The sequence below is a fragment of the Heterodontus francisci genome, chromosome 30 (genome assembly GCF_036365525.1).
Source record: "Heterodontus francisci isolate sHetFra1 chromosome 30, sHetFra1.hap1, whole genome shotgun sequence".
In the NCBI taxonomy this organism is placed as follows: Eukaryota; Metazoa; Chordata; class Chondrichthyes; order Heterodontiformes; family Heterodontidae; genus Heterodontus; species Heterodontus francisci.
In genome coordinates this window covers 26,492,012-26,624,884 of record NC_090400.1, presented here as the reverse complement: position 1 = coordinate 26,624,884, position 132,873 = coordinate 26,492,012, and the positions used below count along the sequence as shown (strand labels likewise).

General features: G+C 44.3%; 1 protein-coding gene and 1 pseudogene across 1 annotated transcript; both read left to right on the top strand.

Moving 5' to 3' along the window:
- The first annotated feature begins 19,289 nt into the window (after positions 1–19,289).
- LOC137346431 (thyroid peroxidase-like) lies at positions 19,290–51,262 on the top strand (annotated as a pseudogene).
- Positions 51,263–86,269: 35,007 nt separating this feature from the next.
- LOC137346430 (eosinophil peroxidase-like) lies at positions 86,270–122,668 on the top strand. The gene is made up of 14 exons (XM_068009882.1): positions 86,270–86,640; positions 91,124–91,299; positions 91,950–92,082; positions 99,964–100,093; positions 100,662–100,868; positions 102,294–102,648; positions 106,014–106,174; positions 108,985–109,243; positions 114,326–114,496; positions 117,929–118,166; positions 119,772–119,977; positions 121,632–121,793; positions 122,094–122,156; positions 122,226–122,668. The coding sequence occupies exons 1-14, from the start codon at positions 86,270–86,272 to the stop codon at positions 122,666–122,668; spliced, it is 3,075 nt and encodes a 1,024-aa protein (XP_067865983.1).
- Positions 122,669–132,873: the final 10,205 nt, after the last annotated feature.

Below are 132,873 nucleotides of genomic sequence, written 5' to 3'. Positions count from 1 at the left end.
AATTGGACTCCAACAACCACAGCCATCTTCCTTTGTGCTAGGTATGACTCCAGCCAGGGGAAATATTCCCCCTAATCACCATTGATTCAATTTTGCTAGGGCTGCTTGGTGTCACATTTAGTCAAATACTGCCTTGATGTCAAGGCCAGTGACTCTCATCTCACCTCTGGAATTCAGCTTTATCGTCCATGTTTGGACGAAGGCTGTAGTGAGGTCTGGAGCCGAGTGATCCTGGCAGCACCCAGACTAAGCTTCAGTGAACAAGTTATTGGTGAGTAAGTGCCACTTGGTAGTACTGTCGACAATACCTTCCATCACTCTGCTGATGATTATGAGTAGGTAGGTGCACCAGTAATTGGTCAGATTGCTTTTTGTGGTCAGGACATAACTAGATCATTTTCCACATTGTCAGTTAGATGCCAGTGTTGTTGCTGTATTGGAAAAGCTTTGCTGGGGGCACAGCTAATTCTGGAGCACAAGTTTTCAGCACTACAGCTGGGGTGTTGTTGGGGCCCATAGGCTTTGATGTATCCAGTGCACTCTTGATATCACATGGGATGAATAAAATTGGCTGAAGACTGGCATCTGTAATGGTGGGGACCTCAGGAGGAAGCTGAGATGGACCATCCACTTGCAATTCTGGCTGAAGTTGGTTGCCACACTTTAGCCTTTTCCTTTACATTCATGTGCTGGGTTCTGCCATTGTTGAGGATGGAACATGTTCATGGAGTCTCCTTCTCCCTTTAGCTGCTTAATTGTCCACTACCATTCACAACTAGGGCAGGGCTGCAGAGCTTTGATCAGATCCATTGGTTGTGGGATCACTTAACTTTGTCTACAGCAGGGGTGTCCAACCTTTTTGTGTCAGGGCCCGCATTATTATTTTGTCCTACATAGGGGAGCAGTGAGCAAATTTCAGAAAGATTAAGGTATTAGAAATTTAGTTTACTACTAATCAAAACCACAAAAAATTGTGCATATTTGTGAACAAGCTTTAAATGAGAAGACTAATTTGTTAACTTACTTTCTCATCACTATGTTGAACACTGATTTAGTGAGATACCTGGAATTGTTTTTGCTTGCAGAAATAGACAATCCCTACCTGCATGTTTGATGCAGTGCTGTGGAGTTTTCCAGATAGATGTCCGTCTGTTAGGAATGATCTTGATCGCTCTGTGTGTGTCTCTCTCTGTCACCCTTTCTCTCTGTCACCCTTTCTCCCTCTCTCTTTGTCCCCCTCTCCCTCTGTCTTTCTCCCTCTCTCTGTGTACCCCTCACTGTGTCCTCCTCTGTGTCCCCCTCTCTCTCTCTCTCTCTGCCTGTCTCTCTTCATCTCTGTTTCTCTTTGACTCTGTCTGTCTGTCTGTGTGGCTGTATGTGTGTGTGCATCTCTTTTGCCTCTGTCCCGCTCTGTGTCTCTGTCTCTCCCCCTCCCTTTGTGACCCCCGTCGTCTCTGTGCCATTCCCCCCCTCCCCCACTCCAGGGGCCCAGTTAACCCGGCACCCTGACCCAGTCCCGGGCCTGGGACCAGCCGCCTCCTTAGGCGGCTTCTCCTCGGCGATGGTGGCAGAGATTAAGATCCCAGGATCCAGCCCGGGTCTGTATGTAGGCAGAGCTGGTGCTGGGCCTGGGGCCCAAGCTCAAAGCCTGGAAGGCTGCACTGGGAATGCAGTTTGGGCAGGAAGCACAAGCAGAGATGCAGCTCAGCCCAGGTGTCGGCATCTTAGCAAAAGAGCCAGAACGTAAGCTACTGAAGCACATCCGCCATCTTTGGAAAGGAGGACATGCACAGTGAGGCATCACCACCATGTCAGTAAAGGAGCTGCAGCCGTTGTCAGTCACAGAAGATTTTGGTGGGCTGGAAGAAGCCAATGGCAAATTTCCAGTGGGCAGGTGGGATGGAAAACTTTGGCAGGCCTGATTCTGGCATGCAGGCTGTATATTGGACAGCCTTGGTCTACAGCTTGTTGCTTTTGCTATTTAGCATGAATGTTATCCTATGTTGTAGTCCTTAACACATTGGCATCTCATTTTTAGGTACACCTGGTGCTGCTCCTGGAATGCTCTTCTACACAACTCATTGAAGTAGGATAGCTCGCTTAGTTTGGTGGTCATGGTAGAGTGAGGAATATGCCAGGCCATGAGGTTACAGATTGCCGTAGAATACAATTCAGTTGCTGCTGATGACCCACAGTGCCTCATGGATGCCCTGTTTTGAGCTGTTAGATCTATTCTGAATCAGTCCCATTTAGCACAGGACTTCAGCTTCATAAGGATTGTGTGTTGGTTCCTCCCCCACCCCCCCCCCCCCCCCCCGCCACTTCCCCACCAATAATGTCATGGACTGTACATCTGTGACAACTAGATTGGTAAGGTCAAGTATGTTTTTCCCTCACGTTGGCTCTTTCATCATCTGCCACAAGACCAGTCTGGCATCTATGTGCTTCAGGGCTCAGCCAGATCAATCAATTGTGGTGCCACTGAGCCACTCTTGGTGATGGACATTGAAGTCCCCAGCAGAATATATTCTGTGCCCTTCCAAATGGTGTTCAAGATGGAGAAATACTGATACATTCGCTGGGAGAAGGTAATATGTGGTAATCAGGTTTCTTTGCCCCTGTTTGACCTGATGTCATGAGATTTCATGGGATCCAGAGTTAATTTTAGCACCCGCTCTGCTGCCACCTCTGGTAGGTCTGTCCTGCCAGAGGAATAGACGTACCCAGGGATGGTGATGGAGGAGACTGGATGTTAGCTGACAGGTATGATTCTGTGAGTGGGATTATGTCAGGCTGTTGCTTGACTAGTCTGTGGATTCAAATTCACAAACTGCCATGGGGTATTTGAACTCAGAGCTCCAGATTAGTAGGCCAGGTTTTTGCATTATTAGTCCAGTAACACACCATTATGCTACCATGCAGCACAGGGTGCAAAATTGTAGTATCAGACCAGCTTCTAGATTTGGGGGAAGAACAAGGTGCAGAAATACCTTGTGTCATTTTTGTCACAATTTCTTTGTACTATTCATTCTCAGGATTGGATGATGCTGGCAAGGCTGCCGTTTATTGTCCATCACGAGCTGCCTTGACTCAATAGCTTGCTAAGCCACTTTGGGGGGAAGTTGAGAGTCAACAATGTTAGTGTGAGATTGAAAACACATATAGAGCAGACCAGGTAACAACAATGGGTTTCCCTCCCTAAAACACATTAACCAGTTGAACTTTTGCAACAATCTGACAATTGTGTTATGCAAAAGTGAGACAGTCAGATTAATCTGAGTGAATGTACCTCATTATCACATCACCATGGGGAAATGCACATCTGTGCACTGAGTTAACAAAATTATACCCCGTTAATAAAGAACAGCTTTACAAATAAAGAAAGGAAGAAAGATTTTACATTTATTTTGGGCCTTTCATGACCTCAGAAGATTTCAAAGAACAAAGAACAGTACAGCACAGGAACAGGCCATTCGGCCCTCCAAGCCTGTGCCGATCTTGATGCCTGCCTAAACTAAAACCTTCACTTCCAGGGACCGTATCCCTCTATTCCCATCCTATTCATGTATTTGTCAAGATGCCTCTTAAACGTCATTATCGTACCTGCTTCCACCACCTCCCCCGGCAGCAAGTTCCAGGCACTCACAACCCTCTGTGTAAAGAAATTGCCTCGCACATCACCTCTAAACTTTGCCTCTCTCACCTTAAACCTATGTCCCCTAGTAACTGACTCTTCCACCCTGGGAAAAAGCTTCTGACTATCCACTCTGTCCATGCCGCTCATAACTTTGTAAACCTCTATCATGTCGCCCCTCCACCTCCGTCGTTCCAGTGAAAACAATCCGAGTTTTTCCAACCTCTCCTCATAGTTAACGCCCTCCAGACCAGGCAACATCCTGGTAAACCTCTTCTGTATCCTCTCCAGAGCCTCCACGTCCTTCTGGTAGTGTGGCAACCAGAATTGCACGCAATATTCTAAGTGTGGCCTAACTAAAGTTCTGTACAGCTGCAGCATGACTTGCCAATTTTTATACTCTATGCCCCGACCAATGAAGGCAAGCATGCCGTATGCCTTCTTGACTACCTTATCCACCTGCGTTGCCACTTTCAGTGACCTGTGGACCTGTACGCCCAGATCTCTCTGCCTGTCAATACTCCTAAGGGTTCTGCCATTTACTGTATACTTCCTATCTGCATTAGATCTTCCAAAATGCATTACCTCACATTTGTCCGGATTAAACTCCATCTGCCATTTCTCAGCCCAAGTCTCCAACCGATCTATATCCTGCTGTATCCTCTGACAATTCTCATCACTATCCGCAACTCCACCAACCTTTGTGTCGTCCGCAAACTTACTAATCAGACCAGCTACATTTTCCTCCAAATCATTTATATATACTACAAAGAGCAAAGGTCCCAGCACTGATCCCTGCGGAACACCACTAGTCACATCCCTCCATTCAGAAAAGCACCCTTCCACTTCTACCCTCTGTCTTCTATGACTGAGCCAGTTCTGTATCCATCTTGCCAGCTCACCTCTGATCCCGTGTGACTTCACCTTTTGTACCAGTCTGCCATGAGGGACCTTGTCAAAGGCTTTACTGAAGTCCATATAGATAACATCCACTGCCCTTCCTTCATCAATCATCTTTGTCACTTCCTCAAAAAACTCAATCAAATTAGCGAGACACGACCTTCCCTTCACAAAACCATGCTGCCTCTCGCTAATAAGTTTGTTTGTTTCCAAATGGGAGTAAATCCTGTCCCGAAGAATCCTCTCTAATAATTTCCCTACCACTGACGTAAGGCTCACCGGCCTATAATTTCCTGGATTATCCTTGCCACCCTTCTTAAATAAAGGAACAACATTGGCTATTCTCCAGTCCTCTGGGACCTCACCTGTAGCCAATGAGGATGCAAAGATTTCTGTCAAGGCCCCAGCAATTTCTTCCCTTGCCTCCCTTAGTATTCTAGGGTAGATCCCATCAGGCCCTGGGGACTTATCTACTTTAATGCTTTGCAAGACACCCAACACCTCCTCCTTTTTGATAATGAGATGACTGAGACTATCTACACACCCTTCCCTAGGCTCATCATCCACCAAGTCCTTCTCTTTGGTGAATACTGATGCAAAGTACTCATTTAGTACCTCGCCCATTTCCTCTGGCTCCACACATAGATTCCCTGCTCTGTCCTTGAGCGAGCCAACCCTTTCCCTGGTTACCTTCTTGCTCTTTATATATGTATAAAAAGCCTTGGGACTATCCGTAATCCTGTTTGCCAATGACTTTTCATGACCCCTTTTAGCCCTCCTGACTCCTTGCTTAAGTTCCTTTCTATTCCTCAAGGGATTCGTCTGTTCCTAGCCTTCCAGCTCTTACGAATGCTTCCTTTTTCTTTTTGACTCGGCTCACAATATCCCGCATTATCCAAGGTTCCCGAAACTTGCCAAACTTATCCTTCTTCCCCACGGGAACATGCTGATCCTGGATAATAATCAACTGACATTTGAAAGACTCCCACATGTCAGATGTTGATTTACCCTCAAACAGCCGCCCCCAATCTAAATTCTTCAGTTCCTGCCTAATATTGTTATAATTAGCCTTCCCCCAATTTAGCACCTTCACCTGAGGACTACTCTTATCCTTATCCACAAGTATCTTAAAACTTATGGAATTATGGTCACTGTTCCCGAAATGCTTCCCTACTGAAACTTCGATCACCTGGCCGGGCTCATTCCCCAATACCAGGTCCAGTACGGCCCCATCCCTAGTTGGACTATCTACATATTGTTTCAAGACGCCGTCCTGGATGCTCCTTACTCATTATGCCCCATCTAAGCCCCTAGCACTAAGTGAGTCCCAGTCAATATAGGGGAAGTTAAAATCACCCACCACTACAACCCTGTTACCATTACATCTTTCCAAAATCTGTCTACATATCTGCTCCTCTACCTCCTGCTGGCTGTTGGGAGGCCTGTAGAAAACCCCCAACATCGTGACTGCACCCTTCCTATTCCTGAGCTCCACCCATATTGCCTCGCTGAACGACCCTTCCGAGGTGTCCTCCCGCAGTACAGCTGTGATATTCTCCTTAACAAGTAATGCAACTCCCCCACCCCTTTTACATCCCCTTCTATCCCGCCTGAAGCTTCTAAATCCTGGAAAATTTAGCTGCCAATCCTGTCCTTCCCTCAACCAAGTCTCTGTAATAGCAACAACATCATAGTTCCAAGTACTAATCCAAGCTCTAAGTTCATCTGCCTTACCTGTTATACTTCTCGCATTGAAACAAAGCACTTTATAGCCAGGGATATACTTTTGATGTGCAGTTGCTGGTATAGTGAAGGAAACGAGACAGTCAACTTGCACAAAGCAAGGTCCCATAAATACAATGAGATAATGACCAGATAATCTTTTGTTGGCAGATAACTATTGGGCGGGACACAGGGGTGAACTCCACTTCTGCGAAATAGTGCCATGAGATTTTTCACCAGAGAGGGCAAAAGGTGCTTTGGTTTAATGTCTCACCCAAAAAACATTTTCCCAATGACAAATGTTAGGCTAACTGTCCTATAGTTTCGTCCTTTCTGTCACACCCCCACCCACCCCTCCCCCCCCTCTCTTGAGTAGAGATGACTAAACCATGGCTGAAACCTTTAATGTACATTTACAGACTTTTTTTTAAAAGCCTGTTGGAGGTTCTATGTGCTGTCTCTTTATCTCCAGGACATTTAAAGACCTCTCTGCAAAATGGCAGAGACCTTTAAGTCAGGTTTCCATTGTTTCTTGGAATTTCTTAGTTGCCATGCAAGGGGTGGAACATTTGAGTCCCTGGGCTGGATTTGACAGCCTCCCTGACATCGGGGGTCATGGCATGGAGGACCGCAAAATGCCTCTGGCAGAGGCCCGCCACAGGCCTCAACTGCAGCAAGGCCTGGGCCGATATTGCCAGCGGCAGCTCGGCCTCATGGCGCCCCCGCCGCTGCTCGGCGATGGGACCAACATGTAAATATGTTAATTTATTAAAATAAATGAATTAATTACTTACCTGCTCCCGCCGTCTGTTCCGGGCTGTTATTGGTTACGGTGACCGGCACTCCTGCACCTACGGATACCCGTTCAGGTATCCGAGGCAGAACACTGGATTGGAGGGGGGAAGCAGGTAAGTTTTTCAGTGTGGGAGGGTGGGGAGTAGGGTCAAACTAATCTCACTGTTTGAGGGGGTGGTGGGAAGGGGTAAACTTTAAAGTTGATGAACTTTGTTGGGGGGAAGATCAGGAGCAGAAGGTAAGTGCTTTGGTGGGGGGGGAGAGGGCAAGTAATTACTTCTATGCTTACTGGTGGGGGGTTGTTGGTGGGAGAGGGTCAGGATCACTTTGTTTAATTTTTCAGAATCATTACTCATTTAAGATTTTATATTGCAAAGTAGGGCTTGAAGCCCTTTAAAAATGGCGTCAGTGCCTGTGCAGTTGAATATGGTGGTGGGTCAGTGACATGTGGTCTGCGGGAGCGGACTGCCATTTTGAAGCTTGTTGCCGAGATCGACGGCGAGCTTATAAAATCAAGCCCCCTATGTCAAGACTCCCACACATTAGGATTATAGGGTGAGTGAGTGGAAGCTTGCTGAACTCAACAAGAGCAGATGTGTACTCGGCAGCTGTGAGGCCAGTGCAGCAACTTTGGTCTTGGAAAAATTTCAAAATAACTATGTGTAAAAATTTCATAATCAACCCCTCTGATTGGCGAGCAGCTCTTGGGGGCGGGTCACTGTCCTTAATATGCACAGTAGCTTATGCCGCAGTCACTTAATTGGCTGCTGCCGACAAGATGCGGCCCCAGGTCCCGTTAACTTCCCAAGCAGGTTCACCCCCCGCACCTCTCACCACCAGTTTTGACTTACCTTCAGAGAGTGGAGAGGAGCAGACCTGAGGGGAGAACACCGAGAGAGGAGCGGATAAATACAGCCCGAGGATTGCGGCCCAAAACATTTATCTTCCAGGAGCGGAGCAGAGCGAAGCCCAGGCGCGCCAGAGTTTTGAAAAATGAAGGAAAAAAAAGTCAGTGACATCACAGGAAAGCTTCAAGGTGATTGGTTGGAGACTAACTGCTGTTAGGGAATAACTCTAAATAGCTGGGTAAGTAACCAAAGTAAAGAGAAAGATCTGCAGCTTTTTAATATAGCAGATAGTGTTTTTTTTTTAGGGAATCAAGGTTCCTAGTGTAAATAATCTAATTTTTGGGTAATTTAAGGGAGTAAATTAAGGGTAGGTCATGGCAGGGCAGCTCAGCAACATGGAGTCCTCCTCCTGTGCAATGTGGGAAGTCAGGGACACTTCCAGTGTCCAGGGCGAACATTTGTGCAGGAAGTGTCTCCAGCTGCAGCTACTCGAAATCCGCATTTCGGATCTGGAGCGGCGGCTGGAGACACTGTGGAGCATCCGCAAGGCTGAGATCATCGTGAATAGCACGTACAGGGAGGTGGTCACACCGCAGGTAAAGACTGTTCAGGCAGAAAGGGAATGGGTGACTGCCAGGCAGAGTAGAAGAACTAGGCAGGTAGTGCAGGAGTCCCCTAGGTCCATCTCCCTCTCTAACAGATTTTCCGCTTTGGATACTGTTGGGGGAGATAGCTTCTCAGGGGAATGCAGCAAGAGCCAAGTCTGTGGCACCACAGGTGGCTCAACTGCACAGGAGGGAAGGAAAAAGAGTGGGAGAGCTATAGTGATAGGGGATTCTATCATAAGGGGTACTGATTGATATTTCTGTGGCCACAAACGTGACTCCAGGATGGTATGTTGCCTCTCTGGTGCTAGGGTCGAGGATGTCACGGAGTGGCTGCAGGACATTCTGAAGGTGGAGGGTGAACAGTGAGAGGTCGTGGTACACATTGGTACCAATGACATAGGTAGAAAGAGGGATGAGGTCCTGCAACAAGCATTTAGGGAGCTAGGTAGTAGATTAAAAAGCGGGACATCATATGTTGTAATCTCTGGTAGACTCCCGGTGCCACTTGCTAGTGAGTATAGGAATGGGAGGATAGAGCAGATGAATGCATGGCTGAGGAGATGGTACAGGAGGGAGTGCTTTAGTTTCCTGGATCACTGGGTCTGTTTCTGGTGAAGGTGGGACCTGTACAAGTTGGACAGGTTGCACCTGAACCGGAACGGGACTAACATCCTTGCTGGGAGGTTTGCTAGTGCTGTTGAGGGGTGCTTAAACTAATTTGGCAGGGGGAATAGGATACAGAGTGGAGGTACAATAGGGGGTGATGCACAGTCAAATATAGAAGAGAAACTGAGTCAGTCTGAATGGCAGAGCAAATATAGACCTGTTAAGGCACAAGCGAATAATGCAAGGCTAGATTGCATCCGTTTTAATGCAAAGAGTCTTACTAGTAAGGCAGATGAATTAAGGGCATTGATTAACACATGGGAATATGATATCATTGCTATCACAGAGACATGATTGAGGGAAGGGCAGGACTGGCAGCTCAATATTCCAGAGTATAGAATCTTCAGGCGTAACAGGAGAGGGGGTAAAGAGGTAGCATTGCACTGTTCATCAAGGAGTCAATTACTGCAGTAAGGAGGGATGATATCTTAGAAGGTTCCTCAAATGAGGCCATATGAGTAGAACTTAAAAACAAAAAGGGGGCAATCACTTGACTGGGAGTGTGCTACAGGCCTCCAAAAAGTCAGGGAGAGATAGAGGAGCAGATATGCAGGCAAATCTCAGAGAGGTGTAAAATAATAGGGTAATAATAGTAGGGGATTTCAAATTCCCCAAGCAAATTTCCAGATATACCTGTTAGCTGTTGTCGGATATAAATATATTGCTGGAAAATTTGAATGGAAAGCCCCACAAATGAACATTCCAGTCAACAATTTAAAATAAGTTTCCTGATCTAATATACATGAGCAGCAAAACCAAGTTAACCTCTGTGAAGTAAAAGAACAATCACATTTTAAGCCTGATTGGATGGAAATTGTGTGATGGATATAGTCTCCTAATTAGTAATGATCACTCTATCCTAATATGGGGAGCAAGTTAACTCCTCAGTTTCTCTCTTTTTTCCTTTTCCTTTCTCTTTTACTTTATACATCTAGCTGCTTGTGCGTCTCTGCATAACTTACTCTTTTACTGCTCCTGCTCTCCACAGATTATTCTCTTTCTTTTGTACTTTCTCCACACCTTGTTCTCTTCTCCTTGCCTCTGCCTTCCCCTACCTCCCTCTCCTTCCCTACCATCAGTGCCAGATTTGAGGGCATTATTCCCTTTTATGATGTGTGTAGTGTACATATGCAGATGAAAACACTGAAGTACATACTGGTAGTCATATGCAGCTCCAGCGAATAGCCTATTCCCAGTCCTTTCTCTCTGGTAGTGCTGGTAATCAAACTTCCACTGCACTTGTATTCGTCCACTTTCTAAAGTCACCATTTTGTTTGTCCTAATCCATTTTTCACCTCTCTAAATCAGTTATGAGGTTGGGAGAGGGGGATGAAATAAAAACAAGAAATGATGTAAATACTCAGCAGGTCTGGCAGAATCTGTGGAGAGAGACGCAGAGTTAACGTTTCAGATCAGTGACCCTTCATCAGAACGAGCAGATATTAGAAATGTAAAAGATTTTAAGCAAGTAAAGGGTGGGGCAAAAGATAACAAAAGAGAAGATGTTGATAAGACAGAGGGTCACAGAGAATAACTGACCAGAAGGTCATGGAACAAAGGCAAACGGTATGTTAATGGTGTGCTGAAAGACAAAGAGTTAGTACAGAGAGGGTGTGAATGGACTGTAAAGCACAAAGCATTCCAAGCACAAACATTAAAAAAAACAGAAACAGTGTATAGGCACAGTAGAAACAAACTAAACAAACTAAAACAACTAAAATAAAATAACCAAATAAAAAGAAAAAAAAGAAAAAATAACTAAGCATAAAAAGGGGGGCTCATCATGCTCTGAAATTATTGAACTCAATGTTCAGTCTGGCAGGCTATAGTGTGCCTAATCGGTAAATGAGATACTGTTCCTCAAGCTTGCGTTGATGTTCACTGGAACACTGCAGCAATCCCAGGACAGAGATGTGAGCATGAGAGCTGGGGGGAGTGTTGAAATGGCAAGCAACTGGAAGCTCGAGGTTATACTTACGGACTGAGCTGAGATGTTCCACAAAGCAGTCACCCAATCTGCGTTTGGTCTCCCCAATGTAGAGGAGACCACATTGTGAGCAACGAATACAGTATACTAAATTGAAAGAAGTACAAGTAAATCGCTGCTTCACCTGAAAGGAGTGGTTGGGCCTTAGATAGTGAGGAGAGAGGAGGTAAATGGGCGGGTATTACACCTCCTGCGATTGCCGAAGGGGGACGAAAGCTGGAATTTAAATGTTTCAGCCTCAGGAGGAATGGAGAGGTATCCTATTGGATGTTTCTCTTTTGCTACTCCAGCACTGCAACAGCAGTCTCTAAATCAAACAGTAGTAGGGCCAATGCTAGAATCTATTGTTAAGGGCAGGGCACTTGCAAAATCAAAATATGATTAGGCAGGTGACATGGTTTTATGAAAAAGAAATCATGTTTGACAAATCTGTTTGAGTTTTTTTGAGGATGTAACCAGCAGGGTCGATAAGGGGAAACCAATGGATGGAGCATGTTTGGATTTTCCAAAGATTTTCCAAGGAAGTTAGGAAAGCAAAGAGAGGGCACGAAAGAATATTGGCAAACAAATCAAGGTGAACCCAAAGATGTTTTATCAATACATTAAGAGTAGAGGATAACTCATAAAAGACCAAAAAGGTAACTTATGTGTAGGGGTGGAAGATATTGGTATGGTTCTTAATGAATACTTTGCATCTGTCTTCACAAAAGAGGGGGACGATGCAGATATTGTAGTTAAGGAGGAGGAGTGTGAAGTATTGGATGTGATAAACATAGAGAGAGAATTATTAATGGGATTAGCATCCTTGAAAGTGAATAATCGGCAGGGCCGGATGAAATGTACCCCAGGCTGTTAAAAGAAGCCAGGGAGGAAATAGCAAAAGCTTTGACCATCATTTACTAGTTCTCACTGGATACAGATGTGGGGCTGGAGGATTGGAGGACTGCTAACTTTGTACCCTTGTTTAAAGAGGGAGCAAGAGATGGACTGAATATTTACAGGCCAGTTAGCCTAACCTCAGTAGTGGGCAAATTATTGGGAATCAATTCTGAGAGACAGGATAAATTGTCACTTTAAAAGGGCACAGATTAATCAAGGACAGTCAGCATGGATTTGTTAAGAGAAGATTATGTCTGACTAACTTGATTGAATTTTTTGAAGAAGTAACAAGGAGGATTGATGAGGGTAGTGCAGTTGATGTAGTCGACATAGATTTTAGCAAGGCTTTTGACAAGATCCCATACGGCAGACTGGTAAAAAAATAAAAGCCCATGGGATCCAGGGAAATGTAGAAAGCTGGATACAAAATTGGCTCAATGGCAGGAAACAAAGGGTAATTGTTGACAGGTGTTTTTGCAATGGGAAGGCAGCTTCCTGTGGCGTTCCGCAGGGCTCAGTACTAGGCCCCCTGCTTTTTGTGGTATATGTTAACGATTTGGACGTAAATGTAGGGGTATGATCAGGAAGTTTGCAGACAACACAAAAGTTGGCCATGTGGTTGATAGAGAGGTGGATAGCTGTAGCTTGCAGGAAGCCAAAGACTTGCAGGTTAATAGGTAAATTGGCTATTGTAAATTTCCCCTAGTGTAGGTAGGTGGTAGGAGAATTGAGGGATGGCGGGGATATTGTAGGGAACATGGGGTTAATGTAGGATTAGTATAAATGGGTGGTTGTTGGTCGGCGCAGACTCGGTGGGCTGAAGGGCCTGTTTCAGTGCTGTATCTCTCTATGACTCTATATGAGCTGGGATGGTCTTAGTGCAAAAGGCTTAAAGGGGGTGGAATTCTTAAAGTGCATCCAGGAGAGCTTTATGAGCCAGCACGTAGAAATTCCTATAAGAGAAGGGGTGGTACTGGACCTAATCTTAGGGAATGAACCAGAACAAGTGTAGAAGTGTCACTGGGGGACCATTTCGGGGATAGTGACCATATCTCTGTAAGATTTAAGGTAGTTATGGAAAAGGACAAAGATGGACTGGAAATATAGGTACAGAATTGGGGGAAGGCCAATTTCGATATGATAAAACAGGATCTGGGAGCAGCTACTTGTAGGAAAGTCTACATCAAACCAGTGTGATTCATTCAAAAAGGAAATAGTGCAAGTTTGGGGTCAACATGTTCCCGTAAAGGTGAAGGGTAGGACCAACAGGTCCAGGGAACCCTGGATGTCAAGGGAGATATAGACCCTTCCAGTTCTGAAGAAGGGTCACTGACCTGAAACGTTAACTCTGCTTCTCTCTCCACAGATGCTGCCAGACCTGCTGAGTATTTCCAGCACTTCTTGTTTTTATTATTAAAGAGTAGGGCCTATTAGGGACCAAAGTGACAATCTCTGTGTGGAGCCAGAGGACATAGAGGACATAGCGGAGGTTTTCAATGATTACTTTTCATCTGTGTTCACGATGGAGAAGGACGATGTAGGTGCAGAGATCAGGGAGGGGGATTGTGAAATACTTGAACAAATTAGTATTGAAAGAGAGGAAATATTAGCTGTTTTAGCGGGCTTAAAAATGGATAAATCCCCAGGCCCAGATGAGATGTATCCCAAGCTGTTATGCGAGGCAAGGGAGGAGATAGCAGGGGCTCTGACACAAATTTTCAAATCCTCTCTGGCCACAGGAGAGGTGCCAGAGGACTGGAGGATGGCAAATGTGGTACCATTATTCAAGAAGGGGAGCAGGGATAAACCAAGTAATTACAGGCCGATGAGTCCAACATCAGTGGTACGGAAACTATTGGAAAAAATTCTGAGGGACAGGATTAATCTCCACTTGGAGAGACAGGGATTAATCAGGGATAGTCAGCATGGCTTTGTCAGGGGAGATTGTGTCCAACAAACTTGATTGAATTTTTCGAGGAGGTGACTAGATGTGTAGATGAGGGCAAAGCAGTTGATGTAGTCTACACAGACTTCAGTAAGGCTTTTGATAATGTCCCGCATGGGAGATTGGTTAAGAAGGTAAGAGTCCATGGGATCTATGTCAATTTGGCAAATTGCATTCAAAATTGGCTTGATGGCAGGAGGCAGAGGGTGATGGTTGAGGGTTGTTTTTGTGAGTGGAAGCCTGTGACCAGTGGTGTACCACAGGGATTGGTGCTGGGACCCTTGCTGTTTGTAGTGTCCATTAATGATTTAGACATGAATATAGGAGGTATGACCAGTAAGTTGGCAGATTACATGAAAATTGGTGGTGTCATAAATTTCTTCTTTCTTTCTTTTTTTCTTTTGGGCCTCCTTATCTCGAGAGACAATGGATACGCGCCTGGAGGTGGTCAGTGGTTTGTGAAGCAGCGCCTGGAGTGGCTATAAAGGCCAATTCTGGAGTGACAGGCTCTTCCACAGGTGCTGCAGAGAAATTTGTTTGTCGGGGCTGTTGCACAGTTGGCTCTCCCCTTGCGCCTCTGTCTTTTTTCCTGGCAACTACTAAGTCTCTAGTGAGGAGGAAAGCCTTAGATTGCAGGACTATATAGACGGGCTGGTAAAATGGGCGGAGATTTGGCAAATGGAATTTAAACCTGAGAAGTGTGACGTGATGCATTTTGGGAACATTATCAGGGTGGGAATATACAATGGATGATAGGACCCTAGGAAGTACAGAGGGTCAGAGGGACCTTGGTGTACTTGTCCATAGATCACTGAAGGCAGCAGCACAGGTAGTTAAGGTGGTTAGAAAAGCATATGGGATTTTTAAAATTATTCATTCATGGGATGTTGGCGTCACTGGCCAGGCCAGCATTTAATGCCCATCCCTAATTGCCCTTGAGAAGGTGGTGGTGAGCTGCCTTCTTGAACCGCTGCAGTCCATTTGGGGTAGGTATACCCACAGTGCTGTTAGGAAGGGAGTTACAGGATTTTGACCCAGTGACAGTGAAGGAATGGCGATATAGTTCCAAGTCAGGATGGTGTGTGACTTGGAGGGGCACTTGCAGGTGGTGGTGTTCCCATGTATTTGCTGCCCTTGTCCTTCTAGTTGGTAGAGATCGTGGGTTTGGAAGGTGCTGTCTAAGGAGCCTTGGTGCATTGCTGCAGTGCATCTTGTAGATGGTACACACTGCTGCCACTGAGCGTCGGTGATGGAGGGAGTGAATGTTTGTAGATGGGGTGCCAATCAAGCGGGCTGCTTTGTCCTGGATGATGTCGCAATTCTTGAGTGTTGTTGGAGCTGCATCCATCCAGGCAAGTGGAGAGTATTCCATCACACTCCTGACCTGTGCCTTGTAGATGGTGGACAGGTTTTGGGGAGTCAGGAGGTGAGTTACTTGCCACAGGATTCCTAGCCTCTGACCTGCTCTTGTAGCCACGGTATCTATATGGCTACTCCAGTTCAGTTTCTAGTCAATGGTAGCCCCTAGGATGTTGATAGTGGGGGATTCAGCGATGGTAATACCTTTGAATGTCAAGGGGAGATGGTTAGATTCTCTCTTGTTGGAGATGGTCATTGCCTGGCACATGTGTGGCGCAAATGTTACTTGCCACTTATCAGCCCAAGCCTGGATATTGTCCAGGTCTTGCTGCATTTCTACATGGACTGCTTCAGTATCTGAGGAGTCACGAATGGTGCTGAACATTGTGCAATCATCAGTGAACATCCCCACTTCTGACCTTATGATTGAAGGAAGGTCATTGATGAAGCAGCTGAAGATGGTTGGGCCTAGGACACTACCCTGATGAACTCCTGCAGTGATGTCCTGGAGCTCAGATGATTGACGTCCAACAACCACAACCATCTTCCTTTGCGCTAGGTATGACTCCAGCCAGCGGAGGGTTTTCCCCCTGATTCCCATTGACCTCAGTTTTGCTAGGGCTCCTTGATGCCATACTCGGTCAAATGCTGCCTTGATGTGAAGGGCAGTCACTCTCACCTCACCTCTTGAGTACAGCTCTTTTGTCCATGTTTGAACCAAGGCTGTAATGAGGAGCTGAGTGACCCTGGCGGAACCCAAACTGAGCGTCACTGAGCAGTTTATTGCTGAGCAAGTGCCGCTTGATGGCACTGTTGATGACACCTTCCATCACTTTACTGATGATTGACAGTAGGCTGATGGGTAGTAACTGGCCAGGTTGGACTTGTCCTGCTTTTTGTGTACAGGACATACCTGGGCAATTTTCCACATTGCAGGGTAGATATCAGTTTTGTAGCTGTACTGGAACAGCTTGGCGAAGGGCGTGGCAAGTTCTGGAGCACAGGTCTTCAGTACTATTTCCGGAATTTTGTCAGGGCCCATAGCCTTTGCAGTATCCAGTGCCTTCAGTCGTTTCTTGATATCACGCGGAGTGAATCGAATTGGCTGAAGTCTGGCATCTGTGATGCTGGGGACTTCAGTAGGAGGTTGAGATGGATCATCAACTCGGCACTTCTGGCTGAAGATTGTTGCAAATGCTTCAGTCTTATCTTTCGCACTGATGTGCTGGGCTCCCCCATCATTGAGGATGGGGATATTTGTGGAGCCACCTTCTCCAGTTCGTTGTTTAATTGTCCACCACTATTCACGTCTGGATGTGGCAGGACTGCAGAGCTTAGATCTGACCCGTTAGTTATGGGATCGCTTAGCTCTGTCTATCGCATGCTGCTTACGCAGTTTGGCATGCAAGTAGTCCTGGCTTGTAGCTTCACCACGTTGACACCTCATTTTGAGGTATGCCTGGTGCTGCTCCTGGCATGGCCTCCTGCATTCTTCGTTGAACCAGGGTTAGTCTCACCCAGAGCGTGGTTGGAATCTGGAACACACTGCCTGAAGAGGTGGTAGAGGCAGGAACCCTTACAGCATTTAAGAAGTATTTAGATGAGCACTTGAAACACCATAGCATACAAGGCTACGGGCCAAGTGCTGGAAAATGGGATTAGAATAAATAGGTGCTTGAAGGCTGGCACAGACACAATGGGCCGAAAGACCTGTTTCTGTGCTGTATAACTCTATGACTTTTTATCCTGGAGGTGGGACTCCTGCTGCTTCCATAAAATCTAGCCCCTTGTCTCATTACCATCGAGTTCTTTCTCAGATGGGTTGATTTTGGACATTGCTGTGACTTTGCAAGTCACAAACTAAGCCATGTGAGGATGACTTTCATTCACAAAAGTAGTGTCTGCATGAGGGTGGTGCAGACAGGGGCCAGGGTGGGGGTGAGGCAGGGCAGGATAGCGCTGATGATTGAACTCAGTATAACCGAGAGTTGATGTATTGTCCGACCTCAGACAAGGTACCCAACATTTTACAGATCTCTTCAGTTCAACACTTGCCTTCACATTTCAGATTCCTGCCCTGATGCTCTGCAGTCAGTCTGCTGGTGCTGGAAGCTGTCACGTTCTTTCAGCAGCAAGAGGTGAGTGTGGATATCCTGTGAGGGGCTTTTCCATCAGACAAGATGATATCGGCTTCACCTGTTCTCCAATGTGAGAAGCTGTACTGTCACAGATTTCCCAGTAAGCAGCCTGTTTCAGATCAGGTGAACAGCCAGTGGTCATGGTCCATATTGGTATCAATGACATACGTGGAAAGAGGGATTAGGTCCTGCAGGCAGAGAAAGGAAACTAGAAAGCAAGATCTCAAAAGTTGTAATCTCTGGATTACTCCTGGTGCCCGTGCTAGTGAATATAGAAATAGGAGGATTGAGCAGATGAATGCATGGATGGAGAGATGGTGCAGGAGGGAGAGCTCTAGATTCTTGAGACATTGGGACTGGTTCCGGGGCAGGTGGGACCTATACATGTCAGACCCGTTGAACCGCAACAGGGCCAGGACCAATGCCCTTGCGGGCGGATTGCTAGTGATATTGAGGAGGGGTTAAACTAGCTTGGCAGGGGGGTGTGGAACAATGCGTAACATTAGAGAGGAAAATCAAGTGCACTAAGGACTGGGAGAGACAGATAGCATGACAGTAGGAAATTGTAAGGCATTAGGTGGTGTCACAATAAGAGAAAATGCAATAAGGTCCAAATTAGGTTTACTGTGCATTTATATGAACTCACTAAGTGGTGAATAAGCTTGGTGAGCTAGAGGTGCAGATATCCATATGGGAATATGATGTTGTGGCGATAAGGGAGACCTGGTTCAAAAAAGAGCAGGATGGGGTACTAAATATTCCTGCATGCAAGGTGTTCAGGAAAGATAGGAAAGGAAAGAAAAGCGGGATGGCAGTATTGATTAAAGAGAATTATTACAGTTCTGGAGAGAGAGGACATCCTAGAGGGGTCATGGACAGAATCTATTTGGTTAGAATAAAGGAATAATAGAGGTATCATTACATATATTCTATAGGCCACCAAATAGTGGGGAAAAATCGAGGAACAAATTTTCAAGGAAAATACATAGCGATGCAAAAACCATAGAGCAGTTATAATGGGGGACTTAATCCTTGGCATCAGCTGGCAGGACCGTATCTCCAACACAGAAGTCCTCGAGGCGGCCAGCATCCCCAGCTTATACACACTACTGAGTCAGCGGCGCTTGAGATGGCTTGGCCATGTGAGCCGCATGGAAGATGGCAGGATTCCCAAAGACACATTGTACAGTGAGCTCGCCACTGGTATCAGACCCACTGGCCGTCCATGTCTCCGCTTTAAAGACGTTTGCAAACGCGACATGAAATCCTGTGACATTGATCACAAGTCGTGGGAGTCAGTTGCCAGCGTTCGCCAGAGCTGGCGGGCAGCCATAAAGGCGGGGCTAAAGTGTGGCGAGTCGAAGAGACTTAGTAGTTGGCAGGAAAAAAGACAGAGGCGCAAGGGGAGAGCCAACTGTGCAACAGCCCCGACAAACAAATTTCTCTGCAGCACCTGTGGAAGAGCCTGTCACTCTAGAATTGGCCTTTGTAGCCACTCCAGGCGCTGCTCCACACACCACTGACCACCTCCAGGCGCTTACCCATTGTCTCTCGAGATAAGGAGACCGAAGAAGAAGAAGAAGAATCCTAATATTAACTGGGATAGTAATAGTGTAAAGGGCAGAGAGGGGCAAGAGTTTCTGAAATATAATCAGGAGAATATTCTAAATCGGTATGTTTCAAGCACAACAAGGAAGGAGCCATTGCTGGATCTGATTCTAGGGAATGAGGTGAGATGGGTGAATCAAGTGTCAATAGGGGAATATTCAGGGGCCAGTGATCATAATATCATAAGGTTTAGGTTCGCTATGGAAAGGGACAAGGAGCAATCCAGAGTAAAAGTAACTAATTGGTTTCATTGGAGTGAGAATAGATCTGGCTCAGGTAAATTGAAATCAAAGATTGGCAGGCAAAACTATAACTGAATTTCAAAATTTGTTGATGACACAAATGTTGGAAGTATTGTTAACAGTGAAGAGGATAGTGATAAACTTCAAGAGAACATTAACAGGCTGGTGGAATGGGTGGATACACGGAAGATGAAATTTAATGCAGAGAAGTGTGAAGTGATACATTTTGGGAGGAAGAACTAGGAGAGGCAAAATGAAATAGGGGATACAATTCTAAAGGGGATGCAGGAGTAGAGGGACCCAGTAGGTTTCTGTACACAAATTATTGAAGATGGCTGGGCAAGTTGAGAAAGTAGTTAATAAAGCATATGAGATCCTGGGCTTTATAAATAGAGGAACACAAAAGCCAGGAAATTTATGGTGAACTTTTATGAAACACTGGTTCATCCTCAACTGGAGCATTGTGTCCAATTCTGGGGACTGCACTTAGGAAGGGTATGAAGGCATTAGAGAGGGTGCAGAATAATTTATGAGAATGGTTCCAGGGATGAAGAACTTCAGTTACATCGATAGATTGGACTGGGACTGCTCTCCTTACAGAAGAGAAGGCTGAGAGGAAATTTGATAGAGATGTTCAAAATCATGAGGGTTCTGAACAGAGTAGATAGAGAGAAACTGTTCCCATTGGAGGAAGGGTTGAGAACCAGAGTCACTGATTTAAGGTGACTGGCAAAAGAACCAGAGGTGACATGAGGAAAAGCTTTCATGTACAGCACGTGTTTAGGATCTGGAATGCACTGCCTGAGAGTGTGGTGGAGGCAGATTCAATCATGGCTTTCAAAAGGCAATTGGAAAATTTGCAAGGCTATGGGGAAAGGGCACAGGAGTGGAACTCCCTCAGTTGCTCTTACAGAGAGTTGGCACGGACGCCAAGGCGCAAATGACCTACTTCTGTGCTGTAACTATTCTGTGATTCTATGGGAGGAGCAGAGCTCAGACAGCCAGTGTCACACAACAACAGGCCATATTGCAGCTCAAATCCACAACTGCAGAACGTGGTGTATAGTGTACATCTGCTCTGCTACACTATCAGGACCAGGGGATATGGCTATTATCAGCACCGACAGACAATTGGGACAAGAATTTATTAACTGTACTTATCGGTGTTCCTGCTGTAAGAGAAGGTCAGATTGTTGTTTACCTGATGCAATTTGTGTATGAATTTATCAGTGATAAGAATTGATAATGAGTTTATGTATCCTCCAGATTTATTAACAGTGAGCGACATGGACAGCATTGCACATGTCACAGGCTGTCTAACCATATGTCAGCCCCCAGTCTGTAAAGACAACTGTTGGTCAAACCGGTATAGGACCTTCAACTCTTGAGTACAACAACAGGTAGGAACTGGCAGGGCTGGTGACCAGTGTCTACTCTACTTCAGTGATTAACTGCTATTCACTAAATGTTTCTATCTTCATTCTGATTAACAGTTATTAATAGCAAACTGTGGGCTGTGTCCACAGAAACATTCAGCCAATTCTGTTGAAGAATCCAGTGAAGAAAGCACAGATATGTAATTCTGAATAAATGAAATGAGTGTTCGTGTGTGCCATTGCCATTGTATCATCATGTGACAATTGGATCAGGCTTCCAGACACAAATCAGGATTGGCCTGAGTCCTAAATAATGAACAAAGAACCTTTATGAAGTTAGGATGAGCCTCAGTGCATAAAAATGAACCCAGAACCCAAATAATTGAAGATTTAATTTTTTAAAACGCTAATAAATGAATAGTGGGTAACGCTCCTAAATTGATGAAGTCTTAAGCTAATTCCATAATCAGTATATGTTGGATGAGTTTCCATAATCAATTAAGTATATTCTAGTTTCCTGTATTGAATGAAATAAGAATAAAACTCTAATAACTTATATTTAGTGCCTTTAATGTGAAAAAACATCCCAAGATGTTTCACAGGAGTGTTATGAAGCAAAATTAGACACCGACCCACAAAAGGCGATATTAGGGCAGATGGTCAAAAGCTTCGTCAAAGAGGTAAGGTTTAAGGAGCTTCTTAAAGGAAGAAAGGAAGAGTGGTAGAGAGGCAGAGACAAGGAATTCCAGAGCTTGGGACCTAGGCAGCTGAAGGCATAGGCAGCAATGGTAGAACAACTAAAATTGGAAATGCTTAGGAGGCCAAATTAGATGAGCACAGATATCTCAGAGGGTTGGCTAAAAGAAATTACAGAGATAAATAAAGGGCCAGGCAATAGAGGTATTTGAAATCAAGGAGATGAATTTTAATAGCGAGGTGATACTTGACTGGGCGCTAATGTAGCTAAATGGGCACAGCACTAAATGGAACTTGATGCGAATAATGGCACAGGAAGCAGAGTTTTGGATGATCTTAAGGTTATGAGGGTAGAATGTAGGAGAACAGTCATGAGTGCATTGGAATAGTCAAGTCTAGGGGTAATGAAGACAGGAATAAATGTTACATCAGCAAATGAACTAAGGCAGAGCAAAGCTGGGTGATGTTACAGAGATGAAAATAGCAATCTTAATGGTGGCGCGAACATATGGTCAGAAAAAAAGGCAGAAGATACTGGAAACAGTCAGCAAATTAGGTAGATTCTGTGGAGAGAGTAACAGAGTTAATGTTTCAGGTCTGTGTCAACTTTGATGTGTTCAAAAGCTCAGCTCTGGGTCAACTATGACGCCAAGGTTGCAACGAGTCTGGTTCAGTCAGAGACAGGTGCCAGGGAAAGAGATGAAATTGGTTACTAGGGGACAGAATTTGAAATGGGGACCAAAGATAATGGCTTTGGTCCTCCCAATATTTAATTGGAGAACATTTCTGCTCATCCATTACTGGATGTTGGATAAGCAGTCTGTTAATTTAGCAACAGTTGAGGCGTCGGGAGATGTGATGATGGGATAGAGGTGGGTAGCACCAGCATACATGTTGCGAGGAGAACCGCACCTTGCCAAAAATGAGGCATATTCATTTTGGTCATATGGAACATTCATTTAAAATTCTTACTGCACTGAAAACATGGCTGCAACTGCATTCTAAAAGTACAGTGGCTGGAAACATTTGCATTCTAAAATACAGTTGCCTGGAGAAGACAATGGAACTGCTCCCTGATTCAATTAGCCAAATGGATTTTGATCACCAGACATTGATGTGTGAAAGTCAGCATTCCAGCCCCCTACTGATGATGTCTACTAAGATTGAAAGAATCCACAAAACCTCATCAGGCGGGTTGTCCCAAAAAAAAGAGCTAGTCACATGACTGGTCTGCTGGCCCAGGTTTGGTTTGAATTGTGTTTACAGAATAGTTTGAGGTTAGACTGCAACTAAACTTGAGAAGAGAGCATATCTCTCTGCCTCCCCCTCTTTCTCTCCCTCTCACGCAAAGACAAGGACCCAGGGAAGAAACTAAGCCAAGCCAAAAAACCATTGAAACAATTTTGAAAGCATGTACAGGGCCCCAACAAATCAGAAAGATTTAACTGCAACCAAAGACTTTACATCACATTCAAAAGACAGTAAATGAACTCCAGCTATTGCTTCAAACCTTTTGCCTTGATTATTTCTCCTTTTCTGTTCTATCTGCATATGTGTTCATCGCATATGCATGCTAACATGGTCGCATCGCATATTTTTAGTAGTTTAAACAGAATTAGAGTGTTAAGGTTAATAAACCTACACCTTTCTTGTTTAAATTTAAGAAAACCTGTCTGGTTGATTTCTTTGCTAGTACAATTGGAGAGCAGTAAACAAGGATTCACTGAGGGGAAGCTAAAAACACAGTGTTTTAAAAATTAAACCCTGTTACAATCAAACCAGAAAAAGGCTGAGAGGGAACCCTCAGACCCCTTTCTCACCTGGTTGTAACAGAAATTTGGGGGCTAGCATCCGGATTCAACCCACAGACAAATGAGAAATTGGAAGTGGGAAATCAAATTGATCCTAATCAAAAAGAGAAAAGATTTCAATACAGGTGTTCTTGTGGTTGTGTGTGCTAGAATACTAACATGTCCCTGACTGAAGCCAGTAACTCCCCAAGCCAGGGTGAAGTAACTTGGGATAAGTTAAAAGCACTGTTTTTGGAAGAGTTGAGAGAAATGGCTGAGCAGTGTGGGATCACAGTCCGTGTCAAGACTAGAAAGTCTGAATTCCTAAGACTAGTGGCCAACCATTTTCCCTTGAATCTGAAGAAGCAGAAACAGGGTTAGAAATAGACTCCGACAGGGTATTGCCAGCAAAGATACAATTGGAACAGAGGAAACTTGAATTTGAAGAAAGAGAAAGCAAAAGAGAGAGACAGCAGAAAGAGCCTTCCAGAAGGGACTTGAGGAACGAGAAAGAGAGAGAGAGAGAGACAGGAGAAAGAAAAACAGAAAAGGAGAGAGAGAGAAAGAAAGACAGGAGAGAGGGACAGAAAGAACCTTCCAGAGGAATGTGAGGAGAGAGAGCTGAGGAGGCTTGAGTTAACTAGGGACTGACAGAGTAACCCCATTGAAAGCATGGCCAATACGGAGGATCATAATTCCGGGCTGGGTACTGAATTGTTACAATTCACTCAACTTACCCCAAAATTCAATGAGGGTGATATGGAAGCATTTTTGAATCTTTTGAGAAACTTGCAAGGCAGTTAAAATGGCCAGCTGAGACTTGGACTCTTCTGTTACAAAGCAAGTTAACAGGAAAAGCCCATGAGGTTTATTCCCTGTTGCCAGATGAGAGTTCTGCCAATTATGAACTGACAAGAATTGCTATCCTTGGGGCATATGAGCTAGTACTGGAAGCCTATCACCAAAAGTTTAGAACCTTCAAGAAACAAGCTGACCAAACTTACTTAGAATTTGAGAGAAATAAGCAGCTGGCTTTTGACCAGTGGCTGAGGGCTCTTAAAGTGCAGCCCAGCTATGAAAATCTCAAAGAGGTAATTTTGCTCAAGGAATTTAAAAACTCTCTCCCACTCTCCATAAAGATACATGTCGAGGAACAGAAAGTTCATAAAGCCAGGCAAGCCGGAATTCTGGCTGATAAGTTTACTTTAATCTATAAGTCAGTTCCCCAGGGGAAAATCTTTCCTAATCACCCTCATATATCCGAAAAGGACAAAGGGTGGGAAGGTGATAGAAACCCAAGCAGTCCTGGGAGAGAGAAAAGCAGGAGAAACAGGGGGCCCTCCTCCAGCCAAAAAGGAATGTGCTGTAAGTAGGAGTGAGACCCAGAGACCTGTGTGCTTCTATTTTAATAAAGCAGGTCATCTAAGAGCTGACTGCTGGAAACTACGGGAAAACCTGAAGGGTTAATCAGGGCACATCCGCTCAGTGAAGGAGAAGGGACCCTGATGGAAAGCACAGCAGAACAAGCTGTGGCTTCAACTGTGCAATGTAATAGGATGCCTGAAGGTTATCAGGATTTTGTGCCTGAAGGGAGAGTAACCCCATACCCCTCGAGTGGGGCAAGCAAATCCATAGTAATCCTCAGGGACACAGGGGCCACTGGATCCCTTTTACTAGGAAAAGGCCTGAACTTTTCCCCAGAGAGTCCAGTATATACCAGAATGGTGGTGAAAGGTATTGGAGGGCAGTGTACGCCTGTACCTTTATATCGGGTGCACTTGGAATGCAAACTAGTTTCAGGACTGGTGACCATAGTGATAGTGCCTAGTTTGCCTGTGGACAGGGTTGACTTGCTCCAACGTAATGATCTGGCGGGGGCGAAGGTGGTAGCTTCCCCAGTAGTGAAAAAGAGACCGCAGGAGGTCAGAGAGACAGGGCCGTGGCAGGAGACGGTCCCCTGCAGTTTCCCTGCTTGTGTAATGAATTGGGCCATGACCAAACCAGCTCCCCCAGAGAAGAGGTATAAATGGGTGGTTGATGGTCGGCACAGACTTGGTGGGCTGACGGGCCTGTTTCAGTGCTGTATCTCTAAATAAATAAAGACTGAATTATCATTGTAGGCAGATGACCCTGAGGTCTGTCTGTCTGAGTCTTTCTTTGGCAAGTTAGAAGACCCAGGGAATGAGTTAAATGAATCTTCCTAGCTGAGGCTCAGCAAGCTGACCCAGTACTGAGAGAGTTATAAAATAAAAACAAGAAATGCTGGAACCACTCAGCAGGACTGGCAGCATCTGTGGAAAGAGAAGCAGAGTTAACGTTTCGGGTCAGTGACCCTTCATCGGAACTGAGAGAGTTAGCTCAGTTCCGATGAAGGTTCACTGGCCCGAAACGTTAACTCTGCTTCTCTTTCCACAGATGCTGCCAGACCTGCTGAGTGGTTCCAGCATTTCTTGTTTTTATTTCAGATTTCCAGCATCCGCAATATTTTGCTTTTATTTTAGAGTTAGCACAGGCTGCCCAGTCTGAAATTGAAGCAGAGGGAGTCCCTGACTGCTACTATTTAAAGAACGAGGTACTGATGAAGAAGTGGAGTTCTTCTTGCAGACCTGAGAGCAAGGAGTGGACAGTTGGCCAGTCGTTCACCAATTAGTGGTTCTGCAGAGGTACCAGAGAGAAATATGAAGAATAGCCCATGAGATTACAGTGGCTGTACATGTCAGTATACAAAAATCCAAAGCCCGTATAAGACAGTAGTTTGACTGGCCAAAACTCCACAAAGATGTGGTGGAGCACTGTAGGAGTTGCCACATGTGCCAGGTTGAGGAGAAACCCCAACCTACAGTGAAATCTGCACCCCTAAGTCCTGTATCGGTATTTGGAGGACCATCCAACAGAGGGCAGGTGAACTGTAAGTGACCCCTGCCAGGAACAAATGGGAACAGGCAGGCACAAGGCTGGCAAAAGGTTAGAGAAGAAAGGGGAAAAAGGGACAAAGAGGACAGGTTAAAGGAGATCCAAGAGGAATCCCAAATGGAAACCCCTACTGTCCGGTCAGCCAACTCCAAAATGTTTGACACATTTGACCCCACATCCTCCTATGTAAATGCAGACACCAGAAGCACCCCATCAGTGTTGCAAACAGCATTTACCGAAACTGGCAGAGACAAAGAAAGGCCTCAAGAAGGCAGAGAAATCATGAGGGTGGTGTCTTACCTAGTTAAAATGCCACAGGGGAGTGCAGTAGAATCTGGACAAATACCTGCAAGCAGGAGTGTCCGTGAGGACAAAGGGAAAATTCGCAAAGAACCCTCTCCCACAGTCAGGAGAAAAGGGAACCAACCATTCCCTAAGGCAGAAAACCCTTGCATGACTCATCGAAACACTGAAAAAGAGTTCAGAATGGATCCACCCACTACTCACGTTCACGAGTAGAACTCCAAGCTAGGGTTCATTAAATCTAACACTCCCCCTGCAGACCTCAACAGGAACAAAGTCATAGAAATGTTCAAACTGCAAACCTCCCCAGAAATCACATATTTATTGGGATGCCAAAAAGGGCCATCTAAAGCAGAACTCCTACCAAGAAATGAATGAGAGAAATGCATGTATGTTTTCCTGTACTTACTTTTCTCTCTATTCTCTTTTAATGAAATGCTCTTCTAAAATCGCATTTCATTCCGTTGGATGTGGAGATGTGAGGAAAACCACACCTGCCAAGAATGAGGCATATTCATTTTGTCACATGGAACATTAATTTTAAATTCTTACTGGACTGAAAACATGGCTGCAACTGCATTCTAAAAGGGCAGTGGCTGTAAACATTTGCATTCTAAAAGACAGTTGCCTGGAGAAGATAATGGAACTGCTCCCTGATTCAATTAAGCAAATGGATTTTGATCATCAGACATCTAATGTGTGAAAGTCAGCATTCCAGCCCCCACTAACGATGTTTACTAAGATTGAAAGTATCCACAAAACCTCGCCGGGTGGGTTGTCCCAAGAAAAAGATCTAGCCACATGACTGGTCTGCTGGCCCAGGTTTGGTTTGAATTGTTTTCACAGAACAGTTTGAGGTCAGACTGCAATTAAACTTGAAGAGAGAGCATATCTCCCTGTCTCCCTCCATCCAAAGACAGAGACCCATGGAAGAAACTAAGCCAAGACGGAAAACCATCAAAACAAGTTTTAAAGTGTATACTGGGCCCCAACGAGACGACAATATTTAACTGCAACCAAAGACTTTATATCGAACTCAAAAGACAGTAAATGAACTCCAGCGATTGCTTCAAATCTTTCCCTTTGATTCTTTCTCCTTTTCTGAATCTATCTGCATGTGTTCCTCACGTATGCATGCTAACATGGTTGCATTGCGTATTTTTAATAATTTTAACTGAATTAGAGTGTTAAGGTTAATAAACGTATACCTTTCTTGTTTAAATCTAAGAAAACCTGTCTGGTTGATTTTTTTTGCCAGTATAATTGGAGAGCAGTGAACAAGGATTCACTGTGGGAAAGCTAAAAACACCGTGTTTTAAAAAATAAACCCTGTTACGGTCAAACCAGGAAAAGGCTGAGAGGGAACCCCTGGACCCCTTTTCACCTGGTCGTAACAATGTGAAAACTAACACTGTCCATTTGGATGATGTCACCCAGGGGAAGCCTGTAAATGAAAAATAGGAAGGGCCCAAGTATAGATCCTTGGGGGACACCAGTGGTAATGGTGTGGGAGCAAGAGAAGCCACTGCAAGTGATCCTCTGGCTATGATTAGATAGATAAAAATGGAACCAGGCAAGTGCATTTGGATAACAATGGAAGGGCGTTGGATAAGGATGGTGTGTTCAATTACATCAAAGGCTGCATACAGGTCGAGAAGGACGAGGAGGGATAGTTTACCTTTGTCACAGTCGTATAAGATATAATTTATGATTTTAATTTTGATAAAAGCAGTTTTGATACTGTGGTAATGGGGGGAAACCTGAATGGAGGGATTCAAACATGGAGTCTGAGAAAGATGGGCAAGAATTTGGAAGGTGACAACATGGTCAAGGACTTTGGAGAGGAAAGGGAGGTTGGAGATGGGGCCCTAGTTTGCAAGGAAGATGGGGTCAAGTGTTGTCCCTTTTGAGGAGAGGGGTGATGATAGCATATTTAATGGAGAGAAAGACAACATCTGAAGAGAGAGAACCATTGATAATATCAGCTAACATGGGGACCAGGAGGGGAAGTTGGGTGTTTAGCAGTTTAGTGGGAATAGCATGAGGGAGAAAAAGGTGGGCCTCGTGGACAAGATGAGCTTGGAGAGGGCATTAGGGGAGATAGGAGTGAAATTAGAGAAAGATGTGAGTTCAGGGTAAGGGCAGGGGGGAAATTTAGAGGAAGTTTGGCCCAGTGGGCAAGTGGAAGGGAGGATGCGGCAGAGGCAGCTGATTGGATAGTCTCATGAGCTCCTGGTGCTTATTGTTGGAGATGAGGGTGAAGATCACAGGGGAGAAGGGTTTCAGACAACAGCAAAAGCCAATACAATCTACACATTGTACCCAGTAGTAACAGCAATAAACTGCCACCCACACAATCTACACACACTGGACTAGAACCAATAACTGTAATAACAGTTTGTAAAACAAATAACAATAACTTGTATTTATATAGTGTCTATTACATAGAAAACATTCCAAAGTGCCTCAATGATGCGTAATCAAATAAAATGGACAAAATGAGTTGAAGTTCATGCGGGTGAGGGATGGAAAGTTGTTCAGGAGAGCATTGGAATAGTTGACTCAGGAGATGACAATGGCATGGGTGAAGGTTTCAGCATCAGATTAGGCAAAGGCAGATGATGTTGCAAAGATGGAAGAAGCTGGTCTTTACGATGACAAGGACATTGGGTCAGAAATTGAGTTTAGGACTGAATAGGATGCTGAGGTTCCAAACAATTTGGTTCAACCTGAGACAACGAGAAAGAAGAGGTGTTCTGTTGGTGGCAAGGGCAAGCAATATGTGATAGGGGCTGAAGACTATGGATTCGATTTCCCAGTGTTTCCCTGGAGGAAAGTGCAGCTCATCCAAGATTGCCTGTTGGATAAGGAGCCTAGCATCACAGAGGAAGGGGATTTTGTGGTTGCCTATGTCAAGGGTTGCATAAAAGTTGAGGAAAACATGGAGGAGTAAAGCACCATGTTCACCATCACAAAAAGTGTTCTTATGACTTTTATTAGGACAGTTTTGGTGCCATTGGATTGATTCAAATGGAAAGTTGCTATAGAAATGGACGCTGAATTGGGAGACAATAATACACACATTTAAGAACTTCAGAAATGGGCAATTTGCAAGGAGAGAAGGCATTACAACAAGTTTTTTGAAGAGACTGATGTTATCTTTTTGAAAAAGAGCGAGCCAGTGCCTGAGCAGAGGGAAACTTTTAAAATCTGCCTTTATTCCCCACAACTTCAAAAAGAAATCCATAATTGACATTTCTCTCTCAACAATCTACCATCCACCTCTGAAGTACTTCCAGCTCTGTGGAATTGCCCATCTTTGCTACTGCCTCAGCTTATCAGCTTCTGAAGCCCTCATCCATGCTTTTGATATGTCCAGACTTGAATATTCAATGCCCTCCTGGCCGACATCCCATCTTCCATTTGCCTAAAGTGAGCTCATCCAAAACACTGCTGCCTGTATCCTAACCAGTCTTAACCCATCACCCCTGTGTTCTCTGACTTACATTGGCTCCTGGTCCACAACATCTCAAATTTAAAATTTGCATCTTCATGTTCAAATCCCTCCTTGGCCTAACCCTGCTGTAATCTCCTCTAGCTCCTTGGGATGGTTTACTGGGATAAATGTGCGATATAAAATGCAAGTTGCTCTTGTCAATTCATTCATTATGCTTAGATCACACACTTTCAGAAACCTAAGGTGCTCCGCCAGTGGTGCTAGTACCTGATGATGGTATGCAAAGTGAGGGGCCTCCCCAATAGACCTATGAACTTTGACAGGTTCAGCACCTGAAATCCAAGGAGGATGCCTCTCTATACGCATTGGTATATATTTCACATCTCTCCCTGCCTCAACCCCCTGCTGTTGTGGATTTTAGCAACAGAGACTTCTTGGCCAGAGTTTTACATTCCCCCCACCCCCCCCCCCCCCCCCCCCCCACAGGAATGGGCTGGTGGTGGTGGGGTGGGGGCGGGGGGGGGTGCGTAAAATTGAATGGGAGGTAGGGGGTGCTGTTCCCAACACCTTCCCACCCCTGCTGCAAATTTACGTGGGGCGTTGGCTGCAAGAAACGACCCGCCCGCCCCAGGCCAATCAAGGCCCTTAAGTGGCCAATTAACTGCCACTTAAGGGCCTCCTTCCACCAGCACTGGTATTTTACCAGCAGCCGACAAACAGCTGAGGTCCCCCAGGAGGCCGCCAAATAAAACCTGGCGGCCTCTTTGCAAGCTAGGGAAGCCCTCCTGAGCGGGTACCTTGTGCCCATGGAGAGCACCCCCCAACCCGCCCCACAGTCCAACTGCCCCATTACACAACACTCCTCTCCCCGCAACTGACCCCTTTTGCCTCGCCAGGGCCTGGCCAATTGTCCCGGGCAAGGCAACACAAAGTTACCTTTTTTCTGAGGCCGACATCCTTCTTGCTGCTGAAGCTGGGTGCAGTCCAGACGTAGCCACTGCTCCGGTGGCGCTGCTGGGACTGAGAGCTGCCGGCCCGTTGATCGGCCAGCAGCCTTTGGAGGCGGGACTTACTGCCTCACAGGGATGGAAGTCCCGCCCAAGGCCAATTAAGGATCTGGGCCACATAAAATCCTGGCATGACTCCCAGGCCCCGCGGAGGCAGGCTCCCCCCCCAACGTTTTGGCCAGAGGGCGGGGCCTCCTGCCCAACATAAAATTTTGGCCCTTGTTTCTTACAAGGCCTACTGAAAGTTCTTATCTTTGCTGTCTCCATCCTTAGTTCTTCTTAAACTATTGACATTCTTGACCTCACTACCTCCTCTGATCTCAGATGGAAGTCTAATATTTCCTCCACTGATGAAGCCGCTTTTATAAAGCATGGCTTCCACTTTTGTGCCAAACAGTTATTTTTATCTCAACAAATCTTAACTTTGTATAAAAGCCAAGTCTTTGCAAGTCCCTAAATCCCTAGGAAAGCTCTTCCAATTAGCTCTCACAATAAACAAGGGAATGATTGTCATCTGATTGGTGTTCCTTCTCTCTAGACGAGTTCTGAACCTCTGTCAGTCTCACAACTTTTCAGCCATTTTTTATTTTACCAGTACAATGCTTGATGTTCTTTTAACCTTTCCTCTTTTTTTTCTTTTGAACTCCAAATACACCATCATACAAATTCTTCCTCTTCCCTACATCCTCACTGTGTTGAACTTGGACTCAGCATGAAGTGGATTATAATCCTAGCCCCTTTTCGGGGCTATCCCAGATCAGGCGTACTCCCCAGATGATGACTCTTACTTAAGGTTGAGAAAGACAGATCTCACAGACATTGAATGGGTCTGAAGAATTGATCTAATTCTCCCCAAAGGAAAGGAACCAGCTGAGAATATTACCATCTTCCAGATAGCCTTTTTAACAAGTTTTAGCCAGATTATAACAAACTGGATATTATAAGGATCTGGGCATCTCTCCTCAATAATGTAACTCCCTACTTAAGAGTATACAGTGACAGCTTCTCGAGTTTGTGATACAGAAGACTATATGAGACAATATAATTTCTAAATAATGTAAATGTTTATTAAAGAACCAAACATGCAATTCACATTTTGTGGGAAAGTCAATCACAACATTAATAGTTACAGGAAAAGAAAGAAAGTATAATCTTGTTTCCAGCAGAGAATCCAATTATTGAGTCTAAATATTGTGCCTGTAAAATATTTAAGATAGTCATCAACATTTAAAGTAATCCCTGAGTAGAAAGCTACAGAGTTTAGTGAGATATCTCTAACCCATTTAAGGGGTGAACTATCATTGCCGCACCACAGTAGCCTGTACAAAACACTGGAATGAATCTAAAGATCCACTGTGTGGTTCCAATATTTATACTGTTTCTAGGCCGCATAACTAGTTTTTTTACGTATGGGGTGTTACCTCTTTGCAAGTAGGCTCGTCCTCTTCTAATTCCTAAATAAGGCTGTATACCTATTAATTTCTCGTTAATTGTTTAATTTTTAAGAAAAGGCTGAGCCAGCAGGAAACCGTGAGCAGAGATGATGGTCAACATATGGGTTTGAGTCTGAAAGAACACAGCCCATCAGCTGTACTATGGAGGTGATGGCTCAAGACCATGTCCCTCCCCAGGTTGCATATGAGGGTAACGGAACCTACTGTGCCACTACCAGTATAGGATACACAATGACACCAGCTGCCCCATCCAGGACCCAACCTTCTGTTTTAAGCCCCCGATGGAGGTTCAGATTTTGCAGGAAAGGATAGGGCGGCACAGTGGCGCAGTGGTTAGCACTGCAGCCTCACAGCTCCAGGGACCCAGGTTCGATTCTGGGTACTGCCTGTGTGGAGTTTGCAAGTTCTCCCTGTGTCTGCGTGGGTTTTCTCCGGGCGCTCCGGTTTCCTCCCACAAGCCAAAAGACTTGCAGGTTGGTAGGTAAATTGGCCATTATAAATTGTCACTAGTATAGGTAGGAATATGGGATTAGTGTAGGATTAGTATAAAAGGGTGGTTGATGGTCGGCACAGACTCGGTGGGCTGAAGGGCCTGTTTCAGTGCTGTATCTCTAATCTAATCTAATCTCATATCCCTAAAGCCAGCAGGATGCTGGAAGTTGCAAATGGTGGTAAACTGCCTCATCACCCAATTGTGTTTTAAGATTATAATTCAGTTTCCTGGATTCAGTTGACAGATGGTTTAGGTCCATGCATAGAAAATCATGTTGTCTGATTGTTAAAATGTGTTAACTTACAATAATTATTTATGAAACCTGTATTATAAGTGCCTTACTGGGGTGACAATATTCATGCATTTTATGAGTTCCTGCTTTTCAGAACCTGCTATTGTGTTCCCAGAAGAGGCAATTATGCTGTGTTCCTGACCACAGGGTGTTAGAGTCCTTAACTACAGAGGCATGCTACAGGCATGCCTATGAACCCCCTTTTTTAACCTTCCAGGCAGATCAACACTGCTTTTAGTTTTTTAATCCCTAATTTTTTTTTTAGAGATACAGCACTGAAACAGGCCCTTCGGCCCACCGAGTCTGTGCCGACCAACAACCACCCATTTATACTAACCCTACAGTAACCCTATATTCCCTATCACCTCCCTACACTCGGGGCAATTTACAACGGCCAATTTACCTATCACCTGCAAGTCTTTGGTAACTCTCTTAACCTTATAACCCCTTATTAAGGGCAAATTCCATCATAATCTGGTTGTCACTGACTAAAATATTCTCTTTTCGGACTCAAAATTATGGACTCCTTTACTATTCTCTGCTTCATATAATTTACAGGCTTTTAAAATCAGCACATGATGACTTCTGGATTTATCACATCCTGTTTCCTATTCTTTTCATGTTGAGTGTGTACTGTCTTGTGGGCCTTGGTCCTTCACTTGGGATTCTCAATAATAATCAAAATCCAATTGACTATTGAAGCTTTTTCCCTATTTTGGAATTTGAATGGCTCAGACATGAATTAATGAGTTGACGTTGTATGCAAAGGCCATCAGCTACATTTGGACAAGGCTCATATTTGTTACTGTCTTAAGTATTGGTTTGGGACACTGGTGGAAAAGGAACAGTTGTTGATCAGTTTCCTGTTATCCACCCTGCCTGATTCTTCTTTCCACTGAAATCAATTTTCGTAAAGTGAAAATTAGTCCCAGGGTGTTTACACCAGGGGGAAAAATCATTTCTGAATTTTAATTAATGACACTTTTAATAATTATTAAGTTAAATGGAAGGGAAACTTCCTCCAGAAAACTTCCAGCTGCCATTTGTGAACTTGAATTCAAATGTTGCTGTTAGTCCTGCACTTAGAGAGATGCCACTTGTGTCAGTATTATTCAGACTGAGTTACATTTTTGAGTTGGGTGTATTGGGGTAAAATAAATCAATGTTTTGTTTTCCTAATTTCCAGGAGGAAGCCTCACCTGGGAGCATCTAACACAACACAGCATCAGTTCTGATGAAAGGTCACAGACCTAAAACATTAACTCTGCTTCTCTCTCCACAGATGCTGCCTGATCTGCTGAGTATTTCCAGCACCTTCTGTTTTTATTTCAGATTTCCGGCATCTGCAGTATTTTGTTTTTAGTAAAGATGGCTCAATGATGGATAAACCTTGACTTGTTTACATGTAATGAATGCTTTACACTTTTGCAGGTCCGAGAGGTGTCCAACAAAATCTTGAGAACACAAAATGAAGATGTGCTCTTGGATTTAGAAACAAGCCATTTGTTTATAGTGGGGCCAATGGATTAATCAGGACATGAGTTTAAGCCCTATGTCAGGGAGCATCCAAACTTTCAGTGATGGCATCAACTGTAAAACAACTTGTGTTCAGAAAAGTCTTTGTTTCCCAATTCCTAACATCATTCTGTTTCATTCTGAACTGGTGTTTGAGTTTTACTGTTGTGCCCTTGATAGCATGAAAGAAACAATGATCAATAATCTATCCAAGTACTATTGCACAAAATGATCCCACAAACAAGAAATTAGTAAGTGACCAAATTATATAGTTTTGTTGATAATGATTTGAGGGTTTATATTCCCCAGGACACGAGGGTGAAATGGGCTAAAAAAATCGCCTTTTGTGGTTAAGGAAGAGGATGCTACTTTACAGAGACCTCTCAGGACACTAATAGTGCCATTGAACCTTTTACATTCACCTCAGATTGCAAATGGGGCTCTGATTGGATCAAAGTTAATCAGGCTGGTAAAGCTTCAGGGACTGGTAGAGATTGTTTGGGGGAAATCAATGTTTGCCAGTGGCTAGTGTGAGAATAAAAAAGTACTGAAATGTTGTTTCTACAGCTTGTGGAAAATTACCAAGAAGTCATTTCTACACAACATAATGAAATCACTGAACAAGGGAACTGATAAGGGGATGTGAGTAAAGACCTTGAGACAGTACGGCAGTTAAAAATTGTGCTTATGCAGAGAAAAGAAAAACAGCAAGAGTTAGAACAAAGGATGTAGTGAATGAGTAACTGACAGCTGCAAGTTAACACACACACAGGAGGCTTGCAAAAGAATGGAGAGCCAAATAAGGTAAAACAAAAACAAGAGTCAGGGGCTAGAAAGTTAGAGTAGGGGGAGAAGTAAACAGAGGAGGAGACTGCAGCAACCATAGGATAGGTAAGTGTCATAATACGTTATAACCAATAATGTAAAATAAAGGCGTGGACAAATGGATTTGTATTGTATAAACATGAACTGAATATGTTGATGGGTGTGCCTGCTTGTAGGACACCCGATCTTGCAAGAACGTTAAATAAACTTACTTCTTCAGAGTTTGACTTGGTGTAAATTATTATTAAGTGGGCTACGTTTCTCACACTAGCGATCTTTGGATGTGGAATCACTTTGTCTTGTTTGCAGCTTAACAGCCTGATAGGTTGCATGTAGGCCTGGATTCTCTGAATGTAGCTGGCACCAGCTGCCTCATGGCAGACTAAGTTTGCAGTGGGAGCTGCAAATAGGCCCTGCAACAGGGCCCCTTATTTACATGTGCAGAGGATCTAATGCCTCTTTCAGGAGCAGGCAATGTTTTGAGTTGTTGCTGCATTTAGTAGCATAACAGGGATGTTCTGGAGAAAGTCTCAGACTCAGGATAAGGCCAACTAAGAACTGTTTATTATTCACATAATACGATATACACTCTCATCAAGCCTCCTCAGCTAACATCCTTTGTGATGCTCTCTGTTCACACCAGCCTAACCCATGTGACTATGACATCATCACTCTTACGGTTGGAGGGGTCTCTCTCACCGTCTTCAGCATTAACCCTTTACATCCCTTATACTATGGCAATACACACCGATTTTTTTCGACTTTACTAATATAACAGGCAGTACACCCCAGGCTTGTAATAAGAGTCCAGATCCTGCTCACCATATTGAAGCTTAACACCAGAAAAACTGTTGCTGTGTGGCTGACTTTTTCACCCCCACTGACTCCAAACAGAGGTTTTTCCATCTACCATCACACTCTGTGTTCTATTCCTAAACCAGTTTACCATTGAAACAGCTAACCCGCCACTAATCTGATGAGTTTTAAACTTTTTTACCTCCCTCCTCTGAGTGTTTGTAGAACCATTTGTGATTATTTCTGAAAATGCTCAGGATCTCCATATGATACAAGGATCCAGTAGATGAACACATGTATGCCTTTCTTCCAATCACCTTTTTTTTAATTCATTGATGGGATGTGGGCGTCACTGGCCAGGCCAGCATTTATTGCCCATCCCTAATTGCCCTTGAGAAAGTGGTGGTGAGCTGCCTTCTTGAACCGCTGCAGTCCATGTGGGGTAGGTACACCCACAGTGCTGTTAGGAAGGGAGTTCCAGGATTTTGACCCAGCGACAGTGAAGGAACGGCAATATAGTTCCAAGTCAGGATGCTGTGTGACTTGGAGGGGAACTTGCAGGTGGTGGTGTTCCCATGCATTTACTGCCCTTGTCCTTCTAGTTGGTAGAGACCACGGGTTTGGAAGGCGCTGTCGAAGGATCCTTGGTGCGTTGCTGCAGTGCATCTTGTAGATGGTACACACTGCTGCCACTGTGTGTCGGTGGTGGAGGGAGTGAATGTTTGTAGATAAGGTACCAATCAAGCAGGCTGCTTTGTCCTGGATGGTGTCGAGCTTCTTGAGTGTTGTTGGAGCTGCACCCATCCAGGCAAGTGGAGCGTATGCCATCACACTCCTGACTTGTGCCTTGTAGATGATGGACAGGCTTTGAGGAGTCAGGAGGTGAGTTACTCACCGCAAGATCCCTAGCCCCTGACCTGCTCTTGTAGCCACGGTATTTATATGGCTACTCCAGTTCAGTTTCTGGTCAATGGTAGCCCCGAGGATGTTAATAGTGGGGGATTCAGCGATGGTAATGCCATCGAATATCAAGAGGAGATGGTTAGATTCTCTCTTGTTGGAGATGGTCATTGCCTGGCACTTGTGTGGCACGAATGATACTTGCCACTTATCAGCCCAAGCCTGGATATTGTCCAAGTGTTGCGGCATTTCTACATGGACTGCTTCAGTATCTGAGGAGTCACAAATGGTGCTGAACATTGTGCAATCATCAGCAAACATCCCCACTTCTGACCTTATGATTGAAGGAAGGTCATTGATGAAGCAGCTGAAGATAGTTGGGCCTAGGACACTATCCTGAGGAACTCCTGCAATGATGTCCTGGAGCTCAGATGATTGACCTCCAACAACCACAACCATCTTACTTTGAGCTAGGTATGACTCCAACCAGCGGAGGGTTTTCCCCTTGATTCCCATTGACCTCAGTTTTGCTAAGGCTCCTTGATGCCATACTCGGTCAAATGCTGCCTTGATGTGAAGGTCAGTCACTCTCACCTCACCTCTTGAGTTCAGCTCTTTTGTCCATCTTTGAACCAAGGCTGTAATGAGGTCAGGAGCTGAGTGGCCCTGGCGGAACCCAAACTGAGCGTCACTGAGCAGGTTATTGCGAAGCAAGTGCCACTTGATGGCACTGTTGATGACACCTTCCATCACTTTACTGATGATTGAGAGTAGGCTGATGGGGCGGTAATTGGCCAGGTTGGACTTGTCCTGCTTTTTGTGTACAGGACATACCTGGGCAATTTTCCACATTACAGGGTAGATGCCAGTGTTGTAGCTGTACTGGAACAGCTCAGCTAGGGGTGCGGCAAGTTCTGGAGCATAGGTCTTCAGTACTATTGCCAGAATATTATCAGGACCCATAGCCTTTGTAGTATCCAGTGCCTTCAGTCGTTTCTTGATATCATGCAGAGTGAATCGATTTGGCTGAAGTCTGGCATCTGGATTGCTGGGGACTTCAGGAGGGGGCCGAGATGGATCATCAACTCGGCACTTCTGGCTGAAGATTGTTGCAAATGCTTCTGCCTTATCTTTCTCACTGATGTGCTGGGCTCCCCCATCATTGAGAATGGGGATATTTGTGGAACCACCTCCTCCAGTTAGTTGTTTAATTGTCCACCACAATTCACATGTGGAAGCTGTGAGCTGGGCTCATTGTTCGGAGATGTTAACACTCGTCAGCAGATCAATGCCCTGACCTCTTTCCTTGATGTTAATGAAGTCTATGGAAGCACAGAGTGTCTGGCCAACAAACTCAGAAACCTCAGGTAACAGGGTTGTGGTGATGGGTGATTTTAACTTCCCCTATATTGACTGGGACTCACTTAGTGCTAGGGGCTTGGATGGGGCAGAATTTGTGAGGAGCATCCAGGAGGGCTTCTTGAAACAGTATGTCGATAGTCCAACTAGGGATGGGGCCGTTCTGGACCTGGTATTGGGGAATGAGCCCGGCCACGTGGTTGAAGTTTCAGTGGGGGTGCATTTCGGGAGCAGTGACCATAATTCCATAAGTTTTAAGATACTTGTGGATAAGGATAAGAGTAGTCCTCGGGTGAAGGTGCTAAATTGGGGGAAGGCTAATTATAACAATATTAGGCAGGAACTGAAGAATTTAGATTGGGGGCGGCTGTTTGAGGGTAAATCAACATCTGACATGTGGGAGTCTTTCAAACGTCAGCTGATTAGAATCCAGGACCAGCATGCTCCTGTGAGGAAGAAAGACAAGTTTGGCAAGTTTCGGGAAACTATTGTGAGTATAGTCAAAAAGAAAAAGGAAGCATTTGTAAGGGCTGGAAGGCTAGGAACAGACGAAGCACTTGAGGAATATAAAGACAGTAGGAAGGAATTTAAGCAAGGAGTTAGGAGGGCTAAAAGGGGTCATGAAAAGTCATTGGCAAACAGGATTAAGGAAAATCCCAAGGCTTTTTATACATATATAAAGAGCAAGAAGGTAACCAGGGAAAGGGTTGGCCCACTCAAGGACAGAGATGGGAATCTACGTGTGGAGCCAAAGGAAATGGGCAAGGTGCTAAATGAGTACTTTGCATCAGTATGTCACCAAAGAGAAGGACTTGGTGGATGATGAGCCTAGGGAAGGGAGTGCAGATAGACTAAGTCATCTCATTATCAAAAAGGAGGAGGTGTTGGGTGTCTTGCAAAGCATTAAAATAGATAAGTCCCCAGGGCCTGATGGGATCTACCCCAGAATACTGAGGGAGGCAAGGGAGGAAATTGCTGGGGCCTTGACAGAAATCTTTGCATCCTCATTGGCTACAGGTGAGGTCCCAGAGGACTGGAGAATAGCCAATGTTGTTCCTTTGTTTAAGAAGGGTGGCAAGGATAATCCAGGAAATTATAGGCCGGTGAGCCTTAAGTCAGTGGTAGAGAAACTATTAAAGAGGATTATTCGGGACAGGATTTACTCCCATTTGGAAACAAACAAACTTATTAGCGAGAGACAGCGTGGTTTTGTGAAGGGGAGGTCGTGTCTTACTAATTTGATTGAGTTTTTTGAGGAAGTGACAAAGATGATTGATGAAGGAAGGGCAGCGGATGTTATCTATATGGACTTTAGTAAAGCCTTTGACAAGGTCCCGCATGGCAGACTGGTACAAAAGGTGAAGTCACACGGGATCAGAGGTGAGTTGGCAAGTTGGATACAGAACTGGCTCGGTCATAGAAGACAGAGGGTATCAGTGGATGGGTGTTTTTCTGAATGGAGGGATATGACTCGTGGTGTTCCACAGGGATCAGTGCTGGGACCTTTGCTCTTTGTAGTATATATAAATGATTTGGAGGAAAATGTAGCTGGTCTGATTAGTAAGTTTGCGGACGACACAAAGGTTGTTGGAGTTGCGGATAATGATGAGGATTGTCAGAGGATACAGCAGGATATAGATCAGTTGGAGACTTGGGCGGAGAAATGGCAGATGGAGTTTAATCCGGACAAATGTGAGGTAATGCATTTTGGAAGGTCTACTGCAGGTGGGAGGTATACAGTAAATGACAGAACCCTTAGGAGTATTGACAGGCAGAGAGATCTGGGCGTTCAGGTCCACAGGTCACTGAAAGTGGCAACGCAGGTGGATAAGGTAGTCAAGAAGGCATACGGCATGCTTGCCTTCATCGTTCGGGGCATAGAGTATAAAAATTGACAAGTCATGTTGCAGCTGTACAGAACCTTAGTTAGGCCACACTTAGAATATTGCGTGCAATTCTGGTTGCCACACTACCAGAAGGATGTGGATGGAGGCTTTGGAGAGGGTACAGAGGAGGTTTACCAGGATGTTGCCTGGTCTGGAGGGCATTAGCTATGAGGAGAGGGTGGAAAAACTCGGATTGTTTTCACTGGAACGACGGAGGTGGAGGGGCGACATGAGAGAGGTTTACAAAGTTATGAGCGGCATGGACAGAGTGGATAGTCAGAAGCTTTTTCCCAGGGTGGAAGAGTCAGTTACTATGGGACATAGGTTTAAGGTGCGAGGGGCAAAGTTTAGAGGGGATGTGCGAGGCAAGTGTTTTACACAGAGGGTGGTGAGTGCCTGGAACTTGTTGCCTGGGGAGTTGGTGGAAGCAGATACGATAGCGACGTTTAAGAGACATCTTGACAAATACATGAATAGGAAGGGAATAGAGGGATATGGGCCCCGGAAATGCAGAAGGTGTTAGTTTAGGCAGGCATCAAGATTGGCGCAGGCTTGGAGGGCCGAATGGCCTGTTCCTGTGCTGTACTGTTCTTTGTTCTCACCAATGAGCAGGGCCTGTTGGCTGTCTATGAGGAATTCTCTGACAATGGACAAAAATATTTACCATTTAGCACCATTTCAAGCAATGTGGAAGAATGGAGGAAGGCTGTTTCACTGGTCAAAATTCAACTCCATGTTTTATAGCTGGTGAGAACTGGCTGGATCAAGAAATGCTGTCACATGCCACCTTCATAAGGGGCATTCCTTTCATATGTGCAGTTATGCCCTTGCAATTGTTTAACACACATTGCCAGAATTTAGATTGAAATGTATTGGTACATATTGGCCTGGAAATTGGTTGATAGGCTGAAAATAGGAGCCACAGCTTCCAACATGGTGGCTGTGTGCATTTTCTGAGCTGGAAATGTGCCGGTCGCCATATTGGTAAAGGCAGAAAAAGAAGCGTGCCAATTTCTAGTTAATTGTTCCCAAAATTCCTCAGTGGGACCACCTGTCTCTCATTAAAACTCAGTTTTCAGCTGTTTCTGCTGTTCCTCAGGAACCCCTATGGAATTTCAGAGCCATTGTGTAGAACTGCACTGTGATTTCTTCTAGGGATCATGGGAAGAGTTAGTGGTGACTAATCAGACTTTATGGAAAAAAAAACTGATCCTCAGATCATCTCTATAAAGAAATTTCTTATTGGTGCGATCACAAAAATGACATTTTGCTAAAGCAATTTCTTTTGGCATTCCATTTCATTGATTGATTCTGTACTATCCTAAAACAACATTGCAAAGACATTAAAAATAAATTTCCAATTTAGCCATGCATTTGAACATGCAGCCTAAACCACAGCTCCTGGAATCTGACTACTCATGACTCAAACTTTGACTGACCACCCCTCTGCCCCCACCCCCTCCATCCAACTGAGGTGCCATAATGGAAGCAGGATGCAGCACTCCACTGTAAACCAAAAAAATACAGAACTGTCGCTATTGTAGAACACTACAGGGTGGAGATTAGTTTGTCACAGAGCAGAAAGGCCCAAGCCTGATCTATATTGGCCCTCAGGCCTCATTTTAATAAGGTCAGCCACAGCTCAATGGAGAAATGAGGATGACTATCTGTGACACCAGCAGTGGTCCTCAGTTAGGTCTTGGTGGGGGAGGTGATCGGGAGTGGATTCACGCAGGGTCAGCAGTGGATTGCTATGGAGGCTGGAAACATTCCGATTCCTTTGGGCTCCTCATTAAGGCAAGTTTTAAAAAAGTTTGAAGTAAAAAGTGTGCCCATTCTTCAGCGGTTTCCAATGGACCCTGTCGGGACCACTGGTTAGATTAGCTCCAGCTTGCACGGGGAAAGCTCTGACTAGCTGTTCACCACTTGGGAAAGGGATCCTAAAACAGACATTCGAACCCTTCTTTATATATTTAAAGGGCCTAAAGCCTGTTTTCGGCTGATGGCAGAAGAACCTCTACACCTCCCAAACCAATATAGCGCGAACATGTTTTTGACGCGTTTTAAACACGTGTGGTTAACCTTTGAAAATGAAGTTCTGAGCCCCCTTCCTATACCCAGAAAATAGGGACAAAAAGATCCAAATTGTCACCTACAATTCCAAGAGGCACCTATACAGTAGAATCCCCAGTGTATGATCCTTTTTTTCAGGACTCAATAATGATAAGTATTATGGAGAAATGAAAGCCAAAGTACTCTTTGAAGGAGAATAAAAAGTGATTTTTTTTTTACACCATTGAAGGGGAAATCAGAAGGATGGAGACCCCCTTGGGAAGTTTGAGGGCAGTTTGGATGGATCATCATGAGAGGGGCAAAGAAAAGAGGGAACACCTTATGTTGTTGCAGAAAGAGAGAGAAACACAGAGACCAAATGTGGCAGAGGCGGCGTGAAAGAAAAGGCAGGAAAATCCTGTCAGTTGAGGTGAAAAATGGAAAGAGGACAATAGGCTCTGAGCAGGAGGAAAGAAGGGGAAGAGAGGATTTCTAACTTGCCTAGGAGGAGCAGCCATGCTTGGTGTTGGGCTTCAGTACAGCACATTCTAAAAGAACAGGAACTTTGACTCACCATAAACAATGCTAATGATGATCCACTGTTTTTTTGTTGATTGGGTAGCACTATCGCATTGTTTAGATGGGATCCATAATCCTCCCTGAGCATTATCCTCATGCTCCATGAAACCATTGAACCTCCTGATCATACTGCACCCTGTAATCCATGTTCAGGTGCCTTTTCTATTGGGTATTTCTCTATGTGTTTGTCCTCCTTCACTAACAGTACGGAGGTAATACTTACCGATACCGATCATGTTCACCACAGGTGATGTACGTGTGAATGAACAGCTGGGGATGTTAACATTCCATACAGTATTTCTACAGGAACACAATCGCTTAGCGAGAGAGCTGAAGAGAATGAACCCTCACTGGAGTGGAGATACAACCTACCTAGAAGCGAAAAAAATCCTGGGAGCTTTTCAACAGGTAGAGAGGAAATGTCACTGGTAAAGTAATGATTATGTGACTTACTGACTAACTTTAGAATCCCATCAAAGAAAGTTGTAAAACTGAATTTAATAAATCTGGTTATTTGTGACTAATACCAGATTTTGTTTTTAAAATAAAACCAACCTTTGGAAAGTGGCCCTGTCACCCTTACCAGATCTGGCCTAAGTGTGACGCCAATCCCACACTATACAATTGACTGTTAATGTCCTCAGGGAAACTATGACAATAAGGCAATAAATATTGCCTTATCACTGGTACCCACATCCTCAGAACAAATAAAACCATTATAAGGACAAGTTTTACTCAGGGACTGAGGCTGTTTTCACTGAGGATTGTGCTTGCCATTTTTTGGATCAAACCCTATTACTTTTTCAGTCTCTATGTTATTCTATAAGGTGCTGGTCTGATTCCTTTTTTAAATTCATTCATGGAATGTAGGTGCTGCTCAGAAGGCCAGCATTTATTCATTTCTAATTGCCCTTAACTGCGTAGCTTGCAAAACCATTTCAGAGGGCCTGGATTCATATATAGTCCAGACAAGTTAAGGCTGGCAGATTTCCTTCTCTAAAGGCCAATAGTGAACCTGATGGGTTTTTATTGACAATCCGGTAGTTACATGATCACCATTACTGATACCATGCATTTACTCCAGATTTATTTATTAACTTAATTTAAATTCCCCAAAGCTGTAGTTTGAACTCATGTCTCCAGATCATTAGTCCAGGCCTCTGGATTAATAGTCCAGTAACGTAGCTACTATGCTACTGTTCCAAATTGAGGATGATGGAAATTAAATTTGTTTTCTTTGGGAAAAGAAGACAGTTCCAGGTGATCTTGATGAAAATTATGAAGGGATTTGACAAAACTGAACCAAGCAAGTTGCTTAATATCTTGAAAGGTTCAGATCCTAGGAGATACAAGTTAAAAATAAAAAAGTTAAGACTAAGAAGGGATGCCATGTTCACACAAAAATTAATGGAGTTGAGGACTAAGATACCAGGGAAGGAATTAGAAGTGGACAGTGCAGTGCCTGTGTTCTAGGATCAGACAGTGGGGTGCCCTTATTCAGGGGTCAGACAATGGGGTGCCCCTGTTCTGGGGTCAGACAGTGGGGTGCCCCTGTTCTGGGGTCAGACAGTGGGGTGCCCCTGTTCTGGGGTCAGACAGTGGGGTGCCCCTATTCTGGGGTCAGACAGTGGGGTGCCCCTGTTGTGGGGGCAGGCAATGGGGTGCCCCTGTTCTGGGATCAGACAGTGGGGTGCCCCTGTTCTGGGGTCAGACAATGGGGTGCCCCTGTTCTGGGGGCGGACAGTGGGGTGCTATGGTGCTGGAGTCGGATGACCTTTTATATTCAGGAGATTCCTTCTTGCTGTGGCAAATGTTTGGCCAACATGAGGCCCACTCACTGGAGCAGGAATAGAGAGAACATACTAATTTTAGCTTCTGTACCAGATTATTACTTTCTGAACTCCCATTACTAGCCCAGGTTCCAGGTTGAAAGGACAATTTTCTGTCACATACCCAAACCCCAGCAGTGGCAGAGATCTTGAATCCCAGTCTCTGTGTCAGACCTGTATCCAATGCACAGAGGTGAACAGATCTCTTTCTAACACAATACCTCCTGATCCCTTTTTAGTTTCTAGTTTTTAGACCAAACTACACTGAATGTTCCCCTGGTAATCGGGAAGGAGGCAACGGCAAAATTTCTCCCAGCTTACGAAGACTACGATAAATTTGTGGATCCCAGTATTGCCAATGTTTTCTCAACAGCAGCTTTCCGTTTCGGACATCTCACCATTCAGCCAACTCTGTTTCGTCTTGATGAAAACTACCAGGAACACCCTGAATTCAAAAGCCTTGACCTGCACCAGACTTTCTTCACTCCCTGGAGACTGATCAGGGAAGGTCAGTAACACGCTTTAATATTACTGCAGTATACTCAGCATGAGACATTTATGAGAATAGAGTTGGACTTCATTAAGCAGTGATTGCAGTAACCAGATTCTTGCTGTGAGTGAATAAGGTGTATTATATGGAGCTAAATATTCAAGTGCCTATTTCTCTTGGAGATCTCTATCTCAGCAGTTGGCAGCAGCAGCACACCCAGTGTACACTGCTTCTGTCCAAGTCTTTGGGGACATGGCAGGGGGCTGGGGGGAAGGGGCAGGAAGTGAGAACAGTTTAGGATAAAGATTAAATTTCTCCCTTTTTTGAGGCAGGCAGCAAGCATATTTGTGCAGCCTCCTCATTCAAATGATTTTTACGTTGAACCTAGCGCAAGCCGGACTGCTGACTGGTTGAATGCTCAACAGGGGCCTAGCAGCATGCATGGCTAGCACGTGTTCCAGCTATCTGCAGTCCTTAAAGGCATTCTGCCTCTCTTAAAGGCGAGTTGCACTGTTTGTAAGGAAGCTTTTACTGACTGCCTGTAGTGGTTGTAAGGAGAAGGGCAGCAAATGCAGGAACAGGCAAGACAGAGGGCTCCCAGGTTCTCTGATGCATTGCTGGAGGCCTTGGTCCTGGAGGTCAACAGGAGGAGAGATCCTACATTTCTGCAAGGGGCCAGGAGGCTGTCAAATAACAGGGAAGCAGGTGTCCAGGGAGGTCAATTCCTGGAACCCAGCCATGAGGACCTGGCAGCAACACTGCAGGAAGTTTAATGACCTCGTACAGATGGTTAAGGTCCGTGAATGCATCTTCAAAGGATATCTCATACGCACTACACTAATCTCTCATACTGCTTAATGCACTACACCCCCATCAGCATTCCCGTGCAGTCAGGATTCAGGCCTAACATTTAGATGCTCCACCTCACCCAAACATGTCTTCCAATGATGCCAAGCCTTACACCCAGTCTCCCCCACAAGATGTCAGAAGCATTCCAGCAGCCTTGCTTCAGCCACTGGGGTAGCACTGTGTGGGAGTGGTAAGGAACATGCATGAAAGGCACTAAGGGGATGCACAAGGGTGAATAGTTCAGTTTTATATGTATTATTGGATGGGTTGTTGGACAAAGCTGTTATGGAAGGATATTTTTTGGTGTCCTTTACTGCAGGATTTGGCCAAGAGGACACTGTAATGGTCAGCCACAGATGGATGGAAGGTGAAGAATTGTGGAGGATTGGTGGTGAAGGGAGGACATCCTAAGGGAACTAGAGTCTCAGTACTCATTCAAAGACAGCCTGTCCAGAGTGAAGGGGTCCCAGATGCCTCCGCCCTTTCTCTTCCTCCTCCTCTGCCATGGTGGCCTCTTTATGCCTGGTGGCAAGGGCTGTACCCTCATAATGGCAAGGTTGTCGAGAATGCAGCAGACCATCACAAACTTGGAAACACATTCCAGCAAGCATTGTAGGACTTTTGTTTGTGGACACTGCTAGTCTGCTCCATGGCATTCCTGGTGGTAGCACGGTTGCCCTTGTAGGCCCGTTGTCCTCACATGGTTGGGTGGTGGAGAGGAGTCATCAGCCAAGTGTACAAGAAGTAAGCCTCATCTCCAAGCCGATAGCCTCTGTTCTTCATGATGGCCCGAAGACATCAGGAATGGCAGACTGCCTCAGATGAGGGCGTTGTGGCTGTTACAAGGATAGCGGGCATGCAAAAATATGATGGTTTGTGCATGGTCGTTTACCAACTGTACCTTAATGGAGTGGGATCTTTAGTGGTTCCAGTACGTTTCCCCATTTACATATGGACCTGCATGGCCACATCTATGCAGTCAATGGTTCCTTGCACCATTGGAAATCAAGCTACTCTGGAAAAGCCACATGCCTGCTCCTCCTGCTTCTCTCTGGTTGAAGAGAATACGACGTGATGTCTTCTCTCCTGGCATACAGGGCCTTCATCGTGCTCAGATGCAGCGATGGATGGAGAACTGTGACATACTCCTGCCTGGAAGGATCCAGTTGCGTTGATGTTTTAAGCGACAGTGAGATTAATGACCACTGGCAGTGCCAACCTTGCCCTGCTGTGAGACTGTAGATCCAGTTGCAGGAGGTGGCACAGTTCAGTAACCACCTCATTGGTGAATCGCAGGCATCCCAGGCCTTGCTCCTGGCTGAAGGGCAAGTAGGAGAAATGCTCCCTGAAGACCCTTGGCGGGTAGGACCTTCGATGGAAAGCCCTCCTCCTCCTCCCTCTACACAGAGCTTCCCCTCTCTAAAGCCATAGCTCCAGTTGTCATTATGCAGAACCAGAGATACTGCAACTAGAGTCCCCCCATAACGATAGCAACCTTTCTGTGGATAGCTCACAAAACTCCTCTGCCCTCTCTATCAGGATGCAGCAACACTCCCTTCCAAATCTAGCAAATCACCAGAACTCCTCCAAAAACACACCACAGTATTTCCACAAGTTTTGTAAGAGCAACAGTAAGTCAAAAGCACATCACCTACAAGTTGGATGGCTGGGCCATTCAACTGTGGGCAGTTCCTCACGCAGCTGATTGCAATTTCAGGTGTGAGTGAGTAGGAGATGGTGTTAACTGGACTAGTATCCAAGCTTACAGAACGTGCGTCAAATGAGAGGCTGTCCACTGCAAAAAGCTTCTGGTGCACATGAGTCATACCCAGGCTAGTGCCCTTCCCAGCAAGGGGCATGGAGTGGGTCATGCTGGAAATTTGCTGGAAGTGTTGTCCGCACCATTTTGAGGGCTTCGAGCTACCAAAGCACCTGCTGCAGGGGTGCTACAGAGCTGTATTTTGTAGCCCTATTTTCTGTCCACGACCATCAACAGAGGCACCCCAGTTCAGGTCGGCTGCAGAAATGACTCAAGCAGGTAAAAGGGGAAGGAATGTGTCCTACAGGTTCAGGCTCAGCCTGGGACCTTCTAACTGCTGCCCTCCCATAAGGTACTAGTGTCACAAGATCATTGTAGGGAGGGAAAGGGGAACCGAAAGCAGGAAAAACCTTTACTTTAAGTTTCTTTAGACTGTCCCCACACCCCTGCACATCTTCGCATCTGCATAGGTGCCAGGGCTCCCCCCTCCCCCACTCCAACACTTCCATGTTTCAGATGCCCTTCCAATTAGGCAGCCAAAGAGCTGATAATAAATAAAGTGAAGTGGGAGGGCAGGAACATCCCCTCGCAGGTCGTTTATATGAGCTCACACAGGAGCAGCTCTACCTCCCACCTCAGTGTCAGGGAGGCCCTGGGAATAAGGGAGGCAAACATTAGGAACATCAAACACTTGGTGCACTAGAGTTCCACAAAATTAAGATCATAAAAACTTAAAATCACAATCCAGCCTGACTGGGGAAATATATTCACTGATCCTGCATCACTGCTGGGGTAATATCCTAGAATTTCTAACACACCATTGTGGGAACACCATCTCTGCAGCAGGTCAAGAAAGCCCACCAGATCCAACATTTCAAGGCAACTAGATATGGGCAATAAATACTGCTTTATCACAATCTCCCACATCTCAGAAATTAATTTAATAAAACACCTTTCCCCTGCACCAGACATATGATGTTAGAGAACTTCGTTTAGTAGTCATAAGTTGGAGGCACTCTGGTTGTCAGCTCTAAAAATGGGAGAAAATGCTGTTAGGAAATGTTTCCAAATGATATGTGGGCCTCGATTTTTCTTCAAAATAAAAATACCCATTTTCAGGTGGCTTATCAAGTAAAATGGGCTGAAGAGATTTTTTTCACCCAAACTCTGCCCTGAGAAATAGCAGACACAGATTCCCTCCCATGACCCTGTTGTGACCCTAATCTGGCAATCTGGTGCCCATTAAGCATACCCCACGTGTCCTTCTGGGAATTCCATTGTTCTTGTGCTTTCCGAAAAATGTTGATGTGGATAGGAGGGAGGAAAACATGCAGGTCAGGAGATTGTGGCACAGTGAATACAGGCAAAACCTGACCTGCAAGTATGTGGCCACAGGGTCTACAGACATCAGAGGATCTAACTGAAAGGCTGTTTTACCCCCGACACTGGCACAGAGCTAATGCCAACTGTTAGAACCTGACACAGCTTCTTTCCACCAGTGGCTCTGCCCTGTCTGTAAACAGCACTTGACTTTTGTACATCCAGATGGTTCCAGGCATCCACTAGTGACATTAATAACATTAGTCAGTCAGCAGTTAATTGTTGTGTTAGACATTTCTCGAATGCCCTGTTCAGGCACAACTCTGAGTTCATTCAGTTCCATAGAGACCCAGCAAAGCAGAGAGAGAGCTGTCAACATCTTCCAAGTGGCTGCTTTCCTACAAATGCAGGATGCCGTTGAGACCACCCACGTGGCTGTAAAGGCTCTGTCTGAAAGCTCCCAGCAGCTCCATCAACATGAAGGGATTTCATTCCCCCAGTGTCCATTTAGAGAATGATAGCAGACACCTAATTATGCACATCAATGCATGCGACCTGGGAATAGAAATGATGCATTTATTCTCAGGCTGTACTGCTCGGGTACAGATGTGACCAGGGGAGGAGGTTGATAGAAGACCAGAGGTATCACTTTAGCTTTGGCTGATGACATTGTTCCAAATCCACAGTCAGGTGCTGGTGAGATCATGTAAACCCACAGGTTTCTAGTCTGTCAGTTTACCAACAAAGTCAGTTAAATAGAAGACATACAGTTAACACAAAGCAAATTACTGCACCTTTTGCTTTGAACATCAGCCCGTGGGATATCAGCACTTCAGGCCACTTTTCTGCAGTTATTCACATATGAGGATTTTAACCCAAATCCTAGTTTCTGGAAGTTCAGGTGTTTTTCATCTGCTCTGTGTTGTATCTGGTTTCCTCCACTGCTGCTTTTAACATGTCATCTAAATTTTTGACAAGTGTCAAGACAAGATTTTCACGGAGCACAACAAATTCCTGTTGCTATTGGGTTGGGTTGGTTTCTGTGCCTGAGGTTGAGGTTGATCTGCTTTGATTGTTTGTATAGTAATAGCCATTGGGCATCATCCAACCATCCATCAATGACTCACTGCCCCATGACGCAGACAAGGGAAGGACTCAGTTTTAGATTTAATTGTGCAGAAGCCTCATATCTTAATGCTACTCAACTGCAAGTTATAGTTTGTTATTTATGTTCAGCACAGTCAGAACTGAGAAGGTTATTCTGAGTGAAATCCCAGCACTTTCCCTTCAGATTCACCTCAGGTGTTGATACAGGACATTATCTGATAACAGAGTTACAGTTTAAAATGGTAAAGTAATGAGTCATGGTCTATCCTCTGACTCCTCGCTGTCAAGAGAAAGGGTTGTTCAGCATTGCTGTTCAGCCTTATATTAATGTTTGTTCAGGAACCAATCCATTAGGGAACTTAGCACATCTTGGGTAGCTTGTTTCAATGGTGTTTTTGTTGGGTAATAATCATTGTGAGAGACATTTCTGTATTGCTCAGTTGGAGATCTTTAACTATCGGTGTCTCTACCACCAGTTTGGATACTAAGGGAATTAAGGAATATGGAGAAAGTACAGGAAGCTGGAATTGACGTAGAATATCAGCTATGATTATATTAAATGGCGGAGCAGGCTCAAAGGGCCAAATGGGCTGCTCCTGCTCCTGTTTCTTATGCTTTTATGTTCAACTGCACATTAAAAGGTGGGATGAAAAACTAGGAACTGGATTAAGGAATCCTGTTTTACTATGTGTGCGTGCATGTGCGTTAGGTGGAGTCAATTCCCTCCTGCGAGGATTGTTGGGCAGACCAGCCAAACTGCAGAGACAGGACAAGATCATGCCAGACAAATTGCAGGAGAAGCTATTTAAATTGACCGCTCATTTAGCCCTGGACCTGGGTTCTCTGAATATGTAGCGTTCCCGGGATCACGAAATCCCAGCTTAGAGGAAAGCAAATACTGTGCAGAGTGTAACTCAGAAAAACATATTGTTAAATTATCAGTTAATCCAACAATTTAATTTTTTGGACTCATAATCAAGAAGCCAGCAGCAAAATGTTGGGTTCACTCACAGAGAACAGCTGGTTAACCCAGAGCTGGTTGGAAATGATGTGGAAAGGCTGATGTGTATCTTGGTGCCCAGTGTAGTGTAGCAGAGGACAGGCAGTGTCTGAGGAGCTGGAAAATGCATCATGGAATCATCTTTCAAACAAAAGGAGGTGGTAGTGGAGGGTTGTTTTTCAGATTGGAGGCCAGTGACCAGTGGTGTGCTGCAGGGATCGGTGCTGGGCCCTCTGTTGTTTGTCATATGTATTAATTACTTGGATGTGAATGTAAGGGGCATGATTAGTAAGTTTGCAAATGACACCAAAATTGGTGGTATAGTGGAAACTGAAGAAGGTTGTCTAAGGTTACAACAGGATACAGATCAACTGGGAAAGTGGGCAAGGGAGTGGCAAATGGAATTTAACGCAGACAAGTGTGAAGTGATGCATTTTGGGAAGTTAAACCAGGGTAGGACATATACAGTGAATGGCACGGCTCTGGGGAGTGTTCTTGAGCAGAGAGACCTTGGCGTGCAAGTACATAGCTCCCTGAATGTGGCAACACAAGTAGACAGGGTGGTGAAGAAGGCGTATGGCATGCTTGCCTTCATCGGCCGAGGCATTGTGTACAAGAGTTGGGACGTCATGTTACAGTTGTACAGAGCGTTGGTTGGGCTGCATTTGGAGTGCTGTGTGCAGTTCTGGTTGCCACACTACAGGAAAGATGTGATTAAGCTGGAGAGGGTGTAGAAAAGATTCACAAGGATGTTGCCTGGTTTGGAGGGCTTGAGTTATAAGGAGAGATTGGATAGGCTGGGTCTGTTTTCCCTGGGGCGGAGGAGGCTGAGAGTAGAAATGGGATCAGAATCATATTTCTGGGTCTTTCACCTGTTGTCTTAGGTCACATGGCTGATACATCACATTGGTTCCATCTGAATCACCAGGGACCATTTAACAGGTGTTTAGCAGGGCGTCTTTACCAGAGAGAACTTAACAGTAACTCTTCTTCTTCTTTGGCCTCCTTATCTCGAGAGACAATGGATAAGCGCCTGGAGGTGGTCAATGGTTTGTGAAGCAGCACCTGGAGTGGCTATAAAGGCCAATTCTTGAGTGACAGGCTCTTCCACAGGTGCTGCAGAGAAATTTGTTTGTCGGGGCTGTTACACAGTTGGCTCTCCCCTTGCGCCTCTGTCTTTTTTCCTGCCAACTACTAAGTCTCTTCGACTCACCACACTTTAGCCCCGTCTTTATGGCTGCCCACCAGCTCTGGCAAACGCTGGCAACTGACTCCCACGACTTGTGATCAATGTCACAGGATTTCATGTCGCGTTTGCAGACGTCTTTAAAGCGGAGACATGGACGGCCGGTGGGTCTGATACCAGTGGCGAGCTCGTTGTACAATGTGTCCTTGGGGATCCTGCCATCTTCCATGCGGCTCACATGGCCAAGCCATCTCAAGCGCCGCTGACTCAGTAGTGTGTATAAGCTGGGGATGTTGGCCGCCTCGAAGACTTCTGTGTTGGAGATACGGTCCTGCCACCTGATGCCAAGTATTCTCCGGAGGCAGCGAAGATGGAATGAATTGAGACGTCCCTCTTGGGCTGACATATGTTGTCCAGGCCTCGCTGCCATAGAGCAAGGTACTGAGGACACAGGCCTGATACACTCGGACTTTTGTGTTCCGTGTCAGTGCGCCATTTTCCCACACTCTGTTGGCCAGTCTGGACATAGCAGTGGAAGCCTTTCCCATGCGCTTGTTGATTTCTGCATCCAGGGACAGGTTACTGGTGATAGTTGAGCCTAGATAGGTGAACTCTTGAACCACTTCCAGAGCGTGGTCGCCGATATTGATGGATGGAGCATTTCTGACGGCCTGTCCCATGATGTTCGTTTTCTTGAGGCTGATGGTTAGGCCAAATTCGTTGCAGGCAGCCGCAAACCTGTCGATGAGACTCTGCAGACACTCTTCAGCATGAGATGTTAAAGCAGCGTCGTCAGCAAAGCGGAGTTCCCTGATGAGGACTTTCCGTACTTTGGTCTTCGCTCTTAGACGGGCAAGGTTGAACAACCTGCCCCCTGATCTTGTGTGGAGGAAAATTCCTTCTTCTGAAGACTTGAACGCATGTCAGAGCAGCAGGGAGAAGAAAATCCCAAAAAGTGTGGGTGCGAGAACACAGCCCTGTTTCACGCCACTCAGGATAGGAAAGGGGTCTGATGAGGCGCCGCTATGCTGAATTGTGCCTTTCATATTGTCATGGAATGAGGTGATGATACTTAGTAGCTTTGGTGGGCATCCAATCTTTTCTAGTAGTCTGAAGAGACCACGTCTGCTGACGAGGTCAAAGGCTTTGGTGAGATCAATGAAAGCAACATAGAGGGGCATCTGTTGTTCGCAGCATTTCTCCTGTATCTGATGAAGGGAGAACAGCGTGTCAATGGTGGACCTCTCTGCACGAAAGCCACACTGTGCCTCAGGGTAGACGCGCTCGGCCAGCTTCTGGAGCCTGTTTAAAGCAACTTGAGCAAAGACTTTCCCCACTATGCTGAGCAGGGAGATTCCACGGTAGTTGTTGCAGTCACCGGGGTCACCTTTGTTTTTATAGAGGGTGATGATATTGGCAACGCGCTTGTCCTGAGGTACTGCTCCTTCGTCCCAGCACAGGCAAAGCAGTTCATGTAGTGCTGAGAGTATAGCAGGCTTGGCACTCTTGATTATTTCAGGGGTAATGCTGTCCTTCCCAGGGGCTTTTCCGCTGGCTAGAGAATCAATGGCATCACTGAGTTCCGATTTTGTTGGCTGTACGTCCAGCTTATCCATGACTGGTAGAGGCTGGGCTGCGTTGAGGGCAGTCTCAGTGACAACATTCTCCCTGGAGTACAGTTCTAGGTAGTGCTCAACCCAGCGGTCGATTTGCTTGCGTTGGTCAGTGATTATGTCCCCTGATTTAGATTTGAGGCTGGCGCTCTTCTTGATGGTTGGCCCAAAAGCTCTTTTCATGCCATCATACATACCTCTGATGTTTCCGGTGTCTGAGGCCAGCTGAATATGACTGCATAGGTGTTGCCAGTAGTCATTTGCGCAGCGCCTGGCTGTTCTTTGTGCAGTGCTTCTGGCTGCTTTCAGTGCTACAGATGTTAACTCGCTGGGGGCTTTCTTGTAGTTCAACAGTGCAATGCGCTTAGCGGCTATGACAGGTTCCAGCTCTTCAATATGAGATTGAAACCAGTCTGCATTCCTCTTCACACGTTTGCCGTAGGTGGTCAAAGCTGACTCATAGATGGTGTCTCTGATGTGGGCCCACTTGGTCTCAGCATCCCCTGAGGGAATGTTTTGAAGGACTTTTACAAGTAAATTTAGAATTTTTTGTAACAGCTGTGGATGAGAAATTCTGCTCGTGTTGATGCACAGGTGGCCCTTCTGCTTGGAGTGATGCAACTTCTTTGGTCTGAGTCTAACCTTGCTGCACACCAGGAGTGGTCGGTGTTGCAGTCCGCACTGTGGAAGCTGCGGGTGATTTGAACACTGTTTAAGGACTTGTGACGATGAGGTCCAGCTGGTGCCAACAACGTGATCTTGGGTGCCTCCATGAAACCTGGTGACAGGGTTTAGTGTGAAAGAACGAGTTAGTGATGCAGAGGTTATGATAGGTACACAACTCAAGCAGTCTCTGTCCATTCCCATTCATCCTTCCAACGCCATAGCGCCCAAGATTTTTTTTTAAAAACTTTACAGCGCAGTACAGGCCCTTCGGCCCTCGATGTTGCGCCGACCTGTGAAACCATCTGACCTGCACTATTCCATTTTCATCCATATGTCTATCCAATGACCACTTAAATGCCCTTAAAGTTGGCGAGTCTACTACTGCTGCAGGCAGGGGGTTCCACGCCCCTACTACTCTCTGAGTAAAGAAACTACCTCTGACATCTGTCCTATATCTATCACCCCTCAACTTAAAGCTATGTCCCCTCGTATTTGCCATCACCATCCAAGGAAAAAGACTCTCACTATCCACCCTATCTAACCCTCTGATTATCTTATATGTCTCTATTAAGTAACCTCTCCTCCTCCTTCTCTCCAACGAAAACAACCTCAAGTCCCTCAGCCTTTCCTCGTAAGACCTTCCCTCCATACCAGGCAACATCCTAGTAATTCTCCTCTGCACCCTTTCCAAAGCTTCCACATCCTTCCTATAATGCGGTGACCAGAACTGCACGCAATACTCCAGGTGCGGTCTCACCAGAGTTTTGTACAGCTGCAGCATGACCTCGTGGCTCCGAAACTCGATCCCCCTACTAATAAAAGCTAACACACCATATGCCTTCTTAACAGCCCTAATAACCTGGGTAGCAACCTTCAGGGATTTATGTACCTGGACACCAAGATCTCTCTGTTCATCTACACTACCAAGAATCTTCCCATGAGCCCAGTACTCTGCATTCCTGTTACACCTTCCAAAGTGAATCACCTCGCACTTTTCCGCATTAAACTCCATTTGCCATCTCTCAGCCCATCTCTGCAGCCTATCTATATCCCTCTGTACCCTACAACATCCTTCGGCACTATCCACAACTCCACCGACCTTAGTGTCATCCACAAATTTACTAACCCACCCTTCTACACCCTCTTCCAGGTCATTTATAAAAATGACAAACAGCAGTGGCCCCAAAACAGATCCTTGCAGTACACCACTAGTAACTAAACTCCAGGATGAACATTTGCCATCAACCACCACCCTCTGTCTTCTTTCAGCTAGCCAATTTCTGATCCAAAGCTCTAAATCACCTTCAACCCCATACTTCTGTATTTTCTGCAATAGCCTACCGTGGGGAACCTTATCAAACGCCTTACTGAAATCCATATACACCACATCCACTGCTTTACCCTCATCCACCTGTTTGGTCACCTTCTCGAAAAACTCAATAAGGTTTGTGAGGCACGACCTACCCGTCACAAAACCGTGCTGACTATCGCTAATGAACTTATTCTTTTCAAGATGATTATAAATCCTGTCTCTTATAACCTTTTCCAACATTTTACCCACAACCGAAGTAAGGCTCACAGGTCTATAATTACCAGGGCTGCCTCTACTCCCCTTCTTGAACAAGGGGACAACATTTGCTATCCTCCAGTCTTCCGGCACTATTCCTGTCGACAATGACGACATAAAGATCAAGGACAAAGGCTCTGCAATCTCCTCCCTAGCTTCCCAGAGAATCCTAGGATAAATCCCATCTGGCCCAGGGGACTTATCTATTTTCACACTTTCCAAAATTGATAACACCTCCTCCTTGTGAACCTCAATCCCATCTAGCCTAGTAGCCTGAATGTCAGTATTCTCCTCGACAACATTTTCTTTCTCTACTGTAAATACTGACGCAAAATATTCATTTAACGCTTCCCCTATCTCCTCTGATTCCACACACAACTTCCCACTACTATCCTTGATTGGCCCTAATCTAACTCTCGTCATTCTTTTATTCCTGATATACCTATAGAAAGCCTTAGGGTTTTCCCTGATCCTATCCGCCAATGACTTCTCGTGTCCTCTCCTTGCTCTTCTTAGCTCTCCCTTTAGATCCTTCCTGGCTAGCTTGTAGCTCTCAAGCGCCCTAACTGAGCCTTCACGTCTCATCCTAACATAAGCCTTCTTCTTCCTCTTGACAAGCGCTTCAACTTCTTTAGTAAACCACGGCTCCCTCGCTCGACAACTTCCTCCCTGCCTGACAGGTACATACTTATCAAGGACACGCAGTAGCTGCTCCTTGAATAAGCTCCACATTTCGATTGTTCCCATCCCCTGCAGTTTCCTTCCCCATCCTACACATCCTAAATCTTGCCTAATCGCATCATAATTTCCTTTCCCCCAGCTATAATTTTTGCCCTGCGGTATATACCTGTCCCTGCCCATCACTAAGGTAAACCTAACCGAATTGTGATCACTATCACCAAAGTGCTCACCTACATCTAAATCTAACACCTGGCCGGGTTCATTCCCCAGTACCAAATCCAATGTGGCATCGCCCCTGGTTGGCCTGTCTACATACTGTGTCAGAAAACCCTCCTGCACACACTGGACAAAAACTGACCCATCTAAAGTACTCGAACTATAGTATTTCCAGTCGATATTTGGAAAGTTAAAGTCCCCCATAACAACTACCCTGTTACTCTCGCCCCTGTCGAGAATCATCTTCGCTATCCTTTCCTCTACATCTCTGGAACTATTCGGAGGTCTATAAAAGACTCCCAACAGGGTGACCTCACCTCTCCTGTTTCTCAGCTCGGCCCATACTACCTCAGTAGACGAGTCCTCAAACGTCCTTTCTGTCGCTGTAATACTCTCCTTGATTAACAATGCCACACGCCCCCCCTCTTTTACCATCTTCTCTGTTCTTACTGAAACATCTAAATCCCGGAACCTGCAACATCCATTCCTGCCCCTGCTCTACCCATGTCTCCGAAATGGCCACTACATCGAGATCCCAGGTACCAACCCATGCTGCAAGCTCACCACCTTATTCTGGATGCTCCTGGCGTTGAAGTAGACACACTTTAAACCAGGTTCTTGCTTGCCAGTGCCCTCTTGCGTCCTTGTAACCTTATCCCTGCCCTCACTACTCTCAACATCCTGTACACTGGCACTACAATTTAGGTTCCCATTCCCCTGCTGAATTAGTTTAAACCCCCCCGAAGAGCACTAGCAAATCTCCCCCCCAGGATATTGGTACCCCTCTGGTTCAGGTGAAGACCATCCTGTTTGTAGAGGTCCCACCTACCCCAGAAAGAGACCCAATTATCCAGGAAATCAAAACCCTCCCTCCTGCACCATCCCTGCAGGCACGTGTTCAACTCCTCTCTCTCCCTATTCCTCACTTCGCTATCACGTGGCACGGGCAACAACCCAGAGATAAGATGGAGGGCCATGAGTCATGGTCGGCCCCTACCATGGCATTAAAGTCCCCCAGCAGGAACAGGTGTTCAGTGTTGGGGATGCGACTAATGATATTAAGGAGTTCCTCGTAGAACTGGTCTTTAACTTCATGTGGAGAGCAGAGTGTTGGAGCATAGATGCTGAGTCTGTGTACTGGACCAGAGGTGGTGAGCAGTCGGATGGACAGTGTGAATTCCGAGCCATTTGAGGGAGGCTCTATCATGCTGAGCAAGGAGTTTCTGATGGCGAAGCCCACTCCATGCTGTCTTGGTTCTTCAGGATCCCTGCCCTGCCAGAAGAAGGTGTAGTCTTGCTCTGTTAGAGATCCACTCGCAGGGAGGCGTGTCTCCTGAAGTGCTGCAATGTCTACATTGAGTCTACTGAGCTCGTTGTTAATGATGGCGGTCTTCCAAGAATCGTTGATTTGTGTCAGGTCTTCCGACAGGCCAGGACACATAGTTCTGACGTTCCAGATGCAAAGCGAAGGGCTGCTACCTTCTTTCCTTTTTTCTTGTTGTTTGGTGCGGTGTTGCAGTCCACCTTTCGGGCAATGACCCTGAGTTCCAAGCACCCATTGAAGCAGGTAGACTGTGGCGGGACAGAACCTTATTGACCGGGGGCTGCCCGGTTTGAGGCGGGCGGTTGCTGTCCAGTGAGGTGCGATGACCTCTCCCACCGACAAAGGCAACCCGTGGCGCCCAATCTCTCCGCCAATTGAGCTGGACTTATAACCCGTAACTGCTGCCTTCCGTGTTGTTTCAGTCGCTGTGAGGCGACTATGGAGTGACCTCTCCATGCGCATGCCTGGGCAAATGTATGGAGGTTGAGAGTTGCCCAAACATCAAAACCCCCCTCTCGGCCTTTCTGGTGGGGTCCAAAGGAGTGCAGAGCACGACGTTTGGCACCGGTATGGCTGCAGGAACTGCCGGAAACATGCCAAAGGTGACACATGACCGCCTACGGGGTTCTGCTCCGGATTTTCTGTTAGGGTTTACTCCCTTAGCCTTGGTCTCTCCCGAGATACCCACAAGGCAGTGGGGTTGTTCGGGCCCTGCACAGGGGTAGGAGGATGACGGTCATTCATATAGTCATTCATATAGATTGTTAATACCTGAGGCCCCAGCAATGAACCTTCTGGCACACTACTAGTTACAGCCTGCAAACCTGAAAATGCTCCATTTATCCCTACTCGGATTCCTGTCCATTAATCAATCCTCTGTCCATGCTAATATATTACCCTCAATTCCATGAGCCCTTGTCTTGCATATTAATCTTTTGTGTGGCACCTTATCGAGTGCCTTTTGGAAATCCAAGTCTACTACATCTACTGGTTCCCCTTTATCTATCCTACCAGTTACTTTCTCAAAAAAATCTAATAAGTTTGTCAAACACAATTTCCCTTTTGAAATACCATGTTGACTCTGATTTTCTAAGTGCTTTATTAAGTTTTCTTTAATAATAGATTCCAGCATTTTCCTGAAGACTGATGTCAGGGTAACTGGCCTGTCGTTTCTTGTTTTCCCTCTTCCTCCTTTCTTGAATAATGGTGCTACATGTGCGAACCTCTTGTGCACTGGGACCATTCTAAAATCTAGGCAATTTTGGAAAATCAGAACCAGTGCATTCTCTATCTCTATAGCTACCTCTTTTAGAACCTTAGGATCAGGTCCTGGCATATCCACCAAGAAATCAGATAGGGCATTCAAAAGAAACTTGTTTCCCCAGTGAGTGGCGAAAATGTGGAAATCGCCAATGCAAGGAGTGATTGAGGCGAATAGTATAGATGCAGCAGTTCTGTCTCTTACTAACTCTGGCTGAATCTTACTGTTCTTCCCAAGAACATCACAATGGCAACGAAGATGGTGAAAAATAGGAAACATTGATTTCAGGTATGAAACTTTTAGGAGGTGTTTGTCTACTTTCTGCAGACAGCATTTTAAGTTGGAGACTTAGGAAACACACTGAGGCTGTGTTAGACGTACATAGACACTCCAGCTCGGGTACACACACAATGACCTCATCCAATCAAAGAAAATCTCAGATCATTACAGAGAAGTATTTCTTTGAAAGGAACGCAATTCCAGATCCTTGATCACTGCATTGCTGATCAATATGGCGATGTCTATGCCCAATCTACCACCTTTTGATCTGCACTCAGAGCCATCATCAGTAATCCCATGTTGGCAAAAGTGGCTGTGACATTTCGATGGTGCAATGGCAGGTTTCGTAATCACAGATGACAAAAGAAGAAAGGCCTTATTTCTCCCCTATGGAGGTGAAGAATTGGAAGAAATCTTTCAGACACTTAACGCCAGAGCAAAATGACTACGACTTACAAAAATGCACGAAGAAACTATTCCACGCCCAAGAAAAACACAATATACGAAACAATTGTCTTCTGACGTACCAAACAAGAAGCAAATGAGACAATTAACCAATATCGTACGCGATTGAGGCAACTAAGTGTGACTTCGGTGATGTTGAACATGTGGAACGAAAGATCAAAACACAAATAATCAAAGGTTGTCTCTCTCGTGAACTATACAGAAAAGCACTCAAGAGAGACAGAAAGCTGTCAGAGCTGTAGGAATTAGTAAGATGAATATCCCTTTCAGAGTTCAGAACTACTGAAGGTGAGGCTGCTAGCAGTAACTACCACACTCCAATTCGACTGTACATCACTCAAGTGTCAGGAAACAAAGAACAAAGAACAGTACAGCACAGGAACAGGCCATTCAGCCCTCTAAGCCTGCAGCGATCTTGATGCCTGCCTAAACTAAAACCTTCTGCACTTCCGGGGCCCATATCCCTCTATTCCCTTCCTATTCATGTATTTGTCAAGATGTCTCTTAAATGTCGCTATCGTATCTGCTTCCACCACCTCCCCTGGCAGCAAGTTCCAGGCACTCACCACCCTCTGTGTAAAAAACTTGCCTCGCACATCCCCTCTAAACTTTGCCCCTCGCACCTTAAACCTATGTCCCCTAGTAACTGACTCTTCCACCCTGTGAAAAAGCTTCTGACTATCCACTCTGTCCATGCCGCTCATAACTTTGTAAACCTATCATGTCGCCCCTCCACCTCCGTCGTTCCAGTGAAAACAATCCGAGTTTTTCCAACCTCTCCTCATAGATAATGCCCTCCAGACCAGGCAACATCCTGGTAAACCTCCTCTGTACCCTCTCCAAAGCCTCCACGTCCTTCTGGTAGTGTGGTGACCAGAATTGCACGCAATATTCCAAGTGTGGTCTAACTAAGGTTCTGTACAGCAGCAACATGACTTGCCAATTTTTATACTCTATGCCCCGACCGATGAAGGCAAGCATGCCATATGCCTTCTTGACTACCTTATCCACCTGCGTTGCCACTTTCGGTGACCTGTGGACCTATACGCCCAGATCTCTCTGCCTGTCAATACTCCTAAGGGTTCTGCCATTAACTGTATACCTCCCACCTGCATTAGACCTTCCAAAATGCATTACCTCACATTTGTCCGGATTAAACTCCATCTGCCATTTCTCCGCCCAAGTCTCCAACCGATCTATATCCTGCTGTATCCTCTGACAATCCTCATCATTATCCGCAACTCCACCAACTAATCAGACCTGCTACATTTTCTTCCAAATCATTTATATATACTACAAACAGCAAAGGACCCAGCACTGATCCCTGCGGAACACCACTAGTCACATTCCTCCATTCAGAAAAACACCCATCCACTGATACCCTCTGTCTTCTATGACCGAGCCAGTTCTGTATCCATCTTGCCAACTCACCTCTGATCCCGTGTGACTTCACCTTTTGCACCAGTCTGCCATGCGGGACCTTGTCAAAGGCTTTACTAAAGTCCATATAGATAACATCCACTGCCCTTCCTTCATCAATCATCTTCGTCACTTCCTCAAAAATCTCAATCAAATTAGTAAGACACGACCTCCCCTTCACAAAACCACGCTGTCTCTCGCTAATAAGTTTGTTCGTTTCCAAATGGGAGTAAATCCTGTCCCGAATAATCCTCTCTAATAGTTTCCCTACCACTGACGTAAGGCTCACCGGCCTATAATTTCCTGGATTATCCTTGCCACCCTTCTTAAACAAAGGAACAACATTGGCTCTTCTCCAGTCCTCTGGGACCTCACCTGTAGCCAATGAGGATGCAAAGATTTCTGTCAAGGCCCCAGCAATTTCTTCCCTTGCCTCCCTCAGTATTCTAGGGTAGATCCCATCAGGCCCTGGGGACTTATCTACCTTAATGCTTTGCAAGACACCCAACACCTCCTCCTTTTTGATAATGATATGACTGAGACTGTCTGCACTCCCTTCCCTCGGCTCATCATCCACCAAGTCCTTCTCTTTTGTGAATACTGATGCAAAGTACTCATTTAGCACCTTGCCCATTTCCTCTGGCTCCACACATAGATTCCCATCTCTGTCCTTGAGTGGGCCAATCCTTTCCCTGGTTCCCCTCTTGCTCTTTATATACGTATAAAAAGCCTTGGGATTTTCCTTAATCGTTTGCCAATGACTTTTCATGACCCCTTTTAGCCCTCCTAACTCCTTGCTTAAATTCCTTCCTACTGTCTTTATATTCCTCAAGTGCTTCGTCTGTTCCTAGCCTTCCAGCCCTTACAAATGCTTCCTTTTTCTTTTTGACTATACTCACAATATCCCGCGTTATCCAAGTTTCCCGAAACTTGCCAAACTTGTCTTTCTTCCTCACAGGAACATGCTGGTCCTGGATTCTAATCAGCTGACGTTTGAAAGACTCCCACATGTCAGATGTTGATTTACCCTCATACAGCTGCCCCCAATCTAAATTCTTCAGTTCCTGCCTAATATTGTTATAATTAGCCTTCCCCCAATTTAGCACCTTCACCCGAGGACTACTCTTATCCTTATCCACAAGTATCTTAAAACGTATGGAATTATGGTCACTGCTCCCGAAATGCTCCCCCACTGAAACTTCGACCACGTGGCCGGGCTCATTCCCCAACACCAGGTCCAGAATGGCCCCATCCCTAGTTGGACTATCTACATACTGTTTCAAGAAGCCCTCCTGGATGCTTCTCACAAATTCTGCCCCATCCAAGCCCCTAGCACTAAGTGAGTCCCAGTCAATACAGGGGAAGTTAAAATCACCCACCACTACAACCCTGTTACCTTTACATCTTTCCAAAATCTGTCTACATATCTGCTGCTGCACCTGCAAAGCAACAATAGCCATCTCACAAACAGAGTTGCAACCTATGCAAAGAACGTTTCCACTGTGACAGTGCTTACCCACATTGGACAGGGTGTCCTGCCACTGGTAAACCATGCAAAACATGTGGAAAACCCAACCACTTTGCTCGTGTTTGTTGCTCATCAGCAAAATCAACTACTGTGACCAATACCACAGCAGGGTGCCATGTCTGCATACTACAGCAGAAAGGTGAGAGATTGTAGCCAATGTAGAGGCGGATGACCCTGAATATACTTTTGTGCTTTCTCTTGCACACAGCAACCAGCCACATGTAACAATACTATTGGCAGAGGTCGTAGATGCTCTCATAGATATAGGAGCATCTGTCAATGTCATGGGAGACAGAACGTTCACCAAGCTTTCAGCTTGTTTGGAATCCTCCTAATGGTGAGAAGTGACAATGGACCCCAATTCAACAGCAATGAATTCAGTAAATTTGCCAAATACCTATGTTTCACTCATCATAAAATCACACCCTGTTGGCCAAGAGCTCATAGAGAAGTCGAGAGATTTATGTATACTGTTATGACTGAGGCAGGAGGATTGCACTGTTAATTCAGTCCCACTTCTTCATGGGTCACAGCATATCAATAAATTTTCCTACCTACCAAAAACAACAGCCAATTACATACTCTTTTTGTCCCCCAGAATAAAACACACCAACAGGTTTCTTTGATCAACAACAAAATTAACAATTTATTATAAAAACAAGTCTTAACCAATAGCGAGATAACTCTATATAGGAAAAGCTCCCTCAGGCACACACACAGACATTAAAAAAAACAGTTAACCACGGAAAAAGAATTTTGGTTTACAGCCGTTTCATAGGAATAGAAGGAATAATAAAATAACTTAGTTTGTCACGCTCTGGTAGGAAGTTCTTCAGTTTTGTGAGGTGTCCTAGAATCGAATAGTCAGATGCCACTCGAAGTCATTCCATGCGATGTTGATGAACAGTCTGTGATGGGTTGGCATTCAAGGCAATTCAACTGCAGCAGGCTTCACATAGGTCTTTCATCAGGTGTGCAGCAACAGGTCTTCTTAGGTCTTAAAGCAGCAGTGTGGCAGTAGAAGATTTCTTCAGATTTCAGGATTTCTTAAAACACAGGAGGCAACAGGAACCACACTTGATGCAAGGATTCTTCAGAAACAGGAGGCAATAGGAATGTGCCACTTTGAAATATAGGATTTCTTCTCAAGAGATGCAGGATTCCTTTACAGAGAGAGGTGATACTTTTTCTAGGTCTTCCTCTCTGATCTCCAGCAGGTCAAAAAACAACTCTTTATCCAACTCACTGGATTTTTAAAGGGTCCAAAGTGAAATCAAAACCTTCTTGAATAGGTCACATGTCCAGAAATAGCATCTCCCTTGTCATTCAAAGAGTTGCTCTGAGGAGGTCAAATCCCTTGCTGGTTTCCTTGAAATTGCACGCTTTCCTGTCCTTATGTACAAGTTCAGCTTCCTTTCAAAACACCCATAAATTTCCGCTATTTGCAGGTGTCAATGTCCACTGAAGTCCTGTTTCAGTTTCTTAAAACACATAGAATTCTAAGTTTTTAATACAAAAACAAAAACCTTGTAACAATGCCTTCAAAAAAATGATAATACACCTACAAGTGATAGCAAGTCATGGAAACAAGATTTGTATCACTTCCTTTGTAATTACAGAGCAATAACTCAATAAACGACTGGAAAACTTTCAGTTACACCCACTTTTGTGCATCATATGTCCTGAGCTACCCTAGGAGCTAATGATCAACATGGACGCGAGAGCGATCAAGAACAAAAGGATCGAATGAAAGTAAATGCACAGTGGAACATGAAATTTAGAGCTACACCACTAAAGCCAGGAGATAAAGTACTTGCGAAACGTGATAGTCATGCTTGAAAACAAACAACCCCTTATGACATCCAATCATTTGTTTTGACCAACACAAAAGGATCAATAATCAATGCTAAGTGCAATTCACAAATCATCACATGAAATGTATTATTCTGCAAAGCACTGAAAACACCACTCGTAAACATTGAATCCGAGTCTGACTTTGACATCACAGATCAAGAACATGAGTTAAATGAGACTATACCTGATGTCAGACGATATCCTACTCATGAGAGAAAACGTCCACCATACTTAAGTAATTACGTTACGAAGTGAACTATTGTCAGTTGGTGAACAAATCTTTCATCTCATTAGATATGACTGAGTCCATTATTAAATTAGTACAAAAGTTAGAATATGTAATATTGGTAATTGCTCAAGTTATGCTTTAGTTTGTTGTTTACATTTTTGGAAACAAACCATTGAAACATACTATGCCTTTCATTTACTAAGAAGGGGAAGGATGTAGTGTACTGTAAATTGCATTGTGCATTTTGTCCACTTAAGGCTACCATACACAAAGAGACCAGCAGAGGGAATAATAATAAAAGGAAGGTCCATCCCAAGCAGCTCTGTAACACAGGAGTCTGTGCTCTACGGGCTGTTCCCAGGGACGCACACCGAGACAAACATCAACTGCTGCTGGAGGACTATCAATTCGGTGAAAGACGCCCTTTGGTCTGCCAGAAACTTGCTGGTCTTCCAGCGCAAAGAGTTGTCCACGACCGAATGTTGCAGACTGGCACATTCCAAGGTCCAGGACTACGTGCTGAGGGACGCACTAAAGCTTGGGGCAGCCGCAGCAAAGGCTCAATGGGGAAAGACCACAGTGTAAGGTCCCCCCACCAAGCTGAACGGAGGGGCTGGATCCATGGGAAACCCCTCGAACTGTATCGGAAAAATTTTCATTTGCTGTAAAATGTAAAAATGTAATTGGCATGACAAATGTGAAATGGAAGGGTTGTGAGGCAACTCATGATTGTAATGAAGCAAACAGACCTCCTTTGCACTGTTTGTATTTTTTGACTTGGTGCTGTTTGAAACTGGTAATGTAATTTTTAGAGATTTTTATGAATAAAGTATATTTTGGAAATATAAAAAAAAATAAAAATAAAAGGAATCCATGTTTTAAAAGCATGTGCAGCAGATCTGTCTCTTACTAACTCTGGCTGAATCTTACTGTTCTTCCCAAGAACATCACAGGCAATGGCTGTCCTTGAATGGAAGAGCTGTTGGACGCTGGAAGATTTTATTTCACTTGTTTTAGGGTTCTTATTAGTTTCCAGCCACAATCCTGAGCTTTCAAGTGCTACAGTCTAATCATGAGCCCATTAAAACTGGAATTATTCATTCAAAGAGACACATTTATCCTGGGACTTTGGTAAACACAAGAACACAATTTATTTCAGGAAACAAAAGGCGGCTGCTGTAACCAGTGAAACCTGTGTGAATTACAGTAATTTTTATTTTTTTTTATCCGTTCATGAGATTTGAGACTTGCTGGCAATGCCAGCATTTGTTGCCCTTCCCTAATTACCCTTGAGAAGATGATGGTGAGCCACCTTCTGGAACCGCTGCAGTTCATGTGGTGTAGGTACACCCACAGACCCAGCGACAGTGAAGGAATGGCAAAAAAGTTCCAAGTCAGGATGGTGTGAGGATTGGAGGGGAACTTGCAGGTGGTGGTGTTCCTATGCATCTGCTGCCCTTGTCCTTCCAGGTGGAAGAGGTCGCAGGTTTGGAAGGGGCTGTCGAAGGAGGCTTGGCGAGTTGCTGCAATGCATCTTGTAGATGGTAAAAGGTGGTGTTCCTATGTGCCTGCTACTTTTGTCCTTTTAGGTGCTAGAGGTTGTGGTTTGGGAGATTCTATCGTAGAAGTTTTGGCGAGTTGCTGCAGTGCATCCTGTGGATAGTGTAGCCACATTGTGCTGGTGGAGGGAATGAATGTTTAACATGCTGGATGTTGTGCCGATCAAGTGCAATGCTTTCTCCAAAGGTGAGTTGCTTGCAGCAGAATACCCAGCCTCTGACCTGCTTGTGTAAACATAGTATTTATGTGGCTAATTCAGTTGAGTTTCTGGTCAATGGTGACCTCCAATATGTCAATGGTGTTGGATTCAATGATGGTAATGCCATTGGTATTTAGGGGAAGTAGTTAGACTTTCTTTTGTTGGAGATATGGCATGAATGTTACTTGCCACTTGTCAGCCAAGCCTGAATGTTGTCCAGGTCTTGTTGCATGCAGATACAGATTGCTTCATTATCTGAAGAATGGAACTAAACACTGCAAATATTAGAAAACATCTCAACTTCTGATGATATGATGAAGGGAACATCATTGATGACACAGCTGAAGATGGTTGGCTGAGAACATTGCTCTGAGAAACTCCTGCAGAGATGGCCCAAGGCTGAGATAATTTGTCTTCAACAAGCACAATCATCTTCCTTTGTGTTAGGTATGATTTCAGCCATAGAACACTTTTCCCTCTAATCTGCAAAGACTTCAATTTTACTCGGGCTCCCTGATACCATAATCGGACAAACGCTGACTTAATGACAAGGCCAGTCACCCTCACCTCATCTCTGGAATTCAGCTCCTTTTTTCACATTTGAATCAAGACTGTAATGAGGTTGTGAGCCGAGTGGCCCTGGCAGAACCCAAACTGAGCATCGGTGAGCATGTTCTTGCTAAATGTCACTTGATAATACTGTTGATGAAATTTTCCATTACTTTGCTGCTGAATGAGAGGAGGCTGATTGTGGACTTTTCCACTTTGTAGGGCAGATGCCAGCTTTGTAGCTGTACTGGAAGAGCTTGGCTGGAGGCACAACTAGTTCTTGAGCACAAGACTCCAAAACCACGAGAGGAATATTGTCATGTTCCATCGCATTTTCTGTATCAAGGTCTCTCTTGATATAATGTGAATTGAATTGGCTGAAAACTGGTATCTGTGATGGTGGGGACCTCAGGAGGAGGCCAAAATGGACCATCTACACAGCATCATCTTTTAGCTGAAGAGGATTGTGAACGCTTCAATCTTGTCTTTTGCATTCACATACTGGGCTCCACCATCATTAAGGATGGGAAATTTATAGAGCCTGCTCCTCCCCTTAGTTGTTTAATGGTCCACCACCAATCATGACTGGATGTGGCAGAACTGCAGAGCTTTGATTTGATCCATTAGTTGTGGGATCACTTAGCTCTGTCTATAGCATGTTGCTTCCGCCCTTTAGTATGCATGTAGTCCAGAGTTATAGCTTCACCAGATTGGCACCTCAGATACACCTAGTGCTGCACCTGGCATGCTCTTCTACACAACTCATTGAACCAGGATTCGTCGCCTGGCTTGATGGTATTGGTGAAGTGATTTATGACTTTAACCCCTTATAGGGACTAAACCAAATCAGGAGTACATCCCTATAAATCCCCTTTATTCAAGTTCAAACCAGAAAAATTCTCATAGACACTTATTTGGGTCCAAAGAATTGTACCAGCTTTCCCTCAAAGAAAGAAAACCAACAGAGAATATTACCAGCTTTTGGATTGCTTATTTTTAACAATTATGGCTAAGTCATAAATATCCCAGATATTATAAGGGTCTGGGAACTCTCTTCAATACGTATCTCTCCACTTAAAGAGACACAGAGAGGGGGTTCTTTGTAGTTGTAAACAGAATGCTACATGAGATGATTTATTAACTTTTATAAATTTATTAAAGAATTTATCATGCAATACACTTCTAAGTGGATAAGTATATCACAATATCAGATATTACTAAAAGATGTAATATATAATCTTATTTCTAACATAGTATCCAAAAGTTTAACCTTGCTAATTTTACAGCAAAAATATCTTAGACTATCCAGAATACCCATCAAAAATTAAAGTAAACTTTTTGCCTTAAATGCACCTTAGTTGAGAAGTGTTGTTCGAGGATTCAACGCTTCTAATCTTTGCTTTCAAAACCTCTCATTTATATACTATTTCTGAAGTGTCATCTGACTTCCAGCATTTAGATGTGACCTTCCTGTGTTCCTTTTAAAATCCATATCTTTAATTACCATTTCCACTTAATGTTTTACTGAACTTGCTTTGCTGTTGAAATTGTGAGCATTTATCTGGTTAAAATGTTTATAATTGTGCTTACTTAACCACTCTTGTTCCTGTGAGTACATTCCGTTTATTGTTTCATTATCTATAATTGCCCTTTCCATGGACCTCAAAGCAAGCTCTGGACCTGACCTGTCTGCACAAACCAATTAAGGATTTATTGCTACCTCTAACTGATTTTAATGTGTGTGTTTATCTTCCAAGTTCCAGGCAACAGAGACACAAAGGAATTTCCCAACTTGTTCCTCGTTCATAAAAGGGAGTTTGAAATTCTTTAACTCTACCTTCTTAAAAGAGAATGTTAGTGAGTTTTAAAAACTGACCATTTATGAAATCTTTAATTTTAAAAGGTATAATATTTTAACTATTTCTAAATTCTACTTAATTAAGCCTATTATACCTATATTCCATCACAATGGTGGGGATATGCTGGGCCATGAGATTACATATTATGGTGGAATACAATTCTGCCGCTGCTGCTGATGACCCACAATGCCAAATGGACGCCCTGTTTTGATCTGCTAGATCTGTTCTGAATCTAGCCCATTTAGCACAGGACTTGGTCTTCACAAGGACTATGCACTGGTCACTCCTACCAATTCAGTCATGGAAAGATGCATCTGCAACAGGTAGATTGGCGAGGATGAGGTCAAGTATGCTTTTTCCTTGTATTGGTTCTTTCGTCATCTTTCACCCAGTCTGGCAGTTATGTGCTTCAGGGCTCAGCCAGCTTGGTCAGTAGTGGTGCTGCCGAGCCACTCTTGGTGGATATTGCAGCTCCCTACCCAGCGCGCATTCTGTGCCTTTCCAAATGGTGTTCAAATTGGAGATGTACTGACTCATCAGCTGAGAGAGGACAATAGGAGATAATCAAGTTTCTTTTCCCATGTCTGACCAGATGTCATGAGATTTCATGGGGTTCAGAGTCAATGTTGACGCTCAGGGTTTATAATGTTCGACTGCATACCACTCTGCAGTCACCTCCAGTAGGTCTGTCCTGTTTTGGATCAGGACGTACACCAGGATGGTGATGGAGGAGTCTGGGGCATTAGTCAATAGGTATAATTTTGCAGCCAGAATTTTCTGGGCCCTATGGGGACTGGCTGGGAGGTGGGAATGCTGACAGAATGGTGTGGGTAGGCATTGGGGTGGGAGGGGGGCTGCCACCCAACATCCTTCCACCACCATGCCATTTCATCAGTGGCAGAAGAGTTGGCCAATCAGCTGCCTGCTGGGAGGCAAACTGAGCCACTTAAGTGGGCAAATAAAGGCCAATTCCAGCCTCTGTGGCCCTTATGCCATATTAGGGGGCCCACCACCGTGTGGGGAGACTGCCAGTGAAACCTAGCAGCCTCCCAGCAGCCTTGGGGGCAGGGAAGGGCATCCTTTTTGGGCACTCTATGATCCACAGAGGAGACCTGACAGCGAAGTAATTGCCTGCCCTCGGAAACCAACTCCCCCCCCCCCCATCCCCTGATTGTCGTTGCCTGCCTGCCAGGTCCTGACTGTCCCTAAAACAACTAACCTCTCTTTGAGGGCACCCAGCCATTGAGGAGCCCTCTCCCTGACGCTGCAGCCTCAGAAATGGCCACCGCTAGCTAGCTGTGATTAAGTCTGCAGCTCTTGGCAGCAGTCCAGCATCCTTAATAGGACAGCAGCCCCAGTAGCAGCCACTGTGCTGGATCTTATGGCCCCCCCTGAGGTGAGGGCGGAGGTGGGGGGGTCCCATAGAATCGTGACAGGTGGCAGGGTGCTTTGGGCCTTTCGCCACCCCGTTGCCAAGTGATCTTGCCAGGGGTGGGATAGGCTGGAAGGGGCGGCCTAGCACCAGATGTGAGTCTGGAAGGTGCTTTTGCCCACTTAACCAAGCTAATTAGATGCTCTCCAATGACCCTTTCCAGTCAGAAACTCTGGCTTTCGCCTTTCATGGAAGCTGGGGAAGGCAGAGTGTTGGTGCATGGCCCAAATCCTTCCTGCAATCCCAATCACATTTCCTTCACCACCTGAATAATGGGATTGATTGTAAAATTTCTTAAACTAAACTCATGTTGAAGTTCTCCATTACCAAGGCTGCAGAACTTGTATGGACCCCAATGGTCAGGGACACATTTGCTCTTGTAGAGATCAGCTGCTTCCACTCATTGATTGATAGACAAATTCCAAATTATCCAACTCCTGACATAAGGAGTTGTATGTGTTCCACCCTTGCATGGGAACAAACAAACTTATGGAGACCTGCCTCAAAGGATCTCCCCAATTTTGTGGAAAAGTCTGCCAGTATCCCAGAGATACATCAATACTGGAGGGCTCTGAGTCAGCATGATCCTCATCTAACCAGCAGTATCACATCCTGAGGAACTTTGACGCCATTAAATTAAGATATTAATCCTTTAAATCTAAGGTGACAGCTGCAAGGTTCAGGTGCTAAAAGTGTTGACAGTTATAGAGGCGCTTCCCTGAATTTTTCTTTGTAATATTTGTTTTTGAGAATTGCACCTGCCAACAAAAAGATCCTCATTCCATATGAGGCAACTGATAAGACATCTTTTTCAGTTAATATATTTATATTTACTTAGAATGCAGTCAAACTGGAAAGTGTCAACATTTTATTCAAATATTTTAGGTACGGGAATTATTTTAAACCTGAGTTTCAGCAGTTTTCTTACAGAAGGAGTTAGAGGTCCGAAGGTGAGTGTCATCTGATTTCCTTAGATTTGCTCTGTTCGTCAAGAACATATTACTCATACCTTCCCTTTTGAATATTTGGAGGAACTGACATTCGCTATTTATTCTGAATATTTACTATTTTGTATTCATTCTCAGTTTCAAGCCCTTTGCATCTTTTAGGGGTTTTATTTTTTCTTTGACTCCCCTCTTACTATTGAAGTACTGAAAGAATTTATTATTCTTTTGTTCAGTCTCTGCTGCTATGCTTTTATTCTACGTTCTGTTTTGCTCTTCTGACCACCCCTTTCTGTATGTTTCTGTATACTCTTGTAATTACAGTCTTTCCATTTTCTCCCTCCTGGTTTTGCCGAGACCTGTTTTGCTCTTTATTTCTCTTTTAATTTGATCATCCATTTAGGATCACATTTGTTTGACTTTATTTGTTTAGAAATGTATACATCCTGTAATCTCAGAATTATATCTTTAAAGATGTTTCACTTACTATTATCTCCAATCCTTTTTCTTAATGGTTCTTACTGTTCTTTGAATTTAATCCTTTTAATGTTATATATCTGACTCCTGATCTGAGGTAAATCTGCCTCTCCTGTCATTCTGTGGTCACTCTCCACCAAGGGTGCTACAAATCCCATGTTCTGTAAAAGTAAATAGATTGGGAAAGAGGGATACAATGAACAATGTAAAAATGCGCAGAGACATGTTCAAAGATGATCAGAGGAGCGAAGAACCTAGAAAGAAGTATGCTACGTGTGAAAAACAGTGGGATTTATATACAAACTGCCAGAAAAATTCATCTGGGCCTGGGTCTTATTTCAATAATTTGGTATGTTTTGACATGTGATGTCTCCAATAGATTGTACACTTTGTTCATCAATCACACCATCAACAACAGCGCAGTTTGGATATGTTATATTGCATATGAAATTAAAAGCTTTCACAAGAGTGGAAAATGGGTGGGAATACATTGGTTGCCTGTTACACAACAGTCGTATTTTCCCTTTCATAAGCTAAAGTGGAGATTGTGGATGTTAATCACACCGTCCCTAAGTATTAGTGCTGTTTGTATATAAATGACACTGTCTCTGATGACGAAGTTTACATGTAAATCACAGTCTCCTGACAATTAGCACAGTTTGCATATGAAGTACATTGTCAGTAGCATTGTACAGTTCAGTTTTGATACTTTTAACCCAGTAATTGGCTGGGTTTTGCATTTCATCTTTGCCCGATGATTCTAACAAGACCCCATGACTGTTTTGCTGAACCTCACTGTTATTAATACCGCTAAGATGTGGTTAGTTTGTAAAATACATTTTCAATCTGGGGGTTAATAAGAGAAATTAAAGTCAGTACAGAGCAGTGGTTGCTTGTTTTACGCACATTTATTTGTGCCTATCTGTTTGTTCATGGCTCTGTGCACATATGTCACTGTATTTCTGCATGTTTGCCTGTCTGTATCCATAAGTATATACATGTCCTTGTGATGTGTGTACAACTGTAATGTTTAGCTGTTTAGTTTTCTGGCTTTAATATATTATTGACCTCTCATTCCAGTCCCTGTCTCATGTACTGAATACGTTTCTTTCAGAATGGCATCTGTGTGGTCCTTGGGCATGCTCCTTGCTGTATTGTTCCTGCTTCACACTGATGGTGTTCATGCAGGTAAGAGACTAAACCTGATTCCCCAGATCTGTTTTGCATAATTTCACTGAGCAGGTGACACTGAGTCCGGCAATTCAAACCTCTCAACACCTGGCAGGGTAGGAGAGATTAAGCCTCACTCTCCCGATCAGTCTTACTTCATCTCAGACAAGACGATCCTGAGTCTGGCTCCTCTATCAGGTTAAGATACAGGGCAGATTTTCTGTGACATGACGTATTGGATTTTCCTTCTATTATTACCACTTCTCATAGCTTTTATCACAATACAGGATAAGTGTAGACACAGTAAAATAAACAGAAAGAGAAGAAAAGCTTACTGATGACACTGAAGAGCTTATTCAAGGTCAAAATTAAGTAACCTGCATAGTTTTGATCAATGGTGTATGCAAAAGAAAATTGCTCCCAGTCAAGAGCTGAGTAGGTTTTGAACTGTTACATACAGGTGATAAGGGGTATAGGTGGTTCCTAAAGCCTGGCTACCCGACCCGAACTCGACCAAACATGACTACAGGTGTCGGTTTCGGGATGGGTCGGGTCTGTATTTTGTGTCCAGCATTCAGGCTCAGGTTGGGTTGGGCTGGACTGTACTGTTTTGTTTCGTATTGTTTTCATTTTAATCTACGATTTTTTTTCCATTTCAGTAATATGTTTGTTATTTTCAGGTCGGGTTGGGTCGGGTTGGGTCAGGCATTTAAAAAATGTTAAAGGACTCGGGTCCGGTTCGGATTGGCTATTGTTGGGTTGGGCCCGAGTCGAGTTTTAATTTTATACCCGAGCCAGGCTTTAGTGGTTCCCACTCTTCACCTCTCAACCGACCGCAATTGTGTTTTATTTAAAATGAGGAGTTAGCCCAGGGTTACATACAAACATACGAATTAGGAGCAGGAGTAGCTACTCGGCCCATTGAGCCTGCTGTGCGATTCAATAAGTTCATGGCTGAACTGATGTCTCCACATTTCCACCTACCCCCGATAACCTTTCACCCCCTTGCTTATCAAGAATCTATCTATCTCTGCCTTAAACATATTCAAAGACTCTGCTTCCACCACCTTTTGAGGAAGAGAGTTCCAAAGACTCACGACCCTCTAAGAGAAAACATTTCTCCTCATCTCTATCTTAAATGGGTGACCCCTTATTTTTAAACAGTGACCCCTGGTTCTAGATTCTCCCAAAAGGGGAAACATCTTTTCCACATCCACCCTGTCAAGACCCCTCAGGATCTTATATGTTACAATCAAGTTGCCTCTTACTCTTCTAAATTCCAGTGGATAAAAGCCTTGCCTGTCCAATCTTTCCTCGTAAGACAGCCCGCCCATTCCAGGCATCAGTCTAGTAAACCTTCTTTGAATTGCTTCCAACGCATTTACATCCTTCCTTAAATAAAGAGACCAATACTGTACACAGTACTCCAGATGTGGTCTCACCAATGCCCTGTATAGCTGAAGCATAGCCTCCCTACTTTTGTGTTCAATTCCCCTCGCGATAAATGATAACATTCTATTCTATTAGCTTTCCTAATTACTGTACCTGTATATTAACCTTTTGCGATTCATGCATGAGGACACTCAGATCCCTCTGCACCTCAAGAGCTCCGCAATCTCTCACCATTTAGATAATATGCTTCCTTGTTATTCTTCCTGCCAAAATGGACAACTTCGCATTTTCCCACATTATAATCCATCTGCCAGATTTTCGCCCACTCACTTAACCTATCTATTTCCCTTTGTAGCCTCCTTATGTCCTCTTCACAACCTACTTCCCTACCTATCTTTGTGTCAGCAGCAAATTTAGCAACCATACCTTCAGTCCCTTCATCTAAGTCATTTATATAAATTGTAAAAAGTTGTTTCCTGTTAGCTAGCCAATCTTCTATCTATGCCAATATGTTATCCCCTACGCCATGAGTTTTTATTTTTTGTAATAACCTTTGATGTGGCACCTTATCAAATGCCTTCTGGAAATCTAAGGACAATACAAACACCGGTTCCCCTTTATCCACAACATATGTAACTCCCTCAAATTTGTTAAACATGATTTCCCTTTCACAAAATCACGTTGACTGCTGGATTACCTTCAATTATTTGAAATAGCTTCTAATATTTTCCCTGAGGCAGATGTTAAGCTAATTGGCCTGTAGTTTCCTGCTTTCTGACTCCCTCCCTTTTTGAATAAAGGAGTTACATTCGCTACTTTCCAGTCTAGTGGAAACTTCCCTGAATCTAGGGAATTTTGGAAAATTAAAACTAACGCATCGACTATCTCACTAGCCACTTCTTTTAAGACCCTAGGACGAAGTCGATCAGGACCCAGGGACTTGGCAGCCAGCTACTCCAACAATTTGCTCAGTACTACTTCCCTGGTGATTGTAATTTTCTTGAATTCCTCCCTCCCTTCCATTTCCTGACTTACAGCTAATTCCAGGATGTTATTTGCATCCTCTATAGTGAAGACCGATGCAAAATACCTGCTCAATTCATCTGCCATCTCCTTATGTTCCATTATTAATTCCTCAGACTCACATTCTATAGGATTAACAGTCACTTTGTTAACTCTTTTCTTTTTTAAATATCTATAGAAACTCTTACTGTCTTTATATTTCTAGCGAGCTTTCTCTCATACTCTAATTTTACCTTCCTTATCAATCTTCTGGTCAATCTTTGCTGTTTTTTATATTCTGTCCAATCTTTTCACCTGCCTCCCATCTTTGTGCAATTATATGCTTTCTCTTTAAGTTTGATACTATCTTTAACTGTTTCAGTTAACCACGATGTCGGGTCCCATCCTTGGAATTTTTCTTTCTCATTTGAATGTATCTCTTCTGTGTATTCTGAAATATCCCCTTAAATATCTGCCAATGCATCTCCATTGACCTATGCCTTAACCTAATTTGCTAGTTTACTTTAGCTAGCTCTGTTTTCATGCCCTCATAATTGCCCTTATTTAAGTTTAAGATACTGGTCTTGGACCCACTCTTCTCTCCCTCAAACTGAATGTAAAATTCAATCATATTATGATCACTGCTACCTGGGGGCACCTTAACTATGAGGTCATTAATTAATCCTATCTCATTGCACCATACCAGGTCTAGTATAGCCTGCTGTCTGGTTGGATCCAGACTGTACTGTTCCAAGAAATTATCCCAAAAACATTCTATGTACCTCTACATCTAGGCTACCTCTGCCCATCTAATTTTTCCAGTCTACATGTAGGTTAAAATCCCCCATGATTATTGGGTTTCCTTTCTGACAGGCTGCAATTATTTCTTCCTTTATGCCCCGTCCTACAGTGTGGTTAATGTTAGGTGGTCTGTACACCACTCCCACAAGTGACTTTTTGCCTTTATGATTTCTCATCTCTACCCAAACTGCTGCTATATCCTAGTTTCCTGAACTTAGGTCATCCCTCTCCACTGCGCTAATACCATCATTAATTAACACCTTCACCTTTTCCTAGCTTCCTGTCCTTCCTAAATGCCATGTGTCCTTCAATATTAAGGTCCCACTCTATGTTGGCCTGCAACCATGTCTCTGTAATGGCTATCAGATCGTACTTATTTATTTCTATTTGTGCCCTCAGTTCATCTGTTTTGTTTTGAATGCTACATGCATTCAGATGCAAAGACTTTAGTTTTGTCCTTTTATTATTTTTGTAACCTCTAGCCTTATCTCTTGATTTACTCTTAGATTTGTATGCTCTGTCCCTTCCTGTCATAGTCTGTTTATCATTTCCCATATTAATACCTTTCTCTCTTGCCTTGTCTCTACTCCTTGATTTACCATATCTTCCCAAATTTGATCCCTTGCCCCCACTATTCAGTTTAAATCCCTCCCTACCTTCCTAGTTATGCAGCTTGCTAGAACACCAGCCCCAGCACAGTTCAGGTGTAGACTGTCCCAACGGTACAACCACCACTTCCCCCGTACTGGTGCCAGTGCCCCACAAACCGGAACCCTTCTACCACACCAGTCTTTGAGCCACACATTAATTTCTCTAATCTTATTTGCCCTATACCAATTTGCATGTGGCTCAGGTAATAATCCAAAGATTTGAGGTTCTGTTTCTTAATTTAATGCCTAGTTCCTCATACTGACAATGCGGAACCTCCTTCCTTGTCCTGCCTATGTCATTGGTACCTACATGGACCACGACAACTGGATTCTTCCATTCCCACTGTAAGTACCTCTCCAGCCCTGAGCAGATGTCCTGAACCCTGGCACTGGGCAGACAACGCAGCATGTCTGGACTCACGCTCTATGCTGCAGAGAACAGTGTCAATGGTCCTAACTATACTGTCCCCTACTACCACTACATTCCTTTTTTCTCCCTCCACTTGAATGGCTTCCTGTACCATGGTACCATGGTCAGGTTGCTCATCTACCCTGTAGCCCACATTCTCATCCAAACAAGCTGAAAGATCCTCAAACCTGTTGGACAATCGCAAAGGCTGAGAATCCTGCACTCCTGCCCTCTGGGACCCCCATACCTGCCTCAGTTGCAGCCACACTCTCCTGTCCCTGACCATTGACCAAATCAGAAGACACTATCCTAAAGGGTATGACCACCTCCTGGTACAAAGTGTCCAGGTAACTTTTCCCCTCCTTGATGTGTTGCAGTGTCTGCAGCTCAGCCTCCAGCTCAATGATTCTGTTCCGAAGATCTTCGAGCCACAAACACTTACTGCACACGCGTTTGCCCTGGATCAAGTTTGTCGGCCAGGAGCTGCCACATGCTGCAGCCGTGACACATCACCTGTCCTGCCATCCTTAATGTGTTTCAATTAACTACTTAATTATTTTATTCAGTTATTTATTTTATTTTCCTTTTTTATATATTTTATCAAGCTTACCACTAGTTACTTTATTCCTTTAAATGTTAGGATTAGAATAGACCTTAACCACTTGCCAGATACTCACCAAACAGCTAGCTTCTTCCCCAACCAATCACCTCCCTGCTTGCCTGTGATATCACACTTGATTTTCTTTGAAGGGTTGTCCAAGATACAGCCCGCAGGGCAGGATCCGGCCCGTGGAGGTAAAGTAGAGATGAGAAATTTTCCATTTTCAGTGATGTTTGATCACTGGTACAGGGCATTCTCCCACATTATTGTGTAATGAGAGAGGAATAATTGACAATCTAGTTGTGTGAGATCCCTGGGGATGAGCGACCATAATATGATAGAATTCTTCATCAAGATGTAACGTGACATAGTTGATTCTGAGACTAGGGGCCTGAATGTTAATAAAGGAAACTGCAAAGGTATGAGGCGCGAGTTGGCTATGATGGATTGGGAAACGTTACTTAAAGGGATGACGGTGGATAGGCAATGGAAAACATTCAAAGAGCACATGGATGAACTGCAACAATTGTTTATTCCTGTCTGGCGCAAAAGTAAAACGGGAAAGGTAGCCAAACCATGGCCTACAAGGGAAATTACAGATAGCATTAGATCCAAGGAAGAGGCATACAAATTCGCCAGAAATAACAACAGACCTGAGGATAGGGAGCAGTTTAGAATTCAGCAAAGGAGGACCAAGGGATTGATTAAGAAGGGGAAAATAGAGTATGAGAGCAAGCTTGCGGGGAACATAAAAACTGACTGTAAACGTTTCTATAGGTATGTGAAGAGAAAAAGATTGATGAAGACAAATATAGGTCCCTTACAGTCAGAAACAGGGGAATTTATTATGGGGAACAAAGAAATGGCTGAACAACTAAATGCATACTTTGGTTCTGTTTTCACAAAGGAGGACACAAATATCATACCAGAAAGGTTGGGGAACACAGTTTAGTGAGAAAGAGGAACTGAAGGAAATCAGTATTAGTAGAGAAATGGTGTTGAGGAAATTGATGGGATTGAAGGCCGATAAATCCCCAGGGCCTGAAAATCTACATCCGAGAGTACTTAAGAAAGTGGCCCTGGAAATAGTGAATGCATTGGTGGTCATCTTCCAAGATTCTATAGAGTCTGGAACAGTTCCTACAGATTGGAGGGTAGCTAATGTAACCCCATTATTTATAAAGGGAGATAGAGAGAAAACAGGGAATTATAGACCAGTCAGCCTGATGTTAGTAGTGGGGAAAATTCTAGAGTCCATTATCAAAGATTTCATAGCAGAGCACTTAGAGAACAGTAGTAGAATCGGATAGAGTCAGTATGGATTTACGAAAGGGAAATCATACTTGACAAATCTACTAGAAATCTTCGAGGATGTAACTAGTAGAGTTGACGAAGGGGAGCCAGTGGATGTGGTTTATTTGGACATTCAGAAGGCTTTCAACAAAGTCCCACATGAGAGGTTAGCATGTAAAATTAAAGCGCATGGGATTGGGGGTAGTGTATTGCGATGGATAGAAAATTGGTTGGCAGACAGGAAAAAAAGAGTAGGAATAAATGGGTCTTTTTCCGAATGGCAGGCAGTGACTAGGGGGGTACCGCAGGGATCAGTGCTAGGACCCCAGCCATTCACAATATATATTAATGATTTAGATGAGGGAACTAAATGTAATATCTCCAAATTTGCAGATGACACAAAACTGGGTGGGAGGGTGAGTTGTGAGGAGGATGCAGAGAGGCTTCAGGGTAATTTGGACAAGTTGAGTGAGTGGGCAAATGCATGGCAGATGCAGTATAATGTGGATAAATGTGAGGTTATCCACTTTGGTAGCAAAAACAGGAAGGTAGATTATTATCTGAACGGCTGCAAACTGAGAAAGGGGAATATGCAGCGAGACCTGGGTTTTCTCATACACCAGGCATTGAACTTAAGCATACAGGTGCAACAGGCAGTAAAAGGGCAAATGGTATGTTGCCCTTCATAGCAAGAGGATTCGGGTATCAGAGCAGGGATGTCTTGCTGCAATTATGCAGGGCCTTGGTGAGGCCACACCTGGAAGATTGTGTGCCGTTTTGGTCTCCTTATCTGAGGAAGGATGTTCTTGCTATAGAGGGGGTGCAGCAAAGGTTTACCAGACTGATTCCTGGGAAGGTGGGACTAACGTATAAGGAGAGATTGAGTCGGTTAGGATTATATTCGCTAGAGTTCAGAAGAGTGAGGGGGGATCTCATAGAAACCTATAAAATTCTAACAGAACTTGACAGGGTAGATGCAGGAAGGATGTTCCCGATGGTGGGGGAGTCCAGAACCAGGGGTCATAGTCTAAGGATACAGGGTAAACCTTTCAGGACTGAGATGAGGAAAAATGTCTTCACCCAGAGAGTGGTGAGCCTGTGGAATTCACTACCACAGAAAGCAGATGAGGCCAAAACATTGTATGTTTTCAAGAAGGAGTTAGATATAGCTCATGGGTCTAAAGGGATCAAAGGGTATGAGGAGAAAGCGGGAATCGGTTACTGAGTTGGGTGATCAGCCATGATCATAATGAATGGTGGAGCAGGCTCGAAGGGCTGAATGGCCTACTCCTGCTCCTATTTTCTATGTTTCTATCACAATACAAAATAGGATTATCAGGAAATGAACTGTTCTTCAACTTTTTCACAGACAGGCAGATCAATTGATTGATTTAATGCTCTTGATCTTATTTTTAATTCGCTTCAATTGACTGCTGGTTACTATTGTCTTCAATTAAATAATTATTGCAGCAGAGCAAGACATGCCTGTGCAGCTTCAATGACTGCTGGTCACAGGTTTTACATAACAATCAATTGACTGACTTTAAACTTAATTTTAACTGAATTTAATGTAATTGCTGCAGCTGGAGAAACAGACCTGGGTCAGTGGCTGCAATTGACTGCTGGGGGGTGCGTGGAATTTTATGCTTGGGACACAGGTCTCATTGTCAGGGTAAACCAATGCCGAGATCACCGCGCACCCTTTTCTATGGAAGGCCCACTGAATTTAGTGCCAATCAAGCATTTAACTGGACAGCAGTGGTCCTTCCTTAGGATTTAGGACCCTGTCGCCGGAAGTCCCGGCCTTGAAGAACTGCTGGCCAATCAGAGGCCGGCAACTGCAGTGCCACATAGAGGCGGTGGCTGCTGTTCTAATTGTAGCAACCAGACACCAAGGAGCGGGGCTTGAACCAGGCTTAATGTAGGTCAGGGCGGGGTGGAGCAAGCGGGGGGAAGGGATTCAGCAACAAGGGCAGGGGGTGGCCTTCAGTGAGCACCCCCTTCCCAATGCTGCCTGCTACGTGAGTAATTGGGGCTGTGGCAGGAAGGGGCTTTAATTGGGAGTTAATTGCCCAGTTAAGGGACTCAATTGGCAGTGGGGCGGGAAGGCCGTTCACAGGCCTTCCTACCCCAGACTAAATTTCAACAGAGGTGGAATGGTGGCAGAGTCCCCCCCAGCTGCCATCCCACACGATTTTGTGCCCTCTCCACTTCCAAACCCGCCACGGGGGAGAGCATAAAATTCCACTCCTGGTCTCTTGGGAGAGGGAACAAGTGTATTGTAATTGCAGTGGGCAGGGAGAGGAGCTGTGATTGAAAGTGGGGCAGGTCAGAATTCCAAAAGGTATTTTTCTGTTCCTGTACTGTGAAGAGGAAAATGATGAGAACATGGAAGTAGCTGGATTTTATGGTCTTCTCTACGTTTAGGAACATAGGAGCAGGAGTAGGCCATTCAGCCCATTGAGTCTGCCCCACCATTCAATATGATCATGGCTGATCATCCACTTCAATGCCTTTTTCCTATACAATCCCCATATCCCCTTATGTCATTTGTATTTAAAAATCTGTCAATCTCTGCTTTAAACATACTCAATGACTGAGCTTCCACAGCCCTCTTGGGTCGAGAATTCCAATGATTCACAACCCTCTGAGTAAAAAAAAAATTCTCCTCATCTCTGCCCTAAGTGGTTTCCCCTTATTTTGAAATTGTGTCCCCTGGTTCTAGACTCCCCAACCAAGGGAAACATCTTACCTGCATCTACCCTGTTCTATCCCTTTAAGTATTTTGTAGGTTTCAATGAGATCACCTCTCATTTTTCGAAACTCTAGAGAATACAGGTCCAGTTTCCCCAATCTCTCTCCATATGACAGTCCCACCATCTTGAGAACAAGTCTGGTGAACCTTCGTTGCACTCCCTCTATGGTAATAATATCCTTGCTAAGGTAAGGGGACCAAAACTACACACAGTACTCCAGGTGTGGTCTAACCAAGATTCTATACAATTGAATCAAGGATTCACTACTCCTGTACTCAAATCCTCTTGCGACAAAGGCTAACATACCATTAGCCTTCCTAATTGCTTGTTGCACCTGCATGTTAGCATTCAATGACTTACTGACAAGGGCACTCAGGTCCCTTTGTACATCTACACTTCCTAATCTCTTACCATTTAAGAAATACTCTGCACATCTATTCCTCCTACCAAAGCAGATAACCTAACATTTTTCCACATTATATTCCATCTGCCACATTCTTGCCCACTCACTAAGTCTGTCTAAATCCCCTCGGAGCTGCTTTGCATCTTCCTCACAACACACATTTCCACCTAGTTTTGTGTCATCCGCGAACTTGGAAATACTACATTTGGTCCCCACATCCAAATCATTGATATATATTGTGAACAGCTGGGGTCCAAGCACTGATCCCTGCGGTACCCCAATAGTCACAGCCTGTCAATGTGAGAATTACCCTTTTATTCCTTCTCTCTGTTTTCTGCCTGTTAACCAATCCTTAATCCATGTCAGTATATTACCTCCTATCCCATGTGCTTTAATTTTGCTAACCAACCTCCTGTGGGGACTTTATCAAAAGCCTTCTGAAAATCTATGTATATCATGTCCACTGACTCCCTTTTATCAATTCTGTTAGTAACATCCTCAAAAAACTCCAACAGGTTCGTCAAATGGGAGAAGTTTCTCCCCATCAAATCTGACCAGACCCCTCAAGATTTTGAACATCTCTAACTATTCTCCTCTGAATCTTCCTTTCTCCAAGGAACACAGAACCAGCTTCTCCAATCTATCCACATAACAGATGTTCCTTATCCCTGAAAACATTCTCATAAATCTTTTCTGTACCCTCTGTAATACCTTTGCATTCTTCCTAAAGTGTGGTGCCCAGAACCGGACACAATACTTCAGTTGAGGCCAAACCAGTGTTTTATACATGTTTGTTATAACTTCCTTGCTTTTGTACTCTATGCCTCTATTTATAAAGCCCAGGATCTCATATGTTTTATTAACCACTTTGTTAACCTGTCCTCCAACCTTCAACGATTTGCATACATATATCCCCAAGTTGCTCTCCTCCTGCACCCCCTTTAGAAGTGTACCCTTTAGTTTATATTGCCTCTTGTGTTTCCTACTAAAATGAATCACTTCACACTTCCCTGCATTAAATTTCATTTGCCACTTATCCGCCCATTCCACCAGCCTGTCTATGTCCTCTTGAAGTTTATTCCAATCCTCCTCACAGTTCACAATACTTCCAAGTTTTGAGTCAATCGCAAATTTTGAAATTGTACCCTGTATACCCAAGTCTCGGTCATTAACGTATATCAAGAAAAGTAGTTCTCTTAAACCCAACCCCTGGGGAACCCCACTATATATTTTCCTCCATTCCAAAAAACAACCGTTCACAACTACTCTCTATTACCTGTCACTCAGCCAATTTTGTATCCATACTGCCACTTTCCTTTTTATTCCATGGGCTCTAGCTTTGCTCATAAGCCTGCTCTGTGAAACTTTATCAAATGCCTTTTAGAAGTCCATGTACACCACATCAACCATATTACCCTTATCAACCCTCTCTGTTACCTCATCAAAAAAACTCAAGCAAGTTAGTTAAACAGGATTTGCTCTCAATAAATACATGCTGGATTTCCTTAATTAATCCACCTTTGTCCAAGTGACTATTTATTTTGTCCCAAATTATCGTTTCTAAAAGCTTTCCCATCAACAAGCTTAAACTAACAGGCCTGTAGATGCTGGACTTATCCTTACACCCTTTTTTGAACAAGTGTGTAACATTTGCAATTCTCCAGTCTTCTGGCACCACCCCTATATCTAAGGAGGATTGAAAGATTATAGCCAGTGCCGCTGCAATTTCCACCCTTACTCAGTATACTTGGATGCATCTCATCTGGTCCAGGTGACTTATCAACTTTAAGTACAGACAGCCTATTTAATACCTCCTCTTTGTCAAATTTAGCCCATCCCATGTCTCAACTAGCTCGTATTTCACAATGACTTGGGCAACAGCTTCTTCCTTGGTAAAGACAGATGCAAAGTACCCATTTAGTACCTCAGCCATATACTCTCCCTCCATGAGTAAATCCCCTTTTAGGTCCCTAATCGGCCCATCCCTCCTTTTACCACTCTTTTATGATTTATATGCCTATAGAAGACTTTTAGATTCCCTTTTACGTTAACCGTCTTTTCTCAAGCTTTCTCTTTGCTTCACTTACTTGTTTTCTCACTCCCCCTCTGAACCTTCTATATTCAGCCTGGTTCTCAATTGTATTATCCACCTGATATCTGTCATATGCACACTTTTTCTGCATTATCTTACTCTCTATCTCTTTCGTCATCCAGGGAGCTCTGGATCTGTTTGCCCTACTTTTCCCCCTCGTGAGAATCTACCTTTACTCTAACTGAGCTATCTCCTCTTTAAAAGCAGTCCATTGTTCAGTCACAGTTTTGCCTTCCAATCTTTGATTCTAATTTTCTTGGGCCAGATCCATTCACCCTCCATTGAAGTTGGCCTCCCAATTACTTATTAATACTCTGAATTGCTCCTTGTCCTTTTTCATAGCTAACCTAACCTTCATTTGTTAGTGAGTCTGAAGGGGTGACACTGGATAATGCACTGAGCGGTAGTTAGAATGAGAACCTGGGAATGTAAGCATGTCATTCCTCCATGGAGGGTGGAGAAATAACTGCCTGTGCAAAGGAACCTAGGGACCCAGAACTCATTATCATGATGTATGGTCACTGTCCCCTAAATGTTCCCAGATTGTCACTGTCATATCTTTCCAATGCAACCAAATAAACAAAGAGAGATATTTATTCCTACAAATTGGCAGAGTTCCATCATTTACAAGGAACAATTGAAAGCCTGCTTATGGTCCCTGAGTTCTAGGTCCCTAGGTTCATTTGCACAGGCAGTTATTTCTCCACTCTCCCTGGAGGATTGACACACTTCCATTCCCGGGTTCTCATTCTAACTACCGTTCAGTGCTTTATCCAGTGTCACCCCGCTTCTGGCTGACTAACAACTTCCTGCAAAGTGGGTGTCTTCAGGCTGTTGCTTGCGCAGGTAAGATACCATGATGGAGTTGGTAAACAAGTAGCAGAGGCAGGTGGATCTAGATATTATCAAAGTGGTTGGCTTCTTTCTGCAAAGCCCCTTCTGTTATATGAAACACAGAAGGGCTTGTTTCATTGTGCAAATTATGACATTTCCACTTAAGAAATAGTTTTTGAGTATGAAGAAACTGCAGTACTTTGAAGCAGCGCATGAAGCTGGTGATGGATCCGAAGAAGGGTCACTGACCCGAAACGTTAACTCTGCTTCTCTTTCCACAGATGCTGCCAGACCTGCTGAGTGGTTCCAGCATTTCTTGTTTTTATTTCAGATTTCCAGCATCCGCAGTATTTTGCTTTTATTTCATGTATCTCTTGATCCCGTTTACATCATTTACCTTTTCAGATTTCAGATGGAAACCATCTGGCCTTTCTCAGGATGTTATGTTTCTGTTGTAGATGATGAGAATCCCCTGGGCAGTCCGTTCATACCAAGAGCTGTAGATGAAGCCATTGAACTGGTGAATAAAGCATATAAGGAGACCAGAGATTGGTAGGTTCTTTATCTCTGTAACATTGTCAGATTGGGCTCTTCATGAAGGGCTCAGCCCTCAGATTACCACATTCAGAATGAGGAGAACAGTTTTTGCTTTATGTTAGTTCATTAAAAAACCTGGTGACGTGCACTGTCAAGGTCCTTCACTTTATATTAACTAAGAGAATGTTATCATTTATCATAAGGGGAATTGAATACAAAAGTAGGGAGGTTATGCTTCAGCTATACAGGGCATTGGTGAGACCACATCTGGAGTACTGTGTACAGTACTGGTCTCCTTATTTAAGGAAGGATGTAAATGCATTGGAGGCAGCACACAGAAGATTTACTAGACTAATACCTGGAATGGGTGGGCTGTCTTATGAGGAAAGATTGGACAGGCTCGGCTTTTATCCACCGCAATTTAGAAGAGTAAGAGGCAACGTGATTGAAACATATAAGATCCTGAGGGGTCTTGACAGGGTGGATGGGGAAAGGATGTTTTCCCTTGTGGGAGAATCTAGAACCAGGAGTCATGTTTTAAAAATAAAGGTCGCTCATTTAAGACAGAGATGAGAAGAAATCTTTGCTCTCAGAGGGTCGTGAGTCTTTGGAATTCTTTTCCTCAAAAGGCGGTGGAAGTAGAGTCTTTGAATATTTTTAAGGCAGAGGTAGAGAGATTCTTGATAAGCAAGGGGGCGGAAGGTTATCGGGGGTAGGTGGAAATGTGGAGCAATCAGTTCAGGCATGAATTTATTGAATGGAGAAGCAGGCTCGAAGGGCTGAGTGGCCTACTCCTGCTCCTAATGCATGTATTCGTATGTTCGTATTGATATAGTAAAAAAATTAAAGCAGCACTGTTGGGGTGATTTGCAGAGAATGAGCCCATTCTGCAGTTCTAAAGCATCCGGACCAGGAAGGTAGGACCCAGGACCCATTGCTGATATTGTACTGGGGGAAATACATTAGCACAAGTGGCCCTGATTCAGGGAAGATATAAATCAGACAGGTTTCACGCTTCTGATTACTATTCCATGATTCGTGTTAGATAGTGGGAATATGAGAACATTGGATAGATGCAGGACCGGAAAAGATGCCTGCACTACTGAATAATCTGCTCACAGTCACTGTCTAGGATAACACAATAAGAATGGCCAATTTTGTGAGCTACCACATAATGGACACAGAAATATTGCCAGCATGGAGGGGTGGGGGGAGGGGTTGTGGAGAATACTGGGATGATAAAAAAGAGTGGCCTTGGGCGATATTGCTGCATTAAAAGATGATCATTTGGACAAGAAGGTCAGAATGCCTGATTTGCACCATTTCGGACATTACAGCAATTAATTTTAATGACTATAACACTGGGAACAACACAAATTGGACACACTGACCCCTGTGCCATTTTCCCAATCCGTGTTCCTGGGAGGTGAGCCTCCGTACCATGAATGGAGTCTTGCAAAATATAGCCACTTACACTCAGTCCACTCTGACTTCACTCAGTGTGATATCTGTGCTCTTTACATGTTTATGGCTGTGTTTAGTGACACTACTATTCCTAGCAAGAATGGAGATGATTTGGTAATTCCCCCATCAATCATGCCTGGAGACTGCACTGTTGTAAGGGCTTGGGATTGATTTTATACACACAATTTGTGTTTTGTAACGATCCTCCACTCGCTGCATTTTGCTGATGAAATAACTCTTTTATTGCGAGATATTGCTGTAGTTTCAGTCGTGATTTCTGTTTGCTGTGGTTGATAGACACTCTTTTTTAAATAGACTCTATTCACTGTTTACAGTAAATGGAGATCCCAAGAACGTATTTCCTCAGGTGTGGCTTGTGCTGGGGAGCTGTTTATCAATAAAAACCATATAGCTCCTTGAGACTGCTCTGCCATTCAACAAGATCATGGCTGAATTTGTACATCAACTCCACTTTTCTGCCATATCCCCATATGCCTTGATACCCTGAATCTCCAAAAATCCATTGATCCCAGGTTTGAATCCACAGCCCTCAGGGGTAGAGAATTCCAAAGATTCACAACCCTTTAATAAAAGCAAAATACTGCGGATGCTGGAAATCTGAAACAAAAACAAGAAATGCTGGATTCACTCAGCAGGTCTGGCAGCATCTGTGGAAAGAGAAGCAGAGTTAACGTTTCGGGTCAGTGACCCTTCTTCGGAACTGACAAATATTAGAAAAGTCACAGATTATAAACAAGTGAGGTGGGGGTTGGGCAAGAGATAACAAAGGAGAAGGTGCAGATTGGACCAGGCCACATAGCTGACCAAAAGGTCACGGAGAAAAGGCAAACAATATGTTAATGGTGTGTTGAAAGACAAAGCATTAGTACAGATTAGGTGTGAATATACTGAATATTGAACAGCAGCAAGTGCAAACCTGAAGAAAAACAACCTGAAAAAAACAGTGGGTAAGCAAACTGAACAAACTAAGATGAAATGAAATAAATGCAAAAAAAGATTGTAAAAAATGTAAAAAGGAATATAAAAAAAGGAAGAAAAAATAACTAAAAATGACTAAAAATGAAAGTAAAGTGGGGGGCTGTCATGCTCTGAAATTATTGAACTCAATGTTCAGTCCGGCAGGCTGTAGTGTGCCTAATCGGTAGATGAGATGCTGTTCCTCGAGCTTGCAACCCTTTGACTGAAGAAATCTCTCCTCACCTCAGTCCTAAATGGCTGGCCCCTTAATCTGAGACAATAACCCCTAGTACCAGACTCTCCAGCCAGACAAAACAGCCTCTTTGCATCCATCCTGACAAACACTGGAAGAATTTTACAAGTTTCAATTGGGATCACTTCTCATTCTTCTGGACTCAGGACAAAATAGGCCAATTATAGTCAATCCCGTCTCAATGGACAACCTTCAAATCCCAGGAATCAATCTAGTGAACCGTTGTTGCACCCACTCTAAGGCAAATTTATCCTTCTTTCAGTTTGGAGACCAAAACTGGACACAGTTCTTCAGCTGAGGTCTCACCAAAACCCTCCATAACTGCAGCAAGACTTCCTCACTTTTACACTTCAACCCCTTTGTTGTCATTCTAGCCATAATCCCAAAGGACCATAGGCATCTCTCTCCATTAGAGAGAGAGAGAGAGAGACAGTTGGTAATGTACAGCTTGAAGGTCACCAGTCTGCAAGCGTGGGGCAAGGAGAGAAAGCAGGCTTCCATGAACTACTACAGCCAGTACGGGGATTGAAGCCACATCTAGCCGTCTAGCCAACTGAGCCCATGGACCCCTCAACCCCTTTATAATAAAGGCTAACGTAGCATTTGCCTTGCTAATTGCTTGCTATACTTGCATGTTAACTTTCTGTAATTAGTGTACAAGGGCATCTATCTCCCTCCGAATACCAACATTTACTCGTCTCTCACCTTTTAAAGCATATTCTGCTTTGCTATTCATCCCACTGAAGTGGACAAATACACACTTTACAATTTTACACTCTGTCTGCCACCATCTTGCCCAATCCTTTAACCATTTACAACCGCTTTATATCCTCCTTGCAGCTTACTTTCCCACCTAGCTTTGTATCATCACACTGCCTGTGTGGAGTTTGCAAGTTCTCCCTGTGTCTGCGTGGGTTTCCTCCGGGTGCTCCAGTTTCCTCCCACATGCCAAAAGACTTGCAGGGTGATAGGTTAATTGGCCATTATAAATTGCCCCTAGTATAGGTAGGGAAATATAGGGACAGGTGGGGATGTGGTAGGAATATGGAATTAGTGTAGGATTAGTATAAATGGGTGGTTGATGGTCGGCACAGACCCGGTGGGCCGAAGGGCCTGTTTCAGTACTGTATCTCAAAACTAAACTAAAACTAAACATCAGAAAACTTGAATATATTACACTCTGTGCCTTCATCTAAGTCACTGATCGGTGTGTGGGATCTGTATTGCTGACCTGTTTATTGTAACATAGTTGCAGTGTATGTGTCTTAGAGTGGATGCAACAAAGTATTGATTCTTGGGATGTGAAGGTTGTCCTTTGAAAAGAGATTGACTCAAATTGGCCTATCTTGTCTGGAGTCTAGACGAATGAGAAGTGACCTCACTGAAACTTGTAAAATTCTTCCATTGTTTGGCAGGGTAGAGTCCCTGATCTGCTCTGAGCCTATGCTGTGATGCTGAGAGGATGTTTCCCTTCATGGGGGAATCTAGAACTAGGAGGCACAATTTCAAGTTAATGGGTCTCCCATTTAAGATGGAGATGAAGAAGAATTTCTTCTTTCAGAGGGTCGTTAGTGTTTGGGATTCTCTTGCGTAGTGAGCAGTGGAGGCTGGGTCATTGAACATATTCAAAGCTGAGTTAGACAGATTTTTGATTGACAGCGGAGTCAAGGGATCTGGGGGACAGGCAGGAAAGTGGAGTTATGGCCACAATCAGCACAACCATGATTTTATTAAATGGTGGAGCAAGCTCAAGGGGCCGAATGGCCTACTCCTGCTCATGTTTCTTATGTTCTTATGTTCCAGTCAAAAAGAGAGGCTGAGCAAAAGATCCTTGAATCCAGGTGACCTACTGCGTTTCTTCAAGCACCCTACGGCAGAGACCAGGGTTGCAGTGCGATCTGCAGAGTACATGGAAACTGCACTGGGTCTCATTCAGCACCATGTTCATCAAATCCACAAACGCTCACTGAATGCATCAGGTCAGTTGGAAAACACATGAGGGTAATCGAGAGGAAACACTGTTTTCGGCGGTTCAATCTCCTTTTCTCATTACCATCGAGTTCTTTCTCAGATGGGTTGGTCACGGACATTGCTGTGACTTTGCAACTGTGTAACAAACTAAGCCATGTGAGGATGACTTCCATTCACAAAAGTAGTGTCTGCATGAGGGTGGTGCAGACAGGGGCCAGGGTGGGGTGAGGCAGGGCAGGATAGCGCTGATGATTGAACTCAGTATGACCGAGAGTTGCTGTATTGTCCGACCTCAGGCAAGGCACCCAACATTTTACTGATCTCTTCAGATCAACACTTGCCTTCACATTTCAGATTCCTGCCCTGATGCTCTGCAGTCAGTCTGCTGGTGTTGAAAGCTGTCACATTCTTTCAGCAGCAGGAGGAGAGGGTGGATATCCTGTTAGGGGCTTTTCCAAAGGACAAGATAGCATCATCCTAAGAACTTTTTTTTTAAATGGAGCATAGTGAGCATTTGCACTGCTACACTACCAGGAATTTACTAACTGTACCTGTTGGTGCTCCAGCTGTAACAGAAGGTCAGATTGTTGTTTAACTGGTGCAACTTGTGCAGGAATTTATCAGTGATTTAAATTGATAGAGTGTGTATGTCCTGCAGATTTGCTAACAGCGCATGACCTGGACAGCATTGCACATGTCACAGGCTGTCTAGCCATACGGCAGCCCCCAGTCTGTGAAGACGACTGTTGGTCAAACCGGTATAGGACCTTCAACTCTGAGTGCAACAACAGGTAGGAACTGGCAGGGCTGGTGACCACTGTCTACTCTACTTCAGTGATTAACTGCGATACAAGTATAGCCATTCACTAAATGTTTCTATCTTCATTCTGATTAATATTTATTAATGGTAAACTGTAGGCCGTGTTCACAGAGGAATTCTGTTTGAGGAATCCAGTGAAAAAAAACTCAGATATGCAATTCTGAATAAATGAAGTGAGAGTGTTGCATTGTCATTTTTTTTTTGAACATGTGATGATTGGACAAGACTTCCTGACACAAATGAAGGTGAGCCTGAGTTTTAAATAATTAACAAAGGATGAGCCTAGGTCCTGAATGAAGTTAGAATGAGCCCCAGTGCCTAAAAATGGACCAAGCACCCAAATAATTGAAGATTTAATTTGAAAAATTCCAATAAATTAATATGGGTGTAGCTCCTAAACGAACAAAGATTGATCAGATTCCATAATCAGTGTCTTCTTTGAATTCCTTGTCTCGAGAGACAATGGGTAAGTGCCTGGAGGTGGTCAGTGGTTTGTGAAGCAGCGCCTGGAGTGGCTATAAAGGCCAATTCTAGAGTGACAGGCTCCTCCACAGGTGCTGCAGAGAAATTTGCTTGTCGGGGCTGTTACACAGTTGGCTCTCCCCTTGTGCTTCTGTCTTTTTTCCTGCCAACTGCGAAGTCTCTTCGACTCGCCACACTTTAGCCCCACCTTTATGACTGCCCGCCAGCTCTGGCGATCGCTGGCAACTGTCTCCCACGACTTGTGATCAATGTCACAGGACTTCATTTCACGTTTGCAGATGTCTTTAAAGCGGAGACATGGACGGCCGGTGGGTCTGATACTCGTGACGAGCTCCCTGTACAGTGTGTCCTTGGGGATCCTGCCATCTTCCATGCGGCTCACACTGCCAAGCCATCTCAAGCGCCGCTGGCTCAGTAAAGTGTATATGCTGGGGATGTTGGCCGCCTCAAGGAATTATGTGTTGGAGATACGGTCCTCCCACCTGATGCCAAGGATTCTACAGAGGCAGCGAAGATGGAATGAATTGAGACGTCGCTCTTGGCTGACATACGTTGTCCAGGCCTCGCTGCCGTAGAGCAAGGTACTGAGGACACAGGCTTGATACACTCAGACTTTTGTGTTCCGTGTCAGTGCGCCATTTTCCCACACTCTCTTGGCCAGTCTGGACATAGCAGTGGAAGCCTTTCCCATGCGCTTGATTTCTGCATCGAGAGACAGGTTACTGGCAATAGTTGAGCCTAGGTAGGTGAACTCTTGAACCACTTCCAAAGCATGGTCGCCGATATTGATGGATGGAGCATTTCTGACGTCCTGTCCCATGAAGTTCGTTTTCTTGAGGCTGATGGTTAGGCCAAATTCGTAGCCGCAAATCTGTCAATGAGTCTCTGCAGACACTCTTCAGTGTGAGATGTTAATACAGCATCGTCAGCAAAGAGGAGTTCCCTGATGAGGACTTTCTGTACTTTGGTCTTCGCTCTTAGATGAGCAAGGTTGAACAACCTGCCACCTGATCTTGTGTGGAGGAAAATTCCTTCTTCTGAAGACTTGAACGCATGTCAGAGCAGCAGGGAGAAGAAGAACCCAAACAGTGTAGGTGCGAGAACACAGCCCTGTTTCACACCATTCAGGATAGGAAAGGGGTCTGATGAGGCGCCGCTATGCTGAATTGTGCCTTTCATATTGTCATGGAATGAGGTGATGAAAGTTAGTAGCTTTGGTGGACATCCGATCTTTTCTAGTAGTCTGAAGAGACCACGTCTGCTGACGAGGTCAAAAGATTTGGTGAGATCAATGAAAGCAACATAGAGGGGCATCTGTTGTTCATGGCATTTCTCCTGTAGCTGGCGAAGGGAGAACAGCATGTCAATGGTGGATCTCTCTGCTCGAAAGCCACACTGTACCTCAGTGTAGACATGCTCAGCCAGCTTCTGGAGCCTGTTTAAAGCGTCTCGAGCGAAGACTTTCCCCACTATGCTGAGCAGGGAGATTCCACGGTAGTTGCTGCAGTCACCGCGGTCACCCTTGTAATTATAGAGGGTGATGATATTGGCATCGCGCATGTCCTGTGGTACTGCTCCCTCATCCCAGCAGAGGCAAAGCAGTTCGTACAGTGCTCAGAGTATAGCAGGCTTGGCACTCTTGATTATCTCAGGGGTAATGCCGTCCTTTCCAGGGGCTTTTCCGCTGGCCAGAGAATCAATGGCATCACTGAGTTCCGATTTTGTTGGCTGTACGTCCAGCTCATCCATGACTGGCAGAGACTGGGCTGCATTGAGGGCGGTCTCAGTGACAACACTTTCTCTGGAGTACAGTTCTAGGTAGTGCTCCACCCAGCGGTCGATTTGCTTGCATTGATCAGTGATTGTGTCCCCTGATTTTGGTTTGAGGAGGGCGATCTTCTTGAAGGTTGGCCCAAAAGCTCTCTTAATGCCATCATCCATTCCTCTGATGTTTCTGGTGTCAGAGGCCAGCTGAATATGACTGCATAGGTGTTGCCAGTAGTCATTTGTGCAGCGCCTGGCTGTTCTTTGTGCAGCGCTTCTGGCTGCTTTAAGTGCTACGGATATTAACTCGCTGGGGGCATTCTTGTAGTTCAGCAGTGCAATGCACTTAGCAGCTATGACAGGTTCCAGCTCTTCAAAGTGAGATTGAAACCAGTCTACATTCCGCTTCACACCTTTGCCATAGGTGGTCATTGCTGAGTCGTAGATGGTGTCTCTGATGTGGGCCCACTTGGTCTCTGCATCCCCTGTAGGAGTGTTTTGAAGGGCTTTTTCAAGTGAATTTAGAAACTTATGTAACAGCTGTGGATGAGAAATTCTGCTCGTGTTGATGCGCGGGTGGCCCTTCTGCTTGGAGTGATGCAGCTTCTTTGGTTTGAGTCTAACCTTGCTGCACACCAGGGAGTGGTCGGTGTCGCAGTCCGCACTGTGGAAGCTGCATGTGATTTGAACGCTGTTTAAAGAGGCTCGCCTTGTGACGATGAGGTCCAGCTGGTGCCAACGACGTGATCTTGGGTGCCTCCATGAAACCTGGTGACAGGGTTTAGTGTGAAAGAACGAGTTGGTGATGCAGAGGTTATGATAGGTACACAACTCAAGCTGTCTCTGTCCATTCTCATTCATCCTTCCAAAGCCAAAGCGCCCAAGGCAGGAGGGCCATGAGTCATGGTTGGCCCCAGCCCTGGCATTAAAGTCCCCCAGCAGGAACAGGTGTTCGGTATTAGGAATGCTACTAATGATATTAAGGAATATCTCGTAGAACTGGTCTGTAACTTCATGTGGGGAGCAGAGTGTTGGAACATAGATGCTGAGTCGGTGTACTGGACCAGAAGCGGTGAACAGTCGGATGGACAGTATGCGTTCCAAGCCATTTGAGGGTGGCTCTATCATGCTGAGCAAAGAGTTTCTGATGGCGAAGCCCACTCCATACTGTCTTGGTTCTTCAGGATCCCTACCCTGCCAGAAGAAGGTGTAGTCTTGCTCTCTTAGAGATCCGCTCGCAGGGAGATGTGTCTTCTGAAGTGCTGCAATGTCCACATTGAGTCTACTGAGCTCGTTGTTAATGATGGCAATCTTCCGAGAATCGTTGATTTGTGTAAGGTCTTCCGACAGGCCAGGACACATAGCTGGTGACCACTGTCTACTCTACTTCAGTGATTAACTGCGATCCAAGTATAGCCATTCACTAAATGTTTCTATCTTCATTCTGATTAATATTTATTAATGGTAAACTGTCGGTCGTGTTCACAGAAGAATTCTGTTTGAAGAATCCAATGAAAAAAACTCAGATATGCAATTCTGAAAAATGAAGTGAGAGTGTTGTCTTGTCATTTTTTTTTTGATCATGTGATGATTGGATAAGACTTCCTGACACAAATGAAGGTGAGCCTGAGTCTTAAATAATTAACAAAGGATGGGCCTAGGTCCTTAATGAAGTTAGAATGAGCCTCAGTGCCTAAAAATGGGCCAAGCACCCAAATAATTGAAGATTTAATTTTTAAAATTCTAATAAATGAATATGGGTGTAGCTCCTCAACGAACAAAGATTGATCAGATTCCATAATCAGTGTAATGAAAGCAAAATACTGCAGATGCTGGAAATTTGAAATAAAAACAATAAGTTCTGGAAATACTCAGCAGGTCTGGCAGCATCTGTGGAGAGAGAAACAGAGTTAACATTTCAGGTCAGTGACCTTTTATCAGAAGGAGTTCTGGTGAAAGGTCACAGACCTGAAACATTGACTCTGTTTCTCTCTCCACAGATGCTGCCAGACCAGCTGTGTATTTCCAGCACTTACTATTTTTATTCCATAATCAGTGTATATTGATAAGATCCCATGGTCAATTAAGTATGTGTTAGAATAGTGGATGCAGTTGCTAAATGAGTAATTTGTAGTGCTACACATGAGCCAATTGTGCATTGCTTATTGCTTTAATCACTGTTGTGACTTGTGGCTTCCAAATAGTTGCACTATTGTGATTAAAGCAGTAATCAATCCACAATTTTAGTGCAAAGATTGATCTCTAGCAACACTATTACAAATTACTATTGAGGTTAACTACAAAGCAAAGCACAGCCAAAAGTACCAAGATCCACGCAGTAAGTAACTTCAGAGGCCAGGACAAGCACAGCAACTACAGATCCTAGGCTCCACATGCTTCAGGTAGCAAGCAGTTTCAGGCTCCACCCTTTTCAGGCTCCAGGCAAGGCAAGGCAGTCATCACGGCTGCTTCAGACTCGGCAGGGCAACATGTTTTGGCAGCCTTATCTCCAGTTTACTATTCAGTCTGCTGGCTGGAGTCTAGGTCCAAGTGCAACCAATCAGGGGTGCAGTCCAAAAATGGCCTTCAGGCTCCCCAGATGGTCTTAGGCTCTCCCATGCATGGGTGTGCAAGCACAGATAGTCTGATACACCTTGTATGTAATCACTGCACACAACCTACACATATTGGACTGAAACCAATAACTGCAATAACAGTTCTTAAACTAAATAACAACTTGCATTTATATAGTGCCTTTAACATTGAACAACATCCCAAAGTGCTTCATAGAGGTGTAATTAAAAAATGGACAAAATGAGTTGAAATTCATGAAGGTGAAAGATGGAAAGTTGTCCAGGAGAGCATTGGAATAGGTGATCAAGGCATGAATGAAGTTTTCAGCAGAGGTAGACAATGTTACAGAGATGAAAGTAGCTGGTCTTTTTGATGACAAGGATATGGGGTCAGAAATTGAATTTGGGACTGAGTAGGATGTTGAGGTTCCAAATAGTTTGTCTCAGCCTGAGCAGGGAGGGGACACTGTTGGTGGCAAGGGTACAGTTTGGGGTAAGGACTGAAGAATATAGATTTAATGTTCTCAATGCTTTGCTGGGGAAAGTGCAGATCATCCAAGACTAGATGTTGGACAAGAAGCCTGGCATCACAGAGGTAATGCAGTCATCAAGATAAATAGTAGAGAAGTAGGGAGTTGGGTGTCATCAGCATGCAGTTGGAAATGGATCCCAAGTCTGTGAATGATCCTAATAAAGAGCAACATGTAGGTAAATAAGAAAAGGGAGCTAGGGATAGATCTTCCAGGCATTCTGGAGATAATGAATATAGGGCTTGGAAAAGAAGCAATTGCTGGAAATTTTCTGACTCTGGAACCAAATGAGGCAACCCCATCAAGTTGGACAAACAAGGAGAGGCATGGAAAAGGATTGGGTGGGTGATTGTTAATGTTGGTCCAAGATGAGGAAAAGACAGGTAAGTAATGCACCATGTTCACAGTCTCAAAAAATGTTGTTCATGACTTTTGTTAAGACTGTTTTGGTGCTATGGGTTGGATTCAAAGAGACAGTTGTAGAACAAATGGGCAAAAATACACACAGGCAAGGAGACAGAGGTGTGTTCTTTGAGGAGATCTGATGTTAGCTGTTTTGAAAAGGAGGGAGCCAGTGCCTGAGGAGAATCTTTTCAAATCTGTCACCATTCCACACAACCTCAAAAAACACACCCTGACACTTCTGTCCTAGCAATCACCGACCATTTCCAAAGTACCTCTATCTCTGTGGCATCGGCCATCTTTGCTCCTGACTCAGCTTATCAGCTGCTGAAGCCCTCCTTCATGTCTTTGGTACATCCAGACTCGAATATCCAATGCCCCTCTGGCCAGTATTTTCCACTTCCATAAAGTTGAGCCCTTCCAAAACTCTGTTGCCTGTATCCTTACCTGTGCCAAGTATCATTAACCCATCATCACTGGCTGACCTCTCTCACTTGTATTGACTCCCAGTCCTCAATACCTCAATTTTGAAATTCTTATACTCATGTTTAAATCCCTTCATGGCCTAGCCCTTCTACAACCCTCTCCAGAGCCTTGAGACATTTTACTATGATAAATGTGCAATGCATAATGCAAGTTGTTGTTATATATTCATCTATTATGTACAGATTGCACTCTTTCAGAAACTCAAGGTGCCCCTCCAGTGGTGCAAATGCCTGCTGATGATATGCAAACTGTGGACATCCCCAGTAGACCCACTATGATTGAGGCAGCGTTTGAAGTCACAGGTGGATGCCTGTCTACACACATTGGGATATATCCTTCGTCCCTCCTCGCTCTTCCCCTGCTCTGTATATTTGTGGCCCCAGAATCACCATGTTTATTACAAGGCCAACTACAGTTCCCATCTCTTATCTTTGCTGTCTCCATCTTTAGTCTTGCTTCATCAATTAACATTCTTGACCTCAATATCTCCTCTGACCTCAGGTGGAAGTCTGACATTTCCTCCATTGATGAAGCTGCTTTTACAAAGTATGGCTTCCACTTAAATGCCGAACAGTTATTTTTATCTCAGCAACTCTAAACTTTATATAAAACCAAAGTCTAAGCAAGATATGAATTCTATCTTCATGTCGTGGAAAGCTCTTCCACCACCTCTGACACTCCTGGGGAATAAACATCTGATTGGTGCCCCTTCCCTCAAGGCAAGTTTTGAACCTCTGTCTCAATTTTTTCAGCCATTTTTTTATTTTACCAAGACAATGTTTGGTGTTCTTTTAACCTTTCCTTTTGTTTCTTTTGAGCTCCAAATATACCATCCTACAAATTCTTCATCCTCCTACACTTCATTGAAATCAGGACTCATCAGGCTGTCACTTACTTTAAAATATTCTGTTCCCAGACTCAAAATTACAGACTCCTTTACTTTTCTGCATTTTATATAATCTAAAATTTTAAATTCCAAGTTTGGAATCAGCACATGATGACTTCTGGATTTATCACATCCTGTTTCCGATTCTTTTCATGCTGAGTGTGTACTGTCTTGTGGGCCTTGGTCCTTCACTTGGGATTCTCAATATCAATCAAAATCCAATTGACTATTGAAGCTTTTTCCCTATTTTGGAATCTGAATGGCTCAGACATGAATAAGTGAGTTGACGTTGTATGCAAAGGCCATCAGCTACATTTGGTCAAGGCTCATATCTGCTACTATCTTAAGTATTGGGTTGGGGGGGGGGGGCGTGGGTGGAAAAGGAACAGTTGTTGACTGGTTTCCTGTTAGCCATCCTGGAAAGGGGAATTAGGTGATATGTATAACAGTTCCCAAAGTGATAATTAACCCCAGGGTGTTTACACCAGGGGGAATAATCATTTCTGAATTTTAATTAATGACACTTTTAATAATTATTAAGTGAAATGGAAGAAAAACCTCCTGCAGAAAACTTCCAGCTGTCATTTGTGAACCTGAATTCAAATGTTGCTGTCAGTCCTGCACTTAGAGAGATGCCACTTGTGTCAGTTTTATTCAGACTGAGTAAGATTTTTGGGTCGGGTGCATTGTGGTAAAATAAATCAATGTTTTGTTTTCCTGATTTCCAGGAGGAAGCCTCGCCTGGGAGCATCTAACACAGCACTCACCCGATGGCTCCCAGCTCGCTATGAGGATGGAATCTTACTCCCACTGGGCTGGACTCCAAACAGATTAGTATCTGGATTCCGTCTGCCACTGGTAACTGTTCACACATCAGACAGAAACAAATCAGATTCATTGTCATCTTAAGAAAAGTAGTTTCTGATTTCTGTCAACTGTACTGAACCCTACAATACTAGGACAGGCAGTGAGGTGCATTAGCGCATTGCCCTTTTACCTTCAGTTAAATCCAGCACAGTTAGATAGGATGACTCTCTCTTCACACTTTTCATCCTTTCACATTCCTTTATGGGTTACCTTTGCACCAAGTCAGCCCAGTTCCTAGTGAGTGCAGACAAATAGCACAAACTGCTCCTTAATGAGGTGGTAACTGGCTGTAGGTTTGCAGATCCACTTGGAAAGACTGCAATGTTGATTGGTGTATGAAATGACCCACCAGTGAGACAGAATAAAAAATACCTCCATCTCCTATTGGGTATCTCTGGAGCTGCACTGTCCTTTATGATGTTTGATGTCTTCAGTTTTACTCACTGTCCCCTTAGTAACATGTCACAGAGGAGCAGGTGAGAGTGCAGCAAAGATGGCTCAATGATGGATAAACCTTGTCTTGTTGTCATGTAATGAATGCTTTACACTTCTGTTCCAGGTCCGAGAGGTGTCCAACAAAATCTTGAGAACATCAAACAAAATCGTGATCTCGGATTCAGTTACAAGCCATTTGTTTATGCAGTGGGGTCAGTGGATTGATCACGACATGAGTTTAAGTCCTGTGTCTGGTAGCATCCAAACCTTCAATGATGGCATCAACTGTGAAACAACTTGTGTTCAGAGAAATCCTTGTTTCCCAATTCGGGTGAGACCATCATTCTGTTTCATTCTGAAGTAATGTTTGAGTTTTTGGTGTGCCCTTGATAGCATGAAAAGATCAATAAACTATCCAAGTACCATTGGACAAAATGATCGCACAAACAAGAAATTAATAAGTGACCAAATTATCTATTTTTGGTGATTTTAATTTGAGGGTTTATATTCCCCAGGACATAAGGGTGAAGTGGGCTAAAAATTCCCCTGATATGGTTAAGAAAGACGATGCTAATTTACAGAGATTTCTCAGGACACTAAGAAAACCTTCTGAGTTCTTCTGAAGATAGTACATCTATCTGAGATGGCAGATAGAGCTCCAATTAGATCAGAGTCCAGAGGGAGGGGTGAGCTGTGGGGATTGGCAGAGATTGGTCAGGGGAAAATGATGTTCACTAGTTGCCAACGATCTTTAGCTGTGGGGTCAGGAGAAGCACCCATATTTCTCCTGGCTTCATGTACAGTTAAGTATATTTAAAAACGAAATCTTTTTAGACATATGGAAACATAGAAAAGTAAAGGACCAGAAGGAGGCCATTCAGCCCATCATGTCAGTGCTGACAGGAAAAGAGCAATTCAGCTTCATCCCACTTTCCAGATCTTGGTCTATAGCCCTGTAGGTTACAGCACTTCAAGTGCATATCCCAACATTTTTTAAAAATGTGATGAGGGTTTCTGCCTCTATCACCCTTTCAGGCAGTAGGTTCCAGACCCCTACCAACGTCTGAGTGAAAACATTTCTTCTCAACTCCCCTCTAATCCTCTACCAGTTACTTTAAATCTATGCCCCCTGGTTATTTATCTCCCTGTTAAGGTAAATAGGTCCTTCCTATCCATGCTATCCAGGCCACTCATAATTTACTAAACCACATTTAAACATGCCCTCAGCCTCTTCTGTTCCAAAGTAAGCAACCTTCATTGTTTGTGGGTTAACAGCCTGATAGGCTGCATGTAGGCCTAGTTCTCTTATATGCAACTGATGTCAGCAGCCTCATGGCAGACAGTTTTCCATTGGCATCCTCAGATGGGCATAGGGGATCTTATTTGCATATGTAGAGGGTCTAATTTCACCTTCAGGCACAGGCAATGAACACTGATTCTTTTGTTTTTAGCCTTTACTAATATGACGGGCAGTACATCTCCAGCTTATCATAAGTGTCCACATCCTGCTTGCCATATTAAAGAATAGTGCTCAAAAAACTGTTGTGTACCCAAATGTTTCATCCACTGACTCCAGACAGAAGTTTTCCATTCACCATCACACTCCATTCTGAGCTTCTAAACCAGCTTACTGTTGAACCAGCTAACCCGTCACTAATCTGATGAGCCCTAATCTTCTTTACCTTCCTCCTTCTAGTGTTTGTCGAACCGTTTGTGATGATCTATTTCTAAAAGTGTTCTGGATCTTTACTGACAGATACCTCCAAATGATACAAGGATCAACGATACTGACACATGCATGCCTTTCTTCCGATCGGCTCCTGCGTGTGGAAGCGGTGAGCTGGGAGCATTGTTCGGAGATGTTAACACTCGTCAGCAGATCAACTCCCTGACCTCTTTCCTTGATGTTAATGAAGTCTATGGCAGCACAGAGTGTCTGGCCAACAAACTCAGAAACCTCACCAATGAGCAGGGCCTGTTGGCTGTCAATGAGGAATTCTCTGACAATGGACAAGAATATTTACCATTTAACACCATTTCAAGCAACCTTTGTGGAAGAATGGAGGAAGGCTGTTTCACTGGTCAAAATTCAACTCCATGTTTTATAGCTGGTGAGTACTGGCTGGATCAGGAAATCCTGTCATAAGGGGCATTCCTTTCATATGCACAGTTATGCCCTTGCAATTGTTCAACACACATTGCCAGAATTTAGATTGAAATGTATTGGTACATATTAGCCTAGAAATTGATTGACAGGCTTAAAGCAGGAGCGAACGCTTCCAACATGGTGGCTGCGTGCACATTCTGAGCTGGAAGTATGCCAGTCGCCATATTAGTAAAGGCAGAAAAGGGGTGTACCAATTTCTAGGCTATTGTCCCCAAAATTCCACGGTGGGTCCACCAGTCTCTCATTATAACTCAGTTTTCAGCTGTTTATGCTGTTCCTCAGGAACCCCTTGCAAGAGCTTCCCGCTCCCGTTCTTGACTTTAGGATTTTATATAGGACAAATTGCACGGACACAGGGTTGGCCTGAACCTCAAATTTATTTATTTTTTAAAAAACCCTCCTAACACACTGTTGCAAAGACCTCTAAAATAATTTAAAGGACACCACACAACACCTTGATTGGTTAGTCCAATTTAAGTCCCTCCACAATTTAACCTTGGCGCTCAGCCAAACACACAAGTCACCACGACTTATAAAATAAACCTTTTTGTAAAAAAACACAGGCAAAACCCCACTTTTCTGCCCCAAATTCACTCAATCCAAAACCCAAACCCTCCCAGGATTTGGTTGCGACACTCAAAATTGTTTTAAAACTCTCAGTCTCAAATACCCCTTGGATTTGGCTGATAACTTACAATCCTCCATGCAATTGGCCCTTCCAGTGAGAATTGTAGGTCCATGAGCCAGGTTGACCGTTCCTGACCCTCCTTCTCAACTGCAGTGTCCTTTTTATGATGAACCTTATCGAAATATCATAATCACATCTCCTGAAGCCATCCTGCTGGATGGTCAGCATGTAGCACCTTTTAATCCTTTTGCTCTGTTATCTGCCTGATCCAGACAGATCCATTTAGTGCTGATGTGATTTCCCTGACCGAGAACAATGAACTCCACCAAGGTGAGGTAATCCAGGCTCCAAAGCTAATATCCATGAAAGAGGTTTCTCTCATGTCTTGACAGGAGTGAATGCTGGGCTCTGGGGCTAGTTAGTTGCGACAATGGCCTCCCCAATCACTTAACATGATGGAAGTTATCCTGTGTCACAGTTACGATAATGTCCCAAATTCCAGTCCTTTAACAGTATTAGTTCTGTTGTGATGTTGGGATGTTTGAAAATTGACTCATCGGAATGCAGCCTGCTTCTGTGTGCTTTGTGTTGAGACTTGGCTCTTATTCACAGTACTAGTGTCTGTGGGGGTTGGGATTCCTTCCCCATACTCCACAAACTCCAGTTTTTAAAATCCAGTTGAGGCAGGGAAGGAATTCTGATCCCACACCCTGTGGAATTTCAGAGCCGCTGTGTAGAATTGCACTGAGTTCTTCTAGGGATCATGGGACCAGTAGGAGACTTCAACCAAGCAGGCTGTAGAACCATGTAAGCAGGGACTGATCAGATTTTCTAACAAAATAAATTGATCCCTAGATCATCTCTATAAAGTCATTTCTTATTGATGCAATCACAAAAATGGCATTGATTGATTTGCGAAGGAACAGAAAGGCCCAAGGCCTGATCCATATTGACCACCAGGCCTTATTTTAATAAGATCGGCTGCAGCTCCATGGAGAAATGAGGATGACTATTGGTGACACCGGCAGTGGTTCTCAGTTAGGTTTCGGTAATGGAGATGATCGGGAGCGGATTCAAGCGGGGTCAGCAGTGTATTGCTATGGAGGCAGGAAACATTCCGATTTATTTGGCCTCCACATTAAGCCAAGTTTAAAACAAGTTTGAAGTCAAAAGCTTCCCTATTCTTCAGTGGTTTCCAGTGGACCCTGTAAGAACTGTAACAATTAACTGCAGTTTTCGTGTGGAAAGCTCTGGTTAGTTATTCACTGCTTTGGGAAAGGGGTCCTAAAACAGACATTTGACCCCGTCTCTGTGTAATTAAGGGGCCTACATCTGTTTTAGGTTGATGACAGGAGAACCTCTACAGCTCCCATACCAATATATAGCATCACTCTTTGGACACATGCTTGACCCTTTAAATTGCCTCTGAGCCCCCTTTTTATACCAAGCAAATAGAAACAGAAAGTTCCAATTTTGCCCACTACAATTCCAAGAACCACCATACAGTAGAATCTCCAATGCATGTTTTTTTTCTTCGTGGACTCAATGATGGTAAGTATGGACAAATGAGAGTGAAAGTACTCTTTTAAGGAGAGTGAAAAGTAAGTGAAAAAGGGAAGGAAATCCTATTAACTGAGGTCCAAAATAGAAAGAGGGAGAAAGACTCTGACCTCAAAGAAAGAGAGGAACAGAGTGACACTTACACATTGGGAAGAGAAGATATCGAACTCTTCTGGAAGGAAGAGCTATGGTTGGTGTTGAGCTTTAGGGGTAAGCCACATTATGAAAGAACAGGTGCTTTGACTCACCATAAACAATGCTAAGGATGATCCATCATCATCATCATTTAGGCTGTGTTCATCCACTGTAGGATGTAACACGCCTCATGCATTTTCTATTTATCTCTATCACTTGCTGTTCTCGCCCATGGGGTTCCTAAGTATGATATTATGTTGTCTCTCCATCTTCTTTTCCTGTTCTTGACTGCCACTCCATTAGCCTTTTTGTCCACCTGTTATCGTTTCTTTGAGCAACACGCCCAGCCTATCTCTATTTGGCTGCTTTTATCTTCTGAATGATGTGCTTGACTCAATTTTTCTGGCGTATTTTATCACGAATGGAGATGTGTAACATATGCCTTTCCATTGTTTTCTGAGCTGTGCACATACTTTGACCTATGTATTTTTTGTAGTTGTCCATGATTCTGCCCCATACGTCATGGTCAGTAGCACACACTGATCATACACCCTCCTCCTTGATGCCAGTGGTATTTTCTTCTCACATAGAATATCTGTGTACTCCTAAAACAACTTCAAGCTGCCCTAATTCTACTCAGTACCTCTTCATTTGCACAATCCTCCATCTTTAATGATGGACCCAGATATTTGCATTCTGTCACTTTTTCAATTTCTTTGTCTTCAATTTGTATGGTATCGTTGGCCTTAAAATGATCCACTGTTTTTTTGTTGATCGGGTAGCACCATTGCATTGTTTAGATGGGATCCATAATCCTCCTTGAGCTTTATCCTCATGCTTCATGAAACCTTTGAACCTCCTGATCGTACTGCACCCTGTAATCCATGTTCAGGTGCCTGTTCTATTCAGTATTTCTCTATATGTTTGTCCTCCTTCACTAACAATACAAAAGTAAGAATTGCTAACATTGATCATGTTCACCACAGGTGATGTACGTGTGAATGAACAGCTGGGGGTGTTAACATTCCATACAGTATTTCTACGGGAACACAATCGCTTAGCGAGAGAGCTGAAGAGAATGAACCCTCACTGGAGTGGAGATACAACCTACCTAGAAGCAAGAAAAATCCTGGGAGCTTTTCAACAGGTAGAGAGAAAATATCACTTGTAAAGTAATGGCTATGGACTCACTGACTAATTTTATAATCCCATCATAGCAAGTTGTAAAGATGAATTTAATACATCTAGTCATTTGTGGCTAACCTTCGGAAAGAGACCCTGTCACCCCTACCAGGTCTGGCCTAAATGAGATGCCAATCCCACACTGTGCGGTTGACTCTTAGGCCGGTATTTTACCCAGACAACGGAGGTCTCAACCTCCAGCAAAAGTGCCAGTGAGAATCCCGCGTCGCCCCTTCTGTGGAAGGCCAGCTGAATCAAGTGCCAATTGGGCACTTAACTGGACAGCGACTGGCCTTCCACGGAACCAAGTCGCCCAGTGACAGAAGCCCCGCCCTCTAAGAGCTGCTGGCCAATCAGAGGCCAGCTGCTGTTTAACTAAGCAGTGCTACCCTGGAGGCAGTGACTGCTGCCGGTGGAGCACCCACCCAAAGCCTCGGAGCAGCACTGGACCCAGGCCACAGGTAGGTCAGGGTGGGAGGTGTCTTGCGGGGTGGGGGTCGTGGGTGAGGGTGATGCAGGGGGGTGAGCAGCAAGGACAGGGGGATGGCTCATAGCGGTTGCCCCCTTCCTAATGCTGTGTCCCTTGTTCAGACACTAAGTGCCTTTTAATGAGGGAGCCCCACCCCCCTCCCCACCCCACCCCCGAACCATCGGAGCTGGCAAGCAACCTGCAGAGTTTTTCTTGCCTTGCTCCCCATGCGGTGAGAGGCCCGCCTGCCTGCCGCTGAGCGAAATGCAGCGGTGGGATGAGACCTCTAATTCAGCATTAATTGCCACTTCAGCGTCTCAACTGGCAGCAGGGCAGGAAGATCGTTCACAGGCTGTTGAAAAGCAAAATACTGCAGATGCTGGAAATCTGAAACAGAAACAGAAAATGCTGGAAATACTCAGCAGGCCAGGCAGCATCTGTGGAGAGAAAAAAGAGAGTTAACCTTTCAGTTTTGATGACCTTTCATCAGTCATCGACCTGAAACGTTAGCTCTGTTTTCCTCTCCGCAGATGCTGCCAGAACTGCTAAGTATTTCCAGCAATTTTTGTTTTTGTCCCTTTATAAGCTGTTGGCCTGACTCCATATTAGAACATAAGAACATAAGAATTAGGAGCAGGAGTAGGCAATTCAGCCCCTCGAGCCTGCTCCGCTATTCAATACGATCATGGCTGATCTCATTTCAGCCTCAACTCCACTTTCCTGCCCGTTCTCCATAACCCTTCAACCCATTACTAATTAAAAATCTGCCTACCTCCTCCTTAAATTTACTCAATGTCCCAGCATCCACTGCACTCTGGATACCACAGACTCACGACCCTTTGAGAGAAGTAATTTCTCCTCATCTCTGTTTTAAATCTGCTACCCCTTATCCTAAAACTATGACCTAGATTGCCCCACAAAAGGAAACATCCTCTCTACATCTCGTTTGTCAATCCCTTTAATCATCTTATATTCCTCAATTAGATCTCCTCTCATTCTTCTAAACTCTAGAGAGTAAAGGCCTAACCTGCTCAATCTCTCTTCATAAGACAAACCCCTCATCTCTGGAATCAATCTAGTGAACCTCCTCTGAACTGCCTCCAATGCAACTACATCCCTCCTCAAGTAAGGGGACCAAAACTGTACACAGTACTCCAGGTGCAGTCTCACTCATGCCTTGTACAGTTGCAGCAACACTTCCCTACTTTTATATTTTATTCCTTTAGCAATAAATGCCAAAATTCCATTTACCTTCCTTATTACCTGCTGTACCTGCATACTAGTTTTCAGCGAAACATGCACGAGGACACCCAGATCCCTCTGCACTGAAGCACTCTGAAGTTTCTCTCTATTTAGATAATAATTTGCCTTTCTATTCTTCCGACCAAAATGGATAACCTTACACTTATCGAGTTAAACTTCATCTGCCAAATTTTGGCCCATTCACCGAACCTAACCAGACAGTGGGGTGCCCCTGTTCTGGGGTCAGACAGTGGGGTGCCCCTGTTCTGGGGTCAGACAGTGGGGCGCCCCTGTTCTGGGGTCAGACAGTGGGGTGTCCCTGTTCTGGGATCAGACAGTGGGGTGCCCCTGTTGTGGGGTCAGACAGTGGGGCGCCCCTGTTGTGGGGTCAGACAGTGGGGTGCCCCTGTTCTGGGGTCAGACAGTGGGGTGCCCCTGTTCTGGGGTCAGACAGTGGGGTGCCCCTGTTCTGGGGTCAGACAATGGGGTGCCCCTGTTCTGGGGGCGGACAGTGGGGTGCCCCTGTTCTGGGGGCGGACAGTGAGGTGCCCCTGTTCTGGGATCAGACTGTGGGGTGCCCCTGTTCTGGGATCAGACTGTGGGGTGCCCCTGTTCTGGGGTCAGACAGTGGGGTGCCCCTGTTCTGGGGTCAGACAGTGGGGTGCCCCTGTTCTGGGGTCAGACAGTGGGGTGCCCTTGTTATGGAGTCAGATTACCTTTTATATTCAGGAGATTCCTTCTTGCTGTGGTAAATGTTTGGCCAACATGAGGCCCACTCACTGGAGCAGGAATGGAGAGAACATACTAATTGCAGCTTCTGTACCTGATTATTACTTTCTGAACTCCCATTACTAGCCCAGGTTCCAGGGTGAAAGGACAATTTTCTGTCACATACCCAAACCCCAGCAGTGGCAGAAATCTTGAATCCCAGTGTCTGTGTCAGACCTGTATCCAATGCACAGAGGTGAACAGATCTCTTTCTAACACAACACCTCCTGATCACTGTTGAGTTTCTAGTTTTTAGACCAAACTACACTGAATGGTGACTTTTCTCTCTGCTGTAGATAATAAACCACAGAGACTATGTTCCCCTGGTAATCGGGGAGGAGGCAACGGCAAAATTTCTCCCAGCTTACGAAGACTACGATGAATTTGTGGATCCCAGTATTGCCAATGTTTTCTCAACAGCAGCTTTCCGTTTTGGACATCTCTCCATTCAGCCAACTATGTTTCGTCTTGATGAAAACTACCAGGAACACCCTGAATTCAAAAGCCTTGACCTGCACCAGACTTTCTTCACTCCCTGGAGACTGATCAGGGAAGGTCAGTAACACGCTTTAATATTACTGCAGTATACTCAGCATGAAACATTACACTGAAAGAGCAGCGTTTACTTTCATTAATAGGCAAATAGTGTGGTGATTGCAGTAACCAGATTCTAGCTGCAACTGGATAAGGTATATATATAGAGCAGAGTATTCAAGTGCCTATTTTTCCTGCCCCTCTCTGACCCAGCAGTCAGCAGGAGCAGCACACCCAAAATAAACTGGTCTTCTGTCCAGGACCATCAACATGGCCCAGAGTCACCCCAGTTCAGGTCGGCTGTGGAAATGCCTCGAGCTGGTAAAAGGGGAAGGAAAGTGTCCTGCAGGTTCAGGCTCAGCCTGGGACCTTCTAACTGCTGCCCTCCCCTAAGGTACAAGTGTCGTAAGATCATTGTAGGGAGGGAAAGAGGAGCTGAAAGAAGGAAAAAGACCTTTACTTTAAGTTTCTTTAGACTGTCCCCACACCCCTGCACATCTTCCCATCTGCACAGGTGCTGGGGCTCCCCTCAACACTTGCATGTTTCAGATGCCCTTCCAATTAGGCAGCCAAAAGGCTGACAATAGATAAAGTGAAGTGGGAGGGCAGGAACATCCCCTCGCAGGTCGTTTATATGAGCTCACACAAGACCAGTTCTACCTCCCACCTCACTCGCAGGGAGGCCTCGGGAATAAGCATTCTCCTGAGGCAAACATCAGGAACATCAAGCACTTGGTGCACTAGAGTTCCACAAAATTAAGATCATAAAGACTTCAAATCACAATCCAGCCTGACTGGGGAAATATATTCACTGATTTTCCATCACTGCTGGGTTAATATCCTAGAATTTCTAACACAACATTGTGGGAACACCATCTCTGCAGCAGGTCATGAAAGCCCACCAGATCCAACATTTCAAGGCAACTAGATATGGGCAATAAATACTGCTTTATCACAATCTCCCACATCTCAGAAATTAATTTAATAAAACACCTTTCCCCTGCACCAGATGTGGGCTGCATTTTAAATGTCTGCAGCCGAAGTAGGCAGCGGACATTCAAAAATGTGCCCCGCCCGCACGGGCACCGCGTCACAGAGCCGTCGTAATTTCAAACGCGGCGGTTCATTTGCATGACCACGGCGCGCCCACCCCCCCCCACCCCCATGCGGTGACGTGAGGGCCCAGCGAGCCGTCGCATGCATTGGCGTCCGACGCCAATGCGCAGGCGCTGGCACCAATTTTAAAAGGTTTAGAGCATTAAAGTTATTCTCCCACCAACCTCCCCCCCCCACCCCCCCCCCCCCCCCCCCGGCATTTCCCCCTGAAATTTGTCTATTAAGAATTTGACCTTGCCCCCCCTGCAAAGTTTGGCACTGCTGCCCTTTACCCCTTCCCATCACCCCCCTCAACCAATTCACAGCAATGCCACCCCTCTCTCCCCCCCTCCCACACAGAGAAACAATCATCCTCCCGCCTGCCGAATGGGGACACGAAGGCGCGGCATTGCCGGCCTCCCGAATGAAGATCAGTGCGGCGATCAAGGAGGCGATGGGATTCTCATTAAATCAGGTATATAAATTAGTTTACATATTTAAATGGGGGTCCTGTCGCCGAGTGGCGAGATGCCATCACGAGGCCTCACCGCCACCACTGAGATCGGCTCGGGCCACCGCCATACCAATCTTCATTGCCCCCCCCGCCAACGTTCCCGACAGTGGAGGGACTTTAAAATCCAGCCCAGGATGTTAGAGAACTTGGTTTTACATTCATAAGTTGAAGAACACTCTGGTTGTTAGCTCTAAAAATGGGGATAACTGATAGGAAATGATTCCAACTGGCATGTGTACTTGGATTTTCTGAAAAGAAAAGGCCCCATCTTCAAGCGGCTTGGCAAGTAAAATGGGCTAAAGAGATTGTTTTCACCCAAACTCTGCCCTAAGAAATAGCTGTCACAGTTTCCCTCCCATGACCCTGTTACCTGGCCCTCTGGTATACATTAAGCACGCCCCACATATCCCTCTGAGAAGTCCATTGTTCCTTTGTTTTGCGGAAAATGTTGATGCAGATACGAAGAAGAAAAAATGCAGGCCAGGAGATTGAAGCACAGTTCACCTGACCTGCAAGTGTGTGGCCACAGGGTCTACAGACATCAGAGCATTTAACTGAAAGGCTGCTTTCTCCCCAACACTGGCACAGAGCTAATGCCAACTGTTAGAACCTGACACAGCTTCTTTCCACCAGTGGCTCTGCCCTGTCTGTAAACAGCACTTGACCTTTATGCATCCAGATGTTTCCAAGCATCCACTAGTGACATTAGTAACATCAGTCAGTCAGCAGTTAGTTGTTGTGTTAGACATTTCTCGAATGCCCTGTTCTGGCACAGTTCTGAGTTCATTCAGTTCCATAGAGACCCAGCAAAGCAGAGAGAGAGCTGTCAACATCTTCCAAGTGGCTGCTTTCCTACAAATGCAGGATGCCGTTGAGACCACCCACGTGGCTGTAAAGGCTCTGTCTGAAAGCTCCCAGCAGCTCCATCAACATGAAGGGATTTCATTCCCCCAGTGTCCATTTAGAGAATGATACTGGACACCTAATTATGCATGTACAAACATACAAATTAGGAGCAGGAGTAGGCCACTCGGCTGAACTGATTACTCCACATTTCCACCTACCCCCAATAACCTTCCAACCCCTTGCTTATCAAGAATTTATCTACCTCTGCCTGAAAAATATTCAAAGACTCTGCTTCCACCGCCTTTTGAGGACGAGAATTCCAAAGACTCACGACCGTCTGAGAGAAAAAAAATCTCCTAATCTCTGACTTAAATGGGCGACCCCTTATTTTTAAACAGTGACCTCTAGTTCTAGATTCTTCCACAAGGGGAAACATCCTTTCCACATCCACCCTGTCAAGACCCCTCCGGATCTTATATATCTTGCATCAATGCAGACTACCTGGGAATAGAAATGATGTATTTATTCTCAGTCTGCACTGCTCAGGTACAGATGTGACCAGGGGAGGAAGTTGTTAGAGGACCAGGGGGTATCACTTTAGCCTTGGTTGATGACATTTTTCCAAAATTCACAGTCAGGTGCTGGTGAGATTATATAAATTGACAGAGATTCCAGTTGTAACTTTCTATCCTTGTAATGTTACTCTACAGGGTTGGGCACAAGAATTATGAGAATTAATGACACAGCACTCACTCTAAGTCCAAATTAAACACTAATGTCTCTACTATATTAGGTCAGAATACCACATTGCAATAGAATATACCCATTAGCAACGTAATATACCCATTAACAATACAAAACATCCATGAGTCACAAATACATTACAAGAGGTTATACATATGATCACCTGGTGAGTGGACACCCCCAATGATCATACTCTTCAGCAACTGACCAAGTTGCTCAAGTACAGCACCAATTCATTCTTTACAATGATCATTTTACTTTCCTGTCTAAGGTGGGCATGGATGTTTCATTGACAGGGTCGTAATGTCCAATCGCAATCCACCTGAAGATACAATTGTCCAAAGAGGCATCTAAGCCCCTCAAATTACTGACTTCTTGAAAGGTATTGCTTGGTGAATTAACAAAAACAAAGTTTATCTGATACAGAAAAACACACATAACTTAACTTCTTTGCATATCAAAAGAAGATAAACCCTGACATCATCAACGTCAGCTTGTGTTATCTTCTTGCAGCTTTTCAATAAACTTAAGTTGGCTGAATTGGCATTCTTTTCCCCGTGATTGGAGACTTCCATCTCTGATTTGTAAATTAACTTTCAAGGCTTTCATGTTTGAATTCACCTATTATCATTTATTTATGTCATAATGGTGACCCAGTCCAGTAATGCACATTTCTTATATTTATTGAAAAATAAAGTTTCACAAAGGTTAACTCAGCTTCAAAGCATGGTCACCAGTGGAGTTCAGCTCTAATTTTACAACCCTGAGTGTCTGGTTAAACATTTCATGGCTTCAAAAGTGTGATCTTCTTCACGGACCAGTGGCTTTTATTTAACTGTAGAAAAGCAGCCTGCAGCTTTTGGTCAGTTTTGTTTTACTTCAAAAAGTCTCTTTTGGTCAAGATTTTAAATTTGGTCGACCTGTATTCTTACACAGTCAGTTTACCAACAAGATCAGCTAAATACAAGCCATACTGTTCACACAATACAAAATCCTGCACTTTTTGCTTTGAATGTAGCAGCCTCTGGGATAGCAACACCTCAGGCCACTACTTTAAATTTTTTAACATACGAGGATTTTAATCAAAATTCCAGTTTCTGGAAGTTCAGGTGCTTTTCATCTCCTCTGTGTTGTATCTGGTTTCCTCCACTGCTGCCTTCAACATATCATCTACATTTTTGACAGGTGTCATATCCTGCCTGTACAGTCTGAATTAGTTTCTGAGGTCATGATTTTCATGGAGCACAACAAACTCCTGTTGCTATTGGGTTGGGTTGGCGTCTGTGCCTGAGGTTGACTTTGAGCTGCTTTGTTTGTTTGTATTGTAATAGTTATTGGGCATCATCCACCATTCATCAATGACTCACTACCCCACACAGATAAAGAAAGGACTTTCTTCTGCGTTTAATTGTGCAGAAGCCTCATATCTCAATTCTACTCGGCTACTCGGTTTGTTATGAATGTTCAGCACAGTCTGAACTAAGGAGGTTATTCTGAGTGAAATCCCAGCCCTATCACTTCAGATTTACTTCAGGCATTTATGCAGGACATTACCTGATAACAGAGTTACAGTTGACAACCGTAATGAGCCACAGTGTATCCTCTGACTTCTCGCTGTCAAGAGGAAGGGCTGTTCAGCATTGCTGTTCAGTCTTATATCAGTGTTGGTTCAAGAACCCATCCATTAGGGAATAACGCACATCTTGGGTAGCTTGTTTCAATGGTGCTTTTGTTGGGTGATAATTATTGCCACGGACATTTCTAAGCTGATCGGTTGCAAATCTTTAACTATTGGCCACTCTACCACCATCTGCAGGGTAGAGAGCTGGTTAAAAAGCGAGGAAATTTAATAAGATATCCTGTTTTACTCTGTGTGTGCGTTTGTGTGTGTGTGTGTGTGTTAGGTGGAGTCGATCCCCTCATGCGCGGATTATTGGGTAGACCGGCCAAACTGCAGACACAGGACAAGATGATGCCAGATGAATTGCGGGAGAAGCTGTTTAAATTGACCGCTCATTTAGCCCTGGACCTGGGTTCTCTGAATATGCAGCGTTCCCGGGATCACGGAATCCCAGGTAAGAGGAAAGTAAACACGGTGTAGAGTGTAACTCAGAAAAACATATTGTTAAAATGTCACTTAATCCAACAATATCATGATATCGAGTCACATTATTTAGAAGCCACCAGGAAAATATTGGGTTCTTTGACAGAGAACAGCTGGTTAATACCAGAAATAAAAACTTTAAGTGTTGGAAATCTACAGCAGGTCTGGCAGCATCTGTGGAAAGAGAAACAGAGTTAATGTTTCAGTTCTGTGACTTACTGTTTTTATTTCAAATTTCCAGCATCTGGAGTCTTTTGCTGTTAATTTAGTGATTAATTCTAGTGCTGGTTTGAAATGATGTGGAAAGGCTAACATGAATGTCGGCGCCCAGTGTAGTGTCGCAGAGGATAGGCAGTGTCTGAAGTGCTGGGAAAAGCTCCTTGGACCATCTTTCAATCCCCAGAGACTTTGCAAATGGGATCAGAATCACACATCTGCATATCTCACCTGTTGTTTAGGTCACGTGGCTGATACATCACATTAGTTCCCTCTGAATTGCCAGGGAATGTTTAACAGTGAGTCTTTACCAGAGAGCACTTAACAGGAATTATTAACAGAAGAATATTTCCTCGGGTGTATTTAGCAGTAGGTACTTACTGGAGACTATTTACGAACAAGTATTTACCAGTGAGTATACGAAGGTAATATTTGCTAGACAGTATTTGCCATCAAATGCTTGCCAAAGACTATGTATTGATGCATGTTTACTGGGGATTATTTACTGGAATATATATGAGGAATTATTTAAATTGAGTATTTACTGTAAGTATATTTACCTGGAGAAATATTGTCATTAAAAATTATTTAATGAGGAACATTTTCCTGGGAGTATTTAGAAATATTTACGAGGGTGAATCATTTAATGGGGAACATTTTCAGGGAGTACTTATCAGAATATTTATCAGGTGTTATTTAAGGTGAGTATTTATTGAAGAGCATGTACCAGAATGAGTTCAACTAAAATATTACTGAGCAGTATTTTTGAATGGGGACCATTCACCAGGATTACTTACAGTGGGAGTATGTACCAAAGAATAGTTACTGGGAAATATTTACTAGAGAGTATTTGCCATGAACCATTTGGCACAGTATATTTGCCAGAGTGTATTAATTGAGAACTATTTATCCAGGGATATTTATCAGGGATTAGCTATGGGTGAATATTTATCAGAAAATGCTTTCTAGTAAGTGTTATGACCAGGTGAGAAAGGTGTCTAGAGGTCCCTCTCAGGCTTCACCTGGTCTTACTGTAACAGGGTTTAATTTTAAACACACCGTGTTTTTAGCTCCCCCATGGTTAATCCTTGTTCACTGCTTTCCAATTATAAGGCAAAGAAACCAGCACAAACAGGTTTTCTTAGGTTTAAAGAAGAGAAGTTGAAATTTATTAAACTTAAACTCAAATTCAGTTAACGCCTACAGATACACAAAGTGCGCATGCTAGCGTGCATACACAATACACACATGCAAATAGAGAGAGAAAAGAGCAGAAGAAAAAAACAAAGTGGAAAAGTTGAGGCAATATCTTCGAGCTCACTGTAGAGTCCTTGATTGTAGGTAGATCTTGCTTTACGTTGGGGCCCAGTATTCTTCTTAAACCTTGTTTGCTATAGGAGACTTCTCTCTCTTGGGGTTCATGTGTCTTCAGTGAATTCAGAGGCTTGTGAGAGAGAGATGGGAGCAGACAGGAGAGATCTTCTCAGTCCAGCAGCAAACAGTCTTTCTGCCCAAACTCTCTGTGGCTAGTTCAAAAGAAAACCCTGGAACAGCCAATTTGTCATGTGACCAGTTGGTCTAACCAGTCCTGGCCCTTGTGGATTGTATCCTCCTTAGAGGTATGCGCTTCCTCACCTTCAATGTCTGTTGGAATGTAAATGTTTTTTTCCAGCCACGGCTGATCTGGTTAGCAAGTCATTTCCTCGCTCCAACAACAGTTAAAAATCAATGTCATGACACAATTGATGTGCCTCATTCTTGGGAAGTGGGGGCCTAGCATGACAAAGTATTTAGCCATCTTTATTTACAAGAGAATATTTGCCAAATAGATTTTATGAGTGAATATTTAGCAACAATTATTTTGGGGGAGTATTTGCCAAGAAAAGATTATTGGGGATTATTTACTCAGTAGTATTTATTAGGAATTATTTACCAAGGAGTATTTGCTGGAGGTTATTCACTAGTGAATAATTGCCAGAATTTACATTACATTTTCATGACCTCAGGATGCCCTAAAATTCTTTACAACTAATGAAGTACTTTTGAAATGTACTCATTGTTAATGGAGAGAAAAGATGGCAACTGATTTCTGCACAATTTGGTCCCACAAATAGGAATGATATAAAAGACCAGATAATTTGTTTTTATCAATGTTGGTTGACGAATAAATATTAGCCTGGATACCAGGGAGAGCTCCCCTGCAGTTCCTCAAGTAGTGAGATGGGTTCTTTACGTTCCTCTGAGAGGGCCTAGGTTTAAAGTCTCATCCAAAATACAACACCACCAATACTCCCTCAAAGATGTAGCCTAGATTATATACTCAAATCTCTGCAGTAGACCTTCAACCCACAGCCTTCCAACGAAGAGGCAAGGATACATATTCCATTATTATTTTGGAGTAATTATTGCAAAGTGGTTTCTTTATGCATATGACAATTACAGAATAATTAATATATATGCTGTGATTACTGCATCATGATTACTGCTTATCATATATTTGCTACAGAGTGACCAGAATAATGACTGCTCTGTGATGACTGTGGAGCCATTATTGCAGAAAAGTAACTGCACATTCTTTTAATACTGCAGATTAATTATTACAAATTTGATGCTTACAGCAGAATAGCTTTTGTATATCTGTAATTACTGCAGAGTAACTACCAAAGGTTCTGTAATTACTTTGCTCCAGAACATTTGCAGCACATGTTCCACAGAGTGCCCAATGAAGGGAACATTCTACAGTTGTGTAAAATTACAGTGATTAAAATGCTGATGTATGTTGTAATGGATGACAATAATAGGTTAATGGGTTGGATTGGGGTGATCTATGGTGTATGAAGTGGGAAAACCTGTGTTCACACCCCCTCTATCAGCTGAGTTCTTAACCTTAGGCAGTGTCACTAGACAGAGACACTAAGCAAAAAATATTCAATCCCCACACATCTCTGTCTCAAGTTACAGTGAGATAGAACGGAAAGGGAAAGTCCCTCCAGAACATTCCACAACCCTCCACTTGGTTAGCTTCGGAAAGGCATTGCCAGAGTCCCTGCAGGAGGTCACCCATCAAATATTCTAACCTCGGGATTTGTGTAACAATAAAACAGAGTTCGTTGTGCACTTTTTCTTGTGCAACTAACACACAGTAGCTGACAGGCGTACTTTACCTTTTGCTCTCTGAATTTCACAGGTTACAATGCTTGGCGGAAATTCTGTGGCCTTTCCCAACCCAAGAATGTAATTCAGCTTGCTGCAGTCCTCAACAATTTGGAATTAGCAAAGAAACTCCTCAACTTGTATGGGACTCCAGACAATATCGAAGTATGGGTGGGAGGAATCTCTGAACCATTCGTGGAAGGTGGGAAAGTGGGCCCTTTATTGGCCTGTTTAATAGGACAGCAATTCAAGAACCTGAGAAATGGAGACAGGTAATGAACAATATTATAAGAACAGAAACAACTGAAAGCTTTAACATTCATTAAGTCGTGGGCTTACACTTCACAATCAAGGGATCTCTGACCAGAGATCCAGAGCATCCTGACACTCCAATCTGCCAGCCTGGGTTGTGATGGTTTCAGTCAATAATTAGCTGTGTTGCTGGGTAGAGCATGTTGAGATTGTAGTAAAAGCAAAATAATGCAGTTGCTGGACATCTGAAATTAAAACAAGAAATGCTGGAAAGACTCAGCAAGTCTAGCAACATCTGTGGAGAGAGAAGCAAAGTTAACGTTTCAGGTCAGTGACCCTTCATCAGAACTGGCAAATATTAGAAATGTAATAGGTTTTAAGCAAGTAAAGCGGGGGTGGGGCAAAAGAGGTGTTGATAGGACAAAGTCACAGAGAATAACAGACCAGAAGGTCATGGAGCAAAGGCAAATGGTATGTTAATGGTGTGGTGAAAGACAAAGCGTTAGTGCAGAGAGGGTGTTAACTGAAATAAAAATGAACAGACCTGGCTCAAAGCACAAACCCCCAGAACCAGCTTCCCTTTGTAACTAACCACCTGCCATCTGGCTCACCGTCCCCACCACCTGCCTCTTCATTGGCCTATGGTTGCTGAGTTGCAGTGAGCCACCTGGTCTGGGTGTGCAGCTCACTGACAGCATGATAATGAGGCCCAGCACATGACATGGCTCAGCCACCCTGCTGGCAGGGACTGATAGGTGCTCTGTCTGCTGGCCAATCTTTCTGCCCCCAGAGTTAATGTTTAGTCCATTTAGTTGGGAGATGCAGTTGGTAAAGGCTTTGATCAGAAGGTTATGGTTTCAGGTCCTACCTGGGAACCATGGATCATAAGCATGCAACAGGATGTTACTTTGTTGGGAGTTGTTATCTTTCTATAGAGATCAGCTTACAAACTTGGTGATATGCTCTCCTGCACATTTTTTTCTGGAAACACTCAGCAGGTGAGGAAACATCTGTGGAGTAGGGACGGTGAGGTTAATGTTTCGGGTGAGTGAGCCTTGCTCAGAATTGGAAATTGTTGTAGATGAACAGCTTTTTAAGAGGAAGAAGGAAATGAATTGGAGAGAAAGTTAAAATGGGTGTAAATTGGGCAGCTGCTTCACTATCGCTAGTTTTACACGACTGCCCAAGTCAAAATTAGCCCCAGTGGCCTGTGAGTAGGTGAAGGATGGGAGATGATTAAAATACAGGAGTGATGATGATGTAAGACAAAAGGAGACACGAATGCTGTCCAGGCCGGTACAGTCAACACAATGGACAATCCTAGTTAGATCTTCAGACTGAGAAACTGAACCTGTTCCTTCAATTTCAGGACATCTAAATCCTCCCCCCCCCCCCCCCACCCGCCCCCACTGCTCATCATATTTCTACTGAATGTGGGGGTCAGTGAAATTCTTCTCCGCCCCCCCACCATCCCCTCCCCCCCCCCCCCCCCTCCCCACCCCTGGCCTTCTCTCCTGTCCAGCTCCTATACTCGGGAATGCAGGTGGACTATTTACAGTCAATAACTCAGGTCTGATCTGTATGTTTCAGAGACTTGACTATAATGTTTCCCCTTTGCTTTTCAGACTCTGGTGGGAAAATGCTGGAGTTTTTACCAGTAGCCAGCGTCAGGCTCTCGCTGAAATCTCCATGTCCAGGATAATCTGTGATAACACCAGGATTGAATTTCTTCCTCGGGATGCATTTCAATTCCAAACATTCCCACAAGGATATGTAAACTGCAGCCAGATACCACAGGTAGACCTGAGTGCCTGGAAGGAGGATGTGCAAGGTACAATATCTCAGGACTGGGCCCAGTCTTCACAAAGCAGACATTACAGTTCATTTGTGTTTCAGTTTAAAACTAACCAAATCTACTGGTGTAAGAAAACAGCAAAGAGAAGCTGAGAGCTGGCACTGTGAAATTCATTAACATTTTTCTCTTTTAGCGGTTCAACATTTTTTTTCAGAAGTGTTTATCTTCTGCTGCAACCTTTTCAATCTGCTCTAGTGCTTCATGGACAGCAAAACTGAAGGGTCAATGGGGTTAAGGACATAATCTTTCTGAGCAGTCAATTTAGATCTATTAATATAATTCAGATTACCTATCTACCTCCTCTTCCCTTCTCTCAAACTCACCAAGTCATCATCTCATCTTATAATTTCATTGCATCCTTTCTCTCACCAGAATTGTCTAATTGTCTCCTGAACCCATTTATGCATCGGACTTTCCTGATAATTTATTGCACAACTCAGTTTACCAAATTGCTCTTGATTTTTAGCTTGTCTCCTTTACTATTTGAACCCTTCAAGTGCCCTCAATTTAATGTCTGATCCAAAAGGCGACACCATCAAACGTGCATCACTCAGTACTGAATTGGAGTGTTAGTCTAGATTTTTATATTCAAGTCTCTGCAGTGGGACTTGAGCCCACAATCTTCTGACACAGAGATGAGCATGCTACCAGCTGAGTCACAGTTAACACTTGAGAGTTTGGCAGTTTCCAGGATTAAATGGTAGTGTTTGTATTTCTCCTTCTGGATAAATAGTAATTGTAATATTACTTGTTCCCTTGATATCTGAACTATTGTAATGCTCATGGGACTACAAATAATATCCAAAGAAAATGTTGGTTTTATTATAACTTACCTAGAACATATATATACAAACAGTTATTGTGCGAGCCACATCTAAACACATCTCACTCTGTCGGGCTATACCCACAACTCCCTAGTTAAGTGTGATGTAACATCACTGCCTCTGGTGATCTTCACTTACAGCTTTTACTGTGGTCCTGTTAAGGTCATCTTACAACAACAGTGTTTGATAGCCTCCCTCGGCACAATTGGTAGTATTTGCCAATCTTCCCAGCGATAGATAAAAACAAAATTACTTATAGGTACTCTCTTGCTGTCGATGCATATCTTACCATAAGGTAGTAACAGATGATTGATATTATGGAGAAGATTCCTATTCAGATTATGGAAGAATCATTTGCAGAATGGTACTGTTAATAATATGGGATGTGCAAGTGGATTTATATCCTAATGATTTGTTTTGATACTTTCATGCATCAATAAGAAATGCCACTCAGTTCTTCCTAGTGTTTGGTTATTTCTCAGGGGATTGAATGGCCATGTGCTTGCTCCATGACAGAACAAATCCTTTTCTCTGGAGTGATTAACTTTATGGGCTTTTCTCATTTCATATTTACTTCTATTCTTAGATGTGGCAAATACTCAGTGGAATTGAAGCTGTCTCCACATACCACAATGATTCACTTTGCATTCATCTGCTTTTCGTTCTCTTCACTAATTTGCCTGTTTTATTTTCTAGTAGTCTGAACATTGTGCTGTGATGTACACTACATTTCAAATGTACACTTGTATTCTTGGTAACTCCAGGCTTCCCTTCTCCTGATTAGTATCTGTTTGTTCCCTATACAGTGACCCCCTGTGGCTCCGTCCCTGTTGTCGCTCACGCCCATTTCTCGATCTGTAAATCCTCGGTCAGGTACACATGTGAGTCTGGATTCAAGGTGGCAGGAGGGGATACGATAAAATGTCTAAGTAATGGACAGTGGAACACTGCACCACCTAGCTGTATAGGTAAGAGCTGAAATCCAGTGCCTTTGAATAGTGAGTGCCATTGGTTGGCATTGGGTGAAACAGGTTGAATATAAACACAACTGCGGTAATTTTCACCTCCATCGTCTGAGCATTAATCTGTGAGAGCAGATTACCCACCAAATTCTCACCACATTGTCTCTCATTATTCTTCTCTTTCTGTAAAAATGTTAGCATTGGTCTCCAAGTAATGGAAGCAGCACTGTTAAATAAGTCTTTGATATTATTAGATGGATACATATTAGATATAAACATGATGATCTACTCTTGAAGTTCTTTCAGATCCCGAGTGGACTGGATCTCAAGAAGCTCAAATTCACACTGCACTACCAGGACCTAAAGGAGGTACAGGACCAACAGGACCTAAAGGAGATAAAGGTGACTCTGGACCAAGAGGACCTAAAGGAGATAAAGGTGACCCTGGGCCAAGAGGGCCTGAAAGAGAGTGCTGTCAACCTGTACTAGTATCTCAAAATGACACAAAAAGGTCAGCCTTTTCTGTGCAACTTAAAGTAAGCAATCTGGAACGAAGAAAACCAATTCCATGTGCAAAGGAAATTTACAATGGCCAGGGAGATTACAAATGTCAAACAGGAATATTCACTTGTCAGATACCTGGAGTATATCAATTTTCATATCACTGTGGAGTGAGCAGTAGTGTAACTTTGTTTCTTAAAAAAAATGGTATTACTGTGATTACCTCACAGCAGAATGACTACAATAGAAAAAATATTTTATCAGGAAGCGCCATCCTTCAGCTAGATTTTGGTGATCAAATTTGGCTGGAGGTTCAGTTTTGGAGAAATGGCATATCCGTTTACAGTTATTTTCTCGGCCACTTACTCTTTACAGTTTAATTAGTTTCCTTTGACTCCAGACATACATAAATACATTTACCAGAAGAATGTTAGAGGGATCTGCTCCTGGGTTTCCTTACTAGCCTGAGCTGGGAAATCAGTAGTCACTGATGGAATCTTTACAACATAAAAGCTGCTTTTAGTACTTGACACGGTTAATATCTAGAACAAATCCACTCTTGGGGCAGAGGTCTGATCTCATGGTCTGGCTCAGTCTCGAACTCCTCTCCCCATATATTACACCAGGGACTGCTGGTGTCATTAATCCAAAGAATTGAGATCTTACCAGAAGGCCTGTGACTTACATTTTCACAATTCCCATTTCTAACCGAGATGATGTTTCTGTCGTAAATTGACCGACATCATCTGAGTTAATCTATAAGATTTGAAATGTGATATCTCTCAGTGAGACTTCCCCATAACCACACTCTTTCGAGACCGTCCTTGCAGTTCATTCTATTTGTGCATCCCCTGATTGCCTGAATTTTTTGCCTCTTTCAGGCAGTGAGAGGAAGAGAGAGTTGGCACATGGGCATGTAATCATACAAGGATCAGGGACACATGGTCCTGATAACCTATTCTCATTCTCAATAAATATACAGTGGGATCAATCATGTTGCATATCTCTACACCCTCTCCAGCACATGAATATGTTTTTGTGAGGGATCTGAACTGAACACAATACTCCATGGGCAGTCTGACCAGTGCATTGTAGAGCCACAGCATAATCTCCTTATTGTGTATTTGCTGTTCTAGTTATATATTCCACATTGTGTTTGTTTTTTCAATTATATCACTATGTACGGCAGACATTGAAAGTGATTGGTTGACTGTCCCTCCCAGCTCCCTTTCCAAAGCCAATTGAGTCCCATTCACTGCATAATTTTGGTTTTTAATCATGTGCAAACTTTGTCATAGTTAAATCTCATTTCCCATGTCTGCACAATTGATTCTCAAATTCTCTCTAAATATTTTGCTGCATTCTCTGTCTCAGCTGCTCCCCCTACTTTAGAGTTGAACGTTTTCACTTTGGCCCAATAGTTCTCATCTGGACCAAACCAAAGACCTTTGGCAAATTGATCCAAAACTGTTTTTATCTTTTCAAATCTGGTTACCTGAGGATGGGATTATGTGACCTTATGGTCTTCAGAATGTAGTTCTACAGATAATTGGATGGGACAGTAAATTTTTCATATATGTAAATTCAAGTCTTACAACCACCCTGTACAGGAGTTACTGCATTTCAGGCTGTGTTGTAAATATTGCCCATTACATCAGCTTGAAGAATAGAATGTATTTCATTGATCTGTCACAGTAAATGATAATCATTGGGTGGCAGTCAGAATCGAATTGTGATCATATGCAGAGACTACCATGGGATTGACTATCTAATATCCATATAAGGACACAATGGTTGGTCATTGTATCGGCTATAATAAGACTCTCTGCATCCACAGGACATTCAGCTTCAGTCATATGTTGTCAGTAAACTGAACATTGGTAGTAGGTAATGAATCTGTGGGTTTACACCCCAGCTGCTGTTGAGCATTGGAAAGATAAAGGCTCTCATTTGAGTTCATTACTCTCCTGGGCTATGAATCTGTTCTTATTTATTATTGTCCATTTTTATATCTGCTCTGCTGTGACCTGTCATCGAACCAGCTTCACGGCAGCTGCTTTGTCAGAGGTTGGCGAACACCCTATGACAACTTTTGGCCAATGAGAACTTTCCTTCATGCCCACCAGTAACCTAAAGATTGTATTTATTGGAAGTACAAAGGTGAGATTTACCTTATCAGCAGGTTAACAATGCGTTTATAATCCAGATCACTGGCTACAGCTCCAGCCCCTCACTCTCTCTCCGCTGACAGTTCTTCCCCCTCATACTATGGGAAACATTGGCTGTAGGTTGCTGCTGGTTTCTTAGAGGCAGATCCTTCATTAACTCTGATGATTAATTTTTTTCTCCATTTGCACATTGTTTATATTCTTCTACTTTGCAATATTTATCAGTTGTTAGAGTATAATTGGAAGCAATTATTAACATGGGTACAAATTAGTATGGGCTAAATTAGAAAATGTGTCCAATTCATACTCTGAATGAGCAATTGAAATGAATCAGTTCTGAACGTAGTCAGCAGTGTAAAACAAATTGTTACAATTATCATTTCATTATCTATTTCTAGGAAAGCTCAAATGTATGAAATTTGAAATCTTGATTGTATGAAATTTACAATAAAATTACATGAACTCTCACTGTTCACCTGGGTCTGTCTCATTACTGGTTCTTCTCTGCCCTTTACAGATGGTAATTTGCGATAGGTTAACCCAGTATGACTGGTTTGGGAAATTTGATTTATTTTAATATGTGTTTGCAAACATACAAAACTGTCTGACAGGAAATGTCTAGCCTGTCCCATACAATTGTCATCCTTATGCATTACATCAACAGGTGCCTTACTCTGTAGATGCCATTTATTTTACTGAGATTATGACAAACCAGATCTAAAATATATGGTCAATTAAGCAAGAAAATCTGGAAAATTCCTCTCCAATCCTGCTCGGTGACTGAAAATCGTCCAAGAGACCCCACTGACAATGATGTATATTATTTGCTACCTACTTTTTGTGTGAGATGATTGCCACTCTAGCCATGAAATCGTTGATCTCCCTTATAAAATTGTACAGTAAATTGGCACTTCCTGTATAAACCAGCAACTTGTTCCATAAGTTTACTATTTTCTGGGAAGAAAAGAAACACCTTACATCTAAACTATGTTTTTCTTTAGATAATTTATAAGCATGACACCTGATCCTCGCTGGCCTCTCTAATTGAAATAATTTGTCAACGAGTGCACAATCTGGTCCTGTCATTCTTTTAAAGTCCTGAAACAAATTGCCCCTACAGCATATAGATCCAGTTCTTTAAACCTACTTGGGTAACTAGAGTGGTTTAAACTGAGAGTTAGTTTTCTGCTCGACCTCTGAGCCTTTTCCAAAACCTCAATATTGCCCGCCATGTAAGGAACTCAAAACTGTATTCAGTATTATAAATGAGACCAAACTAAGGCCTTGTACAAGAACAAACTGGGATGTTTCTTTTTGTTTTGGATAGTCATGCGAATTAGCCCAGTTTAATCTAATCCATCAGATTACAGCCCATTCAGTGAAGGCAAACATCTACCACTTGATTTCAAAACATGAAGGATTCTTTGCTGATCTGCACCATATTCCACTATTACATTAAATGCACACTATGGGCAGAATTTTGTACGGCCGTTTGAAGTGAGAATGATGGTGTTGGGGATAGGGAATCAAATTGGAACCGTCCGTCTGGAAATCCGTTGTCATGTTCTGGATTTTATCAGCGGCGGAAAAGCACCAGGGCGGCATTGACCCCGGTCTAAACATTGCCTTCCCCGATGGGGAACTATTTTAAATTGCTGACCAGCTCTTTTAAATGCATTTAAATACAATTAATTGCAATCTTGTGATAAGATCTCGACTGTGTGAATGGCAGGTGACACTCATGTGCCTTCACGTTCACGTTCGTTAAAACCTGGGGGCAGCAAGGTGAGAGGCCATACTGCCGCAATGAGGAAGCAGTCCTGAGCATTGCTGGATAGGGGAAGAGGGGTGTTCAGAGGCCTTTGTCGGACTGTGTTGCTGTGGATTCGGGGTCTCGGGGGGCTCTGCAAGGGGGTTCAGGCCCTCGGGGTCTCTGCAAGGGTTCAGTGTGGGTATGAAGGTGCACTGTAAGGGGTCAGTATGGGTGTGGGGGGACTGCATTGGGTTAACAAACAGCTGCGTGAATTAATTGTTCTGTCAAACTGTTGGAACAGAGAGTGGGCCATCAGCAAGGTTGAGCTCTGAGGTTCATCAGGGACTCCACCGAGAGAATTGCCTAAAGCTCAGTTGCCAAGGCAGGGTCACCTCTGCATCAACAGCAATCTGCAGGCCTACAGGTCACCTTCATGGGTATCATACATCCTGCCTTTCTGGATCCCCGTGGTGTGATGCGGGGCCTCCGACAGAGGGAGGGCCAAGACGCAGCTGCACTGGAACATGAAGCTCAGCAACAAGAGCAAGAGCAGCCTGCCAGGCCAACAAGGGCCCACGTATGCCAGAGAGCATGCCAGACTCGAAGCAGCGAACTCCAAATGTCCGAACATCCTTGTCAACTAAGACTACCGGCTGGATTTTATGGGCCTCCCTGAGACTAGGTCAGAGGCGGGGAGTCCATAGAAGCACGACAGGTGGCGGGGAGCGGAGGGCCCATCACCGCCCCGTCACCATGCAATCCCAGGGGTGGGATAGGCCAAAGACGGCTTTCCTGCTCAGAGGTCAACTGAGGCCCTTAAATGGATTATTAACAGCCACTTGAGGGCCTCTTTCTGCCGCCCCTGGGATCTAACCAGAACCGGGGAGAGCCTGGTTGTAAAATGAGGCGCCCTCCCTGCAGGCTGGCTGAGATGGGGTCTTTCCTCTGTTGGCAATCTGTGGCCCATAGAGGACCCCTGCCAGGAAAACCTACAATTCTATGGCCTCCTCTCCCCCTAGACATCACACCCATCCTCCAACCCGGCCTCACCAGGGCTTTCCAGACTGTCCCAGATAATCCCATCTCACTTACCTGAAGTCCAGTTTTCCAACGCTGGGCCTGGGCCCAAGACCTCTGCAATACCAGCAGTGACCACCACTCCTGGTAGTGCTGCCAATACTGCTGAGTTGCTGGACCTGTGATTGGCTGGCAGCTCTTGGAGGCGGGATCCCCATCTTTAATGGGAAAGGGATCCTGGCGCAGGACACAGACTTCAAAAACACTAGGATGGGGGCACAAATAGGCCGAGGCAGGGTCCCCCCCACCTTTTCGGCCTGGTGCCAGGAGCCCTGCCTCCTGGACAAAATCCAGCCCTAATGCTGGAGGCCACCACCGATTTATGCGCCATGCTGCAGGACGAGTTGCAATCTATGGGCTTTTCGGAGTCATCCCATGTTGGTGGCCCTAAAGAGCACTAAACCCCCAAACTTCTACGTATCTGGATCTTTCCAGGGATCCACCAGAAACTTGCATGGGGTCTCACAGGCAGCAGCCCACTGCTGCATCAAGGAAGCGACCAATGCTCCATTCAAGAGGGCTAGTGACTATGCGTGCTACCAGCCCGACCCTGACAGTCAGGCAAAGAGGACCATTGAATTTGGGGCCGTCGCTGGATTTCCCCAGGTACAAGCTGTGATAGCTTGTGTTCATGTTCCCTTCAAGGCTGCCATGGACTGGCCAGCCGCCTTCATCAAGGGCTTTCGTTCCATCAACGTTCAACTGGTCTGTAACCACCGAAAACATTTCCTTCAGGTGTGTGCCTGCTTCCCAGGAAGCAGCCATGATGCTTACATACTTAAACAGTCCCAGGTGCCATGGCTTTTTAGGCCCCCTGTTCGCCTTCAGGGATGGATTCTCGGGGACAAGGGGTATCCATTGAAGACTTGAGTTCTTTTGCCTGTGAGGAAACCTCGCAATGCAGCACAGGAGAGGTACAACAATTTCCACGGCTCCACCCGAGCAACCATCAAGCAGGCCATTGGGCTACTGAAAATGAGGTTCCACTGCCTCGATCGATCCGGTGGAGCCCTGCAGTATGCCTCAACGAGGGTCTCGCATATCGTGGTAGTCTGCTGTGCTCTGCATAATAGTACTGCAGGGGGGGGAGGACCTACATGACGATGAGATATCTGAGCAATACTCATCTACCAGGGAGGATGCAGAGGAGAGAGAGGGACCAACAACGATGGATGTTGAAGACACGGCGCTGGAGGGCAGACGGGTTAAGAGATGCGCAAAGGAGGCATGAAACAACGTCATTGTTAGCTGTTTCCAGCCACCTGATGTCCACTCACTGAGAATGTACTAAAGACTCACTTTCAGGCATGAATTCTGTCACCTCCTTGCAATTTTTTTTGCATGACTTGCAACCATTTGCAATGCGCGCTAGTGCCCATGGGAGAACATATGTTAACGAGCACTCTCATCACATTGGCATGTTAATGAGGACTGTGGTCACATTGGCATAACCCTAAGGGGGAAGCGGGTGATCAGCATCTCACAATTAAGGCATAATGACACATGCCTTTCAGACCATGAAGCCTAATGATTTGAACAAAAGCTCTTTTAATTATTTAACACAAAGCATATATGCTTCATCTATGAGCCCCAAAGTATGGCTAGGTGGTCTTCTTAATACGTTTGCGGGTGCTCCTGTGCAGTCTGATCCCTGTGGCAGCAGCTGGGCTGGAGGCAAGATGCTGATCAGGCTGCCCCTTTGCCTGTGATGACGTCAGCAGGTGTCCTCTAGCTGCCTGAGGCCCGGAGGGTCCCGGCTGCCTGAGGGTTTCCTGCACTGGTGCAGGACTCTCCTCAGGCGACTGCTGGAGCTGGGCTCACTGGCGGAGGGCTGAGGAGCCAGTGTCCACACTCGGAGCACCCTGAGGCGAGTCCCGAGATGTGGCTGTCAGCCTCTCCTCCTCCCTTTGAAGGCTTGCTTGAGCCTCCCTGCGCACCAGAGAAGGACCAGGAGCTGAAGAAGCCACTGGGCTCCAGTTCCTTCTCTCGCCTTACCACTGCTGCACTGAGCTCCTGGCCAAGGTGATGATCTGCAGGTCTACGTGCATCTGTGGGATCTGGCTCTCCATGACGGTTGCCAAACTCTCAATGGAGGAAGCCATCATAGGCCGGTGACATGGCAGCAGTCATGGCATGAGTGGATTTGCCCATTGTCCACTCATAACTGTGCATGACCTCTGGCATCTCTGCCAGATTCTGCCCTATCCCTCTCTGCAACTCCAGCATGCCCTGTGCTATCGACACCTGAGGCTCATCATCAGCCTGAGGCTCAGCATGGGTCTGGCCACCCACAGTCCTCCAACGATCAGAAGCCTCAGCTGTCTCAGCCACAGCCAGCTGCTCAGTCATGTGTGTGGTGCTCTCACCAGCTTGTGACCCTGATTCTAAAACTGAGCGGGTACCCACTGAGGTGAAAGTACCTGCGTTGGTGGAGGGTGCAAGAGAGTCGTGGGACGATGCTTCCTCTGAGTGGTTCTCCTCCTCTGAGACAGACAACAGTCCCCCTGTGGCTGCAGACCCCTGCAAACAGCCACCTGCATGAGAGAACACAAACATATGTGGGTTAGGCTGTGCAGATCTCCTGATGTCGACCATGCACGATGTGGTTCTTCAACACTAATGTGCATGCCGACGGGAGGCAATCCTCACTCCCTTGTGCAGAGATTCCAGTCTCCCCATCCAATATTGCCACAGCATTCTAAGGGGAATAACTAACTTTAACTAAATAAGTTCAGGAAAGCATTAAACTTAAGGAAAAAGCATATAATTGCACAAAGATGAGTGGCAGTTCAGATAATGGGTCAGAATATAAAGAACAGCAGAGAATGACTTAAAGGTTAATCAGGAGAAAGAAATTAAAGTATGAGAGGAAGCTAGCTAGAAATGTGAAAATGGATAGCAAGAGTTTCTACAGTTGTTTAAAAAGGAAAAGAGTAAGTAAAGTGAGTGTTGGTCCTCTGGAGAGTGAGAATGGGGAGCTAATGGTAGATAATAAGGAAATGGCGGATGAAATGAACATTAAATAAAAAACATGATGAAATAAAAAACATTCCAGCAATAGCTGTAAATCAGGAAGTGGAAGGAAGAGAGGAACTTGGTGAAATTACAATCACCAGGGAACCGATACTGACCAAACTGATGGAACTGTGGGCCGACAAGTCCCCGGGTCCTGATGGGCTTCATGCTAGTGTCTTAAAGGACGTGGCTAATGAGGTAGTAGATGTGTTGGGGTTAATTTTTCTGGAAAGGTTCCATCAGAGTGGAAAGTAGCAAATATAACCCCTCTATTCAAGAAGTGAAGGAAGCAGAAAACAGGTAACTATAGGTCAGTCAGCTTGACATCTGTCATGGGGTAAGTGTTAGAATCAATCATTAAGGAAGTTGGGAGCTTAGAAAATCTCAAGGTAATCGGGAATAGTCAGCACGGTTTTCTGAAAGGGAAATCGTGTTTAACCAATTTGTTGGAGTTCTTTGAAGGAAGGGGGCAACTTAGCATTTGGATACACTGTTTGCAGGGCTGGCAGCCTTTTAAAGATGGCGCCTGCACGTGCTCCTGCATCAGGTGACGTCATTCACGGCGTCGCCAATGCCGCCCCTGCCAAGTGATTGGTGGGGGGTGTGGTGGGACGGCTACCATCATGATGGTAAGTAGCTGCCTGCTGCATAATTGCAGTGGCACGGTTGCGTGGGTCACGTGTGGGATGGCCGCCATGTTGCGCACCTGCTGCTGCTCCCGGCAGCGGGACTAGAAAATACAGTCCTTAGTTTCTAAAAATCTTTCAATCTCAGGAATGGTGTAGGAGACAGGGGCTCCATTTCCTGGGCATTGGCACCAGCACTGGAGAAAAAGGGAGCTATTCCTTTGGCCCAGGCTCCACTTAAGCAGGTGGCAGATGGAATTTAATACTGGCAAGTGTGAGGTGATGCATTTTTGCAGAAGGAATAGGGAGATGCAAAATATACTTACTGGCACAGTTCCAAAAAATGTACAGGAATAGGGGGACCTGGGTGTGCATTTGCATCGATCTTTGAAGGTGACAGGACATATTGAGAGTGTGGTTCACAGAGCATATGAGATCTTGGGTTTCATAAATAGAGGCATTGAGTACAAAAGCAGGAAAGTTATGTTGAACCTTTATAAAGGTCTGTTTAGGCCCCACCTGGAGTATTGCATCCAGTTCCGGTCACCACAATTTAAGAAGAATGGTATGGCTTGATGTTGCCCTCACAACTTTTAAATAAGTGCAAGACATCATGACCATCAGAATGCCATTTTAGTTGCCTGCACTGAAGCCTCGAAAAAAAGTACACAGTTTCCCAGTTTTGCCCCCCCATAACCCCCCAACAGTATCCACTTGCAGAGTTCCAACCTCCCCTCACACCTGTAGATAAGCCTTCGTGGCAATGTCCGATGTTAAAAACAAATTCCACAAGATAACAACACATAGCTTATCTAACCTTTGCAGGCACCAAGGACTCTCGCCTTGGTAGTGCCAGCTTTTCAAAGATGAGAAAGAGAAGGCATATGAGTGCCGCACACCATGCAGAAGATTGCAAACAACTGGTAGGATTGTGATGAATTACATTCTAATTTATGTAAAACGGCATTTAACATACTTAAATTACAGTCCCGTCACAGAGTGTCATAGGTGCCGCCTCCGGGAAAATCGGAAACTGGCATTGTGGAATTGAGTCCCGTGGCGATCGAATCTGCGCCAATTCCCTGTCTTCTCCCCCTCCCCACCCACCCCCTAACGCCCCTCCCCCACCATAGAACCTGCCTTCAGACTGAGCACAAAATCCAGCCCCTAGTGAAGGTTGGAGACAGAGTCCATCACAGTCATGTCAATCATTTGCTTGAAAAAGGAATTCTGACAAAGGGAGAGCAAGAGAAACCTTTGATAGTCCAAGTTCCTCCGATCGCAAGAGAAAGTCAGGAAGCATGAAAAAGTCACAAAGAAACTGAAAATTTGCCAGTATCACAGAATCCACTGGTAGAGAAAAGTGAGTCAGGGTCTTTGATTAAGACTAATCAATGAATTTCACAGCCCTAACCATTAAGTGGAGTTGGTAGTCAAAGTCAAAGTTCAGGATCGGCATAGTCTGAGATGTTGGGAGAACAGAATCAGGTTAATGAAAATGAAAGAAGCTATCCTAATCCTGGAACCCCCTTCGTAACAGTACTGTGGGTACCCCACTACCCCACATAGACTGCAATGGTTCAAGAAGGCAGCTCACCACCACCTTCTAAAGAGCAATTAAGGATGGGCAATAAATGCTGTCCTAGCCAGCAATGCCCACATCACAAGAATGAATAATAAAAAAAATCCAGACAGAAAGAGGAAGAAGCCACATAGGTTCATTCAAAGTATGGAGGAAGGAGGAAGAAATAAGTTGTTAGTCATTATCATCATTGACAAGGAAAGATGTGCTGGTGTTAAGGAAAATAGTTTTGCACGTACATTGTCTGGAAATATTGGTTATACATGTTTTTGTTATGATTACAGAGCTGGCAGCCAGCCATAAAGGCGGGGCTAAAGTGTGGCGAGTCGAAGAGACTTAGCAATTGGCAGGAAAAAAGACAGAG

Bases quoted from the DNA above. Each gene is read 5' to 3' on its own strand.
- LOC137346430 (XM_068009882.1), top strand. From the start codon at position 86,270: ATGAAGAAACTGCAGTACTTTGAAGCAGCGCATGAAGCTGGTGATGGA. The intron at 100,094-100,661 runs GTAACTGTTCAC...CTTCTGTTCCAG, and splicing joins CTGGATTCCGTCTGCCACTG to GTCCGAGAGGTGTCCAACAA. The intron at 119,978-121,631 runs GTACAATATCTC...TTCCCTATACAG, and splicing joins CTGGAAGGAGGATGTGCAAG to TGACCCCCTGTGGCTCCGTC.